The sequence below is a fragment of the Akebia trifoliata genome, unplaced genomic scaffold (genome assembly GCF_017979445.1).
Source record: "Akebia trifoliata isolate Shusen 1 unplaced genomic scaffold, ASM1797944v1 Contig00608_ERROPOS3031104, whole genome shotgun sequence".
NCBI classification, from domain to species: Eukaryota; Viridiplantae; Streptophyta; class Magnoliopsida; order Ranunculales; family Lardizabalaceae; genus Akebia; species Akebia trifoliata.
This window is the reverse complement of record NW_028237131.1, coordinates 784,400-895,478: the sequence shown is the minus strand read 5'-3', so window position 1 is coordinate 895,478 and position 111,079 is coordinate 784,400. Positions and strand designations below refer to the sequence as shown.

Sequence of the window (111,079 nt, the reverse complement as noted above, 5' to 3'; positions counted from 1 at the left end):
GTTTGAATGATCAACTCTGCAATCAGTTGTTAGAATTAATGTGTTCTAATCGTTCTTTTGAAGAAATTGAAACACTTCTTAATAAATGATCACGATATTTTCAAAAAATCAAAATTCTTGATCAATGGAGGAATAATATCACCATTTTCGTTCAATAAGATACTAAAGTGTATGATTGACTCATTTCGTACTAGAAAGAATTGCAGGAAATCCTTTGATAACACTGATTCCTCTTTGAACTCGATCTTCTCTAACAAACGAATAGAAAATGACAAATGCTATCGTCTTCACCATATAGTCAAAAACCTTTTTTTTCTCAAAACCAATCAACTTCATCCTTAAGAGTCTATCTACTGCAAACCTAATGCAGTTAGATAGGATCTTGGTGGAAGTAGAAAGCACCACTTCAAAATATGTGGAGGAATTATCATGTTTTTTTTTTTTTTTTTCCTTCTTAATGCCTTCACCTCCATTTCAATTGATGAGATCAACAATTCAAAGTGTTAGGATGGACAATTCAAATCATTGAAATTGGCCTTCATTCAAATCGTAGACCTCGACAATTGAACATGAATCATTGAGATCAACACTTAATTGTCAATCACTCATTGAGATCAACAATTAAATTTTCGAGATCGAATTTATTATAACCGTTGATCTTGACATTTATACATGAATTGTCGAGATCAACAAATCAATAATTTGATTTCTTGGACTTCGACAATTTGAGTTCACAGCTTATCCGTTTGAGGGGCATTAAGAAAGAAAGATTTTAGCTTAACAAGGTTGTTAACATTCCCCGAGATCTCAGGGTACATTTAGAAAGATGTCGCTCCCACGGGTCTATTAAGTAATTTTCTTCATAATCTATGTTAGATGGGGTGACAAGCTTTCCTATGTTAAATCTCATTGCAGTCTTCAACTGTTGGCTCTGAACCATCTATTTGAATGTTTTAATGGGACCAACCAAATGGGGTCTCTCTCAATTACTCCCTGTAAAATTGGAACCCCTTTGTTGTGATCGAAAATCAATTTAAAATTGTCGATAAAATAATTCAATTGTTTTTAATAGGTAACATTGTGATTATAGCATCGATTGATCTAAAAAAATGAAGATATTTTGAATTGAAGTCTAAAACAAGAATTAAGAATAACTAGACAACGTTAATACGTACATTGATTCATGTTAGAAAAAAAGGTAGGCTCGAACGCGATACAAATAAATACTCTCGGTAGGGGTACAAAGTTAGATCCATAAAAATTTGGTTAATTTTGAACAATGTTATTCACCCCTCTAGACTAGCATAGAAGATCTCTTTGGTCAAAATTTAAATCTAGTAAATTCGATCACAACCATACAAACTTAAGACTTTAATTTCTTTTGGGTACTTTAATTTGACCAAAAACATTTTTTCCTCTACAAAAGAAATTTTAGTAACAAAAGAACTTTAATCCGGATCGTAGATCAATGATCAAAGCTTAGGGATTTAATTCACATTGATGTAAACGTAAAGTATATGTTAGCCAAATAATTTTACGATGTAATTTTTTACTTATTTATCTTAAGGGTTGGTTTGGTTGGTTCTCTTGCATTGCATTGCAGTGTGAGTATCATGCATTTCAACATTGAATTTATCAGATTTCATGGAAAAAATTATTATGTATAAATAAGTATTGCATGATAAATCAAACAACCAACAATTCACATTCCTTGTGTTTCCTTTTTTTTTTCCTTTTTTTAATCCAAATTGTAAAATTTACTTAAATTGATTTGGAATGGGCCTCTTTGCATGATGATAAGCATATATATATATATACGATTTTAGCTTTTTGTCAGTAAGTCGTCGTTTATATGTTATTTATGAGTTTTATTTTTATATCTAAATTTATAATTATGGGATATTGGAGAAAACCAAGATATTGATTTCTATTAGGATTGAATGAGAAAAAGTGAAGGTCATTGGAACTTGTTCTACTTCTAAATGAATTGATGCGATCTAAAAAAAGGGGTTATGTTGAAGAAAAAATAACGAAAAATATAAGACATAAAAGAACTTAAAAGATTGTTTGTGAGTGAAAATTGTGTTTTTCATGCTCTACCAAGACTCACACCAAATCATTTGCAAAACGAAAGAAATTATGATACAAGTTACATTAGGTAGACTAAGACGATAAAACTAGTTCGTAAGTTATGGCCTGATTGCTTTTTTATTAAGTTTAATGAAGGTATTGGTTTTCATCTCGAGGATTATGCATGAATTTTGAGTAGAAAAAGATTTGGAAGTAGTGAGGATGGATACCAAGTAATCCAAGCGACAATATTCTCTTGAAATTGTAGTAAAACCTGACCTGTTGACCCTTTTGCTTTTCCAGCGATACGAACGTATTTAAGTAATTGTCGCTCTGTCAGACCATAATGAAAACGCAATTTTTGTTTTTCTTCTAGGCGAATACGATATTGAGATCTTTTTCCGGAACGAGATTGGTTTCTAAGATCACTTCCGGGTCTAGGCCTTTTACTAGTTAGTCCCGGTAAAGCCCCCAGACGGCGTATTTTTTTGAAACGAGGCCCTCGGTAACGAGACATAAAGACTCCTTTATTTATATTTATTTTATTGAAATTTCATTTTTAAAGAATAAACCTAAATTAAGACTGAACTAAATGATAAACGAAGCGAAATCTACTGAAGTACTATACTACAAATAAGAATAAGATGAATTGTATCAATATCCAGATTCTTTATGTATATAGGAAATTAGGGATACTTTATGTACTTGAAATGGGTAAGAAGGTAACATAGTTAACATGATTCCACATTTACTATTGGAATAATCATTTTTAAAATTATGTTTATTTCAGATTTCATATTTTAATGTATATTTGAATTAAAATTTGTAAGAGTCATTTAAAATTAATTGAAATGTTCTATTAATAAATTGACTGCTCATCTCCTTCCTCTCAATTTTCAATTTTCAATTTTTTTTGTTCTATCCAATGTGATTTGATCTTTATTCTAATAAAATATAATTTTTACATAGAATTAGAATATCTAATCTTGCTTTTCATTTTCAATTATTGGATCATCGTGTCTTGAGACTGAGTATAGAACCATGGCACATGCTGTATATAAACTTATTTAGTCAAAAACTCTTATAATAGATAAGGATTTTACGATAGACTAGCCATGAAGCTATATTATGATAATTAAACGGTCAAATTCAAGTATATTTTCATCATAGTCACAAAGTCAGAGCACGGGTTTAATACGACAAGGGAAAACTTTTGAAAAAAATATTAAAAATGGGAAAAACACGAGAAAAAACAGGAAAAAGAATGATAAAAATAAAAGATAAAAAATATATTAAAAATTATGAAATATATATAATGATAATTTATAAAATCAAGTTATTATCATTAAATCCTACATTTAAAAAACAACAAATTGTTTAATATTTTTTTTGTCATGTGAAAAATGAGAAAAAATTAGGAATATAACTCTGTTTTTTTGTCACAAATGAAAAAGTCGCATTTTTTAATTGTCAAAGATGCAAGACACTTTTTTTTTTTTTTTTTTTTAAATAAAAAGTTACCATTTTTAGTTACTATGATTTTCACTTCATCAGTGAAAAAAATTTATGGTGGAGCTTTTTCAGAATGCTATTTTTTTTTTTTTTTTTTGTAGAATTGGTCTAATTGGCAAACCATCAAATTACATGAATGTTAGACTTTGGATAATAATAGTAATAAGGTAATTTAGGGGAAAAAAAATATACATATATTTTTATTTTTTAATAAATCCAACCAAATTGAGCCACATACCAATCAACCATGGTCAGATTAATATGACAATTTTTTTAGCCGAAGATTGGTTCCATTTTAAATCATTGATATTAATGAGCCACGATTATGAACCCCACACCAATCTTGTTCGTGTCTACCTAGGCACAGTTGGTATGCCAAAAGTTCTCGGGTCAATGGGTTGGGGTCTAAAGGGTTTTATTGTTTCTAGCTAGGGTTGTAATCATCGGCCTTTGTTAAATGAGTCAAAATCATTTTAGTCAATTTTTTTTTTGTTTATTATTACTTTTATCTTTCCTAATCTTTTTACTAATTTATCTCAATATTTTCATCTGTACTACGCTAACTTTATTAACATGAAACTTCTTATTTGTTCAACATCGAACTCCATAAAGTATAATTAGTTTTACGTATCGCAATCTTAAACACCTAAAACAAATTTCCTTCAACTTAAAGTACTCTCTAAGAAATTATATATCTTTTTTCATGGATGAATTACCATTTCGTGAGCTGAAAATAAGTTATATATGATTCCGGCTCATTGTTAATTTTAATTACCAAAACGTGAACAATTGCGTTTGTTTGTTTTTTTTAAAATCAGAACGAAGTGATTATTTTGTAGGTTTAGAATGAAATTGTCACTTTAAACTTGTGAAATAGTCACTTTGAAAATCTCCAAATTTGTTATCGTTCATGTTTTGATAATTAAAATGAACAGTGGGCTGGAATTATAAATTCATCAAAAGTTGATCACTTTTTCATAAATACCTCTTTTTTTACATTAATTCTTTTAATAGTCTCTTCAAAACATAAGTTTTCATTCCCCTCTTCCCTATCTAATAATTCTATCTCACCTATCCTTTTTTTATTCCACCTTTCTAAGCTCACCCTTCCAAGCCTTAAGCTTCTCCTTTGAGTTTTAAAGTTTTCTTAAGAAGGGCACACCAATGTTTTGTCCTAAAAGAGAAGGAGAATCACAATTAGTCCAATTTTTTTCAAGAAAGTTGGATGCTTAAAGCATATATTTTCGGGAAAAATAAATGAATTACAACAATGGCTAGGATCAAGGGCCAATAAATAACAGTTATTTATTTATTTATTTTTAATAGAATATAATTGATTAGTTAGTAAAAAACATTATTTTTTAATATTAGTGAGCCAATTCTTGTGTTAGGTGTGCCGCTCACACTCTCAAATCTCGCTTTAGTGCTTTCAGATCAAATCCTTCTCTAATCCCCCCTCTTAAAATGTTGAAACCCGCTCACAAAATGAATCTCGTTTCATATGTCATAATAAGTATTTTTATTTCTTAAATAACTATTATTCATATATATCCTAAAAATTAAATATTATAATGAATTATTAATGAGTACTACAATTAGAAACAACAATATTGTAAGGACTAAAAAAATTAAAATATTACTGTAGTTAAATAATTACTTTGAATCCTTCAAAATAGAGGGAGCTTCAATCATTAAAATATATATTTATTATTTATATTAATCAAGAATTGTTTTGTTCTAACAACAGTAATATAGTCAAGCTATATAAATAGTACACAAATGCAAACAAGTAATGAATGTAGGGTGAGTGAAAATATAATAACTATGGACTATGGCAGAGTCATATAAAGAATCCATTAAAAAAGTGTGTTTATTTTATTGAAAATTATTCATTCTAAATTATAAAAAAATGCATTTTCTGCAAGAGAAAGTATGTAGTTCAGATGGATTTATTAAAGTAAATGAAGTATATAATAGTAAAATTGATATTATAATATATTATATATAACTTAATATATAACACTTTCCAGGCATTTTACACTTTAAGACATTTTCAACTAGGTGTTTTCATGTTCCTGTTCCCACACCCGTTCCACGCTCTGGTGACTAAGGTTCTAATTTCATATATAAATTTTCACTTTAATAATCTTGTTTGTTGATCATGTGTGTGACTCTCAAACATAAGTTCATTTTCTGCATCTGTTAGCTTTTCATATAGAGAGATTTATCAGGCAGACTTATCTCTTGCAATTTCATTACAAAAGCTCCCTTACTTTATCAAGTTTGTTATTGGAAAAACCTCACTTTATGAATCAGGCTAGCATGACTAACTTAGTAAGATTTAAAATCTTACTAAGGATCATTGGGCCCACATGAATGATCAAATTGGCAATCCAATACCACAGTCTTCTAGATTTCATTGGAAAAAATTCAATAATAAAAATCCTTTTTGAGCTTGATCCAACGCGTTGAAAATGGATGGCTACAGAACTCCAAAATTTAAAACTAAAATTTAACTGTGAAAGTTAACTCTCTTTTTTTCGAATTTTTTTTTCAACGTTGTTAGAATTTTGTCCTCTATAATCCTATGATGTAAGATCATGTTTTTACACCATAGTTAAAAAATATATATATATATATTTTAAAAGAAGTAAGTGTTTGAGAATAAATAAAAGTTGGGGTGCCAATAGAAGTTCTCTATTCTTCTTTTTCCCCCCTAAATTTATATTTTTAGGGTTTAGGATTTTATAAGAGTCAAATCACAATCGTAAACAAGTAGAAATTGTTTGAGCAAGTATCATAATGTTTTGTAATGTTGAAATTCTAATTTGAACCAAATCTCTGTAATGTTTGAAGCATGTTTTTAATCTTTAGTTGGGATGTGATAAATAATTGGAGAAATTGTGGTGTAATAAGTAAAAGTTAGGTGCCAATAACAGTTCTAAAAAATTGGTTTCCCTGACCTTTTATATTTTGAAATTCATTTTCTTAATTTTGAATTTTGTTTTAGATTTTCCTATTCTTTTTAATTTTTTTTTTTTAATAATAAACAAAATAAGATGGATAATCTGAATTAAATGATGCATTAGATTCTACAATCCAAATCAATTGCTCCCAACGAACACGATAATTATGAGATCAGGTGCAACTTTCTGCTCGATTCAAAACAATTTTTCTCATCAACTCCAAATCAACAGGATGATCCATCTCTTGGATCAAGGATGTGGCTTGGCCCATTCCAAGCCACTTTTAACGAGAGATTTGTGGGCTTCAACCCATTGATCGGTCCACTGATTTGCAATGATCGACGCGATGGAGGCCCAAACAATTAGGAGCGTCCGATTATGATCATCAAGGAATAATTCATATAGAAACTCCAATAATTGAATGATATAAAAGTGACTTGGTAGGTTGATAATAATAAAGGTTTAGGCCCCACAGTTATTTATAAAAAAATGAAAATGCAATAAAAGTCAAAGAAACACTGAAGAAATGCTACCAATTTGGTGTCATATCATCACGTGAACCAACTTTTTCATGTCTCATAGGCTTTAGGAACATTTTGATTCACTAGCAAGCCTTAGCTCTGTTTTTTAGCTGCTATTGGCACTCCAGCTTTTACTTATCACACGCCAATTAAAGTTTTTTAAAAAAAATGGTGAATTACCATTTCTTGTGCTAAATATGATGAAATTCGGAGTCCAGTACACTGTTCATATTAATTTTGAAAACATGTGTTAATCATTTTTCAGCGAATTTGTTGGTAGGTATTTTTAACTTAAAGTGACGAGCTTGCTGATAAATTACTAACAAATTCACCATTAAAAAATAAGGATATTTTGTCTTTAAATTTACTTGCGAAGCGAACTCGCTGGAAAATGTTTAATGCATGTTTTGAGAATTTAAATGAACAGTGTACCAAAATCGGAATTTGGACATAAGTTGTGCACGTTTTGAAAAAAATCCCTTAAAAATAATAATAATAATAAGTTAATGGTTGAGAAAGAGTAAAAGTTGGAGTGCCAAGAGAATCTATCATTTTTTGTTTAAATTTCTATTTGTTAGATTTAGGAATTTATAAGATCCTAATCCTAAATGTAAACAACTGCTGAAATTGTTAGATTTCTTTGTAATATTATGGAAATAATTTGAACCAAACTTATGTCATGTTTGAATGGTGTGTTTTAATCTTTAATTAGGGTGTGATAAACAATTTAAGAAATTGAGGTGTAATAAGTAAAAAAAAAATTGAGGTGCCAATAGCAGCTCATTTTTTTTTTCTTTTAACATTAACATATAATTCATTCAATCAATCAACCAATCAAGAATTTCAGGCTAATCTGGCCCACCCTCGAGATTCCTGATCGATGAGTGGTCGAGGGGCCACCCCTAGGTGGCTAGATTGATGACCCCAAGTTCATGTAGTGTTTACTCTATCAAATAATCCACACTATCTGCTATTCTGATTGAACAGCTTTGGAGGATGAAGGGATGTGCTTTATTGCTTGTAAAACCAGGAATCTGTTTGTTCTAAAGAAAAAGGGTAAGCAAAAGAGCACCACTTTTATTTCTTGTGGCCCACATGACCCACAAAGAAAAGCATATTAGAAAGACCCAATGGCCTTGATCATGGCTTCCACAGCTGGAAGGCATTGGCATCTTCTTTTCTGAAAGTGATTGAAATGGAATCCAATGAAATAAGTGACAATAAAGAAAAGAACAAACCAAGAATTCTTCTCTATAATACATATAAGTGATTTCAGTAAAATTCAAGAAAGGCGAAAAAACATAGCGATGAAGTTTTTATTTCAGTGTCCGTGCTGCTCGTGTTTCTGCTTCATGAAGCCAAAGAACGGCAAACCAAAGGAGGCCGTAAAGGGCGCCCCAAAGGACGCCCCCAAGGACACCCCAAAGGACGACGCAAAGGAGGCCAAGTGAGGAGAGTAAAAAAATGAAGTTTCGTGCAACAATGTGGCGACCATCTTTTCGTTAGCTACTTTTGAACATTTTTTCGTCTTAACTTTCTTCTGATCTCTTCTCAGTACCATGTATAAGCAAAGCTTTACGTGTATTTTCTCATCCAAGTAGTTATGGTGTGTTTAAATAAAAGACACTGGCATTGGCATTACTTTTTTTTGTTTGGTTCGACATGATCTTTGGATGCTAGACCCATCTCCTGCATTTGCTGTTCAATTGATACTAGACCCGTCTCCGCTAGAAAACTGCAAATAAAATTCATCCAAAAAGCGTAAGGCGATCTCCATGACAAACATCTCCAAACATATAGTTTCAAGCATTCTAATGTAATGGTACTACTTTTGATTCAGTTTGTTAAAAAAAAATTTAGAGCTGAGGCAACAGATCTGGTTTGAGAAATTTCACCAAGGAACCATAAGCATATCAATATCTCCAATGCACATTGGCCATCCATTTTTTTTTCGGAAAATGCTTAAGTAAAATTGAAATTGACATCGTTTCACACATTACTGACGTGGATGTGTGTACAGAACCATAGATGCTTTTCATTGAGATACAAGTGAGAAGCATCTATGGTTCTGTGCACACCAATGTGTGAAACGATGTCAATTTCAATGTCACTCCAGCACTGACTCTTTTTTTTTTCCCAATCGATTTATTTATATATTTTTTTTCTGGGTAAGCTAGACTTGAACCCACGACCTCAAAGTTGTTTTTGCAATGTGACAAACCCACTGAACTATGAACCTAAGCCCCACATTGGCCATCCATTGAAAATGTTATCTTTCTTAAGTAACAATTTTGTGGAAGGAGGATTGCATGCAAGGTGGAAATTAGTACCAATGTTTCTAAAAGGTGGAGGCAAGTGGTAGGATGCTTGAATGGACTTTTAGCGTGAGGCACAAACCTCGAACCGTGGGGAGAAGATAATTTTTTGTCTTCATTCAACCTATAATAACCTATAATTATTTCAATGAAACCATCATCATTGAAGCTTTATTTGAAACCATCATCATTGAAGCTTTATTCTAAAGAATTAATTAACAAAAAAATTCAATTAATTTTGTTTCAAAGAATGATACCCTGATATGCTACAAGCACATGTATGCACACACCTCTGACACGGAGCATCAGAAAAGGTGTTAGGCTTATGCCCACTTCAAAGCCTCAATGGATGGGGCATAAGCCGCAGGAACATTTCACCTTTTTCGGTTAAGACTCTCTTAAGGAGTCCAACTTAGAAGCAGCCAGGCTGCTTCAAAATTTGGAGGAACCCTCCTCATGACATGACACGTGGCTTTTTGTTTCTATTTCATGCCCATACTTTTTCTCTAATATTTGGGATACCTCCTTGGATACCCCATGTGTAATCCAAGGGAAAGGTTCTACCAAAATTTTGAAGTGGGATGGGAGGGCACTTCAAAGTTTTTTCTGACTCTAAGGTTTGGAGTGGTGTTGCAAATTTCAAATGGCTTCCAAAATATTGATATTCAAAAAGATAGATAGATGCCTCTGTAAAGAAGTATAGAAAAACTTTGAAGTTTCCTGTAATCAAGTTTTGACAAATTTAGAAGTGGAGTTGGTCGATGTTCAGGCAGAAGCCATCTGTCAACATAAACTAAATGACTCTCCAATAGACTTAACTAACAAACATAATAGAAATAATGTGCATGGTCGGTTCTTTTCTCAAATCATCTGAGATTACTACTTAATAATATTTTTGTCTTTTTTTTTCTCCTTGTAAAATAAGGTTCAACAATGAATAGCTTTTGCATGAATCGCATGTAATATAATTGTAATTGTGCCTACGCCCATAACTGAGTACCCGAAGTCAGGTAACCAGAAGTCTACAACTACAATCAGCTGACAGTCGACACTGAAGTGAAAAGAATTGAATGCAAGTTCACGTACTTGAGAAAGTACATCTTCCTCACTTCTTTTTCATTCGTTTTTTTTTTAAAATGTGATTTATTTAACAAAAAGAGAGATTTATGTACCTGTGGCATAAATGTAAGTGTTTAAATAGCAATTTTTACTTGTGTCCAAATGATTTTTCAACTTGCAAAACGAGTAAACTGTTTCCCTTCAATTTAATATAAATTTCCAAAAATACAAGTAAAAGTTTGATTTTGAGACCATCAAAAAGTTCCAAAAGGGTAAATTAAGTTATGAACATTCCTATGCACAGAACCTTAACCCATAAAATCTAAACTTCTTTTTTTTTTTGACACTAGATAAATGGCTCCCAATTATATTGTCTACATATCCATTTATATTAAATCCTCGACGGCTAATCAAATAAACTCACTATTATTTATTAAAAAAAACTAGTATCCCAATTACTAAACAATACAGAATGTCGTTTTTATGAAAAATCAGCCCTTAATTTCTTAAGCCTCATGTGTGTATCAAACGTTATGTCAACCTATGGGAGATAGAGGGAATGGCGTTCATGCTTGATCAACATCCATATCTCCACTAAGATCCAACACTGAAGAGGCGAAGACTATGACCGTGATTGGCACCATAATAATAGCAAAAGCAAACTATTTGTGGTATTCATCCATTTATGTCTGCTCGGAGCACCATTTAAAATCTACGTCACTGCAAATCCTTAGCGTGCCCCAAAGATTCTCTATAGAAATGCCCCCCAAACAATTGCTAAAAAATATTGTCCTACAAATGATTGTAAAGTGCTTCGGAAAAAAACCTTCTCATTTGAACTCGACTTCAAAAGGCCCAAACACCGAAAGGTAATCAGCAACTCCTACCTCCTCTATCCCCTTTCTCTTTATCCTATCTTTTATATATATACATACCTTTTTTACTCCCTTGACTTCTCTTTACCCTCAGGTATCAGGCATGGATATCATTAGCTCCTCCCTCCCTCTCTCTCTCTTATTGCAAAGTTTTGCGACCACATTGAATTTTGGCATACGGTACCAAAAAGTGCTCGTATGCCTCTAATAGAGCAGCCAAAGTATGGAATAATGAGTATGATTTATCACATGTTCCCTTGGCTCAAAATCAAGACTACAAAATCAACTTACCCGGAGTACCTAAACTTCAATTTATTTCTCATAATCACTCAACTTTCCCTAGATTTTCTCGAAGTCTGATTTTTTTTACCTTTCCATGTAATTACCATTTACAAAGACTTACAATTCTGTATTTTCAGAAAGCTACACTATGTCTCAGACCAATCTATCTATTGTTCCTATAGAACAAATAACTAGAACTTGTATTTCCTTTATTTCCAATACAAATAGGCACCTAAGTTGACGATGTCCATTTTTAAATTGGGGTTAGAATGAGCTAGAGAAATGTGTTTCATACATTCCTCAGGTTAACAATCTTACCCTAATAATAGGATGTAATCACCATTCACTTTTTTACTTTGTAAAGCCAGTTCGAAATCTATTAATCATTTGTTCATCCACTGCACTTTTGTTAAGGAGGTTTGGTAGCACTTTCTTTCTTTATTTCATATTCCTTGGTGTTTTCCTATCTTAATTCTAATTATTTTATGGAGTTGTAGATTAAACCCTTTTGGCATAAAGAAAGGATCATACGGTCATTGACTCCTTTTGCTTGTTGAAGGATCTAGAAAAAGAGGAATCTAAAATATTTGAAGGTAATGAGCATTCCTACAAGAAGTGATTATTTATTTCCACGATTGGGCTCTTATCTTTCCATTGCAAAATCTTCAAGGAGTTAAAAGAGGTCTTCTTCGAGGAATTTTTATTTAGGTGGGACTTGACCTGTATGGGCTAGAGAGTGAGTCTCACAGTTCTTTCCTTGTTGAAAGTGGGATATTTTGGCCTCTTTTCTATTTTTATAGACAATTTTTTTTAACCATAAAAAATAAAAATAAAAACTATTTTGGTCAACATAGTGAATCATATTTCACCATTCACTTCTATGATGAGTTATATCTTCAGATACAGGTAAATTATCAAAATTTCACGCCCAAAGTTACCATTATTAAGAAGCAACATTATATATCCAGCATGTCATACACATTGAGAGTTGAGACCTATAAGGAAACATAAATCAAACAAGTAAATGGTGGCCAAATACTCAAAAAAAAAAAACCAACAAAATATCATAAAATTGAGTTCTCTCTGAACATAAAACACAAACCACCTACAAATTGATCACAGTTCACGTAAAAACAGAGAAACAAAGAAAAATACCTGTTAAGGAGGAAAAACAGCACCCCAGATATAAGAACAAGCAACATAACATGAATGATCATAGTTGAATCACTAGAAGTGAAAGCTAGACCCAGCATTGCAGCAAGACACACACCAAGTGCCAAAAATGTAAACTTGATCACAGACCATGTTGGACCCTGAAACACAAACAACAATTTCAAATTTGAATTAAAACCCATTAACTATAAGCCATGTTGGATCCTGAAAGACAAACAAAAATTACAAATTTGAATTAAAATCTATTAATTATATGCCAAGTTGGACCCTGAAACACAAACAACAATTTCAAATTTGAATTAAAATCCATGAACTATAAGCCATGTTGGACCCTGAAACAAACAACGATTTAAAATTTGAACTAAAACCCATTAATTATAAGCCATGTTGGACCCTGAAAAACAAATCAACAATTAAAATTTTGAAGTAAAACCCATTAAATATAAATCATTTTGCACCCCAAAAATCAAACAACGGATGAAAACCATTGCAGATTTAAAGTAAAACCCAGTTCACTGTAAACCCTGTTGAGATCAAATCAAATGAGACTCACGTTGACACCAGGAGCCAATGCCCCCAGTAACACTGCATTTGTGGATGAGACATCTTCTTCACGAGTGGGTTTAGCCATTTATACGAGGCTTAATAGAGAGATTAGGCACAGAGAGACGAATAGATAAGCGAAGAGCTTTTGTTTTTGCTGGATTTGGGGATTAGGGTTTTTCCAGGTAACCTATTTAGAAGAAAGTCTGGGTGACATTTGGCCGGGTCATACTGGTTTTAGGCACTCAGGTGTTACGAGTCAAATGGGATCAAGATCCACTTTCTTACCGATTCGACTCACTGGTACTGTTTTGTTATGTTATAACGGGTTGCCCATTGTAACAAGAATTTACATTATCGCATAAAATGTAAAAATGGGTTGGATTTTCTCCGAAATCCGAATTTAGTGGATTTGGTTCCTTGGAATATACCCGAATAAAAATGGGATGGATATAGGTTAATGTTTCTTGACCCAAATCAAATACAGATCCACTTCTTTATCCACAAAGATCCAAACTATATATTGCTTCAAAAATTATATTGTTATATTTTTTTTTAAGATATCTTTCTTCTACGACTCAAGTATAACATGAATTCTTATCAAATAAAATAATTATAATGATAAAATAGAATAGTAAAACAATTAGAAAAGAACTATAGCAAAAAAAAAATGTTAAATCGTCAAGAATTATCCAACCTGATTGACTCGAGTCAAATAATACGATTAGTTTGGATCCGTATATGAGTTTAGTGAAAGTAAAAATGATTCGGATATTATTTTAACTAATATGATTCGAGTTAGATACGGATCCAAATCCAAATAAAAAATCAGATCTGGATATGGATATACTCATATTTGACCCGAATCCAACCCACTTAAGCCCCATCTTTGGGTCCACTGGTACACGAAATTTGCCCATATTTTACTTGGTTTATTGGTTCAATCAGTTTGTAATTTGTGGTTTGCCGCTCTAAAATGAACCACGTCCATACAAGTGGGTTAAGAATTTGTTTTTCGGTTCGCTTGGGTTCATTAGTTCGGCATGCACGTTAAAAGGCATAATTTAATTTTTCAAAATAAAAAATGTTATATCTTCATTATTTGCTTTCCTGAACCTAAGTACAAAATTCACCTTGCAAATTGAATAGTGTGGATTTATTGTATTCCATGAACCCAATACAAATCATGCTACAAATTAATTCACTTTATATCGATTCATGGTTTAGTTTAGACATTTTTGGGTTGGTAAGTTAACCTGTTTTTCGAGGAAAGAAATCTCAGGTTATCTGTATATTACCACGTCAGCACAATGTCCAACGAAGGCAGTGTAGCATGCCTCATAATAAAATACAACGGTTATAAAGAGGGTTTGAGATTTTATTTAATTACAAATCTTAAGAATAGCTTATAACTTTATTGTATATCATCTTCTCTTCTTTTTCAAGAATACCCTTTTAACTTTATTTCCTTTCCTCTTCTATCCCTTCCAAAAAAAACACCCCTGTAGGTTTTTCTAAACCCTCAAAATAGATTTAACTCTCAAAGACAATCAAAATCTTTTAACCAAAGAACCTAATTAGAAGTTCTTAGAAAACATACATGTGATGCTTATAAATCAATACAAAATAGATTCGAATCAAGGCAATAATGAATCCAAATCCCCTGCTCCTCTACCGAATCGAAAATCAATCTCTTCTTTATAATTCGTAATAAAACTTGAGCCAAAGCAGTAGTGCTCTACTCTTTTTCTCTGTGTGATCAAAATGATGGGATCCTCTTACAATCACACATAGAAGAGGAAAGGCAATAGTGTTACAAAACTCATTCGATGGAAATTTCTTAGATTACCAAAGAATATTTCTAACTTGGTTCTTAATGTCTTTATTCAATAACAATTCAATCACTTTGAAAACTAATATTTAATTGGACCACAAAAAGAAATTTTAATTTAGAGAAAACCCAAAATAAATAAATAATTTTGATTAAAATTCTAATATACTCTTCAATTTTATATATTGTCTTTACTCTTCTCCGTTTTTTTGATGATATCGTTATAACTTTGTTGTCTTTAATCTTTTACTCCTTTAATCCCAAAGAAGATGCTTATGCTCGAGAATAATTTTTTTGCTCACAATTGCGTGACGTGTAGTCTAACAGATAATTTTGTAAATTTTTGAATGGTCACACGGGCTAATGTGATTGGTGGGTTTGGGTGCTTGTAAACACTGAGACAAAAAGATTTGTGAGCAAACAAATATTTGCCTATCTGCTATTCCCTAAAACAAGAGATGAAAAAAATCTCAAATGTTGTTCTACATTTTGTTTTGTCCACGTTTCCAAAGGATTATATATATATAATGAATTTAAGAGTTTACAACAAACAATCGACACTAGTGGAACCTATGAGCCCAAAAAAGTTTCATTTTTCTATGATCGACAAAAAGAGGGCAATTCTATCATTTAAAAATGAGTCGTGATGACTGCACATGGTAAATCATACACGGTTGATGTGACAAGAGCACATAATCGTAAATCTTTTTCTTTGAGATACACAAGGGAAAAGATCTACTATTCTGTGCCTTTGCCACGTCAGCTGGATAGAGATCGCGTGCATTCATCATTATTTTTTAAGAATTTAGCATGTGGTCGACAAGATTTTATAAGCCAACATATAAAGTCAGAACTCATAAATGTTCAGTCACGAATCTCGATGAATATAGACGATTTAGAGCATAGGCCGGCGCTGCTTAGTTTAAACTTAATGAGTAAAGTCAAGTGCAGACTCGTGAGTCGAATCGGACAAATAAAAATATATTAAAATTTAAATGTTAGACACAATTTTTATTATTTGAAAAGGAGTTTTGTTAACGCTTAGGGCACACTTTGGAAATCGGAAACTGAGGGTATTTTAGTAAAAATAAATGAAAATTTTAAGGGAATTTTTGGTACAAATCCAATTTCCAAAACTTATTTATCGAATTTTTAAAAGAGAGATTCTATTGCCACACAAACTTTTACTAACACCACCTCAATTTATAGCACTCTAATTCATATCTAAATCACAAAGAATTAGGGGTGGCGTTAGCAAATAGAAGCTCTATTTTAAAATAGCTAGTACTATTTTACTTTTAATTGGGGAGATGCTAACGCCACACCAACTTTTGCTATATAATAGGGAGTGACTCAGATTTCATGAATCGACTCGGAGAGTGTTCCCAAGTGAGTTAAGTCGGCTTTACGAGTTTTAAAACTATGGGTCAGCTTTGAAGGGTCTTTTCCTCTCCCACGTCTCTTACTTCTCTCTTGTAGTAGTAGTAGTAATAATAATAATAGTAGTGGCGGTGATTAACTGGGGCTCGTTTGGAGATGGGTTCAGGAAGCACTAATGATAGAAAACCATTTTTAGAGTCTCATCATGAAGAAGAAGAAGAAGAGAAGGAAGGGTGGTGGACGAAGGTGGTGGACATAGAGGAGGCAAAGAAGCAAGTTTTGTTCTCCATCCCCATGATCATAACCAACGTCTCTTATTACTCTATCACTTTGATCTCTGTCATGTTTGCTGGCCATCTTGGTCAGCTTCAACTAGCTTCCTCTACTCTTGCCAATTCTTGGGCTACTGTCACTGGTTATGCTCTCATGGTAAAAATCAATCATCCATCTTTTCTTAATAAATCCATGTTGACCAATTGATTGGTCTTGATTAGTTAGTTGGTGGGACATGTGTAGGGTATATGGTGTGGGGTGTATCAAGGTTGATTGACCTTTGTTCCACTGAATACACTTTTTTTGCTTGTTTGTACTTTGTAGGAATTCAAATTGCTAAACCCTCTAATTAAGGATCAACTGTGAATTAGATGGACTATGTGTTTTCCTATATTTTCTTACTAGCTTTATTCATTTATGTAATTTTTAAAACAATCTTTCTTGTCTTTTTAGATTGTGAGACTAGCTTGTTAATTTGATATTGTTGTTCCTTCTCACTGTTGTGGTTTGTGGATTGTGGAGCCTGATAGTACTGTCAACAAGGGTATTTTTGTAATTTTACTATTATTATGTAAAACCCTAGTTAGGTTTCTCAGGTATTTATATTTCTCGTTTTTGGTGAAAGGGCGTAATCTGTAACTGTGAGTTTTCTCTTCATAGTGTAATTGGTGTGATCCTTGGTCATACCTTAATCTTGAGGGAACCACGTAAAATTCTGTGTTTCTGTGTGTGATTTGCGTTTTTGTTTCGATTCGTTTCTTGGTTCGATTATTCCTCTTTTTCTCAACACTCACTGCTAATTCGTGGTTTGAAGTGAATCTGTAATAACCAATTTGTGATCCCCAATCATTCCAATTCGCTAAATTTTGTTATTGGATTTGGTGAATCAAATAGTGAAAGATACAAATCTAGAATGATTTTGTATTTAACTCTTTAAGAATTTCTTTAACATTATTTATAGTTGTACTTAACTTGCATGCTTAAATTATATCCATGCACAAGCGAAAACCAAGCTAGTGAATTGAACTAATGAACCAAGAAGCGAATTATCTCTATCTACCCCTATGAACCAGATTCATTCTAGAGTGGTGAACCGTGTGCAACCCCAAATTCAAATTGAGTGAAATGGGTAACATTGGGACAAACCATCTTAATTAAATTACTTTATTTTATCTTGTTGAGTTATGTTTTCTATTCCTGATTGGTGACTTCGGACTATGTTGCAAACAGACAAGAAAATTGTCAATTCTATTAGAGGTCGTTGTCAATTTTACCCCTAGGAGTCATTTATATATACTTTTTCTTATTTTCATGTTGCCCTAGAGAAAGAGAAAGTAACTGCATAGTTGGAGAGACACAGGAGAAAGAGGAAGATTGTAACTTTGTTCTTCGATTGATTAATATAGTGAAACTGCCGCTTTCACCAGTGGATGTAAGTCAATTCTGACTGAACCACGTATGTCTTGTGTTCTGTGTGATTGTTTTTTGTGTTTTTGTTGATTTTATACTTCAATTTGTGGTTTTGCTCTATCTCCTACTCGATTTTCTTGAATATTCTTATTTCTAATAACATCTCTCTGAGTCTTTTTATTCATCGGTTTCAATGTTATCATCTATATTATACTATCGAATCTATAGTTTTTTGAAACCAATTCCTTAATTAACAATTTGAAACTGAGGTTCAATTATTAGGAAGAATCCCAAATCATCAACTTTCTAGCTTCTATAATGGCAATGTTGGGAAGGTGTTCAAAGGTATCAACGTGAGAACCTTTGAAAATTCCAATACAGTGGCACGCCTGTAAAAATATTAACTTGTAGTACAACAGATCTTCAAAGTGGTGCAACAAATTATCTCTTCAATTTATTCTTTTTTTTTTCACACGTGTCAGATTGGTCTAAGCGGAGCACTTGAGACTCTTTGCGGGCAAGGATATGGTGCGAAGTTATATAGGATGTTAGGAATTTACCTACAATCATCGATCATCACCGCATTTGTCTTCTCCACCCTTGTATCCATTTTATGGTTATATACAGAACCCGTATTGATTTTACTTCATCAAGAACCTCAAGTTGCTAAAATGTCTGCTCTCTATATGAAGTATCTTATTCCAGGACTCTTTGCATTTGGGTTCCTCCAATGCATCCTTAGGTTTCTCCAAACACAATCTACTGTGATACCTCTTGTCCTATGCTCATTGATCCCACTTGTTATTAATATTGGTATCACCTATATATTGGTTCACCGTACGGCTCTTGGATTCAAGGGAGCGGCATTGTCATCTTCGGTGTCATTATGGATATCGCTTGCTATGTTAGTGTTCTATGTGAACTATTCGGAAAAATTCAAGTGTACATGGGGAGGTCTTTCGATGGAATCCTTTCGATATGTACTTCCAAACATGAAATTGGCTATTCCGTCTGCAGTGATGGTGTGGTAAGTGATGCGTAACTTCAAAGGAAAACTGAATTCAATTGAGTTCTCTAAGTCCTACCAGATTTCTGGAAAGAAAATTAATTTTTTCGAATTTGTACCTTTAGATGGTCTTATAAATTTTAGTTTCTTTGATTTTTTGGATTGAAATACAGTTTGGAGTATTGGGCTTTTGAACTTCTAGTGTTGTTGGCAGGATTGATGCCGAACTCCGAAACCAGCACTTCACTTATAGCAATGTGGTATGATTTCTTCACTCTCTCATACCATTTCTGATTCCTAACTGTTATAAACTTGGATGTACTAAGTTCTTAAGCCTAATCTGATTTATGGATTATTTCTCTAGTGTGACTACAGAAAATGTCACATTCATGGTTACTTACGGTTTCAGCGCTGCTGTGAGGTACGTTTTGAGTTTTTGAGATTGGTAACTCAAATTTCTTAATCTTCATTTTATGTTAAATGTTTTGTGAAAGATTTCTTGAATCTAGTCGGTGAAAGATCACCAGGGATGTAGGAAAGTTTGACACTTTATACCAAGCATAAGTGTTCAAAATTTCAAATCAATATCTGGGGCAGTTTTGGGATTGGGTTTCAATTTTATATATGCTATGTAACTTGAAATCAAACTGGGAAACGAAGGTTTCAGGGTTCGGGAGGTCTTAAGGAGGTATAGGAGAAATCCCGGGCTGGAATTTGTTGTGTTATGTAATCTTTTATCCTTCATAGCTTGTTATGTGGTTTTATTTGGGTTTTGATGTCCATTAAGATTGTCTTCATTGCATTCTTCAAAACTAAATGGTGACTTACTAAGACAGCACACGAGTGTCGAATGAGTTGGGAGCAGGGCACGCTGATCAAGCTAAGAACGCTGTTATGGTGACACTAAAACTTGCCATCATTCTTGCACTTACAGTTGTTCTCTCTCTCCTTTTTGGTCATAATATCTGGGCTAGCTTCTTCAGTGACAGCTCTGTAATAAAGAAGGATTTTGCTGCAATGACTCCCCTGCTTGCCATCTCCATATTGCTTGATTCCGCGCAAGGTGTTTTATCAGGTGAGACTCATGTAAACTTTGAATAATGGTAGATTGTTTAGGTCCATCAATCGTTGTAGATGATTGCGATTTTGATTTTTGTAGGGGTGTCCAGAGGATGTGGTTGGCAACATTTGACGGCATGGACCAACTTGGCAGCCTTCTATGTTATCGGGATGCCAACAGCAATTTTCCTCGGTTTTAAGCTGCAACTCTATGCAAAGGTGAGATATCTCAAGTGTTTATCTATTTCACTTTGTATGACATGTGGGTTCCACAACAAATTCTTAGAAAATGAAGTATCCTTATAAGTGGGAAGAGCGACTCTTGACGAGTTTGGATTGGGGTTGTTTGTCGCAGGGATTGTGGATTGGTTTGATTTGTGGTCTCTTCTGTCAGGCTTTCACCCTCCTCGTGATTACATTACGTACAAAGTGGTCGACTATGGAGCTTTCTGTGAACGATGAAGAAAATTCAGCGGTAGTGTAAACGCCAAGTTCGACAAAAGAGATGTAAACAACATCCCACTGTTTGGTAAATAAAGTTATGATAGAGATTACAACGAGAAATATATTTATTTGAATTGCACAGACACAGATGTCCACCTTATTGGAGGGATTTTAGGGAATCCTCGTGCCCTCCAGATTTATGCCATGGTTTACACGTCTTCAGGCCTTCTTCTCTGATGTTAAAAGCTTTTACTTGTCGGGACACTTGCCAAAGATACTTCGATGCTCATTTTATTAGTTTGAGTATTTTATTTTACCAACTGAAATGGAATGAAGTAAATACATACCATTGTATTTATGATCTCCTTTGAGTCTACTTTAGAGAAATTTCCCAATGTTCCAATAGAATGCCATATATAATGGGTTTACAATCATTTGATCTCAATGGTTTTTAATAACAGTCATGATAAATGCACACGGTAAAACATACGTGGTCTGTATGTGGCTGACATGGTAAGTGCACAAAACCATAGATCTTTTTCTTCAGGATACACAAGGAAAAAATCTATGGTTCTATGCCATTGCCACATCAGTTGTGTGCATTCATCATTATTCTTTTAATAAAGGAGATAATCCAAGTGATATTAACTGCAAAGTAATCGTATATGCGCCATTCATTCATGGTACCATCCGATGCCATCACATTCTATGGTAAGACTAGGTCAGATTGGTTGATGCTTGTGTGCAACAAACAAGGGAAGATCATGTCACAATTGTAAAATAATTTCGATGGGGTTAGAAATTTCAGATTTGGCTGATTTTTGGTGAGGATGATCTCCTCACCATACAGACCATCCTCAAAAAATCAACTCAATCCAAAACTTTTTAAGTCACATAGGGCAAAAAATTTGTCAGTGTTTTATTATCCTAAGATTGTCAGCAGAACACTATATATATCGTAGCATATTTGGCTGTTTCGGCCTAACAACAACAAAGATTTGGGGAGCTTGATCTTGCAATGAGAAACCTAGAAAAAGTCGATCTGTGGGAAAGTTTTAATTCCCTAATTCAATTAAGTACACAAACAATCCTTCGAACAAAAAATTCAGTTACAATTATGAATTCAACAGCTCATACAAAGATGCCAAAAAAAAAAAAGAGGGTGGTGCATCAGTACCCCCATCACTGATGCATTGAAGTCCACGCGTGGCTTTTTGACGTCTTCTAAGGTCATCCAAAAGTGTGCATCCATTACATGCCTCTGCCGCTTTAGGTGTCTACAATCACAAAATTGGTTTTGAGCAGCAAAAAAAGAACAAAATAGGGTCATTTATTAGAGTTTTTTTTTTTTTCCTAAAGACACTTACTATTCTTTTGTGCACTCCACCGTGCAATACTTCCATAAAACTTCCACTGGAAGCCTAGAGCTACAACTCGCAAAAACCCAGCAGCAACAACCTCAACAAATGCCATCGAGGGTGATCTCTGGGGGGAAAACCAGCAGAATTAATAGAAAGCAGGAGACCCAAAAAATTGCAGGGGATGTTAAAGCTTCCGGATTTTATGCCATTTAGAGTTCTTTTGGCAACATCATCGGCCTTCATTGCACCAGCAGAGGCTGCAATGATTCTGGTAAGCTCTGGTCTTCTCTTATTTTCTGCCATATGTAAGCACGTGTTAGTAAAAACCCAATCAAGTATCAATTGAAATTGTAGGGCTAACAACATGTGAAGTTCCTGCAAGTGAATGGTGCAAATTCATCTCTGGTGGCATCTGAAGAAGGTCAGATGACCATATATCCAATTCAAAAACTTGCCAACTTACCTTGCATTTAATTGTACAACAAATAAATTTTACAGTCTTGATCATTGTATGATATAGTTTGAATTTAGTGACATTATATACTTGGGAACAGAGTTTCTTGTTCTACATGCTTGATCTTTTTTTCAGGAGCCACAGGGACCCTTTTATGTAAGTTGAGGTAGTGGACCCAAATGGACCCACTATTTTTGCCACATCAACATCTTTGTACAAAAACGTTTCATTCCAAATAATTTTTTATTTATTTATATTAAGTTCAATGGCTGTAGTTCATAGGGGAAAAGTAAAATACATTGGAGAGAAAGAGAGAGAGACTATCGGGAACATATTATAGTTGTTAGTTTGGCGAAAAACTATTTAAATTGTTTCTCTTGTGGGAAGGTTTTTCTCCTTACTTCTATTGTTTGATTCCTTACTGCCTTTCTTAGCTTCATGTGAATCTTTTTGTAGTTGTAATTTTAACAGCTTAATTGTCATCTATAGCTCCACAAAGCTTGCCTCCATCGCATAGTTCAAGGATTTGTGATGGAGGGAAACAAGTACACCAAAAGTGTGTAAGAGATTTTGTTATTCATAATGTTTCATCAATGTAGGTCAGTGAGACACCTCTATCAGGAGGCACAAAAGGCCACAACAAGACTGCACAGTTATTGTTTCCATTATAGAGCTAGATCTATGTTTCTCCTTCTTTTCCTTCCCCATTCTATTTCTATTCTTAGTTCTTTTTTTCACATTATTTATAAGTTTTTGGTCAATTTTCACTAGATCTACAATATTTTTCCTCAAGACTCATACTTGGTTATTTCTTTAAGCTGTTAAATCTGTGACTTCTAGTTTTTTGAGCAATATTTATTACCCATGTGTTACTCCTTGTAGTAGCCATCCGATATATGCTTCTTTAAGTTTTTTGAACTTGTTTGTATAGAATTCCCAGACATGAATCTTGGTTGTGACACCTCTTTAGAATTATTCCCATTTGTTTTCTAAGGGTTATGCACAAGATATGACTCAATTGAATTTCCAACATATGAACTCTTGTATTCACTGATGAATTCTAATCAAAAGTCATTGAAAAGTATTCTAATAACAAAAATTTTATTGCAAATAATGAGAAAAGATTCTTGATGTCAAATTTCAAACCTTCCACTAAACCAGGGGTTTCAGTGTCCGGAGGGAATATAAGTGACACGTGTATGTTTTCTGATATAACCTCCTGCTGCAATGCCTCCCCCAACCCACGAAGGCCAAATTTAGTAGCTGAATAAGCTGTGTAACCATATATGCCTGCCTACAAAATATATTTCAGAATTAAGTCACAAGGAAAACAAAGAGTTTGCATGAAAACCGAAGTCCACAAGAAGATAAAATCTTACAAATAGCAAACCATTATGGACTTGCAATAATAGGAATGACAAAGCAGTTAACTGTGAAAAACACAATGTACCAAGGACACATACGCATGTCAATGTCCCATACTGATGAGAAAGTGCCAAACTCACTCACCCCCCACACAAGCAGGATAGACCGACAGATACATGGTTTCAGTAGCTCAAACAGTTGTTTCTTACCTGACCTCTCCATACTCTGTTTCCCCCTATGGAGCCAATGTCACAGTAAAGTATGGCATGCCTCAATTGGTCCCCATCCTTATGGCAGAGGACACACCATGTTCTAGGATTGAGACAACATTAGGCCTTCATTGAGGTGACCAATTGCTTACTGTCAGTGATTGCCTTCTTGTACCAAGTTCCCTTGCATTTTGAAAAGTGTTTAGTTTGAGAAGGCAATTTGTTTATCATATTTTCCCCAAAAAACTCTGTTTCCCCTCAGAATTTGTACACTGAACAAGAGATGGCCCCTGACCAACTGCCTCCCAAACATAAAGCAATTAGAGGTTTGGGGAGATTATGAGGTATTACAATGTTCGATCACTATGAACATAAAAAAGATACAAACATGTGAATGCATTCCCTTAGGTGCTCTTCAACAAGCAAACACCAAACTTGTCTCTTTCTTCCTCTAACCAAAAGTAAAGAAGCAGCTCAAGCAGTTACATTGAGGGAAGCCCCAAAGGAGTATACTCGTCTTCCTGCTTATAACGCCAAAGGACATATTTAATTATCTTGCTTTTAATCTAAATTCCGTGCAAATAACTACACAACTACATGATCGCTCCAATCTAGATAAGGTCGAGGAGACCATCCTAGAAAGACCCAAAGAAAAATAACACAATATCCTCTTTTGCAATTTGAATGAAATTTGAATCCAATATTGAAGAACCGACTCGACCCATAAGATGGAAAAGAAATTAGCCCAAATGGATCTAGCAAGACTAAAATGAATAAGAATGTGATCCACCAACATGGCACTCGATTTACAAAGGATGTGATAATTAACTAAACAGAAACGTCTACAACTTAGATGATCAGCAGTTAAAGTGTTTGAGCAACTCCAACGTAGTACCCTTAGCTCCCAACTGCCATTATAGGTAATGGAGTCCAAAATTTACCACTCCAACGCAGGACCCTTTTAAAAAAAAAAAAATTGGGTCTGGGCAGTTTCGATACCAAAAATTGGTACTCCTTTCAACTTACCCATTTTTTTTGGAGGGAAAGAATTTCTTACCATTGCCTAGGGTAGGTTGTCGAACATTGGTGTAGGAAAAGTAGGTTTCTGCTTGTTGACGACATTTCTCTTTAAATTAAAACCCGAAAATTCTGAAATCCTCATTTTTGTCTCCATTGAGCTCCAACGCACTGACCAGAATCCACGGATTCGGATTCTCAGGCCTGTCTCTCTCTCTCTTTCTGTTTGGTTTCATTTCTTGGGGAAGAAGACGAAGAAGGAAGAAGAGGGCTTTAATTGAAACACCCCAACATTTTCTTATTTCACCCCAATTTTAATCGATTGGGTTGTTTCATTGAAACCTCAACATTTACTTAGTTCACGCTTTACTCTGCTTTAATTGATTGGGTTGCTTCATTGACACACGCACACACACCCCACATTCACTTATTTCACCTTAATTTTAATTGAATTTGACACCCCAACATTTACTTACTTCACCCTAATTATGTAGTTTATGTTGGCAGACCAACTTTTACTTGTTTTTTAACTCATTGGGTTCCTTCATTGAAAGCCTAACAGTTGCTTTAAAATTCCTTTTTGTTCTTTATTCAATTTGAAATTTCCTGTTGTTATTTATATTTTTAGTGTCTTTCTCTTATTTCTTTATTTTTGTGGGCTCATTTCTTAGAATTCTTGAATGGGTTTTGTTTCTTCCACATGTTGATGAATCACTCTTTTGTAGAAAAATTATCAAATTGGTGAATCATTAACTAATCTCCTCGCAAGTGATTCCCCCGATGAAATTACATCGACATCGACAAAAGCACAATGAGCTAAAAATCTCATCCGAGCCGAGGATATTGTCGTCGTATCTAGATGGATCAACACGAGCATAGATCAAATCCCAGGGAACGAACAACATAAAGATTGCTTTTAGAATCATATTTGTAATTACATTAAGGAGAATGAAGGAACCAAACATAGTAAAACCTCTCTTACGCAACGTTGGTCAAAAATTAACATAAAATACGGTAAGTTTGTTGGGTGGCACAAACAAATTGAAGGAAATTTATTTCAATTTGAACTTTGACGGGAGAGAATTTTGAATTTTGAAGGCAAGATTTTCAATTTTTTGAATAAAAAAATATAGGTAAGAATTTATGATTGGAGTAACCACCCCATAAATAATCATAATTGCAATCCATTGTACAAAAAAAAAAAAAAAAACTCATTTATGGGTATGGGTATAATGGGCTGCAATTATGATTATTTATGGTTGGATGGTTAGAGTAACCACCCCATAAATAATCATAATGCAACCCATTGTATCGAAGGAAAAAAAAAAAAAAAACCTCATTTATGAGTATGGGTAGAGGTTGTTGGCTTGGAGATGCTCTTATTTCACGCCCCGGACCACATCCAAAAAATGGCATTTTTTTTTTTTTTGAAAATTAGAAGGGGGTTAGGCCGACCCCCAACCAAAAAGAGAATAACTACATTCTGTTATATCTATGCCCAGAGGCGTCTTTACATACAATGTCCCTAAGACGACTTGGGAGATTCCTATACTCAAAGAAAATTCTTCCCGTAGTGGAAAGGAAAAAAACTAAAAAATCCGTTGCTTGGTTGCATTCTCTAAAGCAAAACTTGAAATTAATTTGTTGGAAAAGCGAAGCTCTAGCTCTTATGGCTTTAACCAACATCTCTTCCCTCCATGGAGTAGTGTACTTCCCCTTGATGCACTCAATAGTCACCTTGGAATTTGATCTAACTTGCAAGTGCTGGATATTCTCTTCTACTACTATATTCATCATTCCCTTTAGAAAATCTTGAAGCTCGTGGAAAATGATGGACTTTCCTTGTGTATGCTCAGATAGGTCACTGACTGTAATGTCATTACTATATCTGATAATGACTCATTATCCTCCAACATCCCCTCTTAGGGAACCATCTGTATTTATAACAAGGAATTCCTCTGAGGGTTTGTCCTATTTGCACATCACAAAGGTTCTAACCTCAAACGTAGGCTAGAGGCTCCATAAGGCCATGAAGTTCCTTGAGTAGGCATTATCTTCGACGTTGGTTGCAAACTTTGGAATCTCATCTGGACATCTCTAACAATGAAGGTCTCTAGTAGCTCTAAAGGGTTGTAGCTGTTCTATATTAGTTTTTTGCATCTTTTAGCCCACAAATGGTGTATGAAAGCGTTGATAGGAAGCTTTTTTCATGATGGTTATCATAGATTTACCTCTAAAGTTGTTGCTTCCCCATTTTACTTCTTCTCTCCAGCCTCTGTTCAAGTGGCTAATACATGATCTCTTTAAGATCTTATGCCATAGCTTAAATGAGAACTTGCACTCATCCTACGTCAAGTTTTTGCAAAAACAACAGCTTGATGCTTGGATGATGTTTTTTTTCCTTCAACCTATCTTGGGTTTTAAGCCCTTTACTAAAACATAGCCAAGAGGTAGCACTGTGCCGTTTAATGTTGTTTGGGAACCACACCAAGCTATGCCACCTAACTTTTATAGGCTGACTTCATGGTGAACACACCTTTGGGGTTAGGGGTCCATATAATTGTCTTTCTTAGTGCAACTGAAGTCCAAGGCACTGATCTGCTGTCACATCCTCCCCAGAGAGGCCACAAGGTGATAAGGTAAGTGTTATCGCTCATTCAAGATCAAGCTACTGCCTTAGCTTCTTTGTGCAAGTTGTTATCATAAGGGTTGTGCTGTAAAGTGTTTAGAATTACCCCCCTAGCCAACCATGGGTCCTACCAAATAAATGTATCGTTGTCATCACTAATTCTATGCACAATTCAGTTTTGGATGGTCTCCCTTAATTGAAGAATTTTCTTCTACATCCATGAGGCATTGTTGGGTTTTATGGGCATTGTCCATAAATTTTTCCCTTTAATCATGTTTTTCTTGATCCACTCCATCCAAATGCTTTTCTTGTTTGATGCGATATCCCATATTTGCCTAGCTATACCCGCCTTATTTTGAAACTCCAACTCACGGAACCCCAGTTATCCCTCTTCCCAGTCTCTTATTATCTTCTTCCAACTGATGCAGTGCATCTTTTTGCTCACTCTCGGACTAGCCCACAGGAACCTCACGCAAATACTTTCGACCCCTTTTAGTACTTTCTTGGGCAGTATCAACACATTAGAACAATAGGCATGCATGTTGCTGATCAACGACTTGATAAGCTCCATCTGCCCAGCTAGGGATAGAAATCTCACTTTCCAAGTCTTTATCTTGTTTGTGATCTTGGTAATAAGAGGTTGACAATCAACTAGCTTTAGTCTTGAAGAAATGAGGGGCAATCCGAGATACTTAATAGGAAAAGAGGCTTCACCAATTTGCAATGTATTGCTGATTTTAACTGTTTCTGGTACTTATACCTGCATAATAGAAGCTACTTTTTTGTAAATTCATATCCAACCCTATTGTGTTACTAAACCACTTGAGAGCTTCCCTGATGGCTATTGCTGATTTGGGGGTGCCTTTGAAGAAGAGCATGAGGTCGTTTGCAAAAATCAAGTGACTAATTTCAGGGCTTTGCACATTTCCATCAACTCTATGTTTCCTTTTTTGGCAAGGTCCTCAAGCTTGGCTGATAGCAACTCCATTACTAAAACAAATAAGTAAGGGGAGATATTGGATGTCCCTGGCAGATTCTTCTTCTACCTTGCTACTGAGTACATAGGCGTGGACATGCATCCTCATATCCATGCAATGAAGTTGTCGGAGAACTTCATCATTTCAAGACAGTAGATGATCGCCTCCCATGCCACTGAGTCATATGCTTTCTTTAGGTCCATTTTGGCCACACATCTGGGAGGCCCCCTATCTCTGTGAAGGTTTCTAACAAGCTCATGGGATAGCATTATGTTATCTTTTATGGATCTACCTTGGATGAAAGCTGATTGGTATGGACTAACTAGCTTCTTCAGAGTACCTTTGAGCTTGTAAACTAGAATCTTCGAGATACACTTGTACAACACGTTGCAGCAAGCTATGGGTCTGAACTCATCTACGGTGGTGAGTCTTTCAATTTTTGGGATGAGGATTAAAATTGTATCATTTACTTATCTCACCAACTTTCCCTTTTGAAAATAGAATTGTATAGCAGTCATAACATCACTTTTGATGATATTCCATGTCTTGTGGAAGAATATAGCCGTGTACCCATCCGGGCCTGGGGCTTTGTCCCCATCGATGGAGAACATAACTCTAGTGATTTCCTCTTCACTCATTGGAAGGAGCAGCTCATTGGTTGAGAGCACATCTAACTTCTTCAACTGAACTTCATTGACACCAATGTTGGTTTCAGATCTGGCCCCATACAGGTTCTTATAGAATCCAAGGGTTTTTGCCTCCAACCCATTTGCATTCTCCACCTAGTTCGCCTTGTTGTCTTACAGTGAAGTGATTTTGTTCCTAGTTCTTCTAGCCACCAAAGATTTGTGAAAGAAAGGTGTATTAGAATCTCCCAACTTGAGCCAGTTGACTTTAGACCGCCGTTATCTTGTTGCTGCCTCTTCCCTTCTTGTAATCTCATTGTAGCTTTTAGCAACTCTTCTCTCCTCTTCTACTAGGGCCAGGTACATAGGTTGAAGTTGTATATCTTTTTGAACCCTTTAAAGATGTTGGAATGTCTGCACTGATTTTTTTCCTGTCATCTCAATAGATGTTGGAGCTCCAAGCCTTTAGGACTGTCTTTAGTCTTTTTAACTTAAGAATCACCTTGTACATTAGGTTCCCTCTCACAAGATCCTCCTAGTTGTCTCTCACCACACCCAAGAACGAGTTGTCCTCTGCCCAAAAATTGAAAATTTTAAAGGGCCTTAGCTTTTTGGCATCAATGACACCCAGGGTAACAACCATGGGGCTATGATCTAAGATCCCTAGTGGAAAGAATTCAGCCTTGGAGTTGTTAAAACCCTCTATCCAATTAATGTTGGTGAGCAACCTATCTAACTTGGAGAAGATTCTTCTATTATCCTGCTTATTGCACCAAGTAAATTGGTAGCCCCTTGCTTTTAGGTCCATAAGGCCAGTCTTCTAAAGGCACTCCCTTAAACCCTCGACATTAGCATTCGTGACCTTTTTACCTCTTATTTCCTCTTCTTGGTATGTAATGGCATTGAAGTCCCTTATAACTACCCAAGGGAGATTAGTATGGGCTACTATGCATTCTAACTCTTTCCAAGCCAACTTCTTTTCAAGTCTGGCGTTCTACTCATAAATCACAGTCATGAGGAATTGATGCCCCTCCTTATGGCTCCCTTTCATAGTAATCAACTAATTTGATCTATAAACTAGCTCCATCTGGACCATGCTATTGTTCCAACCGATCCATATCCTTCCCTTCAAGGCATTGGCGTAGTTATCTTCCATTTTCCAATCAGGCCACACCCTTCTCGCAATGCTAGCTTTATTGATTTCCCTTACTCTTATTTCTTTGATTCCCATAACATCTATTTGGTTATTCTTAATGGATCTCCTAATGTCTTGTTGTTTTATAGGGTCATTCATGCCTCTAATGTTCCATGCGGCACACTTCATTGAAAAATCTCTTTACCCCCTCCTGCTCTTAAAAAATGGCACTTTTCATAGTGCCTTGTAGGGGTGCAACTTAATTCGGTTCAAATCGAGAACCGAACCAAACCGTGAGATTTGGATTGGTTTGGTTCGGTTTAAATTGGTTTCGGTTCGATTTCGGATTTAAAAAATAAATATTCGATGAATTCGATTCGGTTCTCGGTTCAGGTATATAAAAAACCGAACCAACCCGAAAATCGAATTAATAATATTTAAAATAAAATATTAAATTTAAATTTGATTTTTAATTATTTTATAAAACTTGATTTCTCTCTCTCTCTCGTCTCGCTGCCACCGCCACCATCTGCCACCGTCTGCCACCGCCACCGTCTGTTAGTACCACCGTGTCTCTCACTCACTCACTCTCTCTCTACTCTCTCGCTCTTGCTCGCTCATCTCTCTCTCTCTCGCTCGTCTCGTCTCTGCGATCCGCTACCAGTGCCACCATCTCTCTCTCTCTGCGATTTGTTGCCAGCGACTTGACTATGTGACCTGTTGCCAGATCCTGCCGCCGGCTCGTTTCTGCCACCTGCTGCTAGATCCTGCCACCGGCTGGTCTCTACGACCTCTCTCTGCGGCTGAGACTTGCGGCAGCGTTCTGAGGCTGCGACCGACGACAGGTTTCCCTCCATCTCTATCTCTCTCTCTCGACTGCGATTAACGACCAACCCATAAAATCGAACCGAACCAAATCGAATTAAGATCGATTTGGGTTGGTTCGGTTATGAAAGAATTCGGTTCGGTTTTGGTTCTTATATAATGGAACCGATCTTGATCGGTTCGGTTCTAATTTTGTTCTAACCCGAACCAACCCGAACCGAGTTGCACCCCTAGTGCCTTGGACACCCCAATTAAAATTCTCGAAAACAACGATTGAAAAGTATTCGACAATGATTAAATTTAATCGAAAAAACTCCCTTACGTGGCTTAATCCACACCCTTCTATCAAATAGATCTAATTAAGCTAGCAATAAAGTCGACCTCCCAATCATTCATGTTTCTTCTAAAACCAAAGTCCCAATCAGTCTTATCAGATTTCCACGACATTGGCAGATTTCAAATTATTAACAAATTTTTATCAAACAAGGAAAATTTTCACACACACAAACAAATGTCAAGATCACCTCTCAGAATTAATCATCTAAAGAACTAAAGAATTCAAATGTACATTATACCTGACCCGCCTGCGACGACATGAGAGCAATCGAACCAGGCCCACGACCACTTCGATTCTTCATCCCAGGTAAAGCAGCTTTGAGTAAATTAAAAGTACCCATCAAATTCACATCGATCATGAACTTAACAGTCTCCAATTCCTGCGAATCCAATTCTTCTGCAATAAAAACACCCTGATTACAGATAAGTACATCGATAGGTCCCGCTTCTTCGATTGCTTTCTCGACAGCTTTGAAGTCTCGAACATCGGCACTAAAGATTGCAATTTCGATACCGGTGGAAAGGCGAATAGATTTGCGGGCATCTTCAAGTCTTTCTTCGTTTCGAGCAAGAATGGAAACACGAGCGCCTTGTGAGGCGGCTTGGTGTGCTAGTGCAAGACCGATTCCGCTTGATCCTCCTGTGATGAAGACGTGGCGGTTCTTGATTGGGATTTTTATGGATTTAGGGCGAACGATTATGGTTAGAAGTAGAAGGAGAGTGAGAGGGACAAGAACGATGAGGAGAAAGATAAGGTTTGTGGTCGCCATTAATGGAGCTCTAGAGTAGAGGAGGTGATCGTCTGATTTACAGTTTCAGAGACTGTTCCTATTCTTAAAGAACCTCACCACGTGTATCTCACGTGCTAGACCGGTGCGAAATTTAAGTTTTTCCCTCTCTTTCCACTAGGTTAGTATTAAAGGCACCCCAATTATTACTAATGGCACTCCAAACCATAACCAAAATTGATGTCTTATAGTAATTAGAAGTTTCGAGTGAGCTGATTTTTTGTGACAGATCATCTGAACAAAAATCAATTCATTCGGATAATTTTAACTCATATAAAACAAAAACAAAATTTGGCTATGGAGTGAGGTGCCCTTAACAAGAATTGGGGTGCCTTTAACCCTATCCTTTTAAGAATTCGTCCTTGTATTGTGTGAGACCCATTTATTGAATAATTAAAGAATAATAGACATTATTAAAAACCATAAATAATAACATTGGAAAATGTATCCGTAGTCACAATTTTTTTTATGATTATTTGAAAATATTCGTAAAATTCTCTTAATTAAGGGTTATCCAATTAGATCGACGAATTAATCGATGATTCTCAATTAATCATGGAACATGATAACATTTTTACCATTCACCTTCAAAATTCAAACATCAAGAAGAAGATAGGATTTTAAAGAGGTTTAAAATTATGATTTTAGTAAGAAATCCAAAAATATATTTTGAATAATCTCCAAAATTTTGATTTTATTTATTGAATTTTTTCAAATTTATCCAAATTAATTGATTTGAAACTCCATCAAATAATTATCGAATCTGAACTTTGCTACTCTGTCCTTGAGGGGGTTGGCTCAACGCTAAAACTAACATGAGTTTGTTGCCTCTAATTGTATGTTCAAAACTAGATGGCCTCTTAATTTATTTTATTACACGTTGAAATTTTTTTATAAGGTCAAGATGTGGGACCATAAGGACTAGTCCCATCTCCAAGGATATGAAGATACGAAGTGAAATTGAAAAAAAAGCATTGGAAAATGTTTTCATTTTCCTACGCGAACAAACAATGGATTTAAGGGTGTATTTGATTACATGGTAATTTATGGGGAAAATGATTTGTTAAGAAAAACAACTATTTTCGGTGTTTGACAACGAAATAAATTTGAAAATACGGAGAGAAAAGGATTTGCCTCGTCCATCAAATTTGCCACTTCAAACGAAAAATATTTTTTCAACCTCATCTCGAAAGAAAAAGATTTGTCATGGTTAATTAAAAAGAAATACAAAAAAAAACTTTTGGAAACTTGTATGTCCCTATACATATATTTTGAATGTTGCACGTTACATTGTAATTATCGTTGTAGGTTGTTGAGAGTAAGTCTAGCCTTACATCTAGGTGTGGCAATCTCTACATGACCCGTGAATACGACTCGAAATCGACACGAAGTTAGTGGGTTTGAATCATAATAGTGTCAACCCATCTAACATGATTATTAAATAGGTTGGATTTGGGTTCTAGGTGTCAACCTATCTAACCCGTTTAGACATGTTTAGTTATTCTATTATTAACGTGTAATTTTAAATATATTAACAATTTCTTAAGAATTTTTTAAATTACTCATTTTTTTTTCTAGAATTTCTTATAACCTTTTCATAAATATTTTTTTTTTTATCAAATTCTATAAAATATAAATGGTATTTTAAGATATTTTTAAATTAATAAAATGTTAAGCTTTAATTTAGGAAATAAAAAATAATTTTCATAATAAGTTATTTATTTAAAAGCTAGAGGTATGCAGTGTTTAATTCTTAATATTGACAAAATGTATTAGGCAAAATGACCCTTACTAAGATAAGTCATCATTTCTATAAGATGTTCCAAATATTACATTGACATCAAAATCATTTTCTAAGAGAATATTTTCACATATTATACACACCACTTCTAAATATGTATTTTTATGCATTTTTTATATTATCAAATTTTTTAAAAAAAATTGTTCAAGTTTCAAGATAAACCACATTTGGTGGAAATGATGGGGTGCTTAACACCTTTTTCATCATTTAATCGGACCTCTAAGTAACTCATGCAATTTTTTATATATATGAGAGTCACTATAATGATAACATCATTTTGGATATCCATTCACATCTATTTTCAAAAAAGAATAGTGACGACTCCAAATAATATAATATTGAAGTTTTATGATGAACATCTCATGTCTACGTGTTAAGTTTGGATTTGATAAATTTTCATAATACCCTTACGTCAACACAACATGAATAAACCCAACCTGACCCGACCCGTTGCCACCCCTACTTACACCTATTTCTGTCGTTAATGATATTAAGGTCATTGATTCACCTTTTGATATCAAAAAGCATGATTTGATGCCACAATGCATAATGGACAAAATTCTATGAACTTTAGGAAAAAAAATCATCGAAAAACTTTAGATAACATAAATAATGAAAAAAATTATCTAAGTTTTTTCATAAAACCTAGAGGGATGTGGGAGTGTTTGATTACAAGGTAAATTATGTAGCAAATGATTTGACGTGGAAAATAACTATTTTTCAGTGTTTAACAACGAAGTAATAAATTTAAAAAGGCCAACAAAAGGATTTGCCTCGTCTATTAAAATTTGCCGCTTTAAGCTAAAAGGAAATACCTAACAAATTGGCAACCTATACGTCTCTATACTTAGTGCTATAGATTGCTAACAGTAAGTCTGGCCTTACACCTTTGTCTGTAGTTGATGATATTAGGGTCGTTGAGTTCACTTTGTGCCATCTAAGAACAAAATCTGATACCACAGGGCATGGTGGACAAAATTCAATTAATTTCGGAAGAAAAATAATATTAGATTATTTTACACCATTAAATCTTGATTTTACATTTTGGAGTTACAAAACCTTGGATCAACATAAATTTTTTTTTTAATCTAAGTTTTTCCATATAATCTAGAGGGATGTGAGTGTTGGATTACACAGTAAGTTCTGTGCCAAATGATTTGCCATGAAAAATAGATATTTTTTTTTGTGTTTGACAACGAAATAAATTTAAAAAGGCGGAGAAAAGGACTTGCCTCGTCTATCAAATTTGCCGCTTTAAGCAAAAGTCTTTTCTCATCCTCACCCCTTAGGGAAACGATTTGTCACGATTAATTAAAAAGAAATATATATAAAAAAATTGGAAACTTTTACATTTCCATACATTTTTTACTTTGCCGGGCCACATGTACCAATCACCTTGGACGTGACAGCAAGTAAATATAGACACTTTCATGTGGAGGGGCATGTAGAGAATTGAAGGTGTGACTTGGAAAGCACACCTAATCACTCTTATCATCTCAGCAATCCCCTGGTGGTTATTACATATATCGAGAAATAAAGTCAATTATATTGACTTACTTTCCTATTAAATTTAAAAATATATATTAAAAATAAATCGTAATATTTTCGATCTCAAATAAGGAAGTTTTAGAAAGAGAATTTGACAAATAAAATATACAACTCGGAAAACTTTATCATAATTATGATCAAAGAATTAAAACATTTAGCCAAAATAGATAAAACTAAAATTTTTATAGGAAATTTCATTTGTCAAATAGACATTATTATTGAGTTCAAAAGGATTAAAAAAACATAAATTAGATTGTTAGCATACTTAAATCTAGATTTAGTAGGATAAGTTACAAGAATATTAATTTTATTAAGAAATTTAGAACTTATGAGGTATTTTGATTAATAAAGAAAAATCAGTGAAATTTTTGAAAATTCAAGATACACAATTCGAATTGGTCTAATCTAATGGACATAACGAAAAAAAAAAAATATATGAAAAAAATTATATTATTTAATTATTTTTTATTATTAAAATATTAAAATAATTATATTTATAAAATTAAATTTAAGTATAATTATTTATAAAAGAGGGACTTGTTTGAAATTATTGAATTACCTAAATATTGCATTTTTATGTATCCTCAATGTTTGTATGTTAAATGCACATTTTTTTAAATCCCATTTAATAAAAGGTTATGCTTTTAAAAAAATTCGCAAAAAAATCATGCAATTTTGAAGGATTTTATCATGATTGTATTATAGTTATTATAAAAGTCTGATTAAAATAATATGTTTTTCTGTTGTTTTTCTATGCCCTTCAACTAATATAAAATGATTTTCCATGATGTCCTCAAACAATAGTAAAGGATTTGCCAGACAATATTTTCCCTAAAATCAAACACGCCCACAATCAAAGAGAAATTCTCTTAGAAAATCCAATTTTCATGATCCTTTTCTTTTGGAATGCAATTTCCCTTTAAAGGGATTTTCCGCACATGACCAAACAAAGCCAAACTGCATCTTTTTGTTGAGTTGATTTTTTATTTTTTGTAATTCGTACATAAACTATGAACTTTGAATTGCAGGATATGCAGCTTTTAGAGATCCGGTTGGCTACGATCTTCAAGTTAGTGAAGGCAGCAATGAGTAGGTACGTATGAAAAGATTAAGCTCACATTTGCGAGAACAAACGATTGATTTACACACTATATGGAGAAATAAAAATTACTATACTCGAAAATCTTCTATGATACAATACTATGTTTAAGACTGACACCTTATTTGGGTACACACCCTATGTATGCTTACAAGATATATACAGAAATCGATCAAAGTTGATCGTCTAGTTTCCCTTCAACCATTTTGTTGAATCTTCTCCTTGTGCTTCTTGTAGTCTCGAAGAACCTTTTCTCGTTCCGAATTTGATGTAGATAGTAGCCATTTACTAAACTGAACCTCCCCCATGCCCATAAACTGAGCAAGGAGGCTGTATTGACTCTTCTTGTGTCGTTTGGACGACGAAGCTTCTTTCTCATTGACTCTTGGGGTTTCATCTGCACACCTTTTACCTAAAGAGGGACGACACTGTGGCTTTGCGCCATCTTTATTGGAAACGCTTGCATCTTTCTTTGCTTGATGCCCAGGTCCATAGTTGACAACATCTTCGTTACGATGAGCATATACAATGCCTGCAAAATTGATTACAGTTAGATGAGAAATCAAAGTAAACTTCCAACCATTTCGACCTCATCGTGTGAGATTCAAGGAAAGTAGAAATAGGATTTTATATACAAAATCAGTAGTAGAGAGTATTTGCTGGAAGAAACATAAACAATAATTGGAACAATTAATGTTCCTAATGCAATCGTTGTTGCATTAGAGACAAAAGGGTTCCTTCTTGACCAAGCCGTGGGGATATTGGTGAAGATTAGAGTAAATAATGTTATCCTACGGAACAATCATTTGGTTTCTAACACTGCCCATAGAAATTCAGGGAAGATTGTTTCGGGAGAGACTAAACAAGATTGGTTGGATTAGCCACCTTTTCTGTAGGTTTTATATTCACTTATGCAGCATTCTTGAATACGTAAGAACGCTATAGTTTGAGAATGAGATCGGATACAAACTGACATCTAGACACATGGCATGGGTGTCAAGTGTCATGGTGTCAATGGATGTTTGGTGTGCCAACTTCTAAACATTTGAGTAAAGCAATATGGTCTTATAAAAATTTCAAATATTAAAAATTAAAAAAACTAGGATGAATGTAATCCAAAAGCTATTTTAAAGATCATGCTTAAATGAACACCTATCACTCCCCTAAAAACAAATAAAGCTTTATGGAACAAGAATAAAAGAATTAGATGTGTAGATTGTTTCATATGTTAGATATAAAACATGTATTAATAATAAAAGCTTACCCAAGTCTTTAAGCATTGGTTTATTTGTCGAAGCAATATCCAAAAAATCAGGTTTTCTGCCTTTGGACCCTGATATAAGAGCTTCATTTTCTTCTTTTGAAGAAACGACACATTTCCCAACTTTGGCCGGAACTGCTTTTTTATCATTATGATGCCCGTCATTTTGTTCCCGTTTTTCATTCAATTCAATGATCTCACTCGTAAAAAGCTTGTCGGACAAATCACGAAATAGATTGCTTATTCCAAAAAGCTCACCTTGAAATTCTTTGCAGTCCTGTAAGAAGTTACTATATTGAAAAGTGTGCAAAGAGAATGCCATAGAAACATAGTGACGAGAAACAATTCGGTAAAAGTTGATAGTGGGAAAACAGTGGATAAATTAAAAAATAAAAATATTTTTTTAAAGTAAGATGAATGTATATATTTCATATATTAAGTGATAAAATAACACTAAAAAATGCTAAAAATAAAAATAATAGGTGATTTTTTCAACAAAAAAAACATTGATTACATCACAATTAATCATGATTTTTTGAAAAATCAGAGATTTCGTAAAAAACTTGGCAATTTTTTGAAGAAATCGTGATTTTAATTGACAATTTTTAAAATCTTGATATTTTAAAAAAATCGCAGAATTTTGTCATTATGCATGGAAACATAATTCTCGTATACAAATATAACTAATCAACACAGGTTGAAAACTAAGAAAATCAAGGGTTCTTACTTGGACACCTTCAAAATACCGTCTTTCCATTTTGCCAGATACAGCAATGTTCGATAGCTGCTGTTTATACAACTGACGTGAATATATGAGCTCCTCGAGGGAACCGGCAGCAAGAAGACGAAAAACTACAACATGTCGTCTCTGCCCATAACGAAATGACCTGTCCTGGGCTTGTAAATCTTGGGCAGGATTCCAATTGGGATCAAATATTACAACACGATTTGCACTAACAAGATTCAGACCCAGCCCACCAGCCCGTGTAGATATGAGGAACACCTAAGACAAGAAATGCATCCAACCAACAATTGGATCGATGAATTTTCACTATTACGTTTACATCAAAAAGTTAATTTTTTAAAGTTTACCTGTTTGCTTGGACTTGAGTTGAAATCGTCAACAAGGGACTGTCGGGAGTTGTTGGGGTTGAACCATCAAGTCTAGAGAAGCAATAACCTTTTCGTATGAGAAACTTTTCCAGTATGTCCAGCATCCTGATGACATCAGTTCAACTTCATGTGTGGAACAAAGAGATAACAGAAAAAAAAAAAAAAAAAAAAATCCAAGTTGATGGGTTGCCTCATAGCATGGCAAATATGTATTTAACATAGTTAAGGCTAGGTAATAATTTATGGTCAGTTTGCAATTAAATAGGAGAGATTCTACTGCCACGCCAACTTTTGCTAATGCCACCCCAATTCATGTGTAAATCACCCAAGAATTAGCATACATTTTGGGGTGGCATTAGTAAAAATTGGTGTGGCAATAGAAGCTTTCTTAGATAGGAAGCAAATAAATGGTAAAAGAAAAATGGTTTACGATCCATTTGGCTTGCAAGATGTGAAGATTCTAACAAATTTTGAGACTAACTCTTGACAACCATTAACTCAATCAAATGAAGAGCCTCTCCCTGACTTGCTTAACAAGTTGAAAACTGTATTCATTGTTATTTCTTTTACTAGAATATCAAAGCAAAAGTACTGCTTAGAAAAAACTCTTGCTAGCTTGCAGCAGATAATGGCACACATACATGTTTGAAAGTATTGTACATCTTGGAATGACCCGACCAAGATATCTCATCTGGTAAAGTAAAGAGATGGTACATAGGCACTAGGGGAGTGTATCATCTCATACTGGAAAACTTATTAATTACAAACTTGTATTTATGTTATACATTTTATATAAAATAAAATAAAATAACTCATATTACTTCACTAACACCAAACGTATCTGAATTAAGCATTTTTATTTTTATTTTTTTGTAATGTGTCTTGGAATTAATCAGCATCGAAGCATATTGTTATTCTCCAATGTGTAATACCATTTTGCTTGGAAAGTCATTTAGTTATCTTACTGAGGCACTAAACTAGAGCAAAATTCAAAATCTTGCATACAATAAAAGAATATGTATATATAAGGAAAATAGCAACCCTAGCCAAATTCTTCCTGTGTTCATTTACGACCCCAGATTTTAAATCTTGCATGCACAATAAACTGAAAAACAACATAGGGAAGGTAAAGACTGATTAAAAAACATAGCTCTGAAAAATAACAACTCTCCAACTCTTGTTTCATTCATTGGCCATAGAAAGCCATGTAGTGAAATAATGCTCCTTTGCCGTGCGCAAATGGCAGACCTAAATTTGGTCCACATACTCCATTGAAAATAGATAAAAACCAAAGGTCCCTCTGGCATGCATAGATTTTATGAAGCTGATACTTCTCAAACATTCATCATTATCATCGTCATGAATATCATATCTTAATTATTGGGTTGACAACATGAATCCCATTTTTCCATTCAACTCTATCCTGAGCCATATCTCCAATAAAGGCATATGTCTACATATCTTTTCTGACTACATTTGATGTATGTCATTTTACATCTCTGTGGGGTTGTGGACCCATTCAAGGCCATCTGTATAAAAACGGGACCCAAGTTTTTTTTTTTTTTTTTATTTTCTTGAGACAGAGAAAGGTGGATCAACTGCATTGTTATTATTATACGATGATTATGGATTCAGAATGTAAACACGTGCATTGGTCTAATGAGAATTACCTGACAGAATAGCTGAATAGAAGGATTTTGTCACCCTGTGAGACCCATGACAACATTAACCTTTCTAATGCTCGCATCTTCCCACAATGCTCAACATCACTAAGGCCCATGAAACTCTCACTCTGAGTACTGCCCCCAACCAAATCAATATCAGTACCAAAAACAACAGAGGCAAATTCTGCATCCTTTTTTTGCTTCTCTTTGTCGTCCTTAGGATTTGGCTTAATCAACTCCAGGTGATTGCTTATCTGGTTTATAAACCACCACATCATCATCATCAATAGAAACAACTACAAATAATAGTAATAATAATAATGAAAATAATAATAACCAAAACAACAAAATAATAAGAGCGCTGCAATTGGCACTCCCCAACTTTTACTTATTACACCCCAATTAAAAGAATAAAAAATAAGTCAATGGTTCAGAATAAGTAAAAGTTGGGGTGCCAATAGAAACTCTCTCCCTCTTTTGTTTATATTTTTATTTGTTAGAATTAGGATTTTATATGAGCCTAATCCTAATTGTAATGTAAACAACTGCTGAAGTTGTTTGAATTTGTTATAATGCTTTGTAATTTTGAAGCAATAACATGAAATATTTTTTAAATGTTTGAATGGTGTGTTTTAATCTTTAATTAGGGTGTAATAAATCATTTAAGAAATTGGGGTATAACATGTAAAAGTCAGGGTGCCAATAGCAATAGCAGCTCTCAATAATAATAATAATTGCAAAAACTAAGTTACCTGTTGAAGCTTGACAAGGCAAGGAAGAACAAGACAGAAGGGGCATGACTCACAACCATCCGGGTTATCTCTATGAAGATACGACCAAATGATTCCATTTGGTATGATTCTGTTACAACACTCCACTTGTGTTAGAGGGCTTCCACAGCTACATGGGAGATCCTTCTTTATAAGACATTGGACATCGGGTAACTGTAACATCCTTCTGTACGCTCGCTTTTGCAACTCACTCATTGCGCAAAACACGACATTATCTTCCTTTCCCATCAAAAGATGCCCAATAGTCTCCTCTTTGGTTCTCCTTAACAGATACCTACGAAGAACTTCTACGAGGTGCTTCTTGCGCTCTTCGGCAACCTGTATGAATCTTTCTGGAGCGCTAAACCTTTGACCATGCTTGAGAGGCTCATCATAGAAATCTCTGAAATGTTCCCGCGTCCCTAGGGATCCGGGTGAAACCCAATCAAACAGGTTGAACAATTCCAAAATTTTATTCTGCATTACTGTTCCGGTGAGACCAAAGCGTTTTCTGGTTTTAATTCTTAAACAGGCTTCATAGAGTTTTGATTTTTCATTCTTTAGTCGGTGTGCCTCGTCAACTATCACAACATCCCATTGAATCTCTGATAGGGTTGTACCTTGAATTCTGAACGTATCGAAACTGGTTATAAGTATGTCAATGCCACGTGTCTCTAATTTCTCGAGAATCAGGTCACGATTCGGTCCATGATAAACAGAAACACTAAAATTTGCCCATTTAGAAAATTCATCTTCCCAATTATGAATGACAGAAGTCGGGCAAACGATCAATACAGGACCCTTCTTTCCCATTTGGTCCCTCTTTAAAATCTCAGAGGAACCATGCACAGCATCATTACCAACCACAGCAGCCAGAATGCAATTGTTTGGATGGTTTTCCCCAAACCCCTGTTCTAGGTTAAAACAGAATGAATAAACTTGATATGAACATCATGAAGGATAAAAATATGGGTACTTAGGATTGAAAAGAAAATAACTATATTTCACCAATCCAAGAAATCTACAGTCCAAAACTCTAGATTGGCATCACCTATTGCAGGATGCTAACGTTAAAACATTCCTTAGGTTACAGAAACTTTGCATCAATCCTGCCAAGAAAACGCTTCAACTTTTTTAATTTATTTTTTTTATTTTTAAGAAAATGCTTAAACTTTGGTTATCTTCTGCAATGCTTCATGCACCATCCCCTTCTTTTTTTTTTTTTTTTTTTGGAAAAGTGCAGAAAATTTTATTTCAAACGTGGTTGAGATGACCAACGAAAAGGATACAAGCAAAGACAAAAGAAAAAACCAATAGAGAAAACCAACTACCCGAGAGCAATTCTACACACCTTCTCCCACCTCCCTACAAAATCCTCAAAGAAGATACCTCTAAACTCTCTGAAGTTTGAACACCTTGCACCAGAAGAACACACAACTAAGAATAGACAAAAACAACTCAGACACCATGACTTCTTCTCCTTGAAGCACCGACCATTATGTTCCTTCCAAATTCCCCAACAAATCGCAAAGGGAAGAATACTCCAAAGCACCTTCTTCGCGTCAAAGAAGGAATGACCCCACTCATGCATCATCTGGTGAATGCATGGAAAGTCTTTTCTCATTCTGTGTTGCCTGGTAAATCCTCTTATCACCTATCCATGGACTTAAACCATCAAACTGTGATTGACATTAGTAATCGAGTAGAACGAATATCTCTAGCCTTGGTAGGCAGCATCCACCTACTCCTCAGGAGAGTTCATGGAGAATATATACTTGTTTCTGTCTCTATTTCAGTTGTAAGAGGGTGAAATGGCAACATTTAACAATTTAACTTCATGAATGCTAGATTCTAGAGTGGATCTTGTTTTCCACATTTATTGATTAATAAAAATTCAATAATAGGCGAAGGTTGATTTGCAAGTTTATGTTAACAATATTGGCAAAAGAAACGCTTGTAAGTTTTCATAAGATCGCCAACCGAAAAAAAAAAACAAGTTTTCATAAGATCACTGAAAATGCAGTATACTTACATGTCATCTCCAAGAACACCTCCTACGTTGTCCTTGTACAAACCATATAAGAATCTCACTCCCTCTCTTTGATGTTCAAGTAATCGACAATTGATAGATGCAGGGACCTACAAAAGTAGTATTCATATCAACCCCCAAAGAAAATCTCATAATTCACGAACAGAAGAAACTTTCCAACAAATACTCAAGATGATTGCAGCCAAAAAATTAATTAAAAGAGGATTAGTGAAATGAGTGCATGAAATAGATATGACACAACCCTTAACTAAATGCCTATGTAACATTTGACCAAAAATAGTTAAGATGCTAAAGAATATGCGCTCTAAAGTCTAAAAAAATTTAAAAAAAAATGTTGTTGTATGGGTATGGTTTCTGAGAATTTCTCAAAACTAGTCTTAGTTAAATTACCATTAATTCATAATAAATTGTTTGGGATATCATGTTAACAGTGGGCCTCACCACGGATAGTTTCGAAAAAAAAATGATATGTTAAAAACATGTTTCAAAATGAAATTTGACTTAAGTCCTTGATGGGTAACAATAAATCATTTGCATTTGCAAATGTTTTCCCTTGCAATATTTTGCAACACGGTCAGCTTCAAGCTAGGGAAAAAAGCATAGAGAAAGGATTCTCTTTCGGCAATTAATCAAACATTTTCTCAGGCAAAGTTAAAACAAAGTGAACATAATCTAAGACAGGTACTCATCCTGTGAGAGGAAACACCAAGTGGTATACTACTATTTCTTAAAGAGTTAAAGTGCTCCATTTTATCATCATAAAGAGTTTCAACATTCCCCCAAGCATGTGTTTTTTTCCCTTCGTCCCGCTTTTGTGTTCCTCAAAATTACTCCAACAAGTGCAAGATAACCCATTTTATCACTGGTTAACAAATCTACAACTAATATTCAACCAAAATGCAATCACGAGGAAGTAATATCATGACTACCCATTGATTAATTTCCCCTCACGAATGCTTTTTCCCTTCACCCCATGTTTGGGTTCCTCAAAGTTACTCCCACAAGTACAAGCTAACCCAATTTATCTCTAATTAACAAATCTACAACTAATATTTAACCAAAAAGTAATCATGTGGAAGTAATATCACGAGTACCCATAAGTTAATTTCACACATTTACAGCAAAAATTAACCAAATTACACTAATTATCTCTTAATTCCACAGAAAAATGAGGTGCATTGTAGACTAAAATCACCAAATCAAACAAATTAATAAGATTCCAGTTGCATCATTGTAATTCATATAGAAATACCTGTACTATAGGTGTCTCACCCAGTGAAGAGAGGATCATGGGCTCAAAGGGTCCTGTGGGATCAAATTGAAAATGGGAAGAGACGGGTTCGCGTCTACGGCCAAGGAGATGAATTGGGTCCTTATCTTCTTCTTCTCTATCTTCTTTTCCTTCTTGTTCATGTGGTTTTGGTTGAAGATTTTGGGGGGGAAAGAGAGGGTCTTGCAGGCGTTGGAGCTGTTGAGAAAGAGAAGACTTTGGGGGTTTTCTTTGAAGGGGTGTTTGTTGGAAATCTTGGGAAATCGAGGGTTGTGAGTTAGATGAGGAAGAAGATGAGATAGTGGTGCAAGGTTTTAGAGTCTCTTTGAGTCTGTTTAACGCCATTGAAGTTCTGCAAATGTTTTAGAGCTTTTTAAAATTTTAATTGAACGAGACTTCCAAAACTTCAAAATTTGTCTGGTTTTTAGGATCGGAACGGTAACACCGACTGTAATTTGAATCGCTTAATGGGATCGAACTCGGTCGAGTCAATTTTTTGACAAATAGTTCAAATCTATGTTACCTGATTCGAGGGCTGTAAATGGATCAGGTCAATTTTGTACCAATCTCATAAGGATCGGATCAGATCCAGAACTGATTCGATAAGTATCGGATTGGGGTTTTATATCGGATCTTCATTTTAAAATTCAAATCCAATAACAATCAGATCCAGTCTAGATCGGACAAAACCAATTTGATGTGCAAAATCTTAACATTTTATTGAATCGGATCTTTATGGGACCGGCTTGGAACCTTATCAAATTGGATCTTTATCGAAATCTTTTTTTACTTTGGTAGGTCGCACGTACTATCTCATCCAATACGTGCCCAATATATATATATATATATATATATAGGGTCCCGTTCAGCACCCTAAGTTTTACCACACACTTTAACAACGTGTTTTGTCTTACATGGGTTTTTTGGAATGGGCTGATTTTTGGTGAGGATGATCTCTATGGTGAGGAGATCATCCTCACCAAAAATCAGCTCATTCCAAAACTTCTAACCCCATCAAAAATGGTTTACAAAAAATGGACGGTCTACGATTTTTCAACGTGTAAACATGGGCTAAACATTTCGGAATGGGCTGATTTTTGGGGAGGATGATCTTCTAATCATAGAGATCATCCTCACCAAAATCAGCCCATTCAAAAACTTATAACCCATGTAGGACAAAAAACGTTTGTTAAAATGTGTGGTAAAACTTAGGGTGCTGAACATTTCCCATATATATATATATATATATATATATATATATTTTTTTTTTTGTGGAGGGACATATAGTAATTCGAACTCATGACCTGAGGAGTAAACTCAATCAGTTTTGCCATCTCAATTAACCCCTAGTAGGTTCCTTATCAAATTCTAAATCATCGATCCAGACTCGAAGTTATCGAGTAAAAAATGAATTGAATTTCGGATTTGATCTGATCTATTTACAACCCTACATGATTCATAGGATCTCTTTGTTCAAATTTGGGTTCGTGGTTCAGGGTTCACTACTCTAGATCAAATTGGTTAATAGAGGTAGTTGCATGGAGAATTAAAGGCAATTATGTTGGTCTCATATTACAAGACCTAAGTCAATGGACATATCATCTATAGTTTTTGACCAAAATCCAAAGCAAAGGTATCTATTACATTAATCAAATACCAAGGGCATTTAATATTTGATCAAAACTCCATCAAGATTTGAATCGACTTTGTACCAATTCATATTTCAAACTAGTAGGAGTGAATTTGGCAACATAGGTTCAAATCGATTCCAAGTAATTACAATACCCAGCTTCGTAACAGTTTTGTGATTTGCCTTGTAGGAGTGACTCTGATTACATAATCTAAAATCGATTCCAAATCATTGCTTGCAATTTGTTTTCAAGAAAATATAAATAAATAATGCTGCAGTGACCTCAGACTAGAATCTCATGTAACACTTCTTGACATGGAATCGTACAAGATACGAGTGAAAAGCATCTATAGTTACTATACACTTTCACGTCAAGAAGTACGATACAAGGCTCCAACTTGAGGTCACTCCAGCACGACTCAATATAAATATGTTGAAAAAATGGTCATGGAGCCAAAAATATTAATTCCTTCCTATGATTGCACCAAGGAAAATGTAAAAAAGATGTTTTTTTTCAGTTTTAAGATGGTGGGGGTAATGAGTTTCAATGATCATTCATTTTCAAAAGGTCTTCTAAAACATCTCTATTACCATCTATAAATGGGTTGATTTCACTCAAATAACCTACCAAAAAGTAACATATTTTATTGAAGTGTTTTTCAATATTTTGGTGTTTGGAGATATTTAAATAAATTCAATAATTTTATAATTAAAAAAAAAATAGATTTAATTCTTCGTATCTTGATTCTTGATATCGACTTTATCGATAATCTACTTCTAATGAAAATTTATATGTGAAGCAAATATCAATTTAAGAACAATAATATTTTTTGTGCCTCAGATCGATTTCTGTATTTTCTCTTTCTCTTTATTCGTCACTTCTTTATATTCTCCAACATTAAGCACCTATTGATAATACATTAGATTTGACTGCAACACATGAAATTTATTTTTTCAAAGCTTCCATCATCTTTCTTTCCTTTTGGAGTTGAGGTGAGATACCTCCACCACCTAGTGCAGGCCAACAAATATTAGGCAATTTCTTTGTTAGAAATAATTAGAGTGTTTTTAGTAACACCCCCCTATTAAATAGGTGATATTAGGCTTACCTCCTTGTAAAATGTAAGATTAAGTTTATCCACCTTGACCGTAAGACAACTTTATTTTTTCTTGATGATTTAACAGTGAAATTTTGACATAATAATTTAAGTGAAAATTATTTTGAAAACATCAAAATTTTATCGTTAAATCATCATGAAAACATAACATTGACTTACAGTCAAGGGGGTAAAAGGGTGTAAGTCTATACCCAAATAATTTTAGGATCTTTCTTGCAAATGCTTGTATCAGCTAAAGAATGGGCTTTAAATCAACACAGATGCTGAAATCGGACGGCTAGAACCAAGCCTTTTCATGGTGTAAAAGTATGTCACCTTGCTCCATGCTTATGTCACCATTAACCAGGCTCACTAATTTCCTAATCAAGCTATAATAATGAGAATTAAAGACTGGCCACATAATTAGGTTATTATTATGGAGATTTAGACATGTTCCTCAATGTTTTGATGAATAATTAAGAAATCCTTGTCAACATGACCCTTCACCTTGGTCTCTTTAGTAAGACTTCTATACAATGACCTAAATGCCTTCAACTTTAACCTCTTAACCAAAAAACCACGATAATCTTCTCTCAAAAAGTAGTCATCTTCATGTTCTTCATTCTCATAGTTAGATCATTTTAATTTATTCAACCTAGTCCTCAAGCCATCTTTTTTTTTTTTCTTTTTTTCTCTTTTCCAACTTAGTCTTTTACTTACGAAAAATCTTATCTTGCTTCCAAGGTTTGAAGATTGAAAGAGTAGAATTTAACCCACCAGAGGTTAATTTAGATGGCAAGATTGATTGAGTTTGTTTCTCAGGTCATAATTTTGAATCTCTATATTATTCCTAAACAAAAAATATGACTATTGGACTGATATGTACACGTGCTAGGTGGATGGTATGTGCGACCTGCCAAAGTCAAAAAAAAAAAAAACCGAAGCAAAAACAAAACAAAATCACCCTCTTTAATTTTCAAAAAAGAGAGAGAATCTCAATATTGAAAATCAAGGTGAAAAATTATATGCTAAAAAGTTGTTGTTCCCTAGTCAACCTAGGTCAATAGGGCATGTCATCAGTTTTAAAAAGCGGGATATCTTAAATATTTACCAAAACATGGAGGCTTATGTTTAAATCACCCTTCTTATAATAGTATCTCAAAGAAAAAGATCTATGGTTTTGCGCCCTTATCGCATCAGTCGTGTACCAGCCTCGTATAAAAAATTGCCTACATTCATCATTATTCATATATTATTAAAATTAATTAATTATGTAATAATTTTGTTCTATTCGCGATGTTGCATACAATTTTCAAAACTTTTTTAACAAATAGTATACTTAAGCACAAACTCAATATCATAAAACAATAATCTAAAATCCAATAAAACATGAGGACAATGTTGTCATGGCTCATGACTCGGTCCACGTAACGAAATTTCGATTATAAAAGTCAATCCGATTGATGATTTCTAACCATTCGATTAGTGTTCATTAAAGATAGAGGAAAAAGTGGTTAGAATGCAACGGTCAAAAATCACCAATCAAGCTGATTCTTTGGATGTAAGTTTGCAAAAAATTTTATGGTCTTAATGGTCCCTAAAGATAGTACCACTTGGAAAGTTTTTGGCGCATGGGGCCATAATAATGAATTACGACCGTTGTGTCCCTTGTTCCTATCTCTAAGAGATTAGAAGAAAAAAATTGACTGTTAATTTACGACAAATATTCAATAATTATTTATGTAAACGGTAGCTAATTAGCAGGAGAAATTTCCCAAATCACATTTATAAGTTGCAACGGTAATCTATTTAGTAAGCTATTTATATATCAACCCAAACTATAGACTCTCCATCTTTTTTCCACTTTTAAAAAGTTAGAAACAGAGCTTTTATAAAGCTTTCTTTTTTCTCCATCTTTTCTATCTAAATTTCTCTTTAAATATATAAAATAACTCAAACCCATCTGTGTTTTTGATTGATTCTTTCTGGGTTTCTGTTGTAATCTCTTTGCAGATATGGGGTCTCAGAGATTTCTCATAATCAGCTTTTTATCTGTGATGTTCATGTGTCTTCTCTGTTCTTCTCAAGCTTATAACTTCTATGTTGGAGGGAAAGATGGGTGGGTGTCGAATCCATCTGAGAATTTCAACCAATGGGCTGGGAAAAACAGGTTTAAAGTTAATGATACTCTCAGTAAGTCCTCTGTCTCTCTCTCTCTATCATGATCTTATAAAGCTTTTTTTACATTATTAATTTAAGAAATCTCCTCTCTTGTTTTTTTAAGTTTAAGAATTCTTCCCCTTTTAATTTTCTACTTCTTCTGTATTTTATTTATTATTATTATTATTATTGTTATTTGTTTATTGATTGATTCTGTGGGTCTTATTGTTTTGTAGTTTTTAAGTACAAGAAAGGATCAGACTCTCTATTGGTTGTAAACAAAGATGATTATTACAAATGCAATACAGCAAAACCCATCAAGAGTATGGTGGATGGAAACTCAAAGTTCATGTTTGATCGATCAGGACCGTTCTATTTCATCAGTGGTAATCCAGGTAGTTGTGAGAAGGGTCAGAAGCTGATTGTCGTTGTTTTGGCTTCAAGGCCTATAATCATTGGTGCACCTCCACCACACACTACTCCTCCTCCCTCTACCTCTCCCTCTCCAAAGGCCCATACACCCATATCTCCTCCACCAATGGCCCCATCACCTAAGGCCCCAACACCCATTGCTCCACCTCCCAAGACAATTACACCACCATCTCATGCTCCAATTGCTTTCCCCCCAAAGGCAATGGGACCCACATCACCATCTCCCATGGCCTCCACACCACCGACATCTTCTCCTCAACCTTCTACACCTGTGTATTTGGCACCGTATATGTCACCTTCATCTTATCCGCCACCGTCCATGGCGCCTTCTATAGCCCAAACGCCTTCATCGTATTTGCCACCTTCTTCATCTTATTCGCCACCATCCATGGCGCCTTCTATAGCCCAAACGCCTTCATCGTATTTGCCACCTTCTTCATCTTATTCGCCACCATCCATGGCGCCTTCTATAGCCCAAACACCTTCATCGTATTTGCCACCGTCCATGTCACCTTCTATAGCCCAAACGCCTTCATCGTATATGCCACCCTCCATGTCGCCTTCTCCGACAGCCCAAGGGCCTTCATCGTATCCGTCACCGACAGTGTCACCTTCTCCGATGACCTTGATACCACCGACATCTTCTCCTGAAGCTGATACACCTGTGTCACCGTCTCCAATGGCTGTCACACCGACATCTTCAACACCCCCACCAGCTGTCACGCCGACATCTTCGACATCCCCACCAGCTGTCCCACCGAGTTCCCCACCAACTTCGAATGTTACTTCACCTTCTTCTTCTCTTGCTGTTACCTCCTCCATTGCTTTTGTTTCAGGAGTCACTCTTATGATTACTGTGATTTTGGGTTCATTTTAGATTTATTTTATTGATAAAAGAGTTTGTATTTGGATCCATATGAGGAATACTTAATTTATCTTTACATGTATTATTAGTATTTTCTCTTATTTTCATTTTAATTTAATATTAAAAAGAACTTGGGGTTCTGATTTAATTTTATGTGAGTGGTGCTTTAATTCAGAGTGTTTCTTAGGTGGTTTCATGAGTTATATGATTAATGCTTTTCATGTTGTGTAGACTGTTTAGATTAATAGTAATTTGGTCTCATTAACCAATAAATTATTAATAATGCTCAAGTAACATTGTGAGGGACATTATGATCACTGTGATTTTGGGTTCATTTTAGATTTATTTTATTAATAAAAGAGTTTGTATTTGGATCCATATGAGGAATACTTTTATCTTTACATGTATTAATAATTTCTCTTATTTTGATTTTAATTTAATATTAAAGAGAACTTTGGTTCTGATTTAATTTGATGTGAGTGGTGGTTTAATTCAGAGTGTTTCTTAGGTGGTTTCATGTTGCGTAGACTATTTAGATTAATAGTAATTTGGTCTCATTAACCAATAAATTATGAATAATGCTAGGTAACATTCTAAGGGACATTGTGGGTACATTGTTGTGCATAGAATCCTAGATGCTTTCAGTAAGGTCTTAATCGTTTCTCGATGAAAAGCATATATGATTCTAACACACATCCAATTCCCCCCTAATGTTACTCCAGCACGACTCATAAATTATTATTGTTTTTCTTTATAAGTATCTAGCCCTTTTTTCAGATTTCTCCTTTTAAGTTAATTTAATGGTGAATGATCAAGGAGTTGGCCTAGTGGCAAGCCAAGCTTGATAATATCCTCAAGAAGGGTAGGTCAAGTGTTCGAAACCTCACAAAACTATGAATTTCATGGGATAGGCCTAGTGGCAAGCCAAACTTGATAATATCCCCAAGAAAGGTAGGTCAAGTGTTCGAAATCCCACGAAGCTATGAATTCCATGGAATCACCCTCTAGGATCCAGTAGACCCTTGACTCAACCAATTGCACGTAGGACATTCCAAGAGGACGGTATGTGTGACTGTGGGATTAGTCTCACCCGAAGGATAGGGATACTAATGATAAGCAAAAAATAAAATAAAAAAATTAAGGGAGTAGGATGGTGTAAGTGATAATGATATGATAATCTAACACTCATGTCATATGCTTTTTATACGCTTCCTGACGTGGAAGAACCATAAATCTTTTTCTTCTAGATATACAAGTGTAGAAGGAAATAACTGCACGATTATCCAGACTGTACATGTGTCTAAGTCGGTTAAGTGGTACCATGCGTAAGTCAGTGTTTGTAACGCTGGCCAACAATAGGCAGGCCAAGATAGTAAGCGCCTAGCCTAGCTAGAACGGCAACGTAGTACTAGATAAGACCTAGCTTGCCAAGCAAGGCATGCATGGTCAAAGAATATTTGTAATCATGATTTGCACACGTTAAGCCCAAAGATCTCGGAACAAATCTCCCTAGAATAGTAGACTCAATCCCAAAGATCCCAATTCTATTTAGGATCCTAGTAATCAGGGGATTCTTTGAGATTACATCTTGTGAGAAGAAGAAATCCTGATTCAGAGGAATGATCTATAAGTAGCGAAATTGACACAGGTTTAGAGATCTTTTTGGGCCGATTAAGGAAGGGTAGAGTCCAATCAGTGATAACCTTTATTCTTCTGCAACTCTAACTTGAGCGTCAGAGAGTTTTTGACAGGTAGTACATCAGTACTAATAGTGATGAGGGAAGGAGTAACTTCAGATCAGTAGGGTAAAGTTCATCAGCACCTTCATCAGAATCTAACCCCACAACAAGGAAACAACCTATGGTTCTATCACTATCACGTCAGAGAACGTATAAAGAGTGTCATATTATCGTTAGTCTTTGTTAAAATGAGGAAGATTTGTTTACAATCCCATCAAGAAGAAATATTCAAATTAAATATCCTACAAGAATGAGAGAAAGACCAAAAGAACTTCGATGGACACAATTAAAGTAGAGATGTAACCGCATTCTCAATAATAAATTACTTGACTTTGGATGTGAGGAATAGAAGATTAAAAATTATTTAGTCGAGTACGTTATAAAATAATTTGTATATACGATACAATTATCTTTTGGACAAGCTCTAGAACTGAATTAATACGATATCTTAAGAGAAAAAAGTTTGGATCTTATTATAATCATAGAACCGTAGATCATTTGTCTCAGGATATGCATAATCATAAATCTTTTTTTTGTGTATCCCAAGGCAAAAAATCTACGGTTCTATGATGGGGGTGCGTGTCAAAGAGGAGCATCATATTATCGCAACTCAATTAAAATTGTGATTTGTATTTCATTTAACAATCCAAAATCATCTGTACTTTCTCTTAATATATCTCATATAAAAATTTTCCATACGAATTTGAAAATGTGAATAACTGACACTCCAGCATTTTTTAACTTACATAAATATTATTTACCCTTGAAGGGATCTTTTATATGAGTCCAACTTTGAAATGGGGCAGCCCTCAATAAATTTCGGGAGAACCCTCTTTCCATTATGACACGTAGTTTTTTGTGTATTTATTTTAAACCCTATTTTTCATTAATATTTGGGATACCTCTTTAATAATACCACGTGTAATCCAATGAAGAGATTTACATCGAAATTTTGAAGTTTTTTCCCTTTTAATATCCTACTTTTATCATAATTATTTTTGATGAAATCTAGGCTTAAGATATGGTTCAGTTCAATAAATGAGATGGCCCACTTGTGGGGTGTACATGTGGGTCAGTAAGATTGATTTTTTTGCTCACACTCTAACAATCACTTGACATGTGGCACAAACGACATAAATTATAAAAAAAAAATTTCTCTCTCCTACCGCACGGCCTCTGTCGATAGATTATCACATTATCTGTACAAGTTCCTAGATTTTATAAAAAAAACTCATATTAAAAAAAAAAAAAAAAAATCGAACTTGATATAGGGATTTGAAAATTCAATGCGGTAGAAGAGAGAAAATTTCTCTTTCATTGCTAATGTCATTTGTGCCACATGTTAAATAATCGTTGGGTTGTGAGTAAATCTACTTACAACCCTACAAGGAAGAAGAATTTTGTTAGAACAATGATGAATGCACACGATCTGTACGCGGTTAATGTGGCCCAGACACAAAATCAAAGATCTTTTTTCTTATGTATCCCAAAAAAGATCTATAATTTTATCCCCGTGCCATGTCAACCGTGTCCAGATCGTGTAGAATTCATAACGACTCATTTTAAAGTGTGTCGGGCAGACAGTAAAGTTCATTAAACATACCTTGGGATCTGATTTCGGTATCAAAACTGTCCTAAAAAATATTATTTTGATCAAAATACCCTTAAGTGCTTGTTTCTGAGGTGTATTTAATGCATTTTAACGTGTAAACTTAAGACACACGTTAACAAGACCCGAGGATAAAAACACTCGGTCAATAAGATATTTCATTGGTCAACTTGGTGGGCCATTATCTGGTACGACCAATTCTATTCAACTAAATGGATTGATTCAAACTTTCCACGATATGGCCAACAAGTGGCCCCACACATCAATGCCAAAGATTAAACGTCTTTATCTATGTACCACGTGTCTCAATTGTGGTGGAGTAGAGTCCCTTTAAACTGGTCCACTTAAGAGTTTATTACTTTTTCTTCCATCGATACAGCGACTCATATTAGAAGACAAACACTTCTTGGACGACACTTGTAAGTCTGTGATTGAAAGGAATACCATTATTATATGGCTTTGTTTGGTTGTTAGAAAAATGAAAAATCATGTAAAACGTTTGCCGACATTTAATTTCGTGAGAAAAAACATAAACATAATCATGATTTAAAAGATTTTTGATCTATTTGGATGAATGGTGATCAAAGAATGATGTAATTATAATTTTAAATATTTAGACTTAATGTTTAGTTTGAGTGTTTGTTTCATTATTGTTAAATATAAATTTTGAATATTTCATGAAGATTTAAATTGGACAGTTGGCTATTCAGGAGCCAAAAACTTGTTAAAATAATTTTACGATTCATTTTGAATTACTTTATTTTATATTTATTAGATCTTGAATTTAGATGAACTTCGTTTCGTTTTCAGTAATTCATAGAATAATGAATCAGATAAAAAAATCATATGACTGTACTACCTACAAGAAAAGACCTCATGATAGTTAATATGGGTCCTCACCGCCCACCAATGTATGGTGTTCTTCGACTCGTCGAGATCACTAATTTGACTATAAAAATATGAAACGTCTAGTTCAACCTTTTATGGTTCAATCATTGAGCGTGATACTTCATGATTCAAAACTATTAGTTCATAGAAACACAAAATTCTATTCATCGAAAGAAGTAGGGTAGAGCCAGGTTTTTTTTTGTAATGGGGGTAAATTATAATTAATGGTACACTTGAAGATCTTTAAGACGAATAATTATGGAGAGAAATTAGGTATTTTTTGTTAGAAATTAAAAAAGGTTATTCAAGTCATTTTCAATTAGTTTATGAGAGAAGATCTGATCCATAGGCAATTTAATCTTCAAAAAATCGAAGGGAGGTGAAGGGATGGAGGCAAATGGGATGAGGGAGTGGGGGCAAATAAGACATATAATTAATTAAAAATAAAAGGTATCTTAAAAAAGGATACGGCTAAAATAACATTAAAATATATATCGTGAGGGGCATTTTTCATGTGGATGTGTGTTAGCACCACAGATGTTTTTCATCGAGAAAATACCTATGGTTTTGACACACATCCATGTTAGAAATGTCTCCCACGATGTACATTTCAATGTTACTCCAGTACGACTCATCTCAAAATTTTATGGGGACAAGTGCCCCCACTTCCTCTTTTACTAGCTCTACCCCTGGTTAGAAGAAGAAATCCGATGGTCAGAAATTATTTTAAGGGGCATGTGATGAATCTTCGAGATATATGTTTTATCTTGATAATTGAATTTTTTTTGTATTTTAACTTTTATTTATAACATAATATCTTTTTTTTTTTTTGAGTCATTTTTAGTGACTCATGCAAAAATACAAAATCCCAACCATAAAATAATAAATTTAATGTTCAACATCTACTTTAGGGTACATGACAGACTTCAGCGTTTCAAACATAAACTCCTTTCATCTACATCAATACCACGTGTTTCACAGATGGACATGTACTGTTTCATCACATAGTATGTTTTTTATTACTAAAACTTTGAACAATAACAAATTCAGACTCTTAGAGTGGTAATTTCACAGATTTAAAGTGACTATTTGAAAAGAGTCACTTTAAACCTGCAAAATTACACTTTAAAAACCTTCGAATTCATTATTTTTATGAAATTTTTGTTTGACAAAAATGTGATCATTCACATTTTGATAATTAAAATGAGCAATTAGTTGGAATTGTAAATAACTTATTTTTATCTCATGAAATAGTAATTTACCCTTTAAAATATTTATGAAAGAGTCGTATGATCATTTTTAATGTTCCAAATAAAATGAATGTATGACCCTTTTAATAAATATTTAAAAATAATAATAATTAGTCGAGTAATTTTTCCAAGATACATGATCATTTTGGTACTACCTTTACAATTTTTTTTTTTTTTCTCTATTTTTTTTTTTCCTTGGTAAGCATACCTTCTCCATGTTTTGGTAAATCCTTGAGATGTCTATTTATTCAAAGTGATGCCATACCCTTTGATATCAACCAACTCTTAAAGACTGACGAAAACGACCCAAGTGCCCTCATTTTCAACAATCAATTAAAATCACTTGATTTTTCGTTCAGCTGACAATCTTAAGACGACAAGACGCTGACAAAGATTTTGTCCTATGTGACTTAAAAGTTTCGAATTGAGATGATTTTTTGTGAGAAATATCTCTATGGTGAGGAGATCATCCTTACCAAAAATATCAGTCCAATCTGAAATTTTGTAATCCCATCAAAATTATTTTAGAATTGCAAATCATAAATTTTTTTACCAAAAATTTGTAAACCACTTTTGATGGACTTAGAAATTTCAAATTCGGCTGATTTTTGGTGATGATGATTTCCTCACCATAGAGATCATCCTCACACAAAAAAAATTAGCTCAATCTAAAACTTTTAAGTCACATAGGAAAAAAATTTGGTCATGTAAAGATTGTTAGCCGAACGCTCCCCATATATATATATATATATGGAGATCAATAAACCACTAAAAAAATCCATATTTTTTGTTTTATATGGGTTAGAAGTTTTGGAATGAGTTAATTTTTTGTAAAAATGAAATATATGTTGAGAAAATTTATCTCATAAAAAAATCAACTAATTCTAAAACTTATAATCCCAATTTTCAAGTTGAAGAATCATGGACTGCTCAGTTTTTTGTAACCACTTTTGATGGGGTTAGAAGTTTCAGAATGGGTTGATCTTTTGTGAGGATGATCTCCTCACCATAGAGATCATCCTCACCAAAATCAGCAATTTCAAAACATTTAGCCTATATAGGACAAAACACTTTGACTACAACTTTGGGCTTAAGGGGTAAAAACGAAAAAAATAATTAAGTTTTTTTTTTTTAAAATTGGACTTGAACCCACGACCTCAAAGTTGTTTGGAAAAAGAGGTACTATTGAAAAAAGGGTAAAGAGAAAAAATAGTAAACTTGGAGAGATATTATTGAAAGAATAGGGGTGTGGGCAATAAAGTTGAAGAGGTGAGGTGAAAAGGCAAAACATGTGGGATATTGTGGATATCACTCCACTATAGTTGGAGAAGACATTTATCCTCTATAATTATAACTAGTGTTAGGTCCATACTCCACAGTTGTATTTTATTATATATACTAGAGTTCACTCATGTTGTACCTCTTTAAAGTTCAAGAAGGTTAAAACGAAAGAAAAAAAAAATTAGAGGGGCATATTAAAAAAAATTAAAGTTAAAAAGGTAAAATACAAAAAATAATAAAATTGGAGAGGTATTATTAAGAAATGGGGGATAAAGAAAGATAACAAAGGGGTAAAAGATGAAATATAGTAAAATTAAAGAGGTATTATTGAAAATGAGGTAAAAGATGAAAGATAGTAAAATTAAAGAGATATTGTTGAAAAAAATGAGGGGAGATGAAAGGAAAAATAATAAAATTGAAAGGGTAAAAATGAAAGACAATAAAGTGAGTACAGTACACTCCACAAAATTATAATAAAAGTGGAATCTACAATTGTGTCTTATTATATACTAGAGTTCGTTCGTACCTACAACACATAAATCCTCTTTGGGGTTTAAAGGGTTAAAAGAAGAAAAAAAATAAAATTTGAGAGATATTATTAAAAAATCTTTAGAATTAAAGGGTAAAAGAGAAAAGATAATCAAGTTAGAGAAGTACTATTGAAAAGGGGAAGGGTGGGAGGAAAAGATGAAAGACAATAAAATTTAAGGGTGATGAGGAAATCAATAAAGTTAGAATAACTACGGTAAAGGGGATGTTTATTCCCCACAAGTGACTCCCACGATTGTGTTTTATTATATATATAATTCTTGATTTTTCTAACTCAAAAATCCATCATCTACTTCCCCCCAAATTCTATGTGGTTTTTGAAGTTTGAATGCTAAAGGAGATGTAAAATCTTAACGTCAAAGATAAGGGTATAAAAATCAAGGATTTTTTTATTAGAGAAGATTTAAGATGAGGGCATTTTGATTATTTTCAATTAATCCGTCATACTTATGTATTAGTTATGTGAGATTTACTCTTGACCCTGGACCATGTTTAGCATTAATTCCAAACTACCATAACTAATACATAATAAAAATATAAGTTTTTTGCATCTTGAAATTATAATTTCTTATTTTCCATTTTAATCATTTCTTATTTTGAAATATATAACTGATGTATATTAATTGTATATATTTTTATTAAATTAATCTCAATGTGTGTTTTTAGGTCCACAGTATCGACTATAAAGGAGGCAAGTCAATTTTTTTCTCAATCAAGGGAGGCATGTCATATTGCCTCATTATCCAGGGAGGCAATAGAAAAACCTTTAAAAAAGAAAACAAAAAATAATTCAATTTAAATATCTCAATGGATCTTTAAAAAAATTACAACCCATTCTCTAAAAAAATTATTTCCTCCACACCATACACAAATGAGCTTTTGTTATTGCACCCACTTCACATAAAACATAATCAAATATAAATATAACAAAAAAAAAAAAATCATATTAAATGAAGAATAAGAGATAAAAAGAATTTCCAGGGTAATTATAATTTTTTTTTTTTTTTTTTTACTCTCTTATTATTTGAGATACCTTTGGCAATGTGTGATGCGGCTGCACCCACGCCTATAAGGATTAACCCTTGATGCTCTCCCACAACCATAATACGAGCTGCCTCGACGATTGCAAGGTACCCTATCTCTCCTTAATGCATCATAGCTAATCCACCTTCGACGTTGACGTAGAGATCGTCGGATCATATTAGCGTCCATCGTCATCAACTCATCGTCTTGATTTGTGCACTCCCCCACAAGACCATCACATGTTTGTAATGAGGCGAGCTCATCGGTCCCAGTTGCACTAATGTTAAAATGGGTGACACCCAAATGGGCATCGGCTATGGTCGACGAGTTGACCACCAAGGCCAAAGCCAAGATGAGAAGGATCATGGAGAACCTAGAAGCCATGCACCACATGAGAAAGAGAGAGCTTGATGAAATGGTGGGTTGTTGTGGGTGAAGAGAAGAAGAAAGTTGATTAGTTGGGATTGGTTTTATTTCTTAACGTAATTTACGTGATATTCAACATGTCTGAGAAAGCCCCTTTCTTTCTCCTTGTTTTTCTTACAATTTGTTAGCTATAGTTATCAAACTAATTTGTTTGTTTACTCTTCGTTAATTATCTACTATTCCTATACTTTTATTGTAAGATGATTCCATTTAAAAATGACACGTGGCATATACTTGGATCCCATTGTGTTGACCATCCTCTTGTGGTGTGACCCACATTGAAGAAAATGTTAGACTGATTGATGATTTCCCACCATTGGATCGAGCATTTTTATCATGAACCAAGATTAGACTGATTGATAATTTCTGTCCATTGAATTTGGGCATTTACGTTAATATGTCCATTCTAGAGGTACTTATAATCGGAAGCATTATATTTTTTCGATTTTGATTCTTGTCAATTCTGATTCCCATTCTAAAATAGGTGGAATCGAAATATAACCGTCAATATTCGTGGATACCCATCAGTTTCGATTCTCAAAAACGTTATGAGACAAAAATACCTTGAATATATGCAAGTCTTTTTTGCATCATAAATATGAGAAGAGTCGTGCTGGAGTGACCTCAAGATTTTACCTCATATCACACATCCTGACGTGAAAGTGTGTACTAACTATAGATGCTTTTTGACTCGTATCTTGATGAAAATCATCTCGTATTTTTTACACCCTATAAGCATCGGATCGAGTGATTGACAAAGCTTTCTATTTGGGTGATCTAGTATCAATCCAACAAGGATTGGGTTGGACCCAGGACTGATCCCATAAACATCGGATCGACTGATTGATAAAGCTTTTCAAAATGATTAAAATACCCTAGCCTTCAACCAAGCCAAAGCCCTCGATTTTTAACCACAGAAACCCATCTATCTTCAAACTTTGCAAGAAAACTTCAGTCCAAGACCTCTAAAAAGCTAAAAAATGGGGTGGAAACGAGACCTAATTACCTTTCTATTTGTTCAAAAAAATGAAAACCTTCTCAAGCGAAAAAACACTAAATATGAAATCAAGTGCGAATTACATTTCATCTTCATCTCATGAAACAAAATCTATTAAAAGTTATCAAACAAAAATCCTAGATAACAAAAATTGTGAAAACTTTACGATGCACCCTCAATTCATGTACTGCCCACTTCCCTACCAAAGGCAAAGTTGGAAAAAATTTCCCTTCTTGATTGAAATTCAGAAAGAAAGTACACCTATCAGCCTTTGTTTAAGTAGCTGAAATGAAACTCAACCTACACACTTAAAATCCATATTCTTTTGTATTACAAGGAGCAAATAGTCTTCAAGTGGTGGGATAAAAAGACAAAATCGAAGGTTGAGAAACACCAAAATGAGAAATCAGCACCCAACATCACAGTTGGTGCGATGAGTAGGCCACCTAAGCATACCAATGGGCTTAAGAAATACTAAACATAATGGATGTTAAATCGGTAGGGCAGATCCAATGCTGATGGTGTTGCACTTGCACCGAAATGGTCATCCTAATTCATGAGCAGGAAAAAGATGTTACGAGTTACTGATCACGTTAAAAATAAGCTAATGTCAAGGCAACACCAAGTGTTTTCCCAGCAAAAGTGGAAGAAAAAAAGAAAAAAGAATGTTGAATGCTGTCATGTGATTCAAGAAAACCGGCTTAATAAGATGCAAATAAGAAATTTAAATTGACATATTTGATTGTGTTATATGAAAAACAGTTCCCCAACATCACATAAGCATCCTTAAAAGGAGAAAAAAGGAAAAGAAGATAGTTTCTTATGGGAATGCTCTTGCAAAGCCAGAAACCATTGGGTAAGATGTACAGTACCGATGATATATGAAAGGGAAATCATACATGGAAAAATAAAGACACACAAAGAATTTCTGCAATGATAAGTACCTGCAGTTCGATTACTTCATCAAAACAACCACCATCTCTTCTGCCGTCTCCTTTTCTGTAGTGTACAAAAAGAATAAATTTATTGATATTGGAGTAAATCAAAATTAGGGGTAAGTTCCAGTATTCATGAAAATGAAAAAGAAAATTTTAAAATTGAGAAACAAAAAAGCATATGAACTTCAAGAATGTGAGATTTCCGGAACACAAAATACAGTACCCACACCAATATTACTATAATCTGATTATGGATTTGTGATTCAAGTTGGATACAAGAAACTAAGTGAATCTTATTTGAATCATACAATCCACATTTAAATTGTTATGCAAAACTGTGAATTGTAAGACCTGAAATGTATCGGAGTCTCATAATCATTATGTTTTTGAGCAAATAGTGTGTATTTCCATTACCCTAAGACTAGGGAAAACACACAAAAAATATAATTCTATATGATGATACATGGAGGATTTTAAACATATTCCGATGGGAATTATTCATTTTTTTCTCAATTTATGAAAAAAAGTATTTTACAATCCTATGATCCAGAGATTTGAATATCAATTTTAATCCAATCCCATGCTTTATGATTTTACGATCCGCTCCCATTCTTAGAATAGTAATCCATAAAGTGTGTTAATCAATGAAATAAAAGATCCATGGATTCTTACACCCTTTTTCAATGTGTATATAAGGTTCATGTTCAACACCTTCGATGACTAGAATGACATTGTTATACCGACAAAGACCGATCATGAATGCGAAAGTCTTTAGATAATGTAGATGGATGGATGAGTAGCGTATTTTCAACGAGAAAACCATATCATAATCTATACTGTAAAGGAATATCTGCCATTTTAGCAATTACGTACTTATAGTAGAAAACAGATAACATTATGGAAACAATAAGAGGAAGGCATGAAGAGAAGAGAGAAACCTTTTGATCTTGATTTTGAGGATGCATGACAATAGGCTGAGGAAGAACACCATTGTCAATGCTCTGGAGGTACGGTTGTATCTTCTCTTGAAGTAGCTCATTCAACTGAAAGTTAGAGTGAAGCACGTACTTGTTACGTAAAGTCTTGATCGTGTAACATTAAAAATATAAGGCCGTCCATAAAAAATTAGACAAGCAAACAGAGCTTTTAAATTTTGTTTTGGCATTAGTTTCGGTCCTGGCCTAAGGGAAATTGCATACGAGAACTTTGCTTGAAACCAAAAAGAAATCTCAAACTTTCCAAAACTGCTGAAATTCAAACTTGGTCGCATTCTCAAGAATACCACCAATACTCACCATTCACATGCAGATCCTCTCGTACATATAAGTAAACGTGAAAAACAAATCAGACCCCAGATATAGTACCTAGGAAACTTCAAGTCTTACCTTGTCTTGGCGCCATTTTGTTTCCCACTGTGCATCCAAGAATTTGTCTGCCATTTCTCTCTGAGCATTGAGAAGGACTGTCATCTCAACCAATTTATTTGGATCCTTGAGTTCATCCTCACTCCATGAAGATGTGTTTAATGGAAGGTTCAGTTCCTGTCAAAAGCTCTATCATAAGTTGAAAGACTAGTACAAATGAGCATATTTTCCATTTGCAAGTATGCAAACATACACCTATCAACTTGCTATTCACAAGTCAGTCAAAACAGTTACTTGAAAATCATTATTGAAAAAGGCATTTCGGGCATATGCCTTGAGGCCATCTCAAGGTAGGCATAAAGGCGAGGCCTCGATGCATTTCCTATATCCATGCCTATAATAATAATGAACACATGAAGCACACAGTTAAAGTGTTGAGCATAGTGATAAAGTCGGGGTTTGGGAATAATTCGGTAATAGAAAGCTTCAGAAAAGGTCGGCAAAAGTTGATTAAGTCGAGAAAACATTGGATAAATTAAAAAATTAAAAAATAAAAAATATTTTTTAAGTACAAAAAATGTATTTCATGTATTAAATGATAAATAACACTTAAAAAAGTTAAAAATAATGTGATTTAAAAAAAAATTGTTGATTAAATCACAATTAACAGTGAATTTTTGAAAATCAAAGATATTTTCAAAAACTTCACACGATTTTTTGAAAAAATCGTGATTTAATCAAGAATTATTGAAATTATGATTCAATCACGATTTTTTTTTTTCAAAAAATTGCAGATTTTTGTCATTATGGTGTTGAGGCAGTCCTTGGCGAATGCCAAATATGATTTTTCTTTCTATTTAGAATTTATAAATAAAACCCAAGAAAATAAGCGGGTATGCCTTGTTATTGCTCCTAAACATGATGTGCCTTCATCTTACAAAGCACTTGAAAAGATTAAAAAAATGCGTTTCCAGAAACTGGAATAGTTATGCACAACAAGGAAGGGAGCAGAAACACAATGTTAAGGAAGCCAAAAGCCAAAAGCCAATTCTGGTTCACTTTTTTTTTTATTTTTTGATTGGTAAGCCTGTTTTAATGAGTTCAGTAACTCGGTGCTGGTGGGATTTGAACCCAGGTCTCTAGTATCATCACCCAAAGACTTTACCAACTAGGCTAGCTGGCACTTGCAATTCTGGTTCACTTTACATAAACCAAAAAACAAATTATGGGAGTTTAGCCCTAACTCTAATTTTTATTGAGAATATCCATACACCACTTTTTTATATATGCTATATTCTTCAGTCTACTCGACACAGTTAGGATACACATGTTGAATGACATGGAAATTCAAGAACCAGTGAAAAATGTGACAGAATCAAGGAACCAAGATGTGGTAATTCAACATCAAAGTCTATTACATCCAACCAACACATAGTTGCTAAGTACAGGATTGAACTTTTGCAGCCAATTCAAATCTGGGCTTCCTGTTAATCCAGGAATTTGTAGATCTCAAAAAGCAAATCAAAATTTTTGCATCTGAAAGTAATTAAGTTAAAGCCAGTACACTTGCTCGTTATTCATTAGTGATTTCAGAATTTTGCATTTGAAATGCAAAACTTTCTTACAAAAGAATGAATATGGTTGTGTTCTTTTTATTATTTAATACAAGAGTCAATAGTTAGACACTTTATATGCAGTTGCATACTTGAAACCCAAGAAAGCCCACGCCATGTTCTAATTTTATTTCTAACCATTTTTTACTAATGTAAAGTGTTCAAAGTGAAGTTAAAAGTTGATGAACATCAAAGAATACTTACACCCCAATTATGTGGTCGTGGTGGGACATCAAGTTTCATGACTTCTGACTCCAATGCCTTCTTGGACTTGTAATATGGGATGTTTTTCACTATAACTGGGTCATCCCTTGCACGGACTGGGTCTATGGAGATGAGGGCCTGCAAATGAGAAATCCTTTCAAATTCAGATTTTCTACATAGATTAAATACTTGGAAACTGTATCAACAGCACAATCAGTTTCTGCACCCAGATTGAATGGTTTAATGAGCATGTTGTGTATGTGAACACCTTTGTGACGCTCACTTCGTAATTTGATCAAACACCTATTGGGTATTTCACCAAACACCTTGTATGCTACACTTTCCAAGACCTTGTTGGATAATGGCAATGAAGGACAAACCCAACTAATAGTAACAAATGCAAAGAAGATAAACAATCACACAAAGAAAGAGTAAGAACACAATACCAACAACATGAGATTTTATGTGGTTTACCCAAAGACTACGTTCACGAAGGTATGAGCGTTGGAGCTCGATTTCACTATAAAGAAAACGTGGCAAATTGATACAAGGAAACACCTCTATCACTTAGCTTCACCTTCTTCTAGATCTCAATCTTCCCAAGCCTCTCCTCTCTAGGTTTTCTTTCTCTCTACTCTCTTCTCTAGAAAAAACTTGGACTTGGAGTTTTAACAAAAGAAAATAAAACCTCTTTTAGAAGTACCACATACGTGGGTCATTTACATAAGTTACAAGCCCAACCCAAATTACTTTCGACCGACCCAAAAACATACGCACGCACTTGGACTGGGCCTAATTGTTTTTAGCCATACTTCAACAGAGTAAAGCTCTATCTCCAATGTCAACCCTATCTGTGGTTATAGATTTGATACAAATCCATTTACAAATACAATCCTAACAACTTGAGACTTTCTACAAAAATATTTGGAAACTTTATCGATACAAAGACATTTACATTTACAACCGTACATAAAATGACACACTCATTGGGGCCACATGGAGATGAGTCAAGGGCTGATTTTTTAGTGAAGGCAATCTTCTCTCTATGGAGATCATCCTTGGGAAAAACAGCACTTTCTGGAACTTATCACTACGTCAAATATGGAGTTTAAGCTAATGATAAAACATAGTCCAAAAATTTTCGAATTCACAATCCTCTTTTGATAAGGTTTGAAACGTTGGAGTGATGTATTGTGTATAAAATTGTCATTCTATCCCAAAACCATAAAGGTAGCATTTAATTTTTTTTTTTTTGTTTTTGTTTTTGTTTTTGTTTTGGGGGGGGTGTTCTTTTTTTCCATTCTTTCCAAATTTTCCTGGATTTTTGAAATTTTTGGTACTACATGGGATCAACATAGTGTCTTTGAAGCTTTGCCTAGACCACCAATTCATTTGGTTGTAACCCTAGTGTCTAATGCATACTTAGGCAAGCTCTTGCCAAAGTAAACTCAGTTTGAGAATTTTATATAGTTAATTTTTTATTAACATAATAGCATATATTTTTAATACATATCTATATAATAAAACACAATGGTGGATCCTACTGTGCTACAGTTTTTGGGGTATAAAGGTTGAGATAAAGGAGTGAGGTTCGCACTACCCCATTTTATTACATTCCCCCCCCCCCCCCCTTCAACTTCATTATCTTTCCTCTCCTCCCCCCGTTTTTTAATAATACCCCTCTAACTTTACTATCTTTCCTCTTTTACCCCTCTAACACCGAAGAGGATGGCATGGGAAAACTCTAGTATAATTATATGGCTAAGGGAATTGGTATTTTTCTCTCTTTGAAGAGAAAACCCTAACTATTCTCTTACCTACATCTTTTATCCTTTACTCACTGAAAAAGAAGGGAAAAAAAACCAAAAACCTACATCCCTACCCTCTCCTCTCAAGCCTATTTTCTTCTTCATCAAGGAGACAAAGTAAGGTGAAATGGTCATCATCATTCTTGTTCCTCTTGCTTGCGATGCCAGTGGTTTATTCACTACTACTATAGAGGAACAATGGTTCCTCTTCTTTAGACTGTGAACATGCATGTAAGAGGAGCTTCTGTTAACTGCCGTGTGCACCTGTTCAATTCTTACCTTTTTTTTTTCTCTCGATTACAATATTTGTCGAGGACTATCTTAATTATGTAGGTTAAGAAAATTATAAAATTCGTCATGTTATTTGAATTTTTTTACATTTGCCTACGAAACTACTATCGCAGTAATGCTCCCCCATCAACCAGTGCCATTTGACTAAACTCTCTATATAGTTCAATCATTGTGGTGCAAGTTTGGAATCAGTTCAATTGGTTCAAAGACTAAGACTACCAAATACCAAAACCATCCTTTGGATTTTTAAATAACTGAATGCCGATTGTGATTTAATGTGCTCTGTTAGAAGCAGATAATGTAGAGAAATTATGTTACTCACTTCTTGTAAGTGCTCCCAGCCAGGTTTTCGCTTAGCTACAACATCTCGAAGTTGATCATATCGCATGGATTCCTAGACCAACAAGCACAATAAAAATCATAAGACGATATGAAAGATCCCTGAAGTTGTTATACCACTGTTAAACATGCCCATGAAGAAGCCAATTATTTGAGCAAAACAATCTGTTGCACAATAGGAAGCCAGAAAAATTTATTACGACTTAAAAAAGAACTAGTGAATTATAGAACATCCAGGTATGGGTTCATATGATGTTTCAAGTTCCAAGAGAAAGAAAGGCACACAGAAAAGTAAGAACTTGACTAAAAGTTTAATACCATCTTAGAAGAAATATTTTTATGAGATAATCACTAATAAAAAAATAAAACCCCACAGAAATCAAATTTACAAATCACACAGTAGCACTGGGAATCTACTTTGAAGAGTAGCTTACCACCCAGTGCAGGAAAACAGAAGGAACAGAAAAGGAGAAGCGGAACTATAACAAGTGCTTGAGACCTATGTACCTGATTCGTGGGTTCTCTCAGGTTGAATTCAGTTCATGGTTTTTGCCACTTGAGAATGAACCAGTTTGTAGCAGTGGACAAAGATGAGGACATTTGAAGGTTGAATTGATGAGTAGGGTAAAGACATTTTTTTGGGAAGAAAAAATCAAGTATTTTTCATTTAATAGGTTGAAGATGAGAGGGTATTTGGTCATTTTGCATCAGTTTATTAATAAGGCCAAGGTCAAAGGGGCTTTTTAGTTGTTTGAAAATTTAGGGGGATATCTCAATATTATCAATGTGGAGGGGACCCAAAATAATTCAAGTAAAATGACGAAATTCATTTAGTTCGCTGCATTTCGTGAACCTAAAGCGAACTGGTTCAAACCAGTTTCGCGGTTCAGTACCTTTATAACGAATTCAGTAACCCAGTTTGAGACAAAGGACGAAGTCAGCCCTTAGTAATCATTTAATCCCAACATGAGTGTTATTCTGTGTAAAAATGCATGCTTTAGATCTCAAAACTCAACTAATTACACTGTCCGAAAGGAACTCATAAAAAATTAAAGTTGAAACTGCTCTGCAAGGACCTGCTATTTTGGAGATCTTGGTTATACGATCCAAGCACTCAAATCAAGTTCCAGAAAACTAAGTCAATTCAGAAACCCTACGAGCAGCTTGTTTCCAATTTTGATATGGCGACACATGTGCTATAACTTCTATATGGAAGTGGAGGCGAAGCGGATCACTTATATTTTCTTTTTAACCTTTGAATATTGTTTATGTAGTTCTAGTTTGTCCTACTTCTAGCATTACATTCAGCTATGTTAACATTTATACAATATCAATACAATTTTTATATCATCACAAAATGGTAGGGGAAACGTTGACACTTGGGATTCAGAGGAGGCCATGTAAGATGCATTTCATCCATGTCTAGACCTGAAAAATATGCCGAGTTCAAAATATGCCAAGTGTCAACCACCCCACAATATTGTACACAAACTTTCAAAGAAAAAAAAAAATGGAAAGAAAAATAAGAAACATCAACAAAGTAAGAAAATGAAAAATTCAGGGCCCCATGTGATCATCAGGATTCAGAATGGTCTACTTGGCCAGCAGATGCAGCAATTACTGAAGTAAATGTACATTGAGCCTCGGACATAAAAATGTAGAAGATTTAATCTATCTGCTAGAATGTTTCTTTTCCTCATTGGTCCAATCATGACCAAAATGGAATAAACTGTTGACACCCTAATTCATATATGTACACAATTCAAATATGCTAAACATAAGGCTGCCTAACCACTGTATACGTCAAATTGTTTTACACACATTATTTGAAAAAATAATGAAAAGCTTTAAATAATTCAGAGCTAAATTGCAGGGCTCTGACTCACAAACATCTGTGATAAAAAGCCTAAAAGCAAGTACTACAAGCATGACAGGTACAGATGAAGACAAAGCAATGAGGTCAAAAAACACAAAAATGTCTAAAACCCTATGAAAGCTGAGAGAATGACTTACAAACCTTGTATTGCCACCAAATTTTCTGCTTTACGTCATCATCATAGTTGAAGCCCCCTAAAATCTGAGGCATGGTAATTAACCAAAATGCAGCAATGCTAGGGTCCTTCATGCTGTGAACAATGTTCTGAAATAACAAATGAGAGCAGGAAAGAAATGTTAGGTAAGTATACGTGGTCAAAGTCTATCTCAAATGCATCCTTACCTACCCTGGTTTCCATATATTCTACACCTGTTTAAAATATTAGAGAATATTCTTACATGGATGCAAAGTTCTTTCTAGACTTATTCGACATGTCTGTTACTTGTTATAATTGATGGTTTAGAGGACAGCAAACTCATGTGACTCATTGTCAATCAAAACTGCTGAAAAATCAAATTCTTGCAAGGGTAGCTGAGTCATGATCCACATCTTCTCAAATCATTTCAAAGATGAGAGGGAACAGACTGACACACAGCAATGAAGTTGTAAGTTCAACCCCAATTAGCCTAAATAGAGAAAACACAGGCATGGTATTCTTGACCCAGCAGTATTCCAGACCAAATTTTTGTGAATCAATATAGTTCTTTTTTTTTTTTTTTTTTTTCTGAAAGAATCTTCCTCCCTGAGTTGTTCAACTTCACTCCTGAACACATCTTTCTCCTTCAACCAAGCATCTTCACTTTTGAACTCTCAGCTTTCTTTTTTTACTCTCTTTTATATTTTGATCAAATACTATTTATAAAGTACAATTATTACATAAATATTAACAATCTCTAATATAGATTACTTAGGGGGATTTGAAAACCTAAGTTATGTCACTTCCATACTTCGATGCAACACACACACACACACACACAAAGTGAAGCGCTCTACCACACTGCAGTTCTTTCCTTTAGAACAAGCGGCATGATATTTAGAAATACGTACAGTTCATGCCAACAATAGCAAAAATATGAACCTAATAAAAGAAAAGGCTTCATCAGAACCCGTACTTAAGGGAATAGCATTATAGACTATGATTGCAAATACAAATCCAAGGGACATGAGTTGTGACACTAGCCTCATAGGGGTAGTCCATCTTTCTCAAGACATTATATGCTTTCCAAGGTGGCTCCATGATCTGAAGACAAGAAAAAGAAAGAACATGAAGAAGAAGAAAAAGAAGACATTACAATAATATGAATAAAAGGAGGTTCTAAAAGGTACACATATCATCTGGCACATTGCATATGGGCCTAAATTTTCAACCAACCCAATAAAACTTTTTTTCAATGGTTAGAACAATACAATTTACCTAAGTCGTCTCTATCTCAAGGGACAAGGCCTATGGTTTCAAGGGGTAATTATGTGATCCAAAATTATCGAGGATTCCTCATGTGGTTTCATGGTGCAACTCAACCAACACCAAAAACTGATACAAGTCATTGTCACAGTAACATGAAGTTCACCATGACTCGGGCTTCCACCACAGCCATATCAATAAACCCAGAGGCCACGATGACACAACTTAGTACCATCCAGCACATCTTTCTCAGTGAAGCAACCAAGGAATTTAATGTGAGTTGTTCGATTGATGAAAAGAAACTGGTCATATCAAAAAAAGAAAAGAAAATTTCGATTCAAACATGAAATTCATAAACCGTTTGTACTCCGCAAGGTATTATGAGTTCTTAAAACAATGACAACTTAGGGACTTTTGATGTATGTGAAACTATCTTCCCCAATCCTTGAATTTAACTTCTCTAATCCTTGTATATATTATACATTTGAAGAGGAAAAAAGAAGAAGTTAAGAAATCCTTTAATCTTTGCAAATGTTTACATTAAATCAAGTTAATTATCAAAAAAGGGGAATTTATTTTCCCAGATAGGTTTTCCCTTGAGTGCTCTAAGCTGAAGTGAAAAAGAAAGCAAACTGACAAATTTCTCAGGAAAAGTTAGTTTCACCAAAAGATAAAAGTGTCAAATTAGCGCAATATATAATGAATTTACACTTCGAAGTTGCATAAGATAACATCAGTAACCAAAAGATAGAATAATGATATAGGATGGGTGATTCAGCCAACTCAGAGTTACTGGCTTAAGAATGTAATGAAGCAACTCAGTAAGTGAATACTTTCGTTTCTCTCATCAAAGTAGTTCAAGTTTACAAGAGATTCTCAGAAAATACACCCGTTCATGTTTCTAAAAGCTTCCTATATGAAATATTGTTTTTCATAAACATTCTAGTTTCCTATGCATCTAAGTCTACAATTGATACCAGTTACACAGACATTACCTGATCACAATATAGTTATAGAATATACATGATACGTGATACAGGGAAAGCTACAAAGCAATACAGCGTACATCCATCATCATCATCAAAGCTTTATCCAAAGATGGGTCAGCTTACATCCACATAAGCACAAATAAAACTAAGGTAAAAGAAACCCAGGTATTGGTGAATTTGGGAAGACACTCACATCATCTGCAGAAATCCTGACTTGTATTTTGTGTTTACATTCTGGACAACCCATTACGCCCTGCAATATCAGAGAATATTTCAGAAGGTCAACTTTAACAGTGAGATATCATTGAAAGTGTTGTACAGTTTATGCCTAGGTGCGGATAAGAAACTAGGGTGTCTTATTTTCCTTATGCACTAAACAAGATTCATGCATACATGCAGCTGAAGAAAATGAAACATCAAGAAGTTAATCGTCACTACTAAATGTGTCTTGGCTACAAATTTCATAAGAATCACTTCATGCAGGATGTTGAAAACATGGCCCCGTCATTAACCAGAATAAATTTTTAGGTCAAATAGTTTTCAACTCTAGATTAATCAATGTAAAGAATCTTCAATAAGAGAGACTATAGTATCACAGCTTTTCAGAATTAAATTACCATTGAACATATAGCCCATGGAAAGTCAGAAGAAAACAGAAAGAATGTATCAATTTTTTTTTGATAAGTAAGAACGTATCTGTTGAGTGTATATTTTCCTCCACTCTCGGGTGTGTCATACCTAAGTTAAGCCTCATGAAAATCTTATATTCATAGTTCTCCCCTTCCCTATCAGATCAGTCTTTGGGGGTAAACGGTTTTCAACTGGTATAAGAGTGCTAGGTTCGTATAGGTCATGGGTTCAAGTCTCCTCGAAAGAATTTCCCACCCTTATGGGTGAGGGGGAGTGTTGAGTGTTGTGTAATCCGCCTTGCTCCTGGGTGTCATGTGCTCATGTATCGTGCCCCATTTGACCTGTGACCCTCTTATATTCATAGTTGTGCCTTCCCCATCAGATCGGTCTTTTGGAATAGTTGGTTGGTTAACACAGTATTAGAGCGCTAGGTTCGTATAGGTCGCGGGTTTGAATCTTTCCACCTTATGGGTGAGGGGGAGTGTATATTTTCCTCCACTCTTGGGTGTGCCATACCCCAGTTAAGCCCAGTGACCCTCTTATATTCATAGTTCTCCCCTTCTCTATAGATCAGTCTTTTGGGGTAAATGGTCATCAACAAAATATGAGATATTGGAAATATGGATACACAAAATGTTGGAATGAAAATAAAGCCAAAAAAAAAAAAACAGAGAATGGCTATGAGATATAAGTACAACTTACTGAGCCATCGCATGTTGGGCAGTCTTTAGAGGGCAATGGAATATTAAGATCAATAGCAGAAGGAAGGTGCACCAACTCAGCCCGGTTGTCAGCAATGGCATCTGCAACACTCTCAGCTGTTGCCCTCTCGCCGCTGCAATATAATGTTAAAAGCCAAAAAGAATTATTATCTTCATGACCCAGATCTTACAACATTAAACTAGCAGAAGTCACTCTAGCCCACAGTCCAAAGTGCATGAATTATTTCATAAAATCACTAAAGAAAAGCAACCTAAAAATCTTAGAATGGATGGAGGTTACTAACAGTTTGTCACTTTCCATCACTGAATATGAATAATAAAACTTTAGCAGTAGTTATGCACCAATGATGAAAAGTGATTAGACACTTAATAACATAAACTTAATATTTTGCAAATGGCTCAGATTCCATTGACATGAGAAATGACTCAAGAAGAAACACATGATCCTAAGCATGTAAGTGCAAAATCCAATGGCCAGGACTTATCCTCGAGAAACAAGTATCAACAGGATATGCATTATTAGGATAAGTATAAATCCTGACAGTTGAATATTGCACTTTCACGGTTGGGATTGTGTGCTTTTGCTTGAGTTACTTTCTTGATTTAACAGAACCTGGCCCTTTACAAACTACATCTAATCTCCATCACTCGTATTATATCCACATCTCCAATGCAGTTTTGAGGTCTACAACATCATAATCTCATCAAAAGTTGAGAAAGAGTTGTTATAGATATCAAAACGAAACTTTCTAACACATGTAACAACTTCTCATGGATATGTGAGTTAAAGATGTCTGTCTATAGACCTAACCAGACTTGCAAACCTAGAACTCCATTCCCAACATTTGTTCAATGTGATTTCAAAAAGAAAGTTGTTCATAGGACATAGAGATTAAGAGGCCTAGTACCTCAGGAGCCATCAACTATTAATAAAACTCTTTACGCAAATAACTAAAATAGAAACTCATACTTTATACAGACACTAGTTGTTGATTTGAAGACCAACCAATTGGATCCATTCATATTTGCTCAAACCCCACACAAGAAACCCCATTGTAAGGCTGTACGAACAGCATAAAACCAATAAATTGAACTGTTGTTGGGCTGGGTCGAGCTGGACTTAATATGCTTCTTAAGTCTGTAAATCTTCAGGCCTATTAGCCTATTGTCATCAATATCCCTTCTGGAAGCTAGAATAACAGGGAAGCAAATGTAGCCAACCACAGGCACAAATAACAAGAAGGGAAATTCAAATTTCAAAACCTGCATGCATGCTTTCCTTGAATCCTGATAGACCTTCTAATGGTGTGAGCATAGCATCTACTCAGTAGCTCTTCAAAACTCTCATCCCATATAATATGGTTGCAGTGACCTTAACAAGATGCCAAATTAGTTTGGGTTTTGATAACAACTATTTTTTTTCTTTTTTTGATGAGCAAGTTGTACTACGACCTCAAAGTTACTTTGCAATTTGTCAAATTAATTAAGCTATTTGTCTAAGCCCATAATAAGTAAATTTTACTAAAAAGAACAGCAACAAGTACAGATAGGAGAAGAAATGAGGGGAAGCAAAATATAGGTACAAGAGAAACAAAGAAGAGATCCCAACATGGGTAAGCAGCTTCGAAGCTCATGCCACAACATAAGAGGCATCCACAGACATCTCCCTCATCTAAGAAAATCTGCCAATCATTCACCAACTTTAGGCAAAGATCCAACTTGTACACCAAAGGTGTTAGGCAATTAATGCATATAAGAACTTCTTGTCAGGTTTCTTTTCTTCCTCCAATAAATTTTTTATTACCAAATAAAAGAAAATGTATTCAAAGTAGAGTCTTAAGAGTTTATATATAAAAAATTGACTTTAAATTTAATAAGATACATTCAAGTAGGTCCAGAGTCACCAATAAAGGTACCTAATATTCATATGAACCAATAACATAACTCTGTAAGGGCAGCTTGCTCTCCATGTAAAATTGGGCGTCGTAGGCTTTTAAATTGAATTAAAAAGAATTAATTGAATAAGAAAACATATTGTAGTTTATTCATGTTACAATTATGAAAAATAAAAAATTAAAGCAAACCTCACTAGAAATAAAGCTACCTTTTCAGAGAGTAGTTTTTCACTTGATAGTGCACCTTCCCTGCTCCTTTGCACATAGTACATCGCAATGCCTGCCATCCATTGCAAGTTCGACAGTTCCTGAGGTTCATAAAAGCACCTAAATTATTTCCCATGAGACCAGGATTAAGTTGATCATCAATACATAGAAGCCAGATTTTACAGCAGATTGTCAGCTAACACAGACCTTCTAAGGTATTTTTTTTACAAAGAAGAAGTCATCCTAAATCAATAAAATATTTTTCATGAGAAGGAGGTTCATAATGAATTTTTGAATATAATCCACAATGTCATATCATAACTAACACAAAACAAGAGCACCTGTTTTTGACAAGTAAGACAAGAAGCACTCAAGAGTTCTTGATAAAAGTGCTAAATCACCAATGAACCATTCTTCTGGAAAAGCTTGATGAACTCAAGAAAACCTTAAAGTTTATGTCATTGGTAAGGAAAGAAGCAGTTGCATAAATAAAAAGGGAAAAAATAAAAAGAGATAAGCACCTCTGGCATAGAACCTTCTTTCCCAGCTCCAAGGCGATATCATATGTACCAAGGGTAGCAACAGCCTGCAATCGGCCGATAGAGTAAACCATAGTGTATAAGAGAACCATGCCAACATTAACATGGAAACAATGCTTGAAATGGTTTGCAGTTGCAGCAAATGGTTATCCCTTCAGCTACCAAATATAATGAAAAGAATAATCGATAAATGTCAGAACAAACTATTATTCTGTACACACAATGGAAATTAAAATGTTTAGAGATTGTGATGCAGAAGAACTTGGAGGAACTTTGGTCTGGTACCAAAAGGAAAAAAAAAAAAGGAAAAAAATTTGTAAATCATGATGTGCATGGAAGACTACAGGATCATCAAAGTTCAAAAGAGTGGTGTTATAAGTTTCATTTGGGCTCAAACTCTCTGGCTAGTGATTGCATATAGTCCCTCCATGGAAAAGGGGACTGCAAATAGTTACCCAATCAAAAGTATAAAATTTACGAAAACCAATTATCCTCCAAACTTATAAAAATTGCCAACTCGATTTTATGATATATATCTCAATAAATAATAAGATCAATGGAAATCTGTTCTGGAAACAGACGATGAGAAGCAGTTTGCCAACTACTAAATTTAAAAAAATTCCAAGCCAGTCTTCAAACACAATGGAAGAACAAATCTGGTTCCTCTATAGACATGAACAAGCAACCACACAGAAATCAGCCGACTTGACCAAATGATGAAAAATGATCACACTCAACTATTAGATTTACTGGAAAAAATTTCCAATCGTCTTCAAACACAATAAACTCAACCTATTTACCGTACATCAATGGATAGACAAGGAAAAAAATAGACAGAGACCAACTTAACAAACAGCAGAGTCCACCCAAGACACAACAACAAAGTTTATGAAAACTTAAACCCAACCTTCATGTATATAATCCCACTCACGGTTCAGCATGCCTAATATTAACCAATAAACTTAGGAAGGAATACAAATATCAATATGAGCCAAACAACTACCTGACAGAGACCCACTTGACTAAAATGCAAGTACCCAAATCACAACAATAAATTAACCCAAAAAATAAACCTTCGAGCCAATCGTCCTACCTATAATCCCACCTACATTTCAACATGCTTAGCATTAAGTGATAAAAATGGGAAGGCATACAAATGCCAATATCAGCCAAACCATTCCTTGACGGTAACCCACTTTACTAAATTGTAAGAACTCAATGCAACAACATTTACAAAAAATAAATAATAAAAAACTCCAAGACAATCTTCCTGCATATCATCTCACATTTGCAACTACAATTCGACATAATTAACACTCACCCATAAACATATTAACGCATACAAATACCAACATGAACGAAACAACTACTTGACATTGACCCACTTAACTAAACTGCAAGCACCCAAAGCAACCAAATTTATATTATTTAGAAAAAAACAAACTCCAGGCCATTGACAGTAGACCATTTAACTAATCTGCAAGTACCCAAAGCAACAAAATTTATATATATAAAAAAATCCTAGCTAATTTTCGTGCATATAATCTCATATTCTCACCTACAATTCGACATGATTAACATTAACCCATAAACATACGAAGGCATACAATTACAAATACCAATATCACTCAAACACAACTACTAATTTTCCAACATTTCCAATCCAAATTTCATTTACAGTTGAGAATTCTTGTGTTTAATGTATTAGGGCAAAGAACTTACAAAGATGGCGGAGAAGGAAAGATGGGAGATGAACTGTGGAATTCCAAAGCCACGAGGAGCAGAGCCTACGATGTCGTAAGCGAGAGTAAAAGGAGAGAGAACGAACTTGATTGGGAACTCAATGATGTCGTTAATATGGTGCCCATAACGAGACATGAAGACCTTATAGTGCACATCGTAGAACTGCTTTGCAGACTTCATGATTCGATCAGGGCCTCGAGACATTGCGAGAGATTATTGGAATTGGAGCGAAACAGAGAGAAATGGAGGAGTGGATAAGCAAGCTTTGGTCTGTTCTGTTTTAATATAGTAAGAACTAAGAACGTATTTTGGTGCCTTCTCGTACGGTAGATCCATACGGTTACGAATACATACGTATTCTTAATAGTGCATCGGGTTTAGAACCGTTTTACCCGATAATCATTAAGGTGTCCATGGGTCGATCCGATTCGGTTCCTCAAGGAACCAGAACCATTAATTTTTCTCGATTACAACCTAACCGGATCTCTAAAAAAAAAAATCTATTTGGAATTTTCGTTTTTTATAATATAATAATGTGAAATCAATATTTTATTTTGTACATTTGAGACTTCTATTAACACACCAAACTTTTACTTATAGACAACCATTTAATTTCAAAAGGATTTGTGTGTTGTTAGTAAAAGTTGGTCTCCCAATTAAATCTCTTTACAAAAAACTATAATAAAAAACAAAAAAGAGATACTATTGCCACATCAACTTTTACCAATGACACCAATTGTATCCGGTTGGTGTGGTGTTAGCAAAATTTGGTGTGGCAATAATAACTCTCTAAAAAAAATATTAAAAAAAAAAGGAATTATCCTGCATGGATATGGAAGCGACCACTCTGCCTCTGTATCAAACAGAGACACAGAAACTGAAATAAAATGGCAGCAACAGCTCTCAATGGTCTATCAATGGCGACACAATCTCAAACATACCTAGAAACCAAACCAGTAAAGGAAACAAAGGCTTTAGTGTCCGAACTATGTCGCCATTTCTACACTCTCGGATGGGTTTCTGGAACTGGAGGCAGTGTCTCCATTAAAGTCCACGATGATTCCATCCCTAAACCTCAACAACTCATCGTCATGTCTCCTTCTGGTACTTCTCTCTCTCTCTCTCTCTCTCTCTCTCAATCACACATTGTTTGATTGCAATAATTTCAATTTAATTATCTCTCCGTTTCAATTTCTCGTCTTTCGATTAGGTGTTCAGAAAGAGAGAATGGTTCTAGAAGACATGTATCTGATTTCTTCGAATGGTCTTATTCTCTCCACTCCTTCCCCTAAACCTTATCCCCATAAACCTCCCAAATGTACCGACTGCGCTCCGATATTCATGAAGGTTTGTGTACACAATTTACCCATTTTAATTTATTTTTTGATTGTTAATAAGTCTTTCTGAAAAAAATCACTCCTTTTTTGTTCTTCGAGTGTGAATTTAATCATATTTTAGAGTTTTATTACTGTATTATGTTCATATGTTGTATTGATATTTTGTTTTTGATTGTTTGTAAGTAGTTCCGGAAAATCACTCCGGAAAATCACTTTTAAAAAAATAAAAAATTCTAGTGTGATTGTTTGAATTTAATCCTAATTTAGGGCTTGGTTACTGCATTCTGTTGTGTTGAATGTCAAATCATTGTGGCATTTCCAATTAATAACAAGGCACAGAAGTTCCCATACAATTAAATTTAGGGCCATATGTGGGTTCTTTCTGGGAAGATTTTTTATAATTTAATTAAGGTGGTCGATAAAGGTTTGATTCACAAACAATCTGCATTATACATCATTCAATTAAACATATTAAGCATTTGGATGCTATATACATTTGTTATGTTGATGAGTGTGGAGGAAATAGGAATAGAGGGACCATATTATAATTTGCAATGTGGTTTGTGGAAGAAGCCTAGCCTCAATGCGTAAGCATCTGACGCCTTGTAAAACATTTGATGAATCTGTTTTTCTTGAGTACGATAGTTAATTAATTGGTTATATTGCTCATTATTCTTTGAATCTGTAAAAGGCAGCATTTTATGGACTCTTAAACAAAATTTTGTTAACTATTGTAGGTGCATGTGAAATTTTATTCAGTTTCAACTTTTGACTGGAAATCACCCATAACAGGATCCTTTTCTCTTTTCTTTTCTAATTGTTCTTTACAATTTTTTTGCTTATGAATTGGTGGATTCATATGGAAGTAGTTCTTTCGCCAGAGAAAAACGTTGAGTTTGAATTTCATTCTAACGATAATTATTTTCGGAAAGTGTGATGTACTGATTCTTTTTTCATCAAATGATTTTTGGTTTGACTGTCAACTAACCCAAACTTAGTGTTTTTTTTTTTTCCCCTTTTTTTAGACTTATCAGATGCGAAATGCTGGGGCTATTATTCACAGTCATGGAATGGAATCTTGTCTTGTAACAATGATCCGTCCCTTCTCAAAGGAGTTTCAAGTAAAATTCTCAACTTTTACAATTATTTTTTAGAGTGAAATTTTTTGCTTTTGTATTCCTTGTGTACTCCAATTGTCATAGTTCTATCGTTATATTTGCATAACATGCAAGTTTTCTCAATTTGCATATGTACATGCATACCTAGAATTTGTTTAGCATTTAATCTCATATGCGGTAACTAAAGCTCAAGGGGCTTGGTGGGAAGACCACAAGCTCTTTTATGAAGGAAATAAAAAAATGTTTGGGGTGGGGGACAAGGTTAGATTTTAGGAGAATTTTTGGTGCGGAACTTCATCTCTGTTTATTCAATTCCCATCCTTATACGCTTGTTCTTTGAAAAAAAATAACTCAGTAAGACAGTGTCTGATTCGGGACGGGAATACGGATTCTTGAGGTCTGGGATTTAGGAGAAATTTCAATGATTGGGAATTGACGAAGGTTACATCTCTTCTAGATCTCCTTAATTCGATCCAATTCAGAGAGAACGAGTAGGACAGAAGGGAATGGTTCAAGACTAAGGATAAGAAATTCTCTGTGAAGTCTTTCTATTATTGCTTACTTCAGTTGTGTGAGGTTTCTTTCTCTCAATCTATCATTTGGTCCGCTCTTGTTTCTTCTAAGGTGTCTTTCTTTTTATGGCTTGTCTCTTTTGGTATAATCCTCACCTTGGATAATTTGATCTATCGGGGTGGATCACCCCAAATTTTTGCTATCTTTGTTCGAGGGACGGGGAGTCTGTCAACCACATTCCTATTAATTGTTCTTTCTCTTGTGCTATTTGGATATTCTTCTTATCTCGTTTCCAAGTGGATTGGGTTCTTCCTTTATCTTTTTTAGCGCTTTTAGAAGGTTGGAATTTCAATATCTCTCTTCTAGAAAGAGGCATCTTTGGGCTATCCTTCCTTTTGCCATTGCTTGGGGTCTCTGGAGAAAGCGCAACAACAGGGTGTTCCATAGCAAGGAGAGCTCGTCTCACACAGTGATTTTAAAGATTTTGGGTTTCTTTTCTTTTGGTCAAAGATGAGTAAAGACTTTGAGGAAGAGTGCTTCCAAGATTTTTGTATTTAATTGGGAAATCGTTTGTGACTCGTAACACCTTGCCAGGCATGTTTTTTTTTCCTTTCTTTCTTTGTTGTTTTTTCTTGTCTTGTTGTTTGGGGGCTATCTCAGCCTCCTCTTCTCCTTTTCTTCATTAATAAAATTTATATTTATCAAAAAATAAAATAAAATAAAAAAATGCTAGAATTGGCGTAGGTTTGGCAATAGAGAAAATGTTGATAGATAGTGCTCCAAGTTTTAATGAAGTAAGTGACAGGACTTTGTCAATGAAACTAATCTTAGGACATGGGATAGGAGATGGTTAATTATGTCAGCTCATATGCACCCCAAGGAAGACTTAATGAAAATATTAAGGTAATTTTTGGGAAAATATTGATTTACTTATTACAAGCGATTCTAGACAGAGAACAGATATTTATCAGATGAGGCTTAAATGGATAGGTAGGAAATGCAGAAAAGGATATGGGGTGAGGGGGAGGTGCATGGTGGACAATGTGGTTTGGAGAAAGAAATAATGTGGGTTACAATCCTTTGAATTTACTAGGACATGATCTTATATTAGTAAATGCACAGTTTAAAGAAAGAATCAAACATCCTATGTCTTTTAAGAGATAAGCATCTTAAAGGGTGTTTGGAAGAAGGGGGACAGATGTTTGATTTAACTTGCAGGCAGAGCCAACAAGATAGGCATATGGAGCCATGCTATCTATTGTTTTTGCTAGGGAAGCAACTAGTGGTCAATGTGAAGATGGGTTCAATGAATTTTGAAACTAGGTTGTGGGATCAACACTCCACACGTCTTACCAACTTAGCTAAGTTGGCACCTTCATGAAGCATCTACCTGTGATGATTCTATTTTTTTTTTTTTTTGTTGCTAGGAAAGCAAGGGGGTTAGTGGTAAGTGGAGGTATGGGTGGGCTCAACAGGATTTGAACCTAGGTCATTGGATCAACACTCCTCCTTTACTAACTTAGCTTAGTTGGCACCTATACATATGATGATACTATATGTGTGCAATAGTATGCAAAAGCTATCCTTTCTAGTTTTTGTATATTTGTAATTGGCATGCCTGATTTTGGGTTGAACGTCTAGTTTTTGGGAGTGGCAATGGTCAAAATGGTACAGACTACAAAATTATTAAGTAAAAGATAATCTTGATCATAGTATTAAACTTTGACATATTTTTCACTAAATATTTCCAATTTCCACAAGACCTGTCATGAAATTCAACTGATATCTTTATTAAAAAAAAAGGTGGAAATCTCTTCATTTTACGGAATATTTTGGTGAGTAATTAATTCTGACTAAATAATCAAAATTTAGATATAAAAATGTAAGCTTTCGGTGGACATATTTCTATCAGTAGTCAGCATTTACTGAAATATTCTTTTTGGAAAAAAATTCTGAAGATATTGATGAAGTTTATAAATTTTACAAAAATTAGCGATTGCTCATAGTAATAATAATAATAATAATAATAATAATATCCTTTTTTATGATGGTGTCTGTAGCTTGTCAAATAAACTGATCCAGATGCAATAATTCACTGATTTTTTTTCACAAGCCAACATATAGGTAATATCAATATGACACTATTTAGGTTTACAAAAGGCATGCAAATGTTATCCAATATTCTCATCTTGTTTTGCTTTGAAGTCCTCCTATTCCTTGAATTATTTTAGTTGGACTTTTTTCATCGCCTAATGAAAAAAGCTTATGTATTCATTCATGCGTGTTTGCTATTTTTGGTTGGATATTCTTCCTTTTTTTTTGTGTGTGTGTGTGTGTGTGTGTAAGCTTTCTCATTATAATTTTGCAGGTCACTCATATGGAAATGATAAAAGGAATTCAAGGGCACGGCTACCATGATGAGCTTGTTGTCCCAATAATAGAGAACACTGCTCATGAGGGCGAGCTCACTGAATCCCTTACCGAAGCGGTATTTTTTAAATGTTTAATTTTGTATGGTGTGCCTATTGAATTTTTGATGTCGAATGTTGAATGAAGTGAACTCCAATAACAGGGGACTAGTGCTTGCATGAGTGCATATTGAGAATAATCTGTTTCTCCATATGTAGTTTCTACATCCTTGGATGAAGGTTTATTCCTGCAGTTTTATTGTTCCATGAATCATTCTTCATAAATGTCTTGTGTCCTTTTTCTTGTATTCTTTAATTTATTTAATTTAATTCTGTGTGGGTGCTCTATATGCTCCCAAACTTGGAGCTGTTGCTTGTAAACTTGTTCTCATGCTCCATTGTGCACACGTAAGTTCACAATTTGAAGTTCCATTTTGGAACAATTCTTCCGAGTCGATGGTGCAACAAGCAGTAATAGGTGGTGTTTGCCATTACAAATCGGTGCCATCTTGCTCAAATGATTTTATTTAAATATTTTATAAGGTGAAGAAGTTTTTAAGGGAAACAAAATGTGTCTTATATTTCTTTCTATTCCTTCAATTAGTGTTTTTATTTTTTATGGTATTAATTGTTTGACATTCACCCAGGACAGAGAAAACAATATGGTTTCATTTTGGTTTGCAGTTGTTTTCTTTCTAGTAGCAAGATCTATTTTTAGCTGCCCACTTATGTTCTGTGGAGTACTGCTCCAGTAGACATATTGAGGATTTTATTTGCCCTTATGGTTTACAGATTGAAACCTACCCAAAAACAACAGCAGTACTTGTTCGTAACCATGGGATATACATATGGGGAGACTCATGGATCAGTGCTAAGACTCAGGTTTGTCTTCTCGCATGGAAATTTTGGGTGACATTAACTTTTTGTTTTTGGATAAGTGATGACATTAATTAATTGAAGGCTCCATATTTGTTTATCTGAAGTACTGAGCTTCAAATATTAGGATTGAAATTAAATCTTTACTGAGTTTTTTAGTGAAATTAATGTATTTAATGTTTTGAATTTTAATTTTTTTTTTCTATGTTGGATTTTTTTTTTAAACTAGCACTGAAGCTGAGCTCTCTGCCTATTTTCCCTTGTACCGTCTGATTAGTTGGTGTTGTCACATTGCATGACTAACACTAGAATGATTTGAGTTTAATTTACGCTTAACTAGCAATTATTAATACATAATATGAAATGATAACAAGGATGAAGAACTATTCTGCTGCCACGAGTTTCTGAGCATCCCACGTGCATGCACAAGGAGTACACATGGCGAGTTAACAACAATAGCATGCACATTATATGCTCTATTCATTTGCATATAACCATATAAGAATCCTGAGAGTCTAAATCAGTTAGATAACACTATGTTCAAACTTCCAATCCCCTTTTCTTTTTTAGAAACACAATATTCAGTAATGATTTCAGTTTAATAATGTAATATTGTTAGTTTGGCTGGACCTGGTCCCAGTGAAGAAAAGAAAATCATTGCATAAGAATCATATAGTGACTCTATTATATGCAAGTAGTAATTAGTGAACACTTAACATTACCAAACCAATGACATAATAAAACCTTGCGTTCTGGTTTACCTGGAGATAATGCTGATAGTTTACAGGTGTGTAATGCTCTTATTCAATAAAGGAGAGGTAAACAGGTCAAGTCATCTGTTTCCAATTTGTTCTAATTGAAGTTATTATATCAGGCTGAATGTTATCACTATCTCTTTGATGCCGCAATTAAACTTCATCAGTTGGACTTGGACTGGTCTACTCCTGGTCATGGTCCTGTTCATAATGCCAAAGGAGTCTGGGGTAGTTACAGGAATATGAAAAGAGTTGTGAAGGCCGGAGTTCTTAATGGAAATCATGTACCTGAGCAATCCCGAGTGAGTCTTCCTTTCGAAATAAATCCCTAGATTTTTTTTTTCTTTATCCTCTTAATACTAAGCTTTTGGGATGAGTACATCTATTATTGGACTGATCAATTGTTAAACTAATACGAGTTAAAGCTGATTTTAATACAAATTAAAGCCGCATGTTCCCTTACTTTCTTGCCGATTTTTTTGCAGCGTTGTATTCTTCTTGACATTGAAGGGACGACGACACCGATATCATTTGTTACTGATGTTCTTTTCCCATATGCCCACGATAATGTGAGGAACTATTTACTTGCAACCTATGATACTGAAGAAACTAAAGATGATATTAAGTTGTTGCGTGCTCAAGTAAGTTTCTTTTGTCTTCATGTATTGATATTTGCATTATTCTGCGACAATATTTGTATTGCACCATTTTTTTTTATAAGTAAACTTTCATCTATAAAAGGCAGCCAAGATGACCAATGAGGTACAAACAAGACACACCCAACATTAATCCATTAAAATACAACAAACCAAATCCCATCTACCCAAGAAGTCTTTGAAGAATGCTCTCTTGAACTCTTTAAAATTTTACACCAAAAATATAAAAGCCCCCAAATTTAAATGATGATTTCCTGGAGTGACTGCTCATTGTCCTGAAAGACCCATTGATTTCTCTCTTTCCATATCCCTCAACAAATGGTAAAGGAGGTTAAGATCCAAAGGATCCCCTTTGATGCTGATAATGTGCAATTCAACAGAAACCAACCTTCTAACAAGGCCCACTAAAACATAGGAAAACACCCAACAATGCCAAACATGGACAAGAAGTGAGATCATACCTTCGTTGCTAACTTAACAATGTATAAGAATGTGATCTGTCAACTCCCCATTGTCCTTGCAAAGGGAAGAAAAATTTAGAGCAATGATACCCCTTCGAATGATCTGATCCATTGTGAGAATTTGCCCATGGCTACCGATCAAATAAAGAAGGAACCTTTGGACCCCAAACTGCTTCGGTAGGAAACGACGGGTATGATGCCTACATAAGTGCATGGTAAAAGGATCTCACCAAGAACAATCTGTCCCGACTTCCTTCACACACCTACAATTTTCCACTTCTAGGTTTATGTGCACTGAGGCGAACTCCTAATCAAGCTGTATATAAGAGAGAAATATTCAAATCTCCCTAGATAGTTTTATAAAAGCACATGTAGTCTACTGGGGGAAATGACTATTTTATCTTTATGTGAACTTTAATTTTATTGTTTTACTTCTTCACTCGGTTTTAGGCAATCTAACATTTTTAGTTTAGGGTTGCAACACCACCCTGATAAAGAAAAGTTAGTTCCTCTGGTACTATGAAAGTTCAGGAAATGCCCCCTTGACCAAATCCACTCATCATTTGAGATATGATTTGCAACATGTGCAGCAGTGTCAAAGGAAACAAAAAATGACAACTAGAATTTATAATATTAGTGTGTCGCAAATCACCTTCTAAGATGAGTCAATGATAGCTGGATCTGGTCAGGACTGTAGGCATTTTACTATAGTTTGTATCAGGTGTATTCATAATTACATTTGATTGGAATGATTTTTCTAAAAATACCTTTACTTTGTTGATATTAGTGCCTTGTTAACAAACTGGTGGTGTTGTTTATGCATATTTCAGTATACTTTAAACCATACAAGAGTGTCCTTGGCTTGATCCTAAGTTACTTTTACTGGTTTGAATGTCAAATTGTATAATGAAATAGTGGAGATTGCAAAGTTACAGTTCATGTCAGGCTGCTGCTTCAGTTAAATAGTCAAGAGTCTCTTCCTTGAAGATAATGGATGCAAAATAGATTTAATGTTTTGTGCAGGTTGAGGATGACTTGAAACAAGGTGTTTTGGGGGCCATGCTCATTCCCCCTGATGATGCTGGCAAAGAAAAGGTCATTGGAGCTTTGGTAGCTAACGTGGAATCGATGATCAGGGCTGACAGAAAAATTACTGCCCTAAAACAACTTCAGGTAAGCAAACTAGACCTCAGGAAAAATATTACTTGCTTTCTAAAGGTCTGACAAATAAAAAAAACATAATGTTTATTTATTCAGGGTCATATATGGCGAACTGGATTTCAAAGTAATGAATTAGAGGCAGTGGTTTTTGAAGATGTACCAGAAGCTCTTGAGAAGTGGCAGGCTTCGGGGATCAAGGTTATTATTGTACTTCTGTTAGGTTCTTACTTTGGGCATTTATGTTATTATGGATATCACAGCTTCCACTCTGAGGCTCCATTTATGCTACCATGGTTTTTTTAATTTCATATGTAGGTTTCATCTCGCTTGTGTAAATGGAACCATATCCCGTATCATTTCCTGTGTTGATAGAACTGTATTTTGTATCATCTCCTGTATTGATCTTGCAACCTCTTGTCATTGTCATTTATCTAACCTTAGAAATAATAATTTGCACTTCTAAATATATAAGGTGCAATCCATCATTGATGTGCTTCTATTTTGATAATTGTTCAATTTGAGAAGAAACACAAACTATAGTTGAACACTCCCATGTGTTTATCTTTATGATTTTATGGGTTGCGGATGATATCAATACCATTTAGCTACAGAGTTGCTAATTCACAGATGAGTACTTGTAGCTATGTTTACTTACCAATGTGCGTTGCTTTTTTTTATTTTTTATTTTTATAACAATGGTAGTGTTTAGTTAGTACTTAAATTTGTCTAAATATTTAATTTGATCGACCTAATTCTGAACTCCTGACATCAAATGTTATATTGTTATCACGTTGTTTCCTTCGATCCAAGCCTAATTAAGTTGCTTCCTTTGTGTGGATGACCATAAATAGGATCCCAAGTGTACAATTTGATAGGCCGATAAAGATTTTGTGCTAAGATATGCTGTCTTTGTGAAATTTCAGAGAATCAATAAATCACTTTTTGATTCAATGTAATTTCAGTGGTGAAGGTGTGGAATGAGATATTGGAGATGCCTGGCGTATGATAGGTTTTTCCTAGAGCTCTTACCATGTTGGTATATGGAAGTTTTGGATGGGTCAAAATTTGTGGAGGATGATTTTTATCGGGGTGGATGGGGTGTTTCAGGTATAGAAAGAAGTGGTCTTTAAAGACGAGTATTTCTCCAAAGTCATGGTTGTCAGAAAGATCTAAGCTTCTATCATGTATTGGGCAATCCCCCCTCGTTCATTTTAGTAACTTCTTGTCATTGGCTTTGGACCTCATCTCGATTTTCTTTTGGGATGGGTAAACTGGACTTGAACCCACGATGCCTCATCTCAAGTTGACACACGCATTTTTTCACTTGTGTTTTGCTAACGAATTGGCACTGTTATTATTTTTATTTCTTGTTTCTTTTGAGCTCTATTAAATATTTCTCTTCCTCTTATTTCAATCTGTCATTACTCATAAAGGAAGAGTACTAACTAGCTATTTACCTTCTGTAATGATTTCCTTCACTTGTACTTTTATGCAGTTATTGTTTGTGTTTGACGTCATAGTCATCTTGTTCAAAATATTCTTTTCAAAGTCCCAATTCCAGGGTACTCACTACAATTGTCTCTTTATTGAAGGTATACATATATTCTAGTGGTAGCAGGGAGGCTCAACGACTCATCTTTGGAAATTCAAATTATGGTGACTTAAGAAAATATTTATGCGGATTTTTCGATACCACAATTGGGTAAGTTACCTTAATAGCTTCCTTCTGCTTTAAGGTATTTTTCTTCCACTTTACTCTTGAATTAGTGAATTTTTCTCAATATGTTTTATTTTAATGTAAAGAAACAAAAGAGAAACACGCAGTTACTTCGAAATATCAGAATCAGTGGGAGTAGATAAGCCATCGGAGATCTTATTTTTGACAGATGTCTATCAAGAAGCTGTGGCTGCAAAGGCAGCAGGTAAATGCAATTGTTGCTTCTAAATATGTGTAATTGTTTATTCTTTCGTAGTAGTTTAAGTAGCCAAGTTTTGCATTTGATATAAATTCGTTATCTTTTCAAGAAGTTCACTTGTATATAAATTTCTAGTTCATCCCATCATCCTCTCACACCATTGAAAAGAATAATTCTCAAATACCTCCCCACTTGTATATCATTTCCTTACCTTATAGAATAAAGTGTCTCATCCAAGATGAACCATGATAGTGTGATACTTTTAACCTTGCTTTCAATATCCTTTGTGAAAGGGGACTGTATTTTGAACCATGATTATAAGAAAATGGATCTTGGTAACATGATCTACTTGTGTGTCCCACCACTAGGAGTAAGGACAGAGAGTATAATTATGCTGGAGATGCCTTTGACCTTTCCAAGGTAGATTTTCGATGCACTTGTTTAAAAGTTTAAGCACCTTAACCAAGTGAAGCGAGGGCCTCAACTACGTCTCTCTACATGCGGTGTGCGTTTCATGGAATGTGCACCTTCGGGGCCATGCTTTGCCCCAAGGATTGTGTCCAACACTTTTAAAAACACCAGGATCAGCTGTTGAAGATTTTTTATTTGGGTCTTAGAACGGCTCATGGTGAAATTCCATATATTAGTAGATCTCTTCTTGTCGAGGACATGGGGTATTATTAAACTGTCATGCATCTCTCTTCCAACCACCTTTTCGTCTATGTTGGAGTGGAATCAGGCCATTAAAAGAATCATCCTCATCATCCAAGCCTTAACTCAAAACAAGAGTTAAATCCTATTCAGCTGAGAATGGAACACAGAATCTTTGGTGAAGTAGACCTGTCCCTTATCCATTGTGCCAGTCATTGTTACTGGGGATTATGGAAACATTTTTAGTGGCCGCTTCCTAGATCTGTATTTTACATATTCATACATTTGAAAAACAGTTTTCGAATATAATTTCTTTTCACAAAAAAGCTTTTTAAGATGAAAAAGGCATCCTCAACACGTCATAATTATTTTGTTTTTTTTGTCCTGTTCTAACACATCTTTAATTAAGGGTACCGTTAGAGGGTTTTATATTTTTCTTGGATTAACTTAGTGTTTCGAGTTCATGTTTATAGAAAATTTCATACTGTTACTTATCACTTACTAATGTTTGTAAATTAATTAATGTTTCAGGTCTGGAAGTGATCATTTCCGTTCGACCGGGAAATGGACCTCTCCCAGAGAATCATGGGTTTAAAACAGTTGAATCATTTTTAGAAATCTGAAATCCAATATTGTTTCCTGTAATTTGTTTTTTTTTTCTCAAGAGGCATAATTATGATTAATAAATGTAAATTAGAGTTACTATGAATGAATGCGACCCAATGTAGATGTCTGTGTCATCTTGAAGAATCTGTAATGTAAATGGAAGGACCTGTTCATAGCCAACATGTTATTGCAAATGGAGGATCTATTGCAGAAATTTACTCCATTATGAAGAAATGCAGTCAAAAACTAGTTTCGAGTTTATCACTTAAGCCTGTTTGGATTCATCATGATTTCAGGACCCTTGAAGCTGCCAACCAAGGTTTAAGAGTTCAGATCAGAAATGACATTGATTGGCCCCGATCGCAAGGTCCAAAAATATGGACCCCACAGTTGTAAAAATAAATTTACTCATCATCAATGGTTCCCATCTTCTACACCCAAAATTATCATGCTTCGACGATGATTCTGACCACCAATCAATTAATTATCATCAAAGCATAGTTGCTTTGATTAGATTTCACTCTTGATAAATATCTATTAAAGAGGAAATCTAGCTTACAACACTTCTCAAACGCCTTCTAAGAGTACTTTTTAGCTTTAATTCTCTCAAATTAAAACTTTGATGCTGACCCAAACAAGCCCTTAAGATCTTAAGGAGTAGTAATTTGGAACCACTACAAATCATTCAAAGTTTTCCATTAATTGGTGGTTGCCCACAAAAAGCAAAACAAAAGAGGCCTCTCTTAGTTTTCTTGTTTTACTATTTTCAACTCTTTTATTCTTTCCTTTCTTTCAAGTTTCAATCATCACTATGACAAACGCCCACTTCACATCTTTATTTTTTTCTTGTCTCCATTCATTGGACTTGGTCCTTTTTTAGTCATAAAAGACTCATTTTTAACTCAATAGAAAAACAAAAAAAACCAACCTTGCTTGGTAGTTCTTCTTATCTTAAGTAAGACTTTTGTTTCAAGAACACACTTTTTCTTCTTTATCTTTCCTTGAAAAAGAGAAAAACTGCCGAGGGTGTCTTTCTTTCTTCCACGCTTTTTCCAACTTTAACTAGGAATCTCATGATTTGTAGGGAAAATATTTTCCAGATAAAATTAATTTCTTTAAACAAAATATAGTTCATGAATTTCTAAAGGAAAATTTCAGCATTTGATTGCACCTAAGAATTGATCTACAACCATTTTCTCAGAAAAATAATTTGCCCATATGCTTGGTGCACCTTACTTTGGATGTCAATCATAGAATTACATTATTCCTTAATAATGATTAACAGATATAAACTCAATCTCAATAAAAGAAGACTTGGCTTCAAATATAATTAAAGAGAGAAAAAGATTACTTAGCCAACCTTAAATCTTTTTATAAGTAAATGTTCATTAATTTAGAGAAAGATAAGTCGAGGAGATCAGCCCACTAGAGAATAGGAACCCCAACATTAAAACGATGATCACCTTGGATGTACTCAACCTTCAAAAACGAGATAATTTTCTCTTCTTCCAAATCACCTCGTTGTCTCATAAAAACACCGAATAATTTAATGAGGATGAAATCTACCCATGGTTTTAAAACTTGTTCTAACATTTCATTCATGAATAAGACAATTTTCTGATATATTTGAGTCGTCTTATTCAACAATGAGATAAATGAACTATGATTTTAAATCTTGTATGATACATTTGACTAGTCTATCTGTCTTCTTGGTGGACGATACCAAGACATATCATCTCGGTCTCAGATGAGATTTAGAACCATGAACATGTTTGGTGAGAAGATGGAAAAATGGTAAACCATCCAAAACAAAGTTGGTCAAAAAGATAACCAAGAGCTCTCATTTGATCAATTAATCAGCTTAAGTTAAGTCTTTTGGGGGGGACCATAGAGTGGTAGGTTCCATGCAATATCTCTTCCTGCATGAGGAGCACATGCAATGCTTTTATATGGTTCAAACCCATGGGATGGTCTATCTTTCTCAAACTATCTATCACAGTTATAGGCTGTGTTCAATACGATGTGACACACCATAAGATAGGTTGTACACACCACTCTTACATCTGATCACTATGTGTACTTCTGCACCCAGGCAGAGAGCGTACTTGAATAAATCTTGAAATTTGAGAAATTATGTGGTTATGATAATCACTGATCAAGTTGAAGTTTTGGCACTAAAGTGCTCTTACATGGGACCCATTCAATAGGTACCCTAGATAAAGGTCAAGATTCATTGCCCATTGTCTAAAATGCCCTTGTAAAAGCCAAACACAAGTGCTTTGCCAGTGATACAATACAACTCACCCTCACACCCTGTCCATGCACCTCCAACAGTACTCTTTCTCTCTCTCTCTCTCTGTCTCTGAATTGGATCAGTAAAATTAAGAAGTAGAGAGAGACAGAGAGAGGGGGAGAAGGAAAGACAGTCCTCTCACCCAACAATAGGATCAAACTAGAAATTTTCTTTCTTTAACAAGATAAGAAAACCAATTTGAGAACAAAACTCCAATTCTCCAAATGAACAATTAACAGTACAAACAACCAAAAGAGAGAGAGTGTGAGTGAATGAAAACCCATTTGGAAACAAAACTCAATTCTCCAAAGAAACAATTAATAGCACAAACAACCAAGAGAGAGAGAGAGAGAGAGAGAGAGAGAGAGGGAGGAGGAAATTGAGTGAAAGAAAGATTGAGGGAAAGAGTTGTGGAAAGACAACAAAAAAAGAAGAGAAAACTCAAGGATCCAAATTGAGATCTTACATCCCATGCTTGATGGATCTCCATAATAATAAACAAGAGAGAGATCAAATTGTACAATTCAAGCAGAAAGATCTCATCTTTATCTGCAAATAATCCAGTCTCCACTAATCTTCAACCTCTCATAAGTACCAATATTAAAAACTTACACAAAATAGCATATTTTTAAATCAAGAAGAAGAACCTGAAACTCTTGGAGATGTAACTGGAAACAGAGGTAAAAGCCTTGGTTCTGAGTCTCTTGGAGTCGAAATCGGTGATGGGTGCAAATAAAATCCCTTCTCTGCAATTGCTCTCTCTTCCTCTGCAGATGAATTACTACGAGCCGAATCATTATTACAATTTGGTGGAGACCTATTAAATGGGTCTGGAATCAAAGGTGTAACAGGGCTAAGAACAAGAGAAGGAAAATCAAGAATACTTGGAGACAAAATCTCTGGTTTTCTAGGAGAAAACCCAGAATTCTGAACTAAACTTGGGATAAAAGGATTGATCTTTAGGTTCTTAAGGTTGTTTCTCCTCTCATAAAGCTTGTATCCCTGTTTTTTGGGTCCATTTTTGATTGGTGGGATTTGGCTCTTTGAAGATGGAGACTCAACAGGTGATTTTGATGCTTGTTTGGCTGTTTCTGATGATCCAGTGAGCATCTGAACGACTTGTTTGAAAGAAGAAGAATCTGCTTGGATGAAGGTTGTTGGGTAGGTGTTAGTTTCAGATCTAGAGATAGGTTTTGGTGTCAAGAGAGGTTGGACTCCATTACTGTTGCTGCTACTACTGCTACTACTGTTGTTGCTTCCATTGCTTTTTGGGGATATTTGGAGAGATGGGTTCTCTCTTTCTTGAGCTCTAGGTGAGTTTTCCATTGTTGGGTCTTTCTGAGTTTCTTCAGCTCTGTTTTGGTCTATAGAGAGAGAGAGAGAAAGATGGGTTTGTGTTGAAATTAAAAAACAAAAACAAATACAAAGGGAGAGAGAGGAGTGAAGAACAAGGTTGAGATTGATGAGACTGCTCTGATTCCTTTTGGTCTTAAAAGTTAAACTCTCTCTCTCTCTCTCTCCTCTCTTTCTTTCTTTATTTCTTTCTTTCTTTATTTCTTCTCACTTTGGTTCTTGTTTTGGAGTGGTTGGTTTTGATTGGTTGTTAAGAAAATGCCCAAATATTTCATCCAAAATACAATAACACCACCGAATGGTTTGAATTTTTTAGAGTTGCTATGGACACCCCCAACTTTTATTTATTATATTTTTATTAAAATAAAGAAAATAAATGAATGATTGAGAATAAGTAAAGGTTTGGGTGTCAATAGAAATTCACCAATTTTTAATTTTTTTGTCTAGATTTTTATTATTTGAATTTTGTATGAGCTATTACATAATTATAAATAACTAGTGAAATTGCTTGAACAAGTATTATAATATTTTACTATGTTGGGATTATAGTTTGAGCCAAACCTGTGTGTGTGAAGAATCTGTTTTAATCTATAATTGGGTGTGATAAATAATTTAAAGATGTTTCAATGTACAACTTATGACCAAATTCCGACTTCGATACACTGCTCATTTTAATTCTCAAAACATCTTTATCCTATGAATTTGTTATCTTTTATAATCAATGAATTCGTTAATAAATTACCAACGAGATTTGATGATATGGCAAAATCATTAGTATTTATTAGCGAATTCGTTGCTTATAAAAGTGACAAATTTACTTTAAAAAACATGTTTTGGGAATTAAAATGAACAATGTATTAGAATTGAAATTTTGTCATATTCAGCACACACGACATTAAGGGTATGTTTGATTGCATGGAAAGTGACTTTCCATGGAATTTAAAATCCATGAAAAAATAGTGGTGAAAAATAGGTAGGGTTGGAAAATCAAATTCTATTGTTTGATTATACTTGGATAAAATCATGGAAAAATTAAAATGGGGGAAAAAAAATAAGGAAAGGAGGAGGAGGAGAAAAAAAATGAGAGGAAGGTAAGAGGAAGAAGAGGGAGGGGGAAGGATGTGGTGGTGGTAATGGCGGTGATGATGGTGGCGGTGGAGGTAAGTGAGGAAGAAAATGATGAGAAAGATGAAGGGAAAGCGTGGTAGTGGTGGTGATGGTAGAGGAGATGAGAGAGAGAGAGAGAGAGAGTGGTCGGAGATGATAATGACGGTGACGGCAACGACGATGAGGTTATTGTGATGGTGGTGGTGATAGGAAGAAGAAGATATGAGTGAAATAATTGAGGATGGAAAATTTGGGTGGATTTCACTTTTCCACCCATATGGGTGGGAAAGTGAAATCCATGTTTTGGTGGACTTTTTAGTTGAGGTGGAAAATGAATTTCCATTTCCATGTGCAATCAAACACTTGAAAATGTCATTTTTCATGGAAATTGATTTTCCACCCTATTTTCCATGTGTAATCAAACATACCCTAAGATTCATCTAATAATTTAAGAAATTGAGGTGTAATAAAAAAAAGTTGGGGTGCCAATAATAATTCTTCTTCTTTCTTTTTCTCACTAATGGGGGAAGAAGTCTTTCTTCAAAGCATTGACAATGACTCTTGTGGGGATGGGCCCACATGAATGCTTGGTTGATCAGAACAATACATCACATTAAATCATAGATTACATAAATAAATTAGATGTTGGCCAGATCCAATCTTCTCAAACTTTGAAAACACTTAGATTTTTTCCCTTAATATGCCAAAACAGTGATATAGTATAAGTCAAAAAGTAAAAGATTGTAGAACCTTAAGTACTATGTATGATTGAATGATCTAGTGATCCGGTACCATACTATGGTTGGGTGTACCACCACAATTTGTATCACTTAATGAGATCATTTTCTTTTCGATTGGATGGTGTAGATCATCGTGTCTTCAATCATTTTTAGAAGTAATCAAAATTAGCAAGTCTGAGTTTCTATCCCAATTCTCACATAAAACCTCTAAATTAGAATAGTTCGATAGGTCAATCGGATTGATCAAGAGGGGATACTCTGTAGTACTCTTTCCTGTAGTTTTTTTGTAGTGAATTGTAAATATAATAGAATTAAAGGTTTTAAAAGAAAAACCAACACCTTAAACATCTATAGATTAGATTTGAAAAAAAAAAAAAAGATTTTTGAGCCTGATTTGCCGTTTTGAAAATGAACGGTCCCTGAACTCCAATTTTTTAACGAATGGATTTTTGCGTCTTTAAGACGTGGTACTCCCACAACAATTGAAATAAACTTCAGGAAACCTCAAAGTAAAAATACTATAGAGGATTCGCTCAAAGATTGACATTGTTTTGATCGATCAGAAGATATATCATATTATCATACCATTTTTTATTTTTTTATGACTGCAAGCAGGTTAGTAATTAGTAATTAGTGGGTGAAGGTGGGTTTTGACACTTAAAAGCTCGACAAATTACCAAGATGTAGGCTCTATCAAGTTAGGTCAATTTTTGATTGAAAGATCTCCAAACTAAGTCCCGGCAAGTGGTGGAGATGCAAATTCTTTTAATTGGCAAAAGTATCCTAAAATTTCTCAAGTAATATTAATTGATTCCTACATTACGGAGAGTGGCTGCAACATCTTTTAAGTTGTGGTTGATGACATTATGGGTAAAGGAGGAAAGGAGAAATAGAATCAAATTCTCATTTATAATGGAAAGAAAAAAGAGTGGAATCAAGGGACCACATGTTCATACTATAAGAGGGAGACCCTTCATCTACAAACTCTCACAAATCAGTCATTATGGTGTGGCTTTCCTAACAAACTCCATACATGATAATGGAATGACTCAACAAGAACCAAAATTTAATTAAAACTCAAGCAAACTCACCTAACTAATCTAATTCATTTACTATGTATTAAGTATACTTAGTTGTCTGTATAATTTGATTGAAATTATCACATAAATTTCATTCAATTATGGAAAAAGAGAAACAAAAAAAAAAAAAATTGAAAGATTCAAAGTCGATTTAATCGACTAGAGCGAATTAACTCCACCAGTTATTATACCACAACACAAATTATGACTTCGACTCATTTTCTCATTTAAGATAATATAAGGGACAGACTAGTTGCACACTATACATTACTAATTGCACTCCATCACTTAAAATTCCCCCTTTGCACTCCATTTAGATGATTATACTCAAAAAATAATAATAAAATGTTGTATTTTATTATTATTATTATTTTTTTCCTTCACCATGCCTACAAACATTATTTTTTGTTCAATTATTTTTACAAATACTTGAATATTTCGAAACCATACTTACTAAGTTGTACGTTTCAAAATATTATTGCAATAAATTCTTTGATTACAAAGAGAAAGCGAGCTAAATTAATCACGAGAAAAATTGAGCATGAGCAAAGTAGAGAATACAAAGTTGCAGGAAGACAAATAAGTCTTAAACCCTTAAAAATTATGAATTGAAGTGCATTTAGTAGGTTAACAAATGATGTTTTTTAACGTTTGAGCATGAGCAAAGTAGAGAATACAAAGTTGCAGGAAGACAAATAAGTCTTAAACCCTTAAAAATTATGAATTGAAGTGCATTTAGTAGGTAAAAAAATGATGTTTTTTAACGTTTGTGTGCAATCTATAATGAATGGTGTGCAACTAGTCGGTCCCTAATTTAATTGACCCTACTAACATGAGAAGTATGATTTTTATTTGCATTAGGTAGAAATTTGAATGGAAGGTCTTGCTTGTAAGGTGGGTTTGAATTTGGCCATCTAAGATAGTTCTTGACCTTTGGTCACCATGGCATCGAAGAAAGATGTAAGAGAAATATAAGAAGAGTAAGAGGCATAACAACTTAGTCATGACCTTCCACGCGTGAGAGTGCCATTTCTTCTTTGTCTCCAAATCTCTGTCCTTTCAGACAATCATGCCTGGGATTGTAGACGATACGACTTAGGAGGAGGGGGGGATTGAATTTAGATCGGACGGTGATCAAGATAGCGACGTAATACTTCTCACATTGATGTCCAACAAATTAAAATTATTTATAAACATTCTCCTTTGTGTCATTTTTCTTGCGATAGCTTATGCTTTCTCAACAGTTCTAAGTGACCTTCAATTAATTAATTGCATTGATACCAAGCTATGGCTAAGTTGGCTTGACTTCAACGACATTTTTTTTTTAAACGATAAAAGTTGTGGCAATTTTGTAATTTTATTAAAGATTAATGGCATTTTAGAGAGAATATTTCCTTGGATTTGTAAACCTTGAAGGGTCCGCCACAGTTGAAATCTCACGGACGAGACGGTCAATGATGTTAGGCAGAGGTTACATCATGAAACCGGCCACTAAACTCCAACATCACTTTCCATATTTTTCAAACCCAACAAAAGTAAAGGAAAACCCTTGAAATATGGGGAGTGAAAAATAACAAATTTCACAAACAAAGAGAGGGCAATTTAGTAATTTTTGAGTATTTGATAATGTACTTTATTGACGTTTTAAGAGTTTGTTGGACAATAGTGTATTAGCCGTATGATGATGATAAGTCATAAAGTCAAACTTATGATAATCGATTTTATGATTACTCATTTTCGAATGGCCCACTAAGCGGACCTTTGATTCTTCTTTGTCTTTTGTTTTTTTTTTTTTTCTTTTAACTTCCATTGAAAAAGATAGGAAGCTATGTGACGTATAAATTAATCATCGTCATCAAAACCTTATATTAAAAAATAAATTGGTATCAGTTGATTGAATTTTGTTCGTGTCATCAATTATGTCTGAAAATTTTTAGAACCTTCAAATTAGACTATAATCAGACCTTCATTGAACATAATTACATAATATCTGGATTTTTTTTAATAATTTTTTTCATTCATCCATCTCAACATACTTTTCTACATTGTCAAAGTTAATGGAATAAATAAATAAAATTATTTTAAAAACAAATCCTTATTATAAATGTTGCAGGTGTCAACTAGCTTAATTGATAAAGTCTTTGGAGTGATGATATTAGAGATCTGATTTCTAATCCAGTCAGTATCGAAATCAAAATATCGAATACGTAATTATGAGTGTCAAACCGTGTTAGAGTAGTTGATTAAGATATTTGTTTTAGAAAGGGCCCACTAAGAAAAAAAAAATTCTAAGAGTCATTATGATCATCAAGGAAGATGTGATGATAATGTAGGGATGAAACCCACAAGATAACAATGAAGAGAGTGATGGGTTGGTGTGTGTTTTGGTTGGATGTGAGAGCATTTTGAATGAAAGAGGAACAAAGACCTTGACTTTCTGTCCTTTTTGATTATTTATTGATGGGAAAACACCTCAACCAAGGAAAGAAAGAAAGAAAGAAAGAAAGAAAGAGAGTTTCTTTTGGATCTAAACCAATCAATGTCATGTGGAGATCTTTTAATACTCTTCCCATGGAAGTTGAGTCACACCACTAGTTTCTATGTCAGATTTCTTTCTTACCTTCTTGGTTGTTATTTAGTTCCCTAGTCCTGTGAAGCATATGGGACACAATCTTGTATTTTGGGTTAATCTGATTGGAGTAAAATATCTGTAGAAAAATTATTATTTTTATATAAAAAAGAGATTTGTAGGTGTATGATTGCACATTTTGGGGGAAAATATTTTTTCTTGAAAAGATATTTTCTTTCCTTAATTCTTTTACCCAATCCCATGAAAATGATTTTTCTGTCCGAAAAATTCCTAATGTCAAGTCTCTCCATTATATCCATCCTCGAAATTGAAAATGAGTTATCCTTATCTACTTTATCTATACGAGTAAAAAGATGAATATTAACAATCAAATTTTCATACCTATAATCGTTGGATCCATTATTTTCTCACTTTTTTCGAGTTGCTTCTTTAGGTCTTTTGCCTCTTGTCCAACTTTGGGTACATGTCATGCATCCTTTTCAATTGTTGTGCCATCAATTCTCACTTACCTCGGCTTGTCTATTCATCTTATCCTTCTGGCCGTGGTGACATGTTCATTTCTTCGAGTTAATTAGGTCATTTATCTCTCGTCTAGCTCGAAATCTCATCATTTGCTCTAGATTGTAACCTTTCTGCCAATTTGTTAAGCTTGGTCATCAACTTTCGATTGAAATTAATATACTTCTAAATTAGGTTCCTTTATACCTCTAAATAGAACGGATCTTTTGTAGTTCTTGTTCTATGGTACATAAAACGTAAAATTAAAAATAAATAAATAACAATTTAGTCCTCTTGTACTCATGGTTTGGATCAGATTTGAAAATATATATATAATTTTTTATATGAGATTAAGTGTTTAAGAATGGAGGTCACTGAACTCTTAAATTTAAACGATCAGATGTGACTCTCTTGATGATGTGGCATACCCTCAACCGTTGAAACATTTCCTTTTATACAACTTTTCTAAAGTTAGTTTTTCTCTTAAGCACATTCCTCATAGCTTGATTTGATACTATCTATAAGGGATCTAGTTTGTACAACACTTTAGTACAAATAGACTTGTGTTATAAAATTATTTAGATGACTAAACTTTCTAAACTTGTGTGATCCCAAGGGGGATGTATGCAAATGAGGACCACTCCTCATGTAAACTTGTTTAGGATTTTCTAAGACACTCTGCATTTATTTATATTTCCTCAAAAATCTTTGATAATTATAACCATTCTAGAACACATATAATATAAAAACATTCCATTGAGGTACAAAATTATATACAATTCTTATGATACATTAAAGAATTCTAAAAATCTTATAAATTCTTTCAAATTTTAATTTCTAAAATATTTTATTTTTCTCTCAAGAATTATTCGTTACTTTCTAAACTCTCTAATTTCCATATAAATTGGTGAAGAAAAAAAAAATCACAAATAATTTCTAAACTTGCAAACAAATTTATAAATAAAATTTACGATATACATCAAGCCAGTTGTACATTTGTTTATATTCTTAATTTAATTTATTTGGGTGGAGTGGACAAAGTCCTTTATTCAAAAGGTCATACAAGCTAGGGAGGGACCACTTCCATGTTATGTAGGGTTCATGAACAGCTCAAAGAGACTTCATACACATTAGCTGTCTGTATATTTATTTTATGTTACATTGTGTTTCTTTAGATCCAATTCTCATTCATATATGGAAAAGGGTTGCTTCAATTTTTTGAATGCCCCCACTTCATGAGTATTATTTTTATTCTTATTTTTATTTTATTTATTTATTTATTTATTATTATTATTATTATTATTATTATTATTATTATTATTTTTTGGGGGTGGGGGGGAGGGGGGCTTGTTTGGGGAAAAAATCTTTGAGAAAATCGTTTTCCGACGTGTGGGTCGGCTTGGTATGCTGTAAATGATTTGCAAATGCAAATAACTTTCTAAGACCAGTTTTATTGATGCTTGGTTACACAATGGAAATAATTTGCTTGGATCGCCTAAATTTTTTAAGAATTTTTTTGCAAATAATTTGAGGCACAAAAAGTACCTCAAATCATTTTCAAGATCACAATGAAATTTTTTATTGCAAAGAACAATCAATCACTAAAATAGATTTTCAAGATATTTCTCAATGGGTATCAAGCAATAGTAAATTATTCATCACAAACCATTTGCCTTGCAATGCAAATGATTTGTTGGAATCTAATTTAAAATATTTTTGCATTGCAAATTATTTGCATGAACCTTTTAAGTCTTTCATAAATTTCAATAAATAATTTGCAATCGAAAAAGTGTTGCAAATCATTCGCATTACAGATCATTTCAGTGCAAATCTTTTGCATGGTACCAAGCAGGGCTGCTAATGCAAATGATTTGTAGTGTACCAAGCAGGGCCTTAATTGAAAATAAAAAATCGGACCATCGCAAAAAATTGACTTGAATGCAACAACAATCAATATAAAAATGTTGGCCTTGGATTTTATTGCCCCTAGAAAAATCATTTTTGAGGAGTGTAAGAAAATGATTTTACTCCTATCATCGATAAATTATATTTTTTTCCTATAAAATCAATTTTTTCGACAATAAACAAATCGAATGTTGACAAAAATCACATTTTTTGAAAAAAATTGATTTTTTTCCCCGTGAATTTTCTAATTAGCAAACAATCCCTTTTGATTGTAACAAGGAGAAAGGTAGAATAATACTAAAAAACTAGATTATAAAAGTGTAAAAGACGGTGGAAGCAAGGAAGAGACATTGATGTTTGCTTGATCATGAAACATGATTTTCAAACGGAGTACTTTGTCTTGTCCTCACTGAGACACTTGTCCATCAAACTCATTTCATCTTGTACAAGTCAAATCGTTCAATTTTTGTGTGTATATATATATATAAATAAGGGAATGCTAATGTCCAATACTTTGTCATGGGGACGTTAGCATTGTCCAACACGTTTTTTTCTTTCAATAATATCCCTCATCATTTTGTCTTTTAGTGGAAAAGACAAGGTTATGTTAGTCTTTTACACAATAAATATTTGTTTATATAATAAATGCTATGAGTTTGAAATCAATCTCAACATAATAAATGCATTTATTAATGATATAATAAATGTACTTATTGTAAAAAATACTAACATACTCATATTTTTTCACTAAAAGACAAAATAATAAGGGGTATAATTGAAAAAAAAAAAAAAGTGTTGGACAATACTAATGTCCCCATGAGGTCTTAGACGTTAGCATTCCCCATATATATATATATATATTAGGTTTACCCCTCTTCATTGTAAGTCAATTTTATTTTTTCTTAATGATTCAATTGCTAAATTTGGATATCTTCCAAATTTCACCGCTAAATCATCAAAAAAACGCAACGTAGACTTACAGTTGAAGGGGGTAAGCCTAATCTTATATTTTGCAAGGGGGTAACCCTAATATCACCAATTTTACAAGGAGTGTTTCTAAAATACCCTACATACATGATTCTGATTGTATAAACAAAAAATCCATTGGTTGAGATTTATCCTCGAGATTTGTTAATTAGATGTATATAAATCTCAATTGTTGAATTTCATGTTTACACGGTTGAAATCATGTGTTTTCTTTTGAGTTGTTCTTCATGAATCACCGAACCCAACCCTTAAATAATAATAATCTTTTATTTTAAGGTGGATTAATAGATGCTCAATGTAAAAATCTCATTTCATATTGATAACAACATTTAAATCATTAGATAGCGAGTACTTAAATTAAAAAATAAAAACAACACAATACCAGTGTGACTCGGTCAAATTTCAGATTAGTCAACATGGATCTTGATCAAGTTGATGTGATACAAGATTCACATTGTCTCGTCCAATTACCTCCCAGACCAGGATGACTCGCCCGAGTCGTCTCAGCCTTCGACAAGTTTTAAAATCATTCATAAAATTGTTAATCTAGAAAGAAACAAAGAGCTGAAGCCATAAGCTTTCTTTCTTTTCTCAGAATAAATAGCACTCTTTTGGGTTCCACCCATGAATGTGTGGGATCCACCCAAAAATCAATACCATGCTCCCCAAAAAAATCGATATGATTGGTGATTTCAATGGTTCGATTCGAGAATTTTTCATCATGAAATGAGAACCTACCCACGAGTCTATTCGTAATTGACGCAACATGAAAGAATAAAAGAATAAGAAAATCTGGAATCCACCATAAAAGAACTCTCAAAGAGAAATTTTATTAAATTGAAGATGATAAAGCAACAAAGTCTTATCCCTCCAACCCCCAACCCCCGCCCCACACGCACGTATATGTCCTTTTTCCATAATACAAAAAAATTCTTGAAAAATTAGCTGTTCATTGAAAATGTTTCCTCTTTGTTCACACCCTTGTATAGAAAGGTACAATAACAAAGTCTTGTCCCAAAGACTTGGTGTCGACATAGGTTCAACAAAGGTATGTAAGGAGAAAGTGAAAAGATTTGTTGTGCCATGTTTGATTTGATCTAGAATGGAAAATAATAGACTATAAGTCGGTCGACAAAAATAGTAAAGCACTGTCTCACAAGTCACAATTTTATGTCTCCCACCTTGGATTTATTATTGTACCAAATTCAACGTTTCATTCACGTAATTAGGATTTTTTTTTTTTTTAAAATCAAGATGCCAGTCTTCTTAGAGCTCCCGACTAATCCTTGGGCATGTGCAATCCTCTCCCTCCCCACCCACACGTATTGGGTAACTTTTGGGATAAATCCCTGAGGGTGGCCCCTAAGGCATAGGGATAGACATTTAGTGGGGGCACTTGCCCCCACAAGCCCCCCCCCCCCCCCCATGTGGACAAAATCCTAGCTCCACCCTTGCTAAGGGGGGATTGAAACTCAAGACCTTTGCTTCCTGAAGTGTGGAATGTTGTGGTTTGTGGAGCTTGATAGTATTAGTCAACAAGGAGGTATTGTAAATCAAGCCAAGCCTTCATGTTGGTTGAGCTTGACGGTGAGCTCGTTGGGGATTTGAAGGAGGTCAATGGAGCCCCCGAAAAAAAAATTCCCAAGGTATTTTCGTAATTTTACTAATATTATGTAAAATCTTAGTTAAATTTCTTAGGGTATTTATTTTTCTCGTTTTTGATGAAAGGGTGTAATCTGTAATTGCAAGTTTTTCTTCATAGTAGAATCGATATGATTCGTGGATGTACCTCAATTTAGAGGGAATTGCGTGAAATTCTATGTTTCTTTGTGTGATTGCATCTTGTGTTTGATTTTTCGATTCGTTTTCTTATTTCGATTGCACCAATTTTCTTAACAATGACCTGATCATCTCTCCATTCCTTCGGGGTCAATTTTCTATGATTTATTGAAGGAAAAAATTCGATTATCATATACGAGTCATACATTTCCCCCTGATTGGGTTGGGAGCGTCGTTGCTAATTAGATCATCTCTCACTTCTCCTATTTGCTTCCTTGGGTTTTTCATCCTTTATAATCTCAGGTTGCATTTTGTGCATCTTTTTGTTGTGCCATTGAGTCGTTCTTGGTCCTTGAAGCCTCGGTGGTAAAATCACTTCTTTGAGTCACGTTTTTGGGACTACTGTTTAAGGGCCCACTTAGGTAATCCCATTATATCTGATTCTGAAAGTCCATTCTATTTATAGAGCGCAAATCAAACTGGATTAAGCCCATATGTATCACATGATCAGTGGGCCTGATGCCAATTTACTCATTTCCTATGTTTGTTCAAGAAGAATGGAAAAAAGGGGAAATTATAAATAATAAAAAATTTATTTAAAAAAATTATTTAAAAAAAAAGTAATCATTTTTTTAAAAGTTGTCAAAAGGAACTAAAATTGACCCTTTAAGGGCTGATTTTAAAAAAAAAAAATTCATAATTTGGACCGTAATTTTTAAATAATTAAAAAAAGTCAATAATTGCAACTGCCAATTTATTTTTTATTTTTTATTTTTACAAATCAATAATTGCGGCCTCCAACAATTAATTAAAAAAATAAAAAATAAATTTAAATTATTTTTTTAAATTTCGACCGTTATTTAGCCATTGTTTTTTTATCGTTATTTAGCCTTTGGAATATATATATATACACCTCATACTCTTATTCTTTCATGATTCTCATTATTTTGATTTTCTCATAATTCTCACTATGAGAGAATGAAAATAGTGAGAATTATAAGAGAATCAAAATGGTGAGAATTGTGAAAGAATCCTTGGGCATACCTTGTGACATCCAAAAGCATGATCGGATACTTCAAGTTTATAGAGGACAAAATTCTATGAACTTTCAAAAAAAATAAATTCAAAACCGTTGTTTTTTCTTTTTAAATTTAAGGATTTTGTATCCATCCATTTTCATAACATGAAGCCCTAAAAAATTACTTTAAAATAATAATAATAATAATGATATGAGTTTTTCCAAGAAATCAAGAGGGCTGTTGTGTCAGATTGATAATGTGGTAATCCATTTTAGCAAAACGACCTTTAGTAAGGCTTAAAATCTTACTAAGTTAGTAAGGAAAGGGTTTTTCTTAGACAAAAACTCACTGTACAACTAGTCTTCCACTTAGTTGGATTTAAAATGTAATGGTCATTGGACCCTCATGGATTTTGGAAATCCAATACCACAACCTTCAAGATTTCATGGAAAATCTTTGATCTTAAATGAAATTAATAAAAAAAATTTAGCTTATATAATCTGTTCAAAATGGATGATTTTTGAACTCCCAAATTTAATTTAAAATTAAATTCAGCTGAAAAAATTAACTATGAAAGAATGAAAATAGTGAGAATTACGAGAGAATCAAAATAGTAAGAATTGTGAAAGAATAAGAGTTTGAGATATGTATATATATACACATAGTCCAACGGCTAAATAACGATCGAAAAACAACGGCTAAATAACGGTAAAAAAAAAAAATAATTTAAATTTATTATTTATTATTTTAATTAATTGTTGACGGCTGCAATTTAAAAAAAAAAATTTGACAACCGCAATTGTTGACTTTAAAAAATATATATATTTAAAAATTACGGTAAAAAAATAATTCAACCTTTTAAGGACCGAAATTTTCAATTTTTTAGTTTAAAAAAAAAATCGGACCTTTAAAAGGTCGATTTTGGTTCCTTTTGACAAATTCCAAAAATTGTCATTTTTTTAAATAAGTTTTTTTTTTAATTTATAATTTTTCATAGGAAAAAAAGAATTATCATATATCATCTCTCATGTAACAATTTGGATGGGCTCTTCATTTTTTTTTATCAACAATATGTTATTGAATACCAATTGCTTACATAATGCGACAGTGATCTCCAACGAGCATGATTAAAAACTTATGATCATCCATCAACTAATTTATTTTATTTATTTTTATTTTTTTGCATGTCGATCAGGTGACGAGTTAACCAAACATTCATAAGTCCAAACATTGTTGATCCAAACTGATCCAATTTGTCGATTTGGATCTTTTTCAAGTCCAATAGGACTGTCAATGAATTGGATCATGAATGAAATCCGATTGATAGGAAAATGATTTTTTGAAGAAAAAGGATTTTGCAGGTCTCTAATTGCGCATTTTGTGGGAAAATATTCTTCTTAAGAAGATGTTTGTTTTTCTTTGTCTTGGTCGGAAAATATTCTTCCACTTGACCATGAGGAAAATTATTTTCTCGTTAGAACTAGAAAATACTACAGACTTCCTAATACACTGTGTTCGACACTGAGGTCATGTGGACCTGTGCAAAGAAACATAGAAGATTTTCCTTGAGATATGAGTGAATGGCATCAATGGTTCTTTGGACGAATCCACATCAGCCTAGTGTCATAGGAAGTCAGTTTAACATATTTCTTTAGAGTTGTGATAATTTGACTTAGGCAAGTGGTATACTTAATCGACTTACTTGACGTGACAGGTTCGGAACTGTAGATGTCCTCTTCTCGAGATACAAAACTATACCTTTATGAGGAACCATAGTTCTATATCCCGAGGAGAGCACACCTATGATTCCCGAGCCTGCCATGTCAGCTAAGTCGATTGAGTTGCCACGTGGCTAAGTCATATAATCAATACTCTTTTCTTTATTATTTACTAGAAGGTGGCATGTGCAAACACACATGTTCACTAAGGTATGTAAGGAGAAAGTGAAAGTTTCCTGTTGTGCCATGTTTGATTTGATCTATTATACCAATATAATAGACTAAGTCTGGTCAACTAAGAAAGTACAGGATTGTCTCACAAGTCACTATTTTATGTCTCCCACCTTGGATTTATCATGGTACCAAAGTTCAAAGTTTAATTTATTTTTCTTTAGGTGTTGTCTAATTTTCTATGATTTGTTCAAGGAAAATTTTCAAGGTCGTATAATGAGACCTTAGACACTTTTTCCCACTTTACCGTCTCATCGTGCTCCATCGTTTTTCTCTTCTCCGAGTTACTTCCTTGGGCTTCCATCCTTTATTCAACCTAGTGTGCATTTGTTACGGTTTGTGGAGTCTAATAGTCCTGGTCAATAACGAGATACTGTTAATCGAACCATGCATCCTATTGATCAAGTGGAATCAATATTATGTAAAATTCTAGTTGGACTTTCTTATAACTGTGAATTTTATCTTTATAGTGAAATTGGTATGATCCGTGGACATACCTCAATCTTGAGGGAATCATGTAAAGATCTCTATGTTTTGTATGTGATTGCATCTTGTTTTACTTTTCTTTTATTTATTGTTCTTAGACCAATTTCTCTATAGCGTTTTGTGCATCTTTTTTGTGTGTGTGTGTGTGTGTTATCTTGTCTTTTCATTCTTGCTACTTGCTTAATTCGACTTACCCGTTCACTTGGTTCTTGTAGCGTTGGTGATCAATTGAGTCACTTTCTTGGGTTATCTACCCATTATTCAACTCAAATGTGTAGGACTGTTGAAGTTGGAGACTGATTATTAACTCAGTTGGGCTTTAAAAAGGCAAGCTAAAATTAAAGGGGCTTTTCGATTGGCCCATGCTAGGGTTGGGTGATAACACCCCCGAGGTGAAAATTCCTTGGGTACATAATTTTCTGCTAGAGTTTTGTGTGTGAAAACATAAAAGAGATCTATGTAGAATAATTGCTCATTGTTTTTCTTTAGAACTTAGTGAATTAGTGTGCATCCCTGGATGTACTTCAATCTTGAGGGAACCACGTAGATTGTTTGAAAGAATCGAAATAGCAAAGACAACAAATCACACAAAAACACAAGGATTTACGTGATTCAATAGTGTGCCTACTACGTCCACAGAACAAAACAAGAACAATCATTATTTTCACATAAGTTTTACAACCCTAGAAATCTCTATTTATATAACTTAGAGTTATCAAAACATGTAAAACTCCTAAAACAGAAATCCCAAAAAATAGAAAAATCCTCAAAAAAATACTACACAGGACCCTCGGTAGGGGCGCTGCCCCCTGCACCCCTGCAACTTTGTGTAGCATTACAAAATACAAGACATTTACATGGAGTTGTGCCTTGTGGATGTAATTGCATCTCTCTTTTTTTCCTTTTAATTTTGTTCCTCTAGACCAGGTTCCTTCGAACCTTGACATTAATAATACTCCCATGGAGTTGGCCTTCCTCTAAATCAAAATAATCTGACCTTTCTCTTAATACTATTTCCCCAAAGATGGGGTTCTTCTTAATTAGAATCCTTCGAACATGCTCTAACACCAACGGTTAAGGACCTAGTCTCTTCTCACGTGGAACACTCAACTTAATCGCTTGATATAGACTATTGAAGGTCCTATATATTGATCTTATTTTGTACGAATGTTCATCGATTTTTAATGAATTTGATTTGAATTTTTATGGTTAATGCATTAAAGGAAAAGGGTTTCCTTTGGAAAGCTGGTTTTTTAAGAATTTACCACAATCATGTCACGGCTATTGATTTTTCTTTGTTCTAAGGTTCAAATGTAAACATCTTTGTTCTAAGGTTCTAAGCTCAAATCTCAAGGCCAAATTAGATAATCCCATTCAATCATATTGTTAAAGCCCTTTTTTCATAGAGATCAAAATCTAATTGGATCAAGCCCATGTACTAAGCCCACAATCACATGATTAGTTGGGCCAGTGCCCAATTTGGTCGTTTACCTATGTTTGTTTAAGAAGAATAAATATATATATAAAAGAAAAAATATCATTGGCTTATAAATAAGTCTCATAATACCTCAAAGCCTGCATTGAGTTCTTTTTTTAGCCCAAAAGAGATCCTATATCGCCCAAGTCTAATTACCTGAGACCAACTTGATCAATCTTTCACTTTAATCTCTGAATCTTTTATGATTAGAGTTAACATTGAGTCTTTTTATTGGTTTTTATCACATTTGATCATTTTTGGATTAAAATCCGATAGATTTTGGTAAATTAACCATGGCCTAATTGAGGCCCCTTAATCTCTCACTACGTGAAAACTGAAAATTTTGACAAGAAAATTCATGAGCCAAAGCCCACAAGTTTTAGAAACTAATTTCGACTGCCCCCATGGCCGTTGAAAATTTTGATGTTCCCCAATTCGACGTCTTAGAGATATCAAAATTCTCCCATCCTCCATTAATTTGACAGTTTTGATCTGTCGAAAAAGAAATTTGACAGTGAAAAATTCGACACCTTGATCCGTCGAATTTTATGAATTCGACAACCTTGAGTCATCGAATATAGGCTTTTTTCACGTTGTGTTTCTTATGTAATAATTAAAATTAGCTTTTCATTTCCATCAATGATGCATTATCGAAAACCAAATTCTTCTATAAATAGACAGTGGCCTCTAATGAGCATGATTAAACATTTTTGGCTATCCGTCAACAATTTAATCACTAATATCAAGGGTTGTCGATATTACATGTAACCAATTGTACGTTCTTTATTTTAAGTAATATGCAATCGCAACGCAGAAGGGTGTTAAATATTGTATTATGTTGCATTGTATCAAGGTGTACAATAATATATCAATTCCATTTGATAATATTCGGATTAGATGATTTGGTTCACAATAGTTGTACGAATATAGTTATGCAACTACCTATCTATCTATCACAATTCACAGGAGAAATCATTAGGTTCATAAAAGTTTTGTCTTATGTGGCTTAAAAGTTTCGGATTGGACTGATTTTTTTGTGAGGATGATCTCCTCACCATAAAGATCATGGTCACAAAAACTCAGCAAAATTCGAAACTTTTGTGAGCCTTTTGTGAACTTAAGATTGTGAGTCGAATGCCAATTTTAGACAAAGTTGAAGAATCATGTCTATGGTGAGGAAATCATCCTCACAAAATAATCAACCCATTCTAAAATTTCTAACCCTATTTTTATAAGTTGAAGAATCATGGACTATTAATTTGTAATTACTTTTCATGGTGTTAGAAGTTTCGAAATGGGGCTGATTTTTTGTGAGGGTGATCTACTCACCATAGAGATCATCTTCACAAAAACTCAATCCATTCCGAAACTTTTTAGTCATATAACATTCCGAAACCTTTTAGCCATATAAGAAAAAACTTTGTCTAGAATGTTGTCCACAATTTTGTTTACAGAATGCTGCCCTCTCTCTCTCTCTATATATATATATATATAAGGAGCGCTTCGGCAGCTCTAAAGTTTGCCAAGTTTGGTGCCAAACATTTTTTGTAAATCACTTTTGATGGGGTTAGAAGTTTTGGAATAAACTGATTTTTTGTGAGGATGATCTCTACGGTGAAGAATCGTGGACCATCCAATTTTTGTAAATTACTTTTGATGTGGTTAGAAGTTTTGGAATAGGCTGATTTTTGGTGAGGATGATCTCCTCATCATAGAGATCATCCTCACAAAAAATCATCTCATTCCAAAGCTTCTAACTCATATTTTAAAAAATGTTTGGCACCAAACTTGGCAAACTTTAGGGCTGCTGAACCGTTCCCACACATAATATATATA

At 34.2% G+C, this 111,079-nt stretch overlaps 8 protein-coding genes across 12 annotated transcripts; 3 read left to right on the top strand and 5 right to left on the bottom strand.

Moving 5' to 3' along the window:
• Positions 1-8,256: 8,256 nt before the first annotated feature.
• Positions 8,257-13,518, bottom strand: LOC147381285 (uncharacterized). Its single transcript, XM_086430717.1, has 3 exons — positions 13,327-13,518; positions 12,756-12,913; positions 8,257-8,804 (listed from the first exon to the last, which is right to left on the bottom strand). The coding sequence occupies exons 1-3, from the start codon at positions 13,402-13,404 to the stop codon at positions 8,708-8,710; spliced, it is 333 nt and encodes a 110-aa protein (XP_086286843.1). The 5' UTR covers positions 13,405-13,518; the 3' UTR covers positions 8,257-8,707.
• Positions 13,519-16,646: 3,128 nt separating this feature from the next.
• LOC147381284 (protein DETOXIFICATION 18-like) lies at positions 16,647-23,649 on the top strand. Of its 3 annotated transcripts, XM_086430714.1 has the most exons (9): positions 16,653-16,956; positions 18,693-19,237; positions 19,390-19,476; positions 19,581-19,637; positions 20,053-20,291; positions 20,376-20,494; positions 20,631-22,351; positions 22,435-22,501; positions 23,134-23,649. In XM_086430714.1, the coding sequence occupies exons 1-7, from the start codon at positions 16,684-16,686 to the stop codon at positions 20,757-20,759; spliced, it is 1,449 nt and encodes a 482-aa protein (XP_086286840.1). In that variant the 5' UTR covers positions 16,653-16,683; the 3' UTR covers positions 20,760-22,351; positions 22,435-22,501; positions 23,134-23,649. The 3 variants fall into 3 exon arrangements, with proteins under 3 accessions (XP_086286841.1, XP_086286840.1, XP_086286839.1); XM_086430713.1 differs by having other exon boundaries at positions 22,435-23,649; XM_086430715.1 differs by lacking the exons at positions 22,435-22,501; positions 23,134-23,649 and having other exon boundaries at positions 16,647-16,956; positions 20,386-20,494; positions 20,631-20,862.
• LOC147381283 (3-dehydrosphinganine reductase TSC10B-like) lies at positions 21,763-32,504 on the bottom strand. The gene is given in 4 exon segments (XM_086430716.1): positions 21,763-22,215; positions 22,218-22,376; positions 23,681-23,828; positions 31,893-32,504. Coding segments are annotated over 4 exon segments (981 nt in total). The 5' UTR covers positions 32,424-32,504; the 3' UTR covers positions 21,763-22,072.
• Positions 32,505-36,943: 4,439 nt separating this feature from the next.
• SWI2 (switch 2) lies at positions 36,944-45,414 on the bottom strand. Its single transcript, XM_086430662.1, is given in 10 exon segments — positions 36,944-37,421; positions 38,154-38,427; positions 38,878-39,153; positions 39,243-39,289; positions 39,292-39,368; positions 40,934-41,181; positions 41,680-42,572; positions 42,575-42,606; positions 43,730-43,836; positions 45,000-45,414. Coding segments are annotated over 10 exon segments (2,652 nt in total). The 5' UTR covers positions 45,363-45,414; the 3' UTR covers positions 36,944-37,086.
• Positions 45,415-49,597: 4,183 nt separating this feature from the next.
• On the top strand, positions 49,598-51,349 carry LOC147381281 (uncharacterized). Its single transcript, XM_086430665.1, has 2 exons — positions 49,598-49,937; positions 50,141-51,349. Exons 1-2 carry the CDS (start codon positions 49,760-49,762, stop codon positions 51,211-51,213), a joined length of 1,251 nt encoding a protein of 416 aa, XP_086286791.1. The 5' UTR covers positions 49,598-49,759; the 3' UTR covers positions 51,214-51,349.
• An 8,545-nt stretch (positions 51,350-59,894) lies between these two features.
• EMB2737 (embryo defective 2737) lies at positions 59,895-77,794 on the bottom strand. 2 transcript variants are annotated; one of them, XM_086430645.1, is made up of 13 exons: positions 77,503-77,794; positions 75,763-75,827; positions 75,244-75,342; positions 73,120-73,252; positions 71,981-72,040; positions 70,577-70,636; positions 69,538-69,660; positions 67,504-67,575; positions 65,083-65,220; positions 63,287-63,442; positions 62,840-62,944; positions 61,908-61,962; positions 59,895-59,913 (listed from the first exon to the last, which is right to left on the bottom strand). In XM_086430645.1, exons 1-12 carry the CDS (start codon positions 77,725-77,727, stop codon positions 61,927-61,929), a joined length of 1,272 nt encoding a protein of 423 aa, XP_086286771.1. In that variant the 5' UTR covers positions 77,728-77,794; the 3' UTR covers positions 59,895-59,913; positions 61,908-61,926. The 2 variants fall into 2 exon arrangements, with proteins under 2 accessions (XP_086286771.1, XP_086286770.1); XM_086430644.1 differs by lacking the exon at positions 59,895-59,913 and adding an exon at positions 61,059-61,512.
• Positions 77,795-78,366: 572 nt separating this feature from the next.
• On the top strand, positions 78,367-90,175 carry LOC147381279 (putative bifunctional methylthioribulose-1-phosphate dehydratase/enolase-phosphatase E1 1). Of its 2 annotated transcripts, XM_086430646.1 has the most exons (12): positions 78,367-78,627; positions 78,734-78,870; positions 79,886-79,981; positions 82,860-82,979; positions 83,692-83,781; positions 84,650-84,832; positions 85,016-85,171; positions 86,671-86,820; positions 86,905-87,006; positions 88,401-88,510; positions 88,612-88,730; positions 89,907-90,175. In XM_086430646.1, exons 1-12 carry the CDS (start codon positions 78,411-78,413, stop codon positions 89,996-89,998), a joined length of 1,572 nt encoding a protein of 523 aa, XP_086286772.1. In that variant the 5' UTR covers positions 78,367-78,410; the 3' UTR covers positions 89,999-90,175. The 2 variants fall into 2 exon arrangements, with proteins under 2 accessions (XP_086286772.1, XP_086286773.1); XM_086430647.1 differs by lacking the exon at positions 82,860-82,979.
• A 2,545-nt stretch (positions 90,176-92,720) lies between these two features.
• Positions 92,721-93,821, bottom strand: LOC147381278 (VQ motif-containing protein 4-like). Its single transcript, XM_086430648.1, has one exon. It carries the CDS (start codon positions 93,598-93,600, stop codon positions 92,908-92,910), a length of 693 nt encoding a protein of 230 aa, XP_086286774.1. The 5' UTR covers positions 93,601-93,821; the 3' UTR covers positions 92,721-92,907.
• Between the last annotated feature and the right edge of the window lie 17,258 nt (positions 93,822-111,079).

Coding starts and splice junctions, on each gene's coding strand:
- LOC147381278 (XM_086430648.1), bottom strand. CDS start 93,600: ATGGAAAACTCACCTAGAGCTCAAGAAAGAGAGAACCCATCTCTCCAA.
- LOC147381285 (XM_086430717.1), bottom strand. CDS start 13,404: ATGGCTAAACCCACTCGTGAAGAAGATGTCTCATCCACAAATGCAGTG. Junction 12,914..13,326: donor CATTGGCTCCTGGTGTCAAC/GTGAGTCTCATT, acceptor TTTGTGTTTCAG/GGTCCAACATGGTCTGTGAT. Junction 8,805..12,755: donor CTGTTTTTCCTCCTTAACAG/GTATTTTTCTTT, acceptor TTTTATTTGCAG/TTTTCTAGCGGAGACGGGTC.
- LOC147381279 (XM_086430646.1), top strand. CDS start 78,411: ATGGCAGCAACAGCTCTCAATGGTCTATCAATGGCGACACAATCTCAA. Junction 82,980..83,691: donor CTGAATCCCTTACCGAAGCG/GTATTTTTTAAA, acceptor TATGGTTTACAG/ATTGAAACCTACCCAAAAAC. Junction 88,731..89,906: donor TGTGGCTGCAAAGGCAGCAG/GTAAATGCAATT, acceptor TTAATGTTTCAG/GTCTGGAAGTGATCATTTCC.
- LOC147381281 (XM_086430665.1), top strand. CDS start 49,760: ATGGGGTCTCAGAGATTTCTCATAATCAGCTTTTTATCTGTGATGTTC. Junction 49,938..50,140: donor TAAAGTTAATGATACTCTCA/GTAAGTCCTCTG, acceptor ATTGTTTTGTAG/TTTTTAAGTACAAGAAAGGA.
- EMB2737 (XM_086430645.1), bottom strand. CDS start 77,727: ATGTCTCGAGGCCCTGATCGAATCATGAAGTCTGCAAAGCAGTTCTAC. Junction 75,828..77,502: donor TTTCCTTCTCCGCCATCTTT/GTAAGTTCTTTG, acceptor GGCCGATTGCAG/GCTGTTGCTACCCTTGGTAC. Junction 69,661..70,576: donor AGATGGACTACCCCTATGAG/GCTAGTGTCACA, acceptor TTGTTATTTCAG/AACATTGTTCACAGCATGAA.
- LOC147381284 (XM_086430714.1), top strand. CDS start 16,684: ATGGGTTCAGGAAGCACTAATGATAGAAAACCATTTTTAGAGTCTCAT. Junction 19,238..19,389: donor CCGTCTGCAGTGATGGTGTG/GTAAGTGATGCG, acceptor ATTGAAATACAG/TTTGGAGTATTGGGCTTTTG. Junction 20,292..20,375: donor CGCGCAAGGTGTTTTATCAG/GTGAGACTCATG, acceptor TGATTTTTGTAG/GGGTGTCCAGAGGATGTGGT.